The 144,179-nt window shown below is 42.3% G+C and overlaps 4 protein-coding genes across 5 annotated transcripts; all 4 read right to left on the bottom strand.

Moving 5' to 3' along the window:
- Window positions 1-36,144: 36,144 nt before the first annotated feature.
- Window positions 36,145-45,686, bottom strand: LOC308118370 (uncharacterized protein). Of its 2 annotated transcripts, XM_080477758.1 has the most exons (4): window positions 45,586-45,686; window positions 43,621-43,888; window positions 41,925-42,590; window positions 40,739-41,537 (listed from the first exon to the last, which is right to left on the bottom strand). In XM_080477758.1, exons 2-4 carry the CDS (start codon window positions 43,882-43,884, stop codon window positions 41,112-41,114), a joined length of 1,356 nt encoding a protein of 451 aa, XP_080333884.1. In that variant the 5' UTR covers window positions 43,885-43,888; window positions 45,586-45,686; the 3' UTR covers window positions 40,739-41,111. The 2 variants fall into 2 exon arrangements, 1 of the variants encoding a protein (XP_080333884.1); XR_013935883.1 differs by lacking the exons at window positions 40,739-41,537; window positions 41,925-42,590 and adding an exon at window positions 36,145-37,444.
- Window positions 45,687-46,809: 1,123 nt separating this feature from the next.
- Window positions 46,810-50,975, bottom strand: LOC308117579 (uncharacterized protein). The gene is made up of 6 exons (XM_080476537.1): window positions 50,897-50,975; window positions 50,094-50,432; window positions 49,606-49,660; window positions 48,782-49,201; window positions 48,210-48,687; window positions 46,810-47,711 (listed from the first exon to the last, which is right to left on the bottom strand). Exons 2-5 carry the CDS (start codon window positions 50,415-50,417, stop codon window positions 48,263-48,265), a joined length of 1,224 nt encoding a protein of 407 aa, XP_080332663.1. The 5' UTR covers window positions 50,418-50,432; window positions 50,897-50,975; the 3' UTR covers window positions 46,810-47,711; window positions 48,210-48,262.
- Window positions 50,976-53,156: 2,181 nt separating this feature from the next.
- On the bottom strand, window positions 53,157-59,241 carry slc46a2 (solute carrier family 46 member 2). The gene is made up of 7 exons (XM_080476536.1): window positions 58,678-59,241; window positions 57,475-57,645; window positions 57,176-57,394; window positions 56,896-57,067; window positions 55,958-56,041; window positions 54,136-54,292; window positions 53,157-53,878 (listed from the first exon to the last, which is right to left on the bottom strand). Exons 1-7 carry the CDS (start codon window positions 59,119-59,121, stop codon window positions 53,821-53,823), a joined length of 1,305 nt encoding a protein of 434 aa, XP_080332662.1. The 5' UTR covers window positions 59,122-59,241; the 3' UTR covers window positions 53,157-53,820.
- A 3,686-nt stretch (window positions 59,242-62,927) lies between these two features.
- Window positions 62,928-143,933, bottom strand: palm2akap2 (PALM2 and AKAP2 fusion). The gene is made up of 15 exons (XM_080476535.1): window positions 143,581-143,933; window positions 130,756-130,836; window positions 125,280-125,401; window positions 107,493-107,607; window positions 105,720-105,741; window positions 104,535-104,651; window positions 102,040-102,873; window positions 93,411-93,496; window positions 70,360-70,581; window positions 69,799-70,161; window positions 68,563-68,661; window positions 68,348-68,449; window positions 66,863-68,267; window positions 66,593-66,771; window positions 62,928-64,223 (listed from the first exon to the last, which is right to left on the bottom strand). Exons 1-15 carry the CDS (start codon window positions 143,629-143,631, stop codon window positions 64,065-64,067), a joined length of 3,957 nt encoding a protein of 1,318 aa, XP_080332661.1. The 5' UTR covers window positions 143,632-143,933; the 3' UTR covers window positions 62,928-64,064.
- Window positions 143,934-144,179: the final 246 nt, after the last annotated feature.

The raw sequence follows: 144,179 nt of genomic DNA, 5'->3' as shown, positions 1-144,179 counted from the left end.
TGTGCGGCCAGGTCGTTGTGAGCCTTTCAGCACCACAGGTGTGGAAAGCGGCGAGGAGGAAAACAGAGAGAAGGGAGGGAGGAGGGAGATGCGCTCTGTATGTGCGTAATTTAGTTTTGTTTTACATTGTTTTGAATGTAGTCCTCACACAGGTCATTTGTGACGTAAATAACAAAATATTTGAGGCCTTCACGGCTTAAAAGTGCACATTTTTTATGTGCAGTTGGCATTATTACTAATCAGGGCCTGGCGCGAGGATGCCAGAGGTTCATTTTTCAATTTGTGTAGCCTATGGTTGATTTACTGCACTGGTAACCGGCTGGTTGCAATTTGTAAAAACCGATTTATCTATCATTTGGATGTGTTTTCTCTGGCTGTGTTTTCTTTTGCATGTGTTAAGATTGTGCGAGTTTGCGCGGGTGTCTGGCAACTTCTTGGTTTGGGCTGGTTTTTATTGGAATCAGTGGGTTCTAAGATGTGATTGGGCTGGAAACGGTCAATCTGATCTGGCAACACTGGTTGGCGATAGGACTGATGGACATTATACACATATTTTAGACAGCTTTGAGCAATCCGTCCGCTATTTTTTCAGTTGTCTTTTCCGAAAAATGACCGTCAAAATGACGGCTGGACGGCTCGCGGTTTAAAACTATGAGGAGAAGTGAGCCAAAAACACACACAGAAAACTGGAAAGTAATTGTGCGATTTATTTCAGCATTCAAACAATTCTGTGTAAAATGTCTGCAAAGAGCCTGAAAAGGAGGCGACAATAATATGATGTTCTTGCTGGGTCTGGTTTCTGCAAAGGTTTTTTCCTGTTCGAGGGAGTTTTTCCTTTCCACAGTCGCAAATAAATCTGCTTGCTCATGTGGATTTGTTGGGTTTTTGTCTTTTTTCTGTTAAAAGCACCTAGAAATGACTGTGTTGTATTTGGTGCTATATAAATAAAGTTGAATTGAATTGAATTTAATTGAATTGGGGGCGTGGTTTAATTTGCATATGGCATCACAAAGGTGCCCAATTTTATATGATGATCCTTAGTTGAAAGGCATCAGCCTTTCAACTTCACAAAGAGAACTTTGTCTTTGATGAAAAAATTGTGTGTCCTCAGCCTTTTGTCACATTAGTCATTCCTGGTGTTTTTCTTCGTTCTGCTTCGTGAATTGAATCCAAGGAAAACGACCATGACTTACTACTTCCCACTGTCAGGATTGAACTCGCAGGACTTTGTCCAGCATCTTCACCACTGGGGGAATGAGTATTGGGTATTTGTCCCACACCCTGTTCTGGACTGGGGCACCCACTACTGGGCACCCCACCCTGTTCCGGACTGGGGCACCCACTACTGGGCACCACAGGATCAAGACTCTGTCCAACAACCAGCTCAGCACTGGGTAAGTAGCGTTTAAAATTTGAATAATTACCTGGAAATACAACTTATGACAAGTACGTTAGGTCGAGGCAGAATTTAGACCAGTATTATTAATGCTGAAATTGAATCCAAAATCTGCTGCACTAATTCGAACTTTATAAGATAAATGAAACAAAAGAAGTCTAAAGTAGAAGTTTTCTTGATTTTCAAGAAGAGCGCTGTATCCTTCTGTGGACATTAACAGTGTCTTTCCTCTCTTTCTCTGTCTCTGTGCCATCGGCAGCAGGACGAGCAACAGCTGGAGCAGCAGGCCGAGTCGCCCGGAGTGTCCAGTCATCTGGATGTTCTGAAGTCGACGCTCTCTGCGACAGCTCCAGAGTTCGTCCCTTCTGGAAAGAGTCTGAATAATGTAAGACTATATGTATAATATATATATACATACTGTTTTTATATCTTTTCTTTTCTTTTCCACATGTACATTCTACATACCGCTACTCCTTCTCCAGTATACTGAATTTATCCTCTGATTTGGCTTAACAAAATAAATAAAATTCATTTGGTGCGCTTCTGATAATAAGTATGGAAATGTGGCCTGAGACTTTAGTCCAGAAATAGTAATACTGGGATTGTGTCTATAAAGTAAAGTGCCTCGATTTTGTGAAAGAAATTGAATCCAAAATCTGCTGCATTAATTCGAACTTTACAAAAAAAATGAAACAAAGAAGTCCAAAGTAGAAGTTTTCTTTATTTTGAAGAAGAGCACTGTGACTTCTTCCTCCCTGTGTCCTTCTGTGGACATTAACAGTGTCTTTCCTCTCTTTCTCTGTCTCTTTGTTCCATATTGTATTAATTTCTTGATTTATTTACTCTCCCTTTCTCTGAACTTTCACTGCATCGTCCTGAGCCTTTCCATTCCTCTTCCTTCATTTACTTTCACATTGATCCTCCATCCTCTGCTTGTTTCCCCCAGTCTTCTCCTCCATTGCTGTCCTCTCTATCTGACCACACCTCATTGGACTCCTTGTTTCTGCTTAATCCAGCATTTTGTCCTTGTTTATTTGTTGATGTGCAGCAGGCTGAGCAGCAGCCAGAGCAACTGGCTGAGCAGCAGCCAGAGCAACAGGCTGAGCAGCAGCCAGAGCAACAGGCTGAGCAGCAGCCAGAGCAGCCGGCCAAGGAGCAGGCCGAAGAGCAGCCAGAGCTGCAGGCCGAGGAGCAGGCCGAAGAGCAGCCAGAGCAGCAGGCCGAGGAGCAGCCGGCCGAGGAGCAGGCCGAAAAGCAGCCAGAGCTGCAGGCCGAGGAGCAGGCCGAAGAGCAGCCAGAGCTGCAGGCCGAGGAGCAGGCCGAAGAGCAGCCAGAGCTGCAGGCCGAGGAGCAGGCCGAAGAGCAGCCAGAGCAGCAGGCCAAGGAGCAGCCAGAGCTGCAGGCCGAGGAGCAGCAGGCCGAAGAGCAGCCGGCCAAGGAGCAGCCAGAGCTGCAGGCCGAGGAGCAGGCCGAAGAGCAGCCAGAGCAGCAGGCCGAGGAGCAGGCCGAAGAGCAGCCAGAGCTGCAGGCCGAGGAGCAGGCCGAGGAGCAGCCGGCCGAGGAGCAGGCCGAAGAGCAGCCAGAGCTGCAGGCCGAGGAGCAGCCAGAGCAGCAGGCCGAGGAGCAGGCCGAAGAGCAGCCAGAGCAGCCGGCCGAAGAGCATTCAGAGCGGCAGGCCGAGGAGCAGCCGGCCGAAGAGCAGCCAGAGCAGCAGGCCGAGGATCAGTCAGAGCTTGTCCCCTCTGAAGAGAGTCTGAATAATGTAAGAATATATACTGTTTTTATATATTTTTTCCTTTTACACTTGTACAGAAGTCATTTCTGTTTTTAATGCTTTATTTTTATTTTTTATTTCTAATTTGTATGTTGTTGTTCTTCTTGTGTGTTAGGAATCGTCTCATCCTGTCGATGACGACGATGATAAGACGACACTCGCTGGGCTGGTGAAGTGCTCCCTGAGGGACCTGAGCTCCTCAACAGACTCCTTTGACTCAGCAGTTGGGTGCATGACATCTGTGCTCAACTGCTGGGTCACCACAGAGGAGCTGTTGATGGAGCTGGTGGAGCAACTCTACATACAGGTTGGGAGACACTTGCTCCTCATTTAAAACACATAACTATATGAGGTGCCATAGTTGTTTATTAAAGTTTTGGTTTTTTTGTAATTGCAGTCAATTGCCAATTCCAAGTTCTCCACCACTGCAGCCAGGGTGTGTAACCACCTGGCCCAGCACCTGACCATCAGACCGCCCAGCGGGTCTTTCCGTCAGCTGCTCCTGAAAAGGTACGTTCAATTTAATGATTTGATCTGTGCTTATCTTGAATTCAGAGAAAAGCTTTTGACTGATGACACCCCTCATCAGCATGATCTGTTTAAACTTAGATCGCCATCTTTTTATTGTTTTGATGTAGATGCCAAAAGGAGTATGAGCACAGGGATGCGGCCGTCCGAGGAGACGCCGACACCCGGAATTCGTTCCACTCTTTTGTGCAGTTCCTTGGACAACTTTATCTGCACCTGGAGGTAATAATACACTTGTGTTGCCCCGTGTCTGTGAGGTTCTCTTTTGAAATACTCTCAGGATTTTTGTCATCATCTTTCACCTCTACAAGAGGTGTGGCTGCATTAGAGCATTGCTTGAAATACAAAACACGTTTCTACAAATGTTTCATGCTAATATTTGAGATTGTATAAAATCTTAAGGGTGTCTAAAACGTTTTTCCACCACTGTAAATACATAGCCGTTCTCATTACATTTATTCATATTAGAGGAAAAAGTCACAAAAAGAAAGGTTTTTTTTTCACCATAATAAACACATGTATTGATGTTATTTTAAGGTTAAGAGCGCCAAAGGGACTGTGACCCGAGCAAATATTCTGCTCAGCGCTCTGAAGGATCTCGTGGACAGCCTTTTATCCCACCCGGTGAGATCCAATGTCAGCTGTGCTGCGGAACTGCTCCAGGTGCGAAAACTGATTCAAATATGTCTTTAAAATGTTTGTATGACTGTTGAAGTTTGGGCTGGCATTCATGCAGTAAAACAAAATGTGTTTGAAACTTATAGTTGACAGGAGCAGTTCTTGACGATGCCTGGACAGCAGCCAGAAAGCCACACATGAACCAGCTCGTCCAGCGCATTGAGAACATCCTCCTGGAGGCCGAGTGCAGCAGGTGTGTATGACACTATGGTCATCTGTGTGGATTGTATGCCGAAGCTCATCATTAATCTTTTACATTGTCTTCACAATAAGTCAATTTGAGACATGAACATAAAAACATCTTTAGATGATCGTTTATCATCAAAAAACACCATAACATATTTCAAAGAGTTTAAATAGAAATGAGGATTCTATTTAATATATCCACTGAAAGTGGTCATACAAATCAGCAGGTTGGTCACAAATTGAATGTCTGTTTTTTGTTTTTCTCCTCAGTGACGTGAAACGGATCCTTCTGGAGCTGGTGAAGTTAAGATCCAAAGACTGGGGCAGAGTCTGTGCAGCTTCCAGCAACGCCGCGCCAGACAAGGACTCCAACTGCTCCAGGGTCAGTGTCAACTTTGGTTCACTGCGTCTTTTTATGCCTTCTTCTTCTGCCCAGCTCACATGCATTTCAGAAACTTTTTGTGTGCGTCCAAAGGGACTTGTTGAATGGCAAATGACAAACAGTCTCGACAAGAGAACAGTATGAGGTGATGAAGCCACCTGAATAAGAGGGAAAACATCTTCCAGAACAAATGACCAAGTCCAGTTAACCTGATTAAATTAGCTTGGAGACGCCTCCTGCCTGGACCAATGACAATATGTACAGACTTCATAGTCTTCTGAACTCTGTGACACGCCACAGAAAGGTTTTCAGTGATGTTTACCGCTCAGCACTGAGTAAGTGGCGTTTAGAATTTGAATAATTACCTGGAAATACAACTTATGACAAGTACGTTAGGTCTAGGCAGAATTTAGACCAGTATTATTAATGCTTCAATGAACATTTCATACCACCTAAAATAAATGATGGGGTATTTCTGAACTCCTGCTGGAACAGTGCCATCCACTATAGCACTGTCTTTTACAGTAGGTTGCATATGTACATTCTACATACCTCTACTCCTTCTACAGTATCCTGAATTCATCCTCTGATTTGGCTTAACAAAATAAATAAGATTAATTTGGTGCGCTTCTGATAATAAGTATGGAAATGTGGCCTGAGACTTTAGTCCAGAAATAGTAATACTGGGATTGTGTCTATAAAGTAAAGTGCCTCGATTTTGTGAAAGAAATTGAAGCCAAAATCTGCTGCATTAATTCGAACTTTACAAAAAAAATGAAACAAAAGAAGTCTAAAGTAGAAGTTTTCTTGATTTTGAAGAAGAGCACTGTGACTTCTTCCTCCGTGTCCTTCTGTGGACATTAACAGTGTCTTTCCTCTCTTTCTCTGTCTCTTTGTTCCATATTGTATTAATTTCTTGATTTATTTACTCTCCCTTTCTCTGACCTTTCACTGCATCGTCCTGAGCCTTTCCATTCCTCTTCCTTCATTTACTTTCATATTGATCCTCCATCCTCTGCTTGTTTCCCCCAGTCTTCTCCTCCATTGCTGTCCTCTCTATCTGACCACACCTCATTGGGCTCCTTGTTTCTGCTTAATCCAGCATTTTGTCCTTGTTTATTTGTTGATGTGCAGCAGGCCGATTTATTTTTATCTTTAATTTGTATGATCTTGTCCTTCTTGTGTGTTAGAAATCGCCTCATGTGGATGAGGAACACGGCAAGGCGGTGCTCGCCAACATCCTGCTGCACTTCCTGGGGAAGCTGAGTGCCTCCCCAAAATCGTTTGATTCAGAGGTGAAGAGTTTGACCACCGCGCTCAACACCTTGGTCACCACGGAGGAGCTGCTACAGGAGCTGGTGGAGCAGCTCTTCACACAGGTTGGGAGACACTTACTCCTCATTTAAAACAATTTTTGACCACTATCACCTCCAACAGAAACACGTAACTATATGAGGTGCCATAGTTTTTTATTAAAGTTTTTTTTTGTAATTGCAGTCAATCGAAATCCCCAAGTTCTCCACCACTGCAGCCAGGGTGTGTGATTACCTGTCCCATCACCTGGACATCAGGCCCTCCAGCGGCTCATTTCGCCAGCTGCTCCTGAAAAGGTACGTTCAATTTAATGATTTGATCTGTGCTTATCTTGAATTCAGAGAGAAGCTTTTGACTGATGACACCCCTCATCAGCATGATCTGTTTAAATTTAGATTGCCATCTTTTTATTGTTTTGATATAGATGCCGACTGGAGTACGACAAAAGGGATGCGGCGGTCCGAGGAAACGCAGACACCCGGAATTCGTTCCACTTATTCGTGCAGTTCCTTGCCCAACTGTACCTGCACCTGGAGGTAATAATACACCTGTGTTGCCCCGTGTCTGTGAGGTTCTCGTTTGAAATGCTCTCAGGATTTTTGTCATCATCTTTCACCTCTACAAGAGGTGTGGCTGCATTAGAGCATTGCTTGAAATACAAAACACATTTCTACAAATGTTTCATGATAATATTTGAGATTGTATAAAATCTTAAGAGTGTCTAAAAACTTTTTCCACCACTGTAAATACATAGCCGTTCTCATTACATTTATTCATATTAGAGTAAAAGTCACAAAAAGATTTTTTTTTTTTCCCACCATAATAAACACATGTTTTGATGTTATTTTAAGGTTATGAGTGCCAAAGGACCGGTAACCCAAGCCAACATCTTTTGGAAAGGTTTAAAAAATATTGTGATCAGCCTGTTATCCCACCCGGTGAGATCCAATGTCAGCTGTGCTGCGGAACTGCTCAAGGTGCGAAAACTGATTCAAATATGTCTTTAAAATGTTTGTATGACTGTTGAAGTTTGGGCTGGAATTCATGCAGTAAAACACAATGTGTTTGAAACTTATAGTTGACAGGAGCAGTTCTTGACGATGCCTGGACAGCAGCCAGAAAGCCACACATGGATGAGCTTATCCAAATCATAGAAAATCTCCTCGTGGAGGCCGAGTGCAGCAGGTGTGTATGACACTATGGTCATCTGTGTGGATTGTATGCCGAAGCTCATCATTAATCTTTTATATTGTCTTCACAATCAGTCAATTTGAGACATGAACATAAAAACATATTTTGATGATCGTTTATCATCAAAAAACATCATAACATATTTCAAAGAGTTTAAATAGAAATGAGGATTCTATTTAATATATCCACTGAAAGTGGTCATACAAATCAGCAGGTTGGTCACAAATTGAATGTCTGTTTTTTTTTTCTCCTCAGAAACGCAAAACTGATCCTTCTGGAGCTGGTAAAGTTGAGGACCAAGAACTGGGGCAGAGCGCGTGCTCCTGCAGCTGCCTTCATGGAGGTCCTCTGATGCCACCATATTCAGAGCGTGATGCTTTGGAATAAAGCCTTTAAACAAAGTCTTTCTGTCAGGAGTATTTTATTGAGGCCTCAAGACACACCAACAACACAGTCACAGCTGAGTCTGCCTTAGAGTGTGTCCTGTGCAGAGTTTGCTCTGAGCATTTTAAGGAAAAGAGAAGGGAGCATAGATAATAGACCGTAGATCAGGTTTGTACAAGGACAACACAGGTACAAGAAACATTTCAGGATCCTGAGAAAAAGCTGAATTCTTCAGTGGCAGATAATCATTTTCCATAACAATTGTTCAGAGCACCCAAAATACCACGATTCCTTTTTAACAGACCAAGTACAGATCATATAGTATGTACCGTGAGTATTTATGGAGGACTGAGAAGGTAGAAGAACAGTTTGTCTTATAATTGCAAGGTTGCAGGTTCACTCCCATCTCCCCCTCTTTATATGTCGAAGTGCCCTTGAGCAAGACATTTTACCCCAAACTTCTCCAGATAGTTGGATTGAGTGTGCATGTTGACCATAGCATGAAACAAAACCCATGTCCTATTTCTTTGTACAACATGGGCCAATGGACCTCGATGTTGCAGAAGAAAAGGTTGTGATGGAAATAACAGCTCAGGATCGATCACAGCCTCTATTGAACCATTGGACCTTAAATGAAAAGCAAAACACAATATCATCTGCTGTCAGATATTCACCCATCACTCTCATGTTGGTGATAAAATAACTGGATTACTGTGTGTAAATACACATCCTCTCTCTAAAAACACAACTGAACATCTGGTTTGAGGTATTTACAGGAAGGCCTTATGGGAAGGTCACTGCAGAGCATCAGGGAAACGCCATCCAACCCTCTGGGCTTCCTGAGCTGACCAGTAAGATGAATAATCTCTGGGAGGCTAAAAGGGCGAAGGTCCAACACACAATCAAATAAAATGTGTTTTATCTAGTTGTGGCACCAATTTAAGATCAGTAAGTTTCATTGAAAGTTAGAATTTAAAGAGCTGGGAGGCTCAAAGCTTAACAAAGAACTTCATCAATGATGTAATTGATAGTTTGACATTCCAGTCACTCTACAATTTGAACTTATTCAAACCTGTGATTAGATACTAATGAGATGTGTTCATACTTATTTAAAAACAATAAAAGTTCAACCATATTTAAAGATGTGTGAATAATGTGCTATTTTATTCATTATACAGTCAATTTGTGATTTCTGCCCACAGTCCCAAAACCTCCCATCCATTTTCTCTCGCTTATCCTTTTCACGGGGGTGGCAGCCTGAGCACTGTCACCCAGATCACATTGCACATTGCGCCCGACGTGGGATATGAACCCACTACCTTCAGATTGTGAGTCTCATGCTCTACCAACTGAGCTAGCCAGCCAATTCTTAACCCTAAATTGTGAATATGAGTGTGTGGTTGTCTGTCTCTCTGTCCTGTGAAGGACTGGTGACCTGGGTGTACTCTGCCCTCGTTCATAGTTCGCCCTGTGCGCCTGAACAGAAAAAAGCCATATAGAAGATGGATGGATGTTTATATATATGTTATTATGCTTTGTTTTTACTTGTCTGGCCCAGTTCAATTCAATTTGGGGCTGAATGTGACCCCAGAATTAGAATGACCCATGGTTTATTTCAGATTGACAATGTATTATGTTGTTGTTGATGTTTGGGGTAATAAGCACCTCATTACTGGCTTACCTGGTGTTTGTACAGTTTTATAATCTGCACTCTGAGCCCGGACGCCACGAGGTGGTTCGAGAGATGGCAGAGGGACGTGACGAACAAGGAAGTGAGATGGAGGAAGGGGGAAGGATGTTTGAATGTGAGGGGAAGGATTGGAGTACGGCAGGTGGAAAGAGATTAATTCGGACAAAACGTAAAAAAGAAGAGGCGACCAAAGACGGTAGAAGTGAGGATAATTACTGGAATTCAAATAGTAAAAGGGAAGAAGACAGAACAAAGCAAATAAATGAATACAAAGTAATTATAAAGTTAAATCAGCAAGAAGCGTCATTCTGAGATTGGAATCCGATCAAACTGACACAAGTAATGAAAAATGCAAATGGAGAAGTTAAAGATATGAAGGTGTTAAGAAATGGATCACTGCTGATCTTTTGTACAGATGGAGCGCAGCAAGGCAAAGCATTACGAATAAATAAGATGGAAGGCAAAGGAGTGACTCGTTGTTGTACTCCTGAAGATAAAAGAGGAGCTTTAGGAGTCATTACGGGTATTCCAACACGAATGACAAATGATGAGATTAAACCAAACATAAAAGGTGCAAAGATTCTGGATGTAAACAGACTGAAGTGGAACAGAAATGGTGAAAAACTCGACAGTTTATCAATAATGATGAGATTTAAAGAACAGGTGCTGCCAGACAGAATATACATCGGGTTCATGAGCTATGGAGTGAGACGGTATATTCCACCACCACTGAGGTGTTTTAAATGCCAGAAATACGGACACATAGCGGCAGTATGCAAAGGTAAGCAGAGAAGTGGACAGTGTGCAGGTCTACATGAATACGGGATGTGTGAAGAAGGAGCAAAACTAAAGTGTTGCAACTGTGGAGGGAAGTATCCGCCGGCTTATCGAGGCTGTGAGGCAGGGAAGAGAGCTGAGGAAGTGTAGAGAATCAAAGTCTCTGCATGCCAATTTCTGGGATTTCTCTTACGCAATGGCACAACAGAAAAAAGGAAACAAAAAAAAAAAAAAAAGAGTTTCTATGTTTTGGGGGGGGGGGGGGGTCCAGCCCCCCAGGCAGTATGGCATCGCCTCCGCCTCTGTGTGTGTCTGTTCCCTTGTGCTGATTGACAGGAGGTATCCTCGCCTCGCCTCACCTCCTCCTCCTGTCCGGATGTGGAGCACTCTGATTGGAGGATGACAGCCTCAGGACTGGTACCCTCAGGACCGGTTCTAACAGCCTAAGGACTGGTACCCTCAGGACTGGTTCCAACAGCCTCAGAACTGATACCCTCAGGACTGAGTCCAACAGGAAGGGCCACAAGAATTATTGGAGCTGTAAAGATTGTGGTAGTAGCATTGAAATGCATCAATAATTTGTAAGTGACAATCTTGCCGTCCTGCGATTTCACCCCTTTAATTATTTGCTTGGTCCTGGCAGCTTTCAGCTGTCTTGCCAGAACCTCTCCTGCTCTGTCTTCGTGCTCATAAATATCACTCCGACTTTACAGTAAATTTTCAATGGTGTGTGAAGTAAGTATGTCATATTCCGTATTTAGCTTTAAACGTTCTTTGTACAGATCTGGAGAGGGAGTTTGTGCATTCTTCTTATCTAAATCAGCTATTTGTTCTTCCAACTCCACTTGTTTTGACTTTGAGTGTGTGTGTGTGTGTGTGGGGGGGGGGGGGGGGCATATACGACGTTACCTGGCCTCTTAGATGCCTTAAGGGCCTCCCAGACAGTCGCCATGGAAACATCTGGTGTCATATTAATATTCAAAAACAAAGAGATTTCGCCAGACATGTAGTTCAGAAAGTATTCATCAGACAGCAGAAGAGAGTTAAATCTCCACATCCGTCTGGGCTTTATAGCGTCAGGGATGTTCAGAGTAAGTAAAAGAGGAGCATGGTCTGACACTACTATAGGGTGGTATTCACATGACGGAACCTCCGCTGTTAATTTATTATCAATAAAAAACTAATCAATTCTGCTATAGGTTTGATGAGCACAGGAACAGAAGGAGCATTGCCTGTCTTTTGGGGGTGAAAAGCACCAGATATCTGAAATTCCATAAGTAGAAAGAAATAACTATTTTAGAAACAGATTTCAAATTCTAAATGCCACTTACTCAGTGCTGAGCGGAAACATCACTGAAAACCTTTCTGTGGCGTGTCACTGAGTTCAGAAGACTATGAAGTCTGTACATATTGTCATTGGTCCAGGCAGGAGGCGTCTCCAAGCTCATTTAATCAGGTTAACTGGACATGGTCATTTGTTCTGGAAGATGTTTTCCCTCTTATTCAGGTGGCTTCATCAGCTCATACTGTTCTCCTGTCTAGACTGTTTCTCATTTGTCATTCAACAAGTCCCTTTGCTCGTACACAAAAAGTTTCTGAAATGCATGTGAGCTCGGCAGAAGAAGAAGGCAGAAAAAAAAACCCCACAGTGAACCAAAGTCGACACTGACCCTGGAGCAGTTGGAGTCGTTGTCTGGCGTGGCGTTGCTGGAAGCTGCACAGACTCTGCCCCAGTCTTTGGACCTTAGTTTGATCACCTCCAGGAGGATCCGTTTTGCGTCACTGAGGAGAAAAAACAAAAACAGACTTTCAATTTGTGACCAACCTGCTGATTTGTATGACCACTTTCAGTGGATATATTAAATAGAATCCTCATTTCTATTTAAACTCTTTGATATATATTATGATGTTTTTTGATGATAAACGATCATCAAAAGATGTTTTTATGTTCATGTCTCAAATTGACTTATTGTGAAGACAATGTAAAAGATTAATGATGAGCTTCAGCATACAATCCACACAGATGACCATAGTGTCATACACACCTGCTGCATTCGGCCTCCAGGAGGAGATTTTCCATTTGCTGGACGACCTCATTCATGTACGGCTTCCTCGCCGCCGTCCAAGCGTCCTCAAGAACTGCTCCTGTCAACTATAAGTTTCAAACACATTGTGTTTTACTGCATGAATGCCAGCCCAAACTTCAACAGTCATACAAACATTTTAAAGACATATTTGAATCAGTTTTCGCACCTGGAGCAGTTCCGCAGCACATTTGAGGTTGTTTTTCTCGGGGTTGGACAGCAGGCTGTTTAGGAGCTACTTAAGAGCATTAAGGAGGATGTTTGCTCGGGTTACCGGTCCTTTTGCGCTCTTAACCTTAAAATAACATCAAAACATGTGTTTATTATGGTGAAAAAAAAAACAATCTTTTTGTGACTTTTACTCTAATATGAATAAATGTAATGAGAACGGCTATGTATTTACAGTGGTGGAAAAAGTTTTTAGACACCCTTAAGATTTTATACAATCTCAAATATTAGCATGAAACATTTGTAGAAACGTGTTTTGTATTTCAAGCAATGCTCTAATGCAGCCACACCTCTTGTAGAGGTGAAAGATGATGACAAAAATCCTGAGAGCATTTCAAAAGAGAACCTCACAGACACGGGGCAACACAAGTGTATTATTACCTCCAGGTGCAGGTACAGTTGTCCAATGAAGTGTCTCTTTCACCTCGGACCACCGCAGCCCTTTGATCGTACTCCAGTCGGCATCTATATCAAAACAATAAAAAGATGGCAATCTAAATTTAAACATATCATGCTGATGAGGGGTGTCATCAGTCAAAAGCTTTTCTCTGAATTCAAGATAAGCACAGATCAAATCATTAAATTGAACGTACCTTTTCAGGAGCAGCTGACGGAAAGACCCGCTGGGCGGTCTGATGGTCAGGTGATGGGCGAGGTGGTTACACACCCTGGCCCCAGTGGTGGAGAATTTGGAATTGGCAATAGACTGTAATTACAAAAAAAAAAAACTTTCATAAAAAACTATGGCACCTCATATAGTTACGTGTTTCTGTCAGAGGTGATAGTGGTCAAAAATTGTTTTAAATGAAGAGCAAGTGTCTCCCAACCTGTGCTCCACCAGCTCCTGTAGCAGCTCCTCTGTGGTGACCCAGGAGTTGAGTACAGATGTCATACTCTCAACCTCCGAGTCAAATGAGTCCGGTGAGGAACTCAGTTCCCTCAGGGAGTATTTGACCAAGCCAGCTAGTGTTGTTTTGGCATAGTCTTCATCGATATGATAAGACGATTCCTAACACACAAGAAGGACAAGAACATACAAATTTAAAAAATATATAGATTCGACATCCACATCATTTGACCCTCTGGACGACTCGGCCTGCTGCACATCCACAAATAAACAAGGACAAAATGCTGGATTAAGCAGAAACAAGGAGCCCAATGAGGTCGGAACTTTTTTGGCGAAGTGAACAAATTGGACGGGCTCCAGGAGACTGTTAACACTCATGGCGAGCGCCTGAACTCCCTGGAAGACAACGCGGAGACGTGTCACCAACGCCTCGCTGAAGTGGAGGCTTGCTGTGAGGCTGCAGGATGACAATGCCAGGCTGAACTCAAGGCGAGCCGAGATGGAGGGAAGAAGCAGGAGGAACAACGTCCGTCTTATTGGTCTTCCCGAGGGGATTGAAGGTTGTTTTCCCGCAACTGTTAGAGGACGTTTTTGGGCCGGACACTTGCCCTCCGGAGCTGGACCGCGTGCAGCGCAGCCTCGCCCCGCCCCCAAGCCGGGACCTGGAGGCAAGCCCCGGTACCAAAACAAGGAACTGGTGATACAAGGGGCGATTTGAGGTTCCGGAATAACCCATTCAGGATCTAGGAGGACGACAGCCCGACGTGGTTAGTCAAAGGAAGAAATATGCGTCGGTAATGTCAGAACTATACAAGATGGGACTGAAACCTGGCTTCAAATACCAATGCTGACGGGACCCACACCGCCTTCCCCTCTGTGGCAGAAGCGGAGAAGTTTGCTGGGGACTTTAAGAACTCTTAACTAGTTAAGTCTTGATAGTATATGTGACTGCCTCACTTCCAAGAGGGGAGTACGGCCGCATGCTGTACATGAACAGTTCTGTATACCTCTGTCATGTTTACTGTTTTGATAAGGGCATGCTTTAAAATGGGCACTTTACGGTCATGATGAGGATACACTAAGTGATTTGTTATGTGGTAGGTTTTATCTCACGTCTAACTAAGTGGGATGGAGGTGTAATGGGTTTGACTAGGACGAGTGGTCACCCGTCTTTGTTGATTAGCTGCAGATGAGATTAAAATACAATTAATTTTCTTCTTATTGGCCTTTATGCACTCTGGTCCCTCAGCCATTAAAACCAGCACTGTCAATATTTTAAAAGTCAATTTTGAACATCAAATCTGAACAGTGAACTAAAATCAAATACAAAATGTATAATACCGCCATCTAGTGGACATATAAATACAATGCACGAGGGTGGAACAAATTAATCGACTTTATCGATCAACTTTATTTAATTGAACGGAAATAAAGTAAAAACTTAAAACGTACCTGCAGAAGAGATTAAAATACAATTAATCTTCTTCTTATTGGCCTTTATGCACTCTGGACCTAAACACAAAACAAGAACAGTGTTCACCCGAGCTGCGCTGTGTGCTGACGTCACAGGGCGCGCCTTTACTGGCAAATCGCGCCAAAATAAATGAAACTATATACGTCTCTAAAAGTTAAAATAAAGGTCAAAACAGCTCAGTAACATGACACCATACCACGATAAACAATATTTAGTAAAAACCTCAACATAAATTGCTACATTCATAAAGAAAACAGCACGATGTTGCGGCAGTGAATTGTCATACCACTTACCCTTCGGCCATTAAAACCAGCACTGAGGACTCTGACGGAGGAACTACGGAACAACAGAGTGCAAAAAGGCGATTCATAAATAAAGCAAAATCAATAAAACATTGGCAATAAAAATAATCTATTGAGATAAAATTCACAAATACTCCACATAAAAATAACAAACATGGATTGGAAATAATAATTAATAAAATGCATTTTTAACTCCATTGCAGAGGGACATATCTAATGGGTAAACTAGTTATGGAAATATTACAGTTAGTTAGGGTAGGTGTGCTGTTTGTTCTAACAGCTTGCGTCATCTGGGGGTTTGAGGGAAGGGGCACCTTGTTTCACTGTCTCTGTGAATGGACCAAAGTGTTGTAATTATCTTTTTTCTATTTGTGTCCATATTTTGGTATGCAGCCAGAATATCCGGACCTTTAATATTGTATAAAAAGTTGATTAACAAGTGGATCTTTATTCTAACATCTGGATTTTTGATTTGATGATAATGGCTGACTCATTTAATATGGTCACTTGGAATGTTAAAGGCTTGAACCATCCAGTTAAGAGGAAGAAGGCCCTTACACACCTGAAAAATGTAGGTGCAGGAATAGCATTTCTTCAAGAAACACACCTCAAGAATTCAGACAATGCTCGGCTGGGGCAGCTCTTTCATTCAACTTTTCAAGGTAAGGCTAGCGGCGTTGCACTAGGCATCTCCTTTGCGCCTTCCATAATTGCAAGTCGACTCCAATGGACGGTACGTTTTAGTAACCGGTAAACTTTATAATTGTAATGTTATTTTAGCCAACATATATGCTCCAAACTGTGATGACCCTCAGTTTTATTTTCCCCATGTCAATAATCAGTTCCCTTGCTTAAATTCACACTTAATGATTATGGGAGGGGATTGTAATTTCTCTCTGGACCCCGGGATGGACAGGTCATCTTTTAGGCTGGGATATGCAACATCTAAATCTGTTTCTAAAATAGTTATTTCTTTCTACTTATGGAATTTCAGATATCTGGTGCTTTTCACACCCAAAAGACAGGCAATGCTCCTTCTGTTCCTGTGCTCATCAAACCTATAGCAGAATTGATTAGTTTTTTATTGAAAATAAATTAACAGCGGAGGTTCCGTCATGTGAATACCACCCTATAGTAGTGTCAGACCATGCTCCTCTTTTACTTACTCTGAACATCCCTGACGCTATAAAGCCCAGACGGATGTGGAGATTTAACTCTCTTCTGCTGTCTGATGAATACTTTCTGAACTACATGTCTGACGAAATCTCTTTGTTTTTGAATATTAATATGACACCAGATGTTTCCATGGCGACTGTCTGGGAGGCCCTTAAGGCATCTAAGAGGCCACGTAATGTCGTATATGCCCCCCCCCCCACACACACACACTCAAAGTCAAAACAAGTGGAGTTGGAAGAACAAATAGCTGATTTAGATAAGAAGAATGCACAAACTCCCTCTCCAGATCTGTACAAAGAACGTTTAAAGCTAAATACGGAATATGACATACTTACTTCACACACCATTGAAAATTTACTGTAAAGCCGGAGTGATATTTATGAGCACGAAGACAGAGCAGGGGAGGTTCTGGCAAGACAGCTGAAAGGTCCCAGGACCAAGCAAATAATTAAAGGGGTGAAATCGCAGGACAGCAAGATTGTCACTTACAAATTATTGATGCATTTCAATGCTACTACCACAATCTTTACAGCTCCAATAATTGTTGTGGCCCTTCCTGTTGGACTCAGTCCTGAGGGTATCAGTTCTGAGGCTGTTGGAACCAGTCCTGAGGGTACCAGTCCTTAGGCTGTTGGAACCACTCCTGAGGGTACCAGTCCTTAGGCTGTTAGAACCGGTCTTGAGGCTGTTGGAACCAGTCCTGAGGGTACCAGTCCTTAGGCTGTTAGAACCGGTCCTGAGGATACCAGTCCTGAGGCTGTTGGAACCACTCCTGAGGGTACCAGTCCTTAGGCTGTTGGACTCAGTCCTGAGGGTACCAGTCCTGAGGCTGTTGGAACCGGTCCTGAAGGCACCAGTCCTGAGGAGCCAAGTCATGAGCGGGCTGTGGGTAACAGAAAATCATCTGGGCCATTATGGTCATTATGGTGTTCTTGAAAGCAGAAAGCAGTGGTGGGTTGATGTTAAAAATTGGCATATGCCTTTTTTTTTTCTTTTTTTTTTTTTTACCATTGCAGACAAAATTCTTTTTGTGATTTTAGCTTTTGTTACGTCAAATAAAATTAGGCACCTTTGTGATGTCACATGCAGGCTCTTACACAATTGTGTGAATACTGAAAGAAATGGCACATTTACTTTCCAGTCTTCAGTCCGTGTTTTTGGCTCACTTCTCATAGTTTTAGGCCGCCAGCCGTCATTTGGACGGTAATTTTTTGGAAAGGACGGCCGAAAAACTATCAGACGGGTTACTCAAAGCCGTCCAAGTATGTGTATAATGTCCATCACTACTTGTCACCGTCTAATTTTGCCTAAATTCATCTTTTTTTCACCAAAATATGGTGAATTATCGGCTGGTGTAAACAACTCACGAACGACTTCCGGTTTGTTCCCAGTAACGAGCAACCTGATTGGTCAACTGATACCTTGTGAGGCACAGGGAAGGCATTGGATTATTTTTCTTTCTAAAATGCTGAGGAATTATATCTTCAGAATATCTAAATACTCCATTTGCGGGTAAAACTGATGATTCCAGAAAATGTTCCACAGTGATTACATTTTAAAAGTGAGTCCAAATATTTGCTATTTCAAATGAATGTGTTAACGTAATTTTTTTCAACTTTATTTATTTCAAAAAAAATAATTATTTTCTTATTCATTTGTTTGCTTTTTACTGTAACACTTTTATTTTTTATTATTGAATTATTGAATTATGAATGTTGCTGTGTCGTGATTGTTGTTCGATGTAATGACGAAAAAAAGACAAAAAGCAAAATGTGAAAAAAAAAGGCAGTCCAAATAGTGTTTTAAATTTTTTGATATAATTTTCATGAAAATATCTGCCACCATTGGTCTTTCTGAATCTGAAGCGTATAACCAAATACAGGGTTTGTGTAAATATCAACATGCAGTTTTGTGCATCCATTTGAATTAAAATATAACTGAGTCACGGTCCCATTTGTGCTTATGGCAATCTGTGCTCATACCTGATTCTCAGCTATTGTGTTTTCTCCTATTATGGCTTAAAGTATTAAGAATTAAAACCCCTAAAAATTTGGAATCATTTTTGGTTGATGTGCAGTAACTTTGAAATCAAGTTTGACTGCTTGGATTAAACTGAGGAAAGTGAAGAACTTTTATAATATTTTTCAGAACACACTTGTATTCACACATGTAGTCATAACCTGCCCGACAGATGGAAGATAAACATAATCTCTCATAAAACCTTATCAAAATCTAAAAACGGGTTACCTCAGTCCTCATTTATACAATGATCCACCAGCAGATTTCTTCATTGGCTGAAAAAAATCATGAGAGGAAGAAAGTTGTTTAAGCGGTTTAAACTTCATATTCTCTTTTAGGACCCGGCTCTGCTAAGAGAAGGATGGAGGTGTAGGGAGCAACGATAAGCAGGTGACTTTGGGTGAAGCGAGAGTTTTATTGGAAGTTCTCAGGTTGATGGTGATCAAACAGAACCCCAGAGACAATAATATAACAAAGGAGGGTCAAACAGGTGATGCCCAATAACTATACAAAGGTTGATTTACTATAACATAAAGGCAGCTTCTTCACTAGAAGGCCGTGAACTAAGGTTTCTACCAACACAAATTCAATAAACAAGTGCAGTAACAATGGAAACAAAACATATTAACACAAAAGGAAAACAGCTGGTGCCGTCACCAAACTGTTGTACTAAGGATCCGTTTAAATAAAGGTTAACAAAATCCACACCCTCAAAGATCAGAGTGGAGCCGAGTTCAAAAGACCACACACAATGGAAACACAGATTAAGTTTCTCGGGGCAGACTGAACAGACACCTCCTGCATCAGAAGCCCCCAGCTCTGCTGGAGCTTCTTAAATGGCCTCAGCTGGTGGGCGCAGCTCAGCCAATCAGCAATCATCCTCCAATCAGAGTGCTCCACATCCGGACAGGAGGAGGAGGTGAGGCGAGGCGAGGATACCTCCTGTCAATCAGCACAAGGGAACAGACACACACAGAGGCGGAGGCGATGCCATACTGCCTGGGGGGCTGGACCCCCCCCCCCCCCCCCCCCCCCCCCAAAACATAGAAACTCTTTTTTTTTTGTTTCCTTTTTTCTGTTGTGCCATTGCGTAAGAGAAATCCCAGAAATTGACATGCAGAGACTTTGATTCTCTACACTTCCTCAGCTCTCTTCCCTGCCTCACAGCCTCGATAAGCCGGCGGATACTCCCCTCCACAGTTGCAACACTTTAGTTTTGCTCCTTCTTCACACATCCCGTATTCATGTAGACCTGCACACCGTCCACTTCTCTGCTTACCTTTGCATACTGCCGCTATGTGTCCGTATTTCTGGCATTTAAAACACCTCAGTGGTGGTGGAATATACCGTCTCACTCCATAGCTCATGAACCCGATGTATATTCTGTCTGGCAGCACCTGTTCTTTAAATCTCATCATTATTGATAAACTGTCGAGTTTTTCACCATTTCTGTTCCTCTTCAGTCTGTTTACATCCAGAATCTTTGCACCTTTTATGTTTTGTTTAATCTCATCATTTGTCATTCCTGTTGGAATACCCGTAATGACTCCTAAAGCTCCTCTTTTATCTTCAGGAGTACAACAACGAGTCACTCCTTTGCCTTCCATCTTATTTATTCGTAATGCTTTGCCTTGCTGCGCTCCATCTGTACAAAAGATCAGCAGTGATTAATTTCTTAACACCTTCATATCTTTAACTTCTCCATTTGCATTTTTTATTACTTTTGTAAATTTGATCGGATTCCAATCTCAGAATGACGCTTCTTGCTGATTTAGCTTTATAATTACTTTGTATTCATTTATTTGCTTTGTTCTGTCTTCTTTCCTTTTACTATTTGAATTTGAGTAATTATCCTCACTTCTTCCGTCTTTGGTCGCCTCTTCTTTTTTACGTTTTTTCCGAATTAATCTCTTTCCACCTGCCGTACTCCAATCCTTCCCCTCACATTCAAACATCCTTCCTCATTCGTCACGTCCCTCTGCCATCTCTCGAACCACCTCGTGGCGTCCGGGCTCAGAGCGCCGATTATAAAACTGTACAAACACCAGGTAAGCCAGTAATGAGGTGCTTATTACCCCAAACATCAACAACAACATAATACATTGTCAATCTGAAATAAACCATGGGTCATTCTAATTCTGGGGTCACATTCAGCCCCAAATTGAATTGAACTGGGCCAGACCACTAGAAACAAAGCATAATAACATATATATAAACATCCATCCATCTTCTATATGGCTTTTTTCTGTTCAGGCGCACAGGGCGGACTATGAACGAGGGCAGAGTACACCCAGGTCACCAGTCCTTCACAGGACAGAGAGACAGACAACCACACACTCATATTCACAATTTAGGGTTAAGAATTGGCTGGCTAGCTCAGTTGGTAGAGCATGAGACTCACAATCTCAAGGTAGTGGGTTCATATCCCACGTCGGGCGCAATGTGCAATGTGATCTGGGTGACAGTGCTCAGGCTGCCACCCCCGTGAAAAGGATAAGCGAGAGAAAATGGATGGGAGGTTTTGGGACTGTGGGCAGAAATCACAAATTGACTGTATAATGAATAAAATAGCACATTATTCACACATCTTTAAATATGGTTGAACTTTTATTGTTTTTAAATAAGTATGAACACATCTCATTAGTATCTAATCACAGGTTTGAATAAGTTCAAATTGTAGAGTGACTGGAATGTCAAACTATCAATTACATCATTGATGAAGTTCTTTGTTAAGCTTTGAGCCTCCCAGCTCTTTAAATTCCAACTTTCAATGAAACTTACTGATCTTAAATTGGTGCCACAACTAGATAAAACACATTTTATTTGATTGTGTGTTGGACCTTCGCCCTTTTAGCCTCCCAGAGATTATTCATCTTACTGGTCAGCTCAGGAAGCCCAGAGGGTTGGATGGCGTTTCCCTGATGCTCTGCAGTGACCTTCCCATAAGGCCTTCCTGTAAATACCTCAAACCAGATGTTCAGTTGTGTTTTTAGAGAGAGGATGTGTATTTACACACAGTAATCCAGTTATTTTATCACCAACATGAGAGTGATGGGTGAATATCTGACAGCAGATGATATTGTGTTTTGCTTTTCATTTAAGGTCCAATGGTTCAATAGAGGCTGTGATCGATCCTGAGCTGTTATTTCCATCACAACCTTTTCTTCTGCAACATCGAGGTCCATTGGCCCATGTTGTACAAAGAAATAGGACATGGGTTTTGTTTCATGCTATGGTCAACATGCACACTCAATCCAACTATCTGGAGAAGTTTGGGGTAAAATGTCTTGCTCAAGGGCACTTCGACATATAAAGAGGGGGAGATGGGAGTGAACCTGCAACCTTGCAATTATAAGACAAACTGTTCTTCTACCTTCTCAGTCCTCCATAAATACTCACGGTACATACTATATGATCTGTACTTGGTCTGTTAAAAAGGAATCGTGGTAATTTGGGTGCTCTGAACAATTGTTATGGAAAATTATTATCTGCCACTGAAGAATTCAGCTTTTTCTCAGGATCCTGAAATGTTTCTTGTACCTGTGCTATCCTTGTACAAACCTGATCTACGGTCTATTATCTATGCTCCCTTCTCTTTTCCTTAAAATGCTCAGAGCAAACGTTGCACAGGACACACTCTAAGGCAGACTCAGCTGTGACTGTGTTGTTGGTGTGTCTTGAGGCCTCAATAAAATACTCCTGACAGAAAGACTTTGTTTAAAGGCTTTATTCCAAAGCATCACCCTTGGTGGCTCTGAATATGGTGCCATTAGAGGACCTCCTCCATGAAGGCAGCTGCAGGAGCACGCACTCTGCCCCAGTTCTTGGTCCTCAACTTTACCACCTCCAGAAGGATCAGTTTTGCGTTTCTGAGGAGAAAAAAAAAAACAGACATTCAATTTGTGACCAACCTGCTGATTTTTATGACCACTTTCAGTGGATATATTAAATAGAATGCTCATTTCTATTTAAACTCTTTGAAATATATTATGATGTTTTTTGATGATAAACGATCATCTAAAGATGTTTTTATGTTCATGTCTCAAATTGACTGATTGTGAAGACAATATAAAAGATTAATGATGAGCTTCGGCATACAATCCACACAGATGACCATAGTGTCATACACACCTGCTGCACTCGGCCTCCACGAGGAGATTTTCTATGTTTTGGAAAAGCTCATCCATGTATGGCTTTCTGGCTGCTGTCCAGGCATCGTCAAGAACTGCTCCTGTCAACTATAAGTTTCAAACACATTGTGTTTTACTGCATGAATTCCAGCCCAAACTTAAACAGTCATACAAACATTTTAAAGACATATTTGAATCAGTTTTCGCACCTTGAGCAGTTCCGCAGCACAGCTGACATTGGCTCTCACCGGGTGGGATAACAGGCTGATCACGATATTTCTCAAACCTTTCCAAAAGATGTTGGCTTGGGTTACCGGTCCTTTGGCACTCAAAACCTTAAAATAACATCAAAACATGTGTTTATTATGGTGGAAAAAAAAACAATCTTTTTGTGACTTTTACTCTAATATGAATAAATGTAATGGGAACGGCTATGTATTTACAGTGGTGGAAAAAGTTTTTAGACACTCTTAAGATTGTATACAATCTCAAATATTATCATGAAACATTTGTAGAAACGTGTGTTTTGTATTTCAAGCAATGCTCTAATGCAGCCACACCTCTTGTAGAGGTGAAAGATGATGACAAAAATCCTGAGAGCATTTCAAACGAGAACCTCACAGACACGGGGCAACACAGGTGTATTATTACCTCCAGGTGCAGGTACAGTTGGGCAAGGAACTGCACGAATAAGTGGAACGAATTCCGGGTGTCTGCGTTTCCTCGGACCGCCGCATCCCTTTGATCGTACTCCAGTCGGCATCTATATCAAAACAATAAAACGATGGCAATCTAAATTTAAACAGATCATGCTGATGAGGGGTGTCATCAGTCAAAAGCTTTTCTCTGAATTCAAGATAAGCACAGATCAAATCATTAAATTGAACGTACCTTTTCAGAAGCAGCTGGCGAAATGAGCCGCTGGAGGGCCTGATGTCCAGGTGATGGGACAGGTAATCACACACCCTGGCTGCAGTGGTGGAGAACTTGGGGATTTCGATTGACTGCAATTACAAAAACAAAACTTTAATAAAAAACTATGGCACCTCATATAGTTACGTGTTTCTGTTGGAGGTGATAGTGGTCAAAAATTGTTTTAAATGAGGAGTAAGTGTCTCCCAACCTGTGTGAAGAGCTGCTCCACCAGCTCCTGTAGCAGCTCCTCCGTGGTGACCAAGGTGTTGAGCGCGGTGGTCAAGCTCTTCACCTCTGAGTCAAACGATTTTGGGGAGGCACTCAGCTTCCCCAGGAAGTGCAGCAGTATGTTGGCGAGCACCGCCTTGCCGTGTTCCTCATCCACATGAGGCGATTTCTAACACACAAGAAGGACAAGATCATACAAATTAAAGATAAAAATAAATCGGCCTGCTGCACATCAACAAATAAACAAGGACAAAATGCTGGATTAAGCAGAAACAAGGAGCCCAATGAGGTGTGGTCAGATAGAGAGGACAGCAATGGAGGAGAAGACTGGGGGAAACAAGCAGAGGATGGAGGATCAATATGAAAGTAAATGAAGGAAGAGGAATGGAAAGGCTCAGGATGATGCAGTGAAAGGTCAGAGAAAGGGAGAGTAAATAAATCAAGAAATGAATACAATATGGAACAAAGAGACAGAGAAAAAGAGGAAAGACACTGTTAATGTCCACAGAAGGACACAGGGAGGAAGAAGTCACAGCGCTCTTCTTCAAAATCAAGAAAACTTCTACTTTAGACTTCTTTTGTTTCATTTTTTTTGTAAAGTTCGAATTAATGCAGCAGATTTTGGCTTCAATTTCTTTCACAAAATCGAGGCACTTTACTTTATAGACACAATCCCAGTATTACTATTTCTGGACTAAAGTCTCAGGCCACATTTCCATACTTATTATCAGAAGCGCACCAAATTAATCTTATTTATTTTGTTAAGCCAAATCAGAGGATGAATTCAGGATACTGTAGAAGGAGTAGAGGTATGTAGAATGTACATATGCAACCTACTGTAAAAGACAGTGCTATAGTGGATGGCACTGTTCCAGCAGGAGTTCAGAAATACCCCATCATTTATTTTAGGTGGTATGAAATGTTCATTGAAGCATTAATAATACTGGTCTAAATTCTGCCTAGACCTAACGTACTTGTCATAAGTTGTATTTCCAGGTAATTATTCAAATTCTAAATGCCACTTACTCAGTGCTGAGCGGAAAACATCACTGAAAACATATCTGAGGCGTGTCACTGAGTTCAGAAGACTATGAAGTCTGTACATATTGTCATTGGTCCAGGCAGGAGGCGTCTCCAAGCTAATTTAATCAGGTTAACTGGACTTGGTCATTTGTTCTGGAAGATGTTTTCCCTCTTATTCAGGTGGCTTCATCACCTCATACTGTTCTCTTGTCGAGACTGTTTCTCATTTGCCATTCAACAAGTCTCTTTGGACGCACACAAAAAGTTTCTGAAATGCATGTGAGCTGGGCAGAAGAAGAAGGCATACAAAAAACAAAACTCAGTGAACCAAAGTTGACACTGACCCTGGAGCAGTTGGAGTCCTTGTCTGGCGCGGCGTTGCTGGCAACAGCACAGACTCTGCCCCAGTCTTTGGATCTTAACTTCACCACCTCCAGAAGGATCCGTTTCACGTCACTGAGGAGAAAAACAAAAAACAGACAATCAATTTGTGACAAACTTCGGCATACAATCCACACAGATGACCATAGTGTCATAATCACCTGCTGCAATCGGCCTCCAGGAGGATGTTCTCAATGCGCTGGACGAGCTGGTCCATGTATGGCTTTCCGGCCGCCGTCCAGGCATCGTCAAGAACTGCTCCTGTCAACTATAAGTTTCAAACACATTTTGTTTTACTGCATGAATTCCAGCCCAAACTTAAACAGTCATACAAACATTTTAAAGACATATTTGAATCAGTTTTCGCACCTGGAGCAGTTCCGCAGCACAGCTGACATTGGATCTCACTGGGTTCGCTAAAAGGCTGTCCACGAGATCCTTAAGAGCGCTGAGCAGAATATTTGCTCGGGTGACAGTCCCTTTGGCGCTCTTAACCTTAAAATAACATCAATACATGTGTTTATTATGGTGAAAAAAACCCCAATCTTTTTGTGACTTTTTCCTCTAATATGAATAAATGTAATGAGAACGGCTATGTATTTACAGTGGTGGAAAAACGTTTTAGACACCCTTAAGATTTTATACAATCTCAAATATTATCATGAAACATTTGTAGAAACGTGTTTTGTATTTCAAGCAATGCTCTAATGCAGCCACACCTCTTGTAGAGGTGAAAGATGATGACAAAAACCCTGAGAGCATTTCAAAAGAGAACCTCACAGACACGGGGCAACACAGGTGTATTATTACCTCCAGGTGCAGGTACAGTTGTCCAAGGAAGAGGACAAAAGAGTGGAACGAATTCCGGGTGTCTGCGTCTCCTCGGACGGCCGCATCCCTGTGTTCATACTCCTTTTGGCATCTATATCAAAACAATAAAAAGATGGCGATCTAAGTTTAAACATATCATGCTGATGAGGGCTGTCATCAGTCAAAAGCTTTTCTCTGAACTCAAGATAAGCACAGATCAAATCATTAAATTGAACGTACCTTTTCAGGAGCAGCTGGCGAAAAGACCCGCTGGACGGTCTGATGGTCAGGTGCTGGGCCAGGTGGTTACACACCCTGGCCCCAGTGGTGGAGAATTTGGAATTGGCAATAGACTGTAATTACAAAAAAAACAAAACTTTAATAAACAACTATGGCACCTCATATAGTTATGTGTTTCTGTATAGTGGTCAAAAATTGTTTTAAATGAGGAGCAAGTGTCTCCCAACCTGTATGTAGAGTTGCTCCACCAGCTCCATCAACAGCTCCTCTGTGGTGACCCAGCAGTTGAGCACAGATGTCATGCACCCAACTGCTGAGTCAAAGGAGTCTGTTGAGGAGCTCAGGTCCCTCAGGGAGCACTTCACCAGCCCAGCGAGTGTCGTCTTATCATCGTCGTGATCGACAGGATGAGACGATTCCTAACACACAAGAAGAACAACAACATACAAATTAGAAATAAAAATAAAAATACAGCATCAACAACAGAAATGACTTCTGTACAAGTGTAAAAGGAAAAAATATATAAAAACTATATATTCTTATATTATTCAGGCTCTCTTCAGAGGGGACAAGCTCTGACTGCTCCTCGGCCTGCTGCTCCTCTTCCTGCTGCTCCTCAGCCTGCAGCTCTGGCTTCTCTTCGGCCGGCTGCTCCTCGGCCTGCAGCTCTGGCTGCTCTTCGGCCTGCTCCTCGGCCGGCTGCTCCTCGGCCTGCTGCTCTGGCTGCTCTTCGGCCTGCAGCTCTGGCTGCTCTTCGGCCTGCTCCTCGGCCGGCTGCTCTTCGGCCTGCAGCTCTGGCTGCTCTTCGGCCTGCTCCTCGGCCGGCTGCTCTGGCTGCTCTTCGGCCTGCTCCTCGGCCTGCAGCTCTGGCTGCTCTTCGGCCTGCAGCTCTGGCTGCTCGTCGGCCTGCTCCTCGGCCGGCTGCTCCTCGGCCTGCTGCTCTGGCTGCTCTTCGGCCTGCAGCTCTGGCTGCTCTTTGGCCTGCTCCTCGGCCTGCAGCTCTGGCTGCTCTTCGGCCTGCTCCTCGGCCGGCTGCTCCTCGGCCTGCAGCTCTGGCTGCTCTTCGGCCTGCTCCTCGGCCGGCTGCTCCTCGGGCTGCTGCTCTGGCTGCTGCTCAGCCTGTTGCTCGGCCGGCTGCTCCTCGGGCTGCTGCTCTGGCTGCTGCTCAGCCAGTTGCTCTGGCTGCTGCTCAGCCTGCTGCACATCAACAAATAAACAAGGACAAAATGCTGGATTAAGCAGAAACAAGGAGCCAATGAGGTGTGGTCAGATAGAGAGGACAGCAATGGAGGAGAAGACTGGAGGAAACAAGCAGAGGATGGAGGATCAATGTGAAAGTAAATGAAGGAAGAGGAATGGAAAGGCTCAGGACGATGCAGTGAAAGGTCAGAGAAAGGGAGAGTAAATAAATCAAGAAATTAATACAATATGGAACAAAGAGACAGAGAAAGAGAGGAAAGACACTGTTAATGTCCACAGAAGGACACAGGGAGGAAGAAGTCACAGTGCTCTTCTTCAAAATAAAGAAAACTTCTACTTTGGACTTCTTTGTTTCATTTTTTTTGTAAAGTTCGAATTAATGCAGCAGATTTTGGATTCAATTTCTTTCACAAAATCGAGGCACTTTACTTTATAGACACAATCCCAGTATTACTATTTCTGGACTAAAGTCTCAGGCCACATTTCCATACTTATTATCAGAAGCGCACCAAATTAATCTTATTTATTTTGTTAAGCCAAATCAGAGGATAAATTCAGGATACTGGAGAAGGAGTAGCGGTATGTAGAATGTACATGTGTAAAAGAAAAGAAAATATATAAAAACAGTATGTATATATATATTATACATATAGTCTTACATTATTCAGACTCTTTCCAGAAGGGACGAACTCTGGAGCTGTCGCAGAGAGAGTCGACTTCAGAACATCCAGATGACTGGACACTCTGGGTGACTCGGCCTGCTGCTCCAGCTGTTGCTCGTCCTGCTGCCGATGGCACAGAGACAGAGAAAGAGAGGAAAGACACTGTTAATGTCCACAGAAGGATACAGCGCTCTTCTTGAAAATCAAGAAAACTTCTACTTTAGACTTCTTTTGTTTCATTTATCTTATAAAGTTCGAATTAGTGCAGCAGATTTTGGATTCAATTTCAGCATTAATAATACTGGTCTAAATTCTGCCTCGACCTAACGTACTTGTCATAAGTTGTATTTCCAGGTAATTATTCAAATTCTAAACGCTACTTACCCAGTGCTGAGCTGGTTGTTGGACAGAGTCTTGATCCTGTGGTGCCCAGTAGTGGGTGCCCCAGTCCGAAACAGGGTGGGGTGCCCAGTAGTGGGTGCCCCAGTCCAGAACAGGGTGTGGGACAAATACCCAATACTCATTCCCCCAGTGGTGAAGATGCTGGACAAAGTCCTGCGAGTTCAATCCTGACAGTGGGAAGTAGTAAGTCATGGTCGTTTTCCTTGGATTCAATTCACGAAGCAGAACGAAGAAAAACACCAGGAATGACTAATGTGACAAAAGGCTGAGGACACACAATTTTTTCATCAAAGACAAAGTTCTCTTTGTGAAGTTGAAAGGCTGATGCCTTTCAACTAAGGATCATCATATAAAATTGGGCACCTTTGTGATGCCATATGCAAATTAAACCACGCCCCCAATTCAATTAAATTCAATTCAATTCAACTTTATTTATATAGCACCAAATACAACACAGTCATTTCTATGTGCTTTTAACAGAAAAAAGACAAAAACCCAACAAATCCACATGAGCAAGCAGATTTATTTGCGACTGTGGAAAGGAAAAACTCCCTCGAACAGGAAAAAACCTTTGCAGAAACCAGACCCAGCAAGAACATCATATTATTGTCGCCTCCTTTTCAGGCTCTTTGCAGACATTTTACACAGAATTGTTTGAATGCTGAAATAAATCGCACAATTACTTTCCAGTTTTCTGTGTGTGTTTTTGGCTCACTTCTCCTCATAGTTTTAAACCGCGAGCCGTCCAGCCGTCATTTTGACGGTCATTTTTCGGAAAAGACAACTGAAAAAATAGCGGACGGATTGCTCAAAGCTGTCTAAAATATGTGTATAATGTCCATCAGTCCTATCGCCAACCAGTGTTGCCAGATCAGATTGACCGTTTCCAGCCCAATCACATCTTAGAACCCACTGATTCCAATAAAAACCAGCCCAAACCAAGAAGTTGCCAGACACCCGCGCAAACTCGCACAATCTTAACACATGCAAAAGAAAACACAGCCAGAGAAAACACATCCAAATGATAGATAAATCGGTTTTTACAAATTGCAACCAGCCGGTTACCAGTGCAGTAAATCAACCATAGGCTACACAAATTGCAAAATGAACCTCTGGCATCCTCGCGCCAGGCCCTGATTAGTAATAATGCCAACTGCACATAAAAAATGTGCACTTTTAAGCCGTGAAGGCCTCAAATATTTTGTTATTTACGTCACAAATGACCTGTGTGAGGACTACATTCAAAACAATGTAAAACAAAACTAAATTACGCACATACAGAGCGCATCTCCCTCCTCCCTCCCTTCTCTCTGTTTTCCTCCTCGCCGCTTTCCACACCTGTGGTGCTGAAAGGCTCACAACGACCTGGCCGCACAGCAGCTGATTGGGTTTTTAATTCAACACACAATAAGACAGAATACCACAGAATAAGTGGGCTACAGTTACCAAAATCAGTCCCAGTGCAAATAAGATAATGTGACATAAACATTGTCCTACCTTTACGCAGAATCAGCGTCTTTCCATTTACTACAACAATGTTGAGAACTTGAAGAACTATTTCGTCACTGGAAGCCAGATCAGCTGGCTAATACATGGATGAATCAAATCATTTAAGCTATATTCAATTATTTATTTAGGCTATTTATTTATGAGAGAGAGAGAGAGAGAGAGAGCTTTTTATTCACAATATTAAAAACTCGCCAAATGTGGACAAAAGCAGCCCAAATTTTAATCACCAACCCAACGTATTGTTTTCCCGCCTGACGTAAACACAAATAGCCAATAGTCCAATAGCGCCTCCTGCTGGTAACACTGGATAGCTCTCAGTGCGTCAAATAAACAAGGCTTTTGCTCTTATCAAGACCCAATAATTGACCCTTTTGACTTAATAAATGTCCTTAACAGAAATAATATGCTCTAATTAAAGCAACCAAAATTACATAGAATGTGACGTTTCATTTAATGAGCGTCACATTTGCATGTTCTCCCAGCATTTGTGTGGTTTTCTCTGTACTCTGGTACTCTGGTTTCCTCCCACAGTGTACAAATAGGCATTTTCAGTTAATCGGAAACAGTAAATTGCCCATAGGTGTGAATGTGAATGTATAGAATAAATAATTAACTGAAAACTATCAACTCGTTTTTTATGATATCTTTGTATTTCAGTCAGTTTAAAACCGAGAATTGAAAGATCTCAAATGTGTCAGACCACTTTGATTTGTTCCTTTTCCCCTGTATAATGAGTGAAGTCTCTCCTCATCAAACGATAGAAAAGGCTACATGGACCTCGGTGCAACAGTCCTGAATCCAAGGTCGACCCGGCAAAGAAGAGCTTGAAGGGAACGATGAGCCCAGAAAAAAAGACAGACCCCCACAGAGCGAGAGCCCTACTCCATACTTTGTGCAATAAAAAAACTAAAACTATCTGTTTCATTAGTGCATCATTATTATGCTCAATTATCTGTCAATGAATAGGCGTTATGTGTGTATGTGCTTACAGTGTCTGCCTCACGGGTATTTATAAGATTTATATTTCAAAAACAAAATGCCCTGAACTTACGGTTACAGCTCCCCTTTATTTGATGAAAATCATTGAGCAGTGGCTCAGAGTGCAGCAAATGAAAGTTTGGGGTTCAAATCCCACTTCCCACAAATTCCATTAAGGTTTTATCTTTGGTGATCGGCGAGGTGAGGCAAGTTTATTTCTAGTGCACCGTACAGGCACAAGGCACACAGCGCTTTTCAAACAAATAAAAGAAATGCCGTGCAAAGAAGTGAAAGGTATACTGTGAAGCAAGCAATTAAGGACCTTCAGCTCAAGGAAGTAAGAGTCTGATATTCTTTAAAGCCTCGCACATTCTCTCATCCATGTTATTGGATCAACTTTACTTTGCGCTTTTTCCATATTTGTCCCAAATCACCCACACGTCATGCTGTTCCGGGTACCTTATTGAACAATGGACTTACGCACCCAACATAGAAATGATACATTTCTACCTGAGGAAGAAGCGCTTCACTTCACTCACTTCCTTTTCGATTTAATCACATAGATCACCGATGAAATTACACACTGAAAACACAAATGATCATTTCATGTGTTATTTCCAGTATTTTATTGTACGAAAGTGAAATCTAGTCTAAATTATTCTTTCACTTCCAGTTTGCACACACCTTGCATGATGAGTTTTGCACGACTTTCACCCAATAAAATTCAAGGACAAAAGTCATGCAACAAACGTGGAAGGAATGCAGAAGCTGCGACAGGCTATGTGTATGGAGGTATTATAGGTGAAAAAGGTTTGTGTACCTGTAGATTTGTTTTGTGTACCTGTAGAATTCTTTTCTCTCCACAAATACAACAGCACACTTACAAGTCACAAATTCTTAATTACAGGTGCACAAATCCTGTTTTACAAGATTAACACAGATTAAAAAAGCTGTCATGCTGATATTTTTCCTCCAATTGTTGCAGTACATCTGGTGAAAAACATATTTGTGCCCCTGTATCAATGTGAAGTTCTTCCACAAAAGTCACAGATTGTTTTCTTTAACTACGAATCACACATCGCGGCTCCCCTCCGCTGAGATATCCGGTGAAAAAGACCCGTGCGTTCGGTCCATGGAGAAAAAGGCGGTGCTTATCTGAGATTGACGGATTTCTCAGCAAATCGGAGGAGAGGGACTTCTGACCCACAGCCAATCAGAGGAGAGGGAAACATAGCCATATACACATGTATATGTCTATGCACCGCACTGCCGATGTAGTACCTACAACCATAGACATATACACTAGACGCCTCACCGACTGGCAGGAGCATACGTCAGTGCGGCCGCCATCTTGTGAGTGTCATTTGTCAGGACGTCAGCAACGATGCCGCATCACTGTACTTGGTTTGGTTGTGCTAATAGACAAAATCAGGACAATCGACTGCGTGGGATTACCTTCCACAGGTAGGAAAAACACATTTTTTGTTGTTGTCGCTGTGTTTAGCTCATATAATATTAACTTGGGATATAGATGAGCTGGAGCCGTGGGAAATGCTCTCTATTCCCTGGCTTAAGCTCGCCCTCAAACAACAACACCAACAATATCAACATCTATTGGGTTCATCTAACGGAGGCTATTTTAGTTGCAGTGTGTAGAATATTACATTTATAAAGAAATCAGTTGCTTTTAACTGAACTGTGGTCATATATGACGGCTACTGACTAACTTTTTGCGCATTTGAAGGTTTCCCACCAACCAAACGGCGAGGAAGCAGTGGGAGGTCGCCCTCCGAAGGAAGGCTTTTATTGCCACTGTGCACTCGAGCCTCTGCAGTGAACACTTCAGGCAGGTGGACTTCGACAGGACGGGTCAGACTGTCCGGATCAGGGATGGAGTAGTGCCATCTGTCTTCAACTTCCCAGCTCATCTTATAAAAGTAGGTGCATCACTCTGTGATAAAGTTAAAACAATACCACACAGTTTGGAGAATTACTTTGTTTAGCTACATGTTCGACTCAAAGAAGTATTTCTACGACATTGTGTGGTAACCAGATATAGCCTTCCAAGTGTGATTGAATTCATTTCAGCCGGTGGCAACCAGGACAAGCTGGACATCCAAACAGGCAGACACTGCAGCGTCTCAGGACCATTCAGTGTAACTGCCTGTTACAGCAGTAGAACCTCAGCCTGATCCCAGTCTTGTGAGTAGGAAGTACGCCTTTTAGACATATTGACATGTACACAAACATTATTATTGTATTATATTCTATATATTGATTAGGATAGCAAATCAATTGATTGCACATTGCACAAGCAATGAATTAATGTGATAACACAGGACTCATGAACATGTAAATCCTTTTTTTTTCTCGCTAGGACCACTCCTATTCACTGCCCACATGTCCTGGCGCTTTGAAAACCAGACTCAGTGAAGCCATGGCCAAGGTGGAGAGTCTGAAAAGAGAGAAGAGGAATGCCAAAGATCGAGAACGGAGGTCAAAGAGCACACTGTGTGGTCTTCTGGAAGAACTGAGGGCGAAAAATCTAATAAATGAAGAGCTGAAAGAGAAGCTGGACTTATACTCAGGTAAAATTACATTTAAAGTTTTGAGAAGGTTTGATAAACACAAGTGTAAAACATTTCCATCTGTGTATAAAATTCTTAGTTTTTATTTTGATTGGCACTTGCTATTTTGTCTGTGCTAATTTAATTTCAGATCTTCCGGTTGACCTACTGTCTAAACAGGGCCCGGAATACACCACGGGTCAGAGGGAGTTCGCCCTCACTCTCCACCTACATGGCCCAAAAGCATACACATATCTGCAGGAGTCCCTTCACTTGAATCTCCCACATCCACATACATTGCAAAGGTATTATTCATGTCATTTAAACTAAACTGTCTATACAAGCAGTGTATATAATTTTATCGCTTTATGAAATTAACAATAAGAAAGGACTTAGTCACACATCAATATGGATCCCGCCAATCTTGATAATGCATTCACACTAATTACTTTTTCATTTAACCAAGGTGCATGAGTTCTGTGGACGCCAAACCTGGCCTGAATAAAATGATGCTGGACATGTTAAGAAAAAAACAGGAGGAGGACCCCACTAAATATTGACGTGTGTGTCTCATGTTGGACTCCATGTCAATAAGAAAACATGTCCAGTATGATCCTCATACTCAGAAAATGTCTGGCTTTGTGGACATGGGGGATGGAGTGAACGAGACAGATGTTGCTACAGAGGCTCTCGTTTTTATGGTGGTAGGCTTACAAGGCCACTGGAAGGCCCCAGTTGCCTATTACCTGACCCAGTCATTGTCACCTGTGACCCAGAAGGTACTGCTTGTTCATGCATTGGAGGAACTGCATGAGGCTGGCATTAAAGTGGTGTGTGTCACTATGGATGGGTACGCTTCAAACATCAACATGTGTAACCAGCTTGGGTGCCAGCTAAAGGTGAACTCCACTGAGCCCTTACAAACCTATTTTATGCATCCAGCTACTGGAGAAAGGGTGTATGTCATGTTAGATGTATGCCACATGTTAAAACTAACGCGTAACATGATGCAGGCTTACAGCCCAATAATCAGCAGCACTGGCCAGATCGACTGGGGGTACATTGTTCAACTGAACAATGTCTAAGTCAAAGAGGGACTACATGCTGCGAATAAAGTGACGGCAAAACATGTAAACTTTGACTCCCAGAAGATGAAGGTGTCCCTGGCTGCTCAGACACTGAGTCGTTCTGTGGCAGTTGCTCTGTGCACACTGAGGGACCTTGGATATTCACAGTTTCGGCACTGTGAAGCAACGGCTGAATTCATTGAGGTAATAGCACATAAATAAAATTGGAATGTACCTATTTTTTGCCCATGCTGTGAAATTGATTCCATTTTTCATTTCAGAAAGATGGCTACCAAGTCATTGAAATATTATATATATTTTGGTCATGATTCTGCTACCATCATTAACCAAATATTATCTAGTGTATATGTCTATGCATAGACCCCTCTGCTGTCGACCACACGCAGCCCATATTTTATGACCGACTACGTATGCGTCAGAGCCTACTGGACGCTTCATCCGTCATCATCCGTCGCCTCGTCTGAACAATCAGCAACAATTGAAACGCAAATAAAGAGCTCGGTGGCTCAGAACTCCTGAAGTATTGAATGTTTTACTGATGATGGGGAAGTTTTTCATTCACAAAAAAAAATATATGAAGACCAAGCCAAATTTCAAAATTTTTCACAAAGAGCTTTGTCTGTACTTTAAATCTCTTAAATTTAGAAAGAAGAAAAATAGTATAAGATTATGTAATTTCGTAAAATAATATAAACTCAATGAAAACCCCTAGTGTATGTTCTGTTTTTATTATTTCTTTTTGTTTGTGTTTGTTCAGTTTTATCTTATGGTTGTTTAGTTGATGTGATGTTGGATTGTATTATCAAAGTTATTATCATTGCTTGGAATTTTTGTAAATAAAGTTGATTAAAAAAAAAATCCTGACGTGAATCATAAACTACTTTAGGACAGGTGTAGAACGCTGGGCAGCAGACGTGGAGATATTTTCGGGATCGTTATGTTACGTTCTGGAACGCGCATGGAAGTGAACCGAGTGTATTATGGAGACGGTCTGCAGACGCGCCTTGCAGAGAGCATGGGAAGACCTTCCATGTACATACGACGCTTTGTGGTTAACTGGGTTTATTGAGATGTCGGTGCTACACTGCCCCCTGGTGTTCCGACGAGGTGCTCCTCCTCTCAGGAGAGGAGGAGATTCAATGGGAGCTGGACACTGCTGTCCACAATGAGAACGTTTTCCCAAGTTTGTTTTAAGTAGCTGTTAATAAATCTATTTATTAACATCATCCCATATTCACACACAAATCTCTTTCCCCGACTGAATCCATCAGTGTTAACCCACCCGGTTGACCAGTTGCATTCTCCTGGGGCGACGCCTGGGGCCAACCTAGGGATGGCCTCTTCCATATTCAACAAAATATCTGTGTATATGTAGGAGGGATAGGCTGGTGAGACCGTTCCAAATGTATATTTATATTTTTGCTATATAATAGAAAGAAAAAAAAGCTTTGTATGTTTTGAAAATCAACAGAATATCTGACATATTAATTTTTCTTTTTTGACATATTCTTACTCTGTGATGGTCAGACTTCATCAGAATTAACAGAGGTGCATATGATTAAAATGGACTATAAAAATATAGATTATTTTGGCCAGAATTTATTCAAACAGAAAATTCTCGGCGGTGTGATGGCTACATGTGTATATGAAGTTGATTAAATCAAAAGAACAAATCCAAACCTAAAATTGCACATCAACCATCAGATAAAGAGTAACATTTTTTGCTCCAGAAACGGGCTGAAAAAATCAAAATACAGGACGACAATGAACTCCATCATGCAAAAAAAAGGACCTCTATGAGTGATCTGAGGATTATGTACTGTGGCCCCACCAATCCATGACACAAAGTTAGTCATCACATGGTGGATAAAGCTTTGTCCATCTTTTTTGGGTGTGCAGACGCCTGGTTGCAGTGTTGGGTGATTGATGATCCTGATCCGGTGGAAGTGCTCGGGCAAGATCTTGCAAGTCCTCTCTGATCTTTATGCCAGATTAAAAATAGTTTGACTTTATTTTGTTAACCACACATAAATAGAACTTCGAAGCTGCATTTCAACAAAAGTGCTTTTGTACAAGTATGTTGCCAGCCGACATGTGGAAAGAATACTCCCGAAATCTGGTTACTTGAAAAGTTTATTCCGTCACATCTTGAATGTTAACGACAACAATAAAACAATGTGCAAAAAACACATCTGTACTCATTTCTCAAAATAAAGTGTCAAAGTGAGATATTCTGTTATCTGAGTAATGCAATTCTTAACATCAACGAATAAGTAGCACCAGTTGGACACTCAAAAATTCTCTTCGTCCTCCTGATATAGATTTCCACTGAGCGTTCCCATGTCACCACCAGGAGGTGGATGAGGGGTCGGAGTGGCAGAAGAAGCGTGGGTACGGCACAAAGGGTTTGTTGGTTTACTGTAGAAAGTTTTTAAAATGTGAAACACTTTAGCTCTGATGATGTACAGTGGGAGTGATCCTACGTCTGTTTGGCTTTGGACATGTTTCTACTGCGAGCATCGTCCAAAAGCCGTGTAATTTTCTGCCTCAATTGCATGTTCGCGACGGGATCTTTGATGAGACGCATCTCACTGGCCAAATATTTCCCAAATATTTCGAGGGCGTCATCATCATAAGCTGGTGCTTGCTTGAGGATCTTGACATTCGCTCTCCCAAGACTGAGCTCTTCCCGCTGCCTTTGATTGTTCTTTTGACGCCAGCGGCTTTTCGCGCGACCTCGTTGGATTCCCGGTCGGGGCGAGGACGCCGCCGTTGCTGGGTTCTGAGTCGAGGATGCTGCCGAAGGCACGTCAGGGTCATCGCTCTTCACCTCCTGCTCGGCATCGACGCCTCTCATTTCAGGCTGTGAATCTGGATCCATCTGCATAAAAGACAGAAAATATATATAGATGTACAAACTTTTATATCAAATATAATCAGACATTTATGAAGAAAGGTAAAAAACGTACATTTAATTGAAAAAATAACCCCAATGTATTCAGAAGAGAAAATAAAATAACTGCAGCATTGTAATTAGATTATTATAACTAAATATTTAATATTTATTATTCCATCAATTAACAGATATAGCCAAACCTCCAGACTGCTGGAGGACTTACTGAAGGGCGAGTCACCCCAGGTCCTTCACACTCCCCATGCTGAAACATGGCTCCTCATTTCATTGTATATATTCTTCTTGTATCTTGGTTCAATGCCATTCTGCTGTGTGCTGTCATGTGCTGCTGAATCTCAGAATTTTCCATGAATAAAGTAATAGTACCCATCTTATCCATCTTTATTCTCATTTGGAGTAGTTGTAGATATTTAACCCCTGATTTCTTGCCATTTTGAAGCGTTTTTTACCCCACAGTTAAAAATCATTCTGAAAATTACTGCGCGCATAAATAAAATGTGCAATGCGCAATATCCATTGTTAATCGATTCATTAACCATGTTCCATACATTCTATTGTCATACTGTCAAGATGTTCCGTAGTAGAATGTTTATCTTTTCTTAAGACATATTGAATATTTGGCATCTTTAAATATATTATAAATCTTGCTTAATTTATCTAATGAGAATTGTCCTATTGTGAGATATATAAAGTACAATGTGATCTAATTCACGATGAACACCATACAGCTTTAACTTTAAAAGTTCAGACTAGAGAACATTTCATGTTGAAAGAATACAATTGATGTGATTCTAGAAAAGTTTTTATTTTCTCACAAAATGAACACGGCAATCAAAACGAATACTATGAACACTGCAAACAAATGTTGTTACTCCTTCCTGTGGCTGTAAGAGTCTATATGTCCTCCCGGGTAATAGTGTTTGCGTTAATTTCATCCTCTGTGCTCATATCAGTCATGTCAAGGTTTGCACATATCAATATTTAAAATTACTTATGTAATTTCTATCCCGTTTTGATATCAAACTTTTAGTTTTATTTATTCTGGGTGAAGAACTGCTTAAAGGGATTAATAAAGTATTTCTATTCTATTCTGCCAAGAATTGTCTGAAAAATGTTGGAGAATGATGAAACCATTAAACTCGGATATAGAAACAACTAAAACTGTAATGAAATATTTACCATCCTAAATTGTAATTGAAACTTTATAAATAGAACACAAGCTTTTTTTAAAAAATACATTTAAGAACTACTGTATGAATCAAGCTTTCAAAGCTGACTCCCAGATAGACGCACTACATACACACTTCCCAGATATCTAATATTTAAAACATATGTTTTGAGTCAACAGTTTAGTAATATATACAGACAGCTGATGGTTGGAAATAGTCAGTTACTGACGCCACAAATAAAGCCACCAGTAGGTGAGGCTGAAAGGCTTCCTCCCAGAGAAAACTGAGCTCATTGTTTTTGTGCTCATCTTGACTCCAGGTCACTCAGGACATCAAATCAGGCCAGAAATCTGGGTGTAGGTCTGGACTCAGACCTGGAATTCAACAGCCACATTAAGACAATAACAAAATCAGCTTCCTACCATCTGAAAAATATTGAAGAACTTGTTCATGCATTTATTTTCAGCAGGTTGGATTATTGTAACGGTGTGTTTACAGGCCTCAGTAAAAAAATCTGTCAGACAACTGCAGCTCATTCAGAACGCTGAGGGTGGAGTCCCCACCAACACGAAGAGGGTGGAGCACACCACACCCGTGCTCCAATCCCTGCAATGGCTGCCTGTGTGTCAAAGGACTGACTTCAAAATCTTCCTTCTGGTCTAGGGAACTCTGAAAGGTCTCGGGCCTAAATCCATCTCAGGGTAACTTGTAGAACATCAAACCTCCAGACCTCCGAGGTCCTCAGGAAGAGCTTTACTCAGTGTTCCTCCAGTCAGAAACAAACAAGGTGAAGCAGCTTTTAGTTCCTACGCCCCTCACCTGTGGAACAAACTTCCTGAACACCTGAAGACTGCTGACACACTCACTTCTTTTAAATCAGGACTTGAAACCTTCCTATATGCACAGGCTTTTGAATAAACAATAGATTTTACTTACGTTATTGAATTTATCTTAATAAATCTTTTTATGCTGTTTTTAAATCCCCTGAACTGACTACAACCACTGACTATAGCGAGAGTACGTTCTAAATTAAAATATTCACTTTTGTGACATTTATAATTTAATCATAAACGTGCCAGAGAAGGTAGATTAATGCTTGGGTTTCGTGTATTTAATACACGGCTTTTGTTCTTTGTACTGAACAAAATAATTTCTTTTAAAGCTTTAATATATTTCTCATGCCTTTGTAAAGTTTTTCTGTATTGCTTTAGTTTCTTTGTAAAGCATTGAATTGCCCTGTTTGAATGGTGCTCTATAAATAAATTTGCCTTGCCTTGCTGTGACTTTGCACTTTTTAGCAACTAGATTGTCGCAGCAAAGTATAACTGCAAGTTATCGATGGGGCAGCAGCACTGTTTATTAGGTGGTGGAAGTGGTGGAGCGCCCTGCAGCAGGAGTTTCGTGTCTTCCTGTCGCCAGAGCAATGTTGCGGAAATAGCACAGGATCGTTGGAGAAAATGAACCTTTCCACTGTGTTTGGGTGCCATTGATGCCGAACATATCCAAATGAGAGCTCCTCCAAGATCCGGTAGTGACTATTGCAACTCGGAACATACCCACTCTATTGAGCTGATGGCGGCCTGTGACGCACATTACCGCTGCACGGTGGTGGACGTCGGGGCCGTGAAAGTGATGGTGGTATTTTTCTAAGGCAGCAGGGTCATTGAGAATGCCTTCGGTATCCTGGCGCAGAGTGTTTGGACGTCCAATCGAGTGCAGCCCAGACAACACTCTCCTTACGGTGAAGGGTTGTGTGGCGCCACACAAATTTCTTTTACATGCACGGATGCTGCAAATACAGCAAACACTTGCGCATTACACAGACAGCACACCACAATCTGGAGACATCCAACCAGGCCAGTGGAGGCGGCGCGTGGATGGAGACAGCAGCCGCACATCTCCAGCTCCAGATGTCTGAGAAGGAACTAATGCCGCCCTGAAAGTCCCCTCCCACCAAGCACATCTCAGCTTTGAACTGTCACCTTCGGGCAAGCGCTCAGATCGATGAAGGCCCGTACAACAAGACTTCTGAAGTTTTTATCCCTGGGCCATAAGAGCCTTAAATAACAGCTGACCTGGACTCTAGTATTTTAGTGTTGTCGAGTTTAATCAATACCTTTTGAAATTTTTATACTATAACGTATGTACATATACATTTTAAATGTATTTTCAAATTGAGGCCAATGGGAGCAGCACCTGCCATTTCATTATATCAACTATATAATGATAAATAAAGCATTCTATTCTACATCATTAAAAACTTTAAAAGTTGGTGAATAAACTTCCATAAAATCTTTGTGTTTTGTGGATTATTAAATTATAGAACATGAACATAAAACACTAAACAATATAACAAACTATACTACACAATTAGACACATGAATTAGAACCTTAATATAAAACAATATGAAGTACACTATAAAACACACATGAAATAGAACCAAAGTAAACTATGATACGGTATATTACAATGAGCTCTGCTGTGTCAGGCTGTCCAGGTACTCTTGCGTTCTCTCCACAACGATGCGATGTATCGCTAATTTCACTTCCATCCTCCTCCGTTCTGGGAGTTGAGCCAGCATCTCCCCTATCATGTTCACGAAAGTTTCCTCCCCGTGCCTCTTTGCTGTGTGTTGGACCAGTGTGTTTAGTCTCCTTAAAATGTCCTCTTGGATAGGCGTCTCACTTGTCGTTCTGGTCTGTGACGCCGATGTGACTGACGACACAGATGAGCATGGACTTGGGACGCGATCGACTGAAAAGGTTGATGAGCAGGTGGTGGGCGGGGACAGGGCGTCTGGCGATGGCATTTCCTCCGCTGAGGGAGGAGGGTCCTCAGGGGGAGCAGCACCTATGGTCTCCAGGTGTAAAACCACTGAAGACTCTTCACTCTGAAACACAGTCGTAACATATAACATCATTTTACATGCACATCAATTAGACAGAATTAATATTACTGGCAAAGCACATCTACTTCGTTGCACGTCTACAGTTTATACGCCATCACATGAACACACGTTAGACACACACAATAGAGTGAAACTACTAGCCTCGGCAGGCCTGCAGAATATACTACACTACACACTGAAACACATAGTAGTAACATAGAATATGATTTCATTACATATACACAGCACTAGTCACAATTTACAATACTGGCAATTCACATATAGTTCTTTGCACGTCTACAGTTTGCATGCCGTCACGTGAACACACGCCAGCCTCACCAGGACTGGCCTCTGGTTTTTTATAGTTTTATGATTTCTAGTACACGTTACCTCGCCAGGAAAGTTGGACTCCGTCGGGCGATGTTTCACGAGACCAGACAGCCACTCCAGCCTCTGAATTATTGGCGGGATCGAAGTTTGCCCGCCGGCGTCACCGCTCCTCCCTTTCATCTTCTGTTTGGCTTTAACGGACCGGCCTCCACGCAGGTACTTCCTCTTCTGGCGGCATACCCGTTCCTCTTTGTGAAAACTACCACCAGAGCGAGTTGTGGACGCCTGGCCATCCAAGTGGATCTCTTCTACAGTTGTTGGCACGGGGGGCATATTTGCTCTCCTGGCCCGGTGCATCTGGGCACGGCAGCCATGGAAGTCGGGCACAATCGTGTTGTTTTCGTTTTGGAGAGCCCTCTCACGAGTGACAAATTTCTTGTAGACAGAGCAGAGTGGCGTGAGCAGGTCGTCTGATGCCAGCGCGCAGACTTGGGCCTTGACATGGATGGCAAGGACCTTCTCGTGATCAGGCATGTGGTTGTGTTCCCCAAAGTACAAGACTTCTGGATGGTCTCCTTCCTGGAATACAGAGTCTGTGTGGATGCGGCCGGGACACCCCTTCTGGACACAGCGCCAATGCTGCTTGGCTCCACAGAATTTGTCCTTCTTGTGACAAAAATTCCTGTAGATCAGGTTGACTCCTTTACCCTTCTTGATAACTGTTGACTGGACCATGATGAAACGATTGATTACACATAGAAATCCACCTCTATATATATATATTAATTTCACATGAGCTATTGTGTGAGATTAGCCCTTTGAGCTCGCAGTCTTATGATGTTAATTAAGATTATACAGCCTCCCAGGTGTGTTTTGTACTAGTGTCATCTCAGATAGACAAAAGTGTTTTTTTTCCACCTTTACACTTCAGAGTCAGACGCCTTATTATAATAAGTTAATTATTTGTAAAATTTTACCTAGAATTCATAGTAATATATTTTGACACACAAAGCCACATAGTTCCTTTGAAAAAGTAAAAATGGTTACGTTTGTTCAGAAAAGTCAGCTTTTTGTGGGGGTGGGGTGTGCTCGGTGGAACAGACTGAACACAGGCAGTATTTTGGCTGCTAAAGCCAGTTTAAGTAGCGGCAGCTCCATTAGAGTACACAGTTTTAGGCAGCGAGTCGTCCAGCCATCATTTGGACAGTTCATCTTTGGAAAAAAAGACAGAAGAAAGAATTTTCTGGTGTTTGTTGGAGGGGCTAAACCTATTGATGATTTTAAGGCTTTTACTCGGTCGGTTGCGGAGTTGCGGCCGGGTAAAACTAGTACCCTCCCCATACATATATCAATCATCTAACTGTGAAGCGTATATCTGGAATGAAACCTACCAGACACGCACGTATTCAACCGGTTCTTTGTGCGATTGTGTGGCTGATTAATGGTTAAGAACACATATTCAACTTGTTGTTGCGTGTGATAAAAAGACCTCATTAACAATGAAGGACACCTATTCAACCTCTGTGTGCTGTTTTGTAGCCGATTAACGGATTGAATTGTGAAATACATTTCCAAATAAATGATTTTAGTCTTTTCTAAATGATTTTCTAATGCTTGCATTGGACATCAGGAGAGTAACTCATTAAATTAACTCATTAAATTGATGTTTATGACTCACATCCGGTTCAGTGTTATCAAAGTGAAGCTCTTCTTTGTCTGATTTTGCGTTACTCTGGACACTTTTCTCATCACTCACCGTTTGAAGAAAGGTAACGGTCTCCAGATTCCTGTCCTCATAGGTGAAGATTCTCTCTTCCTCTTTAATCTGAGAATTTCCTGGTTCCTCTGCTTCCTCTTTAATCTGTGTATTTTCCGGATCCTCTTCTGCGTGAGGAATTTCTAGTTCCTCCTCTTCCACTTTAATCCGTCGGGGTTCTGGTTCCTCATGTTCCAGACTGGAGCTCCTTCTCTGGCTTCGACAGCTGCTCCTCAGAGACCTCGTCCTCTTCAATCCAGACATGTTGCTGTTGGAGGTCCGTGAGTGACAAAGAGGAAAGAGAGGAACGCTTTTAATGTGATTATATAAAAAACTAAAACAAAACACACACACACACACACACACACACACACACACACACACACACATCAAGTGGTGTTGTTCCAGCCCTGAAAGAGGGAAGAAATAATCACATAAGATGTGTGAATAGTGTTTCCTCTTTCATTCATTCATTCACACCAACTACAAAAAACCCTTCTGCTTTAAACAAAACACTGTTCACATTTCCTGTAATTATATAAACATACAAATTAGATTGTGGAGAATTAAGGTATCACTCACCTCATTAGTATCATAAAACCCGAAATTAAACCTCTGAACCTCGGGAAGTGCAATAAAATCATTTTATTATTGTCATTTCCATTAATTCTGGATTTCCTGAATCACTTTTAAGGAAAGCGACAAAAACCTAAATTATGCTTGTAGTCAATTCATTGTGGGGAGTGTCACTGATAGAACAGGTCATCTTAAATGTGAAGTGGTCCTTCAAAGTTGAAATTATACATTTAAAAACAAAACATTACATTTTAGTTATTTTCAGGTAATCCTGAATAAATGAGCCGAAAGACTGTTAAGACAGTGCCATATAAACCGAGCCATGCCGGCCCACGGTGGTGGCACACACTTCAATATTTCATTCTACGGACTAGAATTGTATTTGCAAAAGATTAAATTGGCCAAAAGTCTGTCTGTCATTTGTGCATGACTGGGGCCACATAATGATGCCACCAAACTGGCTCAACTGGAGGACTGGTAGCAGGGACTGCCAAGACCCTGACTGCACCTGATGTAGAGTGTCTAAGGCAGAGGTCGAGGTCTCACACGCCGTCACGACCTTTTATGAATTTATGAATGTGAATATAACTGTAAATCTCTCCATGTATTTCTGTCTCTTTCAGTGTGTGTGTAAATTAATAGATAGCTGGTTTTGCACTTCCTTTTTTGGTTTTACACGTTGAGTGCTATTTATGTGACCAACACAAGCTTTGAAAATCCCAGGCTTAATCATTACTACAACCACCTTGACTACTACTCATAATAATAATAATAATAATAATGATAATAACAACAATAATAATAGTAATAATGGTAACATCAGCTAAAACATCTGCAATTAAAAGCAGTGCTGCCATGTGCGCAAAGACAATTCTTCGTGAGAAACAAAGGCAGAAGACACCATACTAAATATATATGGACATATACCAGAGGTCTCCAACCCTGGTCCTCGAGGGCACCCGTCCAGCATGTTTTAGTTATCTCCCTGCTTCAGCACACCTGCATCTAATGATGATGTCATCACCAAGGTTCATTGATATCAGGTGTGTTACAACTGGGAGCGCGCTAAAACATGCAGGACCTCGAGGACCAGGGATGGAGACCCCTGTACTAGATAAATGAAAAAAATATATATCAAATGTCAATTCGAAATAAACACTGAGCCTGGAATACAAGCATGTCCGAGTCTTTTTTTGATTTCATCAAGTCAAAGTTTACTCGAGGGTTATTGCTAAGACGACCCGCGGTGCCCCGCGAGCTGGCTGCTGGTCTCAGACACGTGAAACGTCAATTCAACTCACACAGACATTACAATCAGTTTCCTCACACTAATAACAAGCTCCTACATCACGGAAGACGTGTTTACTGTGTGAACAAGTCACCACATACCTGAAAAAAGGATGAAACTATCAAATAAGAGAGCGAACGGTGTGTTTTCCTGCATTCATAAACAGGAAGAAGGAAGACGCCGCTCACTGCCGCTGCTCGGTGAAGCCAAAACCAATCGATGCCAGAGCGTGAGATTAATAAACCATCGAGTACATCACAGAATAATTCAACAAATACAAAACGAGTACGCGAACGAGATCAACAGAATAACATTTCTATTTTAGTAATTCACCCGGTTTCAATTTATATACGTATACACAGGGTCGGAGTGGGACTCATTTTTAGCCCTGGAGTTTCATAGCTCTGACCGGCCCACTTTAGATCACGACCTCTCAAAATCATGTAATTAAAATCTTAAAAATGTGAAGTTCAAAGCGCCATTCTGTAAAGAAAATTATTACAATTTCATTGCAAGTAAAGGTTGCTTCATAATGAAAGTTTAGTTCAACACAAGTGCACTATTGTACATCTTTTTGAAATATAATTTCAGAATCTATATTTCAAATAAGTACTAACAGATATCCAAACCTTAAAAATGAAACAGAAACATTAAATTAAAAAAAGAACTTTATTATAACACTATCATATGCTTTTCAAAGAAACATGACCGACCCTAAAACATTAATAAACACTGAGCAGTGCACTTTGTTTATAACAATATCATTTTCCAAAGACATGAGGATTTCGTCCTCAGTGCCCATGAACATGAATGCCTCACGTTTCTTCTGAGTCAAAGTGCTCCTGAGTCTGTTTTTAATGAAATGTACTGTTGAGAAACTTCTCATATATTGGAAGTACTGCTTGATTGTTCACACACTGTTCCAACAGCTCAGCTGTTCCTTCCATAGTGACGGGATCAATCCCCTCATCACCACTGGCTCTGCTTCTCACACTAAATCACGTTTTAAAAATTATCTAAATTCTCAGCACAAATCTCACCTTTTTACAAAGTTCAGATAAATGTCATTATTGTAGAGCTGAATCATTAGCGTCTCAGGACATTTCTCATATGGAGCATCCTACTCTTCATCAAATTGAATATAATAATATGATCTGTCCTGCCTGCTTGGTGCTGCTGGATCTGGTTTCTGAGGAACCAAAAGACAAAGTTTCCCAGTTATGTGGCATTGCATCGTGCGATTATTGTATATTTTCAGACAACTCAAGCAATGTAACATTCACTGTTACCTTAACCTTAAATATTCACATGACTACATGTCTTTTCTGAATTCATTGTCTTTATTTAAGAACCTACAGAAACACAAACAAAAGTGCAAATAATGTCAGAGTAGTAACCTTCCCTCGTGCTGCTAAATACAAAGCAAAAGTCCATCAGGTGGAATGGCCGGAGTGAAGCGTCAGGGTTGAGAGAGGGTGGAAAAAGCAGAGCGGGACGGAGAGCTGTGTGAGATCACAACAGCGTGATTTCTACCCATGCATGTAAAACTAATTAAATAAAATGAATACATCCAAATGTGAAAATTCACACCAACCATCAGATAAAGAATAAAACTCTTGATCTTTTTCGCTCCCAAACCTTCGGTTTGAAATCCAAACCCAGCACCTCCACTACTGGATTTGGACTTCCAGACACTGGGGAATATTTTTTTTTTGAAATATATCATTTCCCCAAGGGCTGAAATGAACTCCGTCATACATAAAAAGACCAGGATCTCTAAATTTTATCTGAGGATGACGTACCATGGCTCCACCAATTGATGGCACAATATCACTGTTGACAAAGCGCCGGGCTATGTCCATCTTCTGTGGGTATGCAGATGCCCAATTACTGCGCTGGGTGATTGCGGAGAAGACGATCCTCATCCCAGGGAACTGCTGGTGGAGATCCTTCAAGTCCTTTTTCATCATTTTGATGAGACGCGCGCCTTTTGTTAATTCGACGTCGTCGCCGCCACCACAGTGGATCAGCAGGAAGTCTGGAGCGGCTCTTCGTCCCAGGCTCTGATGAAAGAAGGGGAGGAAGTTGTCCTAGAGCAGGTCACTCCGGCCAAACCACTGGACCCAGGCGCCAAGACCCAGGTTGGTCCCGATGGTCTCCCTCGCTTCTTCTTCTCCACGGCGAACATAACCATCTCCAATAATGTAGATTTTGGGTTCTGTTGAATCTGAAATGACAATAAAACATTTCCATTATTTTAACCTTTGTGCTGGTGTGTTATTGAATTCAGTTTATTAAGCGTATCTATTTTACTGTTCCACATTTTACCAGGCTCTGGTGTGACTTTATAATGGATGTGACAATATCTGAAATATTAACATGTGTTGACGTCCCTCTGAAATGAAAGCTCTTCAGCTGAAATCCCAATAGGATACATTTGATTGTGTGGATTTAATATTCATATGTATGAAGTCATTTAACGTTTAGAGTTGTATCCCAGTAAACTGTCCTACAAAGCTGGTTAAAGTCAGTCGTTAAACTTTTTCACCTTCTGCAAAGGTTGATGTTGTAATATATATACTGAGGGCAGTCAGTTGGTAGCTGCTGAAGAAAGTCAGACAGCAAGATCAGTGAAGCCCCCCCCCAAGACTTTTTATTTGTGCTTTAACAGTCAAAACTAAACCGTACATACTGGGGTGAAAAAGTAATATTTCAAACAACTTACACGTCTTTGCTGTGGTGTGTGGTCAGACTGAGGTCTTAAAACCAGTGAGGCGGTTATGAATGAGGGGACCTGGAGGGATGAGAGGATACAGAGGGCGGGGGAGACACAGCCGTGCTGCAGTGTGGTTGTTCAGTGCACTGTTCCAATGCTGGATGTACTGTGCCAGCCGGGGCAGGCTGTGGCGTTGGTACCGGCCTGTGACACGGGGGGTGAGGGGACGCGTGTACGTGGAAACGGTGGGCGTCTGCAAGGGTCGCTATTTGATTCATCAGCATCCCGAAAAGCTCCTTCTCGTGTTCTTGTTGGGCCTTCTGCATTCGCAGTAACATGGGGTCCTCTGGACACTGACTGAGGGCCTTGGTGAAAGAGTCCAACACGATCTCACACCTCGACTTCCTTTTTCTTCTAGTTGTTCGTTGTGGTGGCCTTTTTCTCCCCTCCGAAGCTGGAGCTGCCACCTCCAACACAACATCAGAATCTAAAGATAGAAAATAAAAATAACTTTTTTTAAAACAGTTTCACAATAATGTGAAATAGTGTGATTACAACATTACGTTAGCAACACGACGAACCTTCAGCACTAACTGTAGATGTGGGCTCTTCGTCAGCCACGTCCACAGTTGCCTCGACAGACGAGGTGTCCTCGGAGTCCAATATTTCGCCCTCGGCAGGATGAAATGAAGGCCGGTCACGTAGCACCTCGTCCAACTCCACAAAAAACGGACACGAAACCCTGGCTCTTCCTGACTTGCTGTTATTGTCCTTGGCCTTTTTGTACGTCTGCCTCAGTTGCTTTATTTTTCTTTGGCACTGCAGCCAGCTGCGACTGTAGCCGTTGTCCCCCATCGTCTTTGCGATGCCTTCAAAAATAGCCCGGTTGTGATACGAGCCCCCCAGCTTGTGCTGGACGGTATCCTCTGCCCAGGCCGCTATAAGGCACCGTGTCTCTGGATACATCCAGGTGTGGACGTCCATGTTCTTCTCTGTGGTTTCTTTGGAAAGTTAAAAAGACTTAACTCAGACCAGCGCATTTGCTTAAACAAAAACACTACATGCACCGAAGACGTCTACATATTGTCCTGCTCCGCCACTCTCCGGGGGACGCAACTGCGACGCAGTGGGAATATGGTCCGATGCGTCCCAGGAAGTGGTTCTGAGTGAAAGCATTTTGTACCTGTTTACACTTGTGTTTAGGGCTCGCCACATGTGATCTGATCACCCGATACACATGTTAATGCCATGTGTTAACAGGCTTTTAGACTTTATAATAGATCAAATTAAATTTGAAAAATGTTAATTTGTTGAAATCACTCTGAAATGAAAGCTCTTCAGTTGAAATGACAATAGCATAGTTTTGATTTCCACACTCCATGATGTGAGACATATTTATACATACGTTTGGCGTCCAGTGGACCGTCCCGCACAGCATCAGTGTTGGCTCTTTCTTCTTTCTGATAAGAAATGTAAAAGAAATGCAAATTAATCATTCAAGTAAAGCTACTGAGTAGTGGCAGGATGGAGGGGGATACTTGTCGGCAGAGGGCATCGGGCACACTCAAATTTCCATGAGAGATTTTCGAGTATTACTTCTTGTCCTTGCGTCGTTTCCCACACATTTCCCAACAATACGGCTTCTCACCTGTGTGTATTCTCCTGTGTGTTGTTAAACTCCGATTGTGTCTGAAATATTCGTGACAAATGACATAATAATACTTCCTCTGATCTATTTGAATTGCATTGTTTAATGGAAACACTGCGTTTCTTTAAGACGCTGAATCTTCGCGGATTCTTTTACGTCCGTGACTCACAGCCGGCACAAAGTTATGAAGGTGAAGCTCTTCATCGTCTGGTCCAGAGCTACTTTGGACACTTCTCATCACTCACCGTCTGAAGAAAGGTGTCCGTCTCCTGCTTCAGTGCGAGTGGTTTCCTGTCCTCATAGGTGAAGATCCTCTCTTCCTCTGGTGTCTGAGGAATTTCTAGTTCCTCGTGTTCCACTTTAATCTGTAGATATTGAGATTCCTCCTCTTCCTCTTTAAAAAGTGGAATTTCTAGTTCCTCGTGTTCCACTTTAATCTGTCGGATTTCTAGTTGCTCCTCTTCCTCCTTCATCTGTCTGGGTTCTGGTTCTTTGCGGTCCAGACTGGAGCTCCTTCTCTGGCTTCCAGAGCTGCTCCTCAGAGACCTGGTCCTCTTCATTCCAGACATGCTGCTGTTGGAGGTCTGAGGTGACGTAGGGAGAAAGACAGGAAAGTTTGTAATGTCATTATAAACAAAAAAACAACAACAATCAAGATGTTGTTGTTACAGCCCCGAAAGAGGGATGAAATAATCACATGAGAGATGTGATTGGCGTTTCCTCTTTCATTTATTCACGAGAATCATAGAAAAACATTTTGCTTTCAGCAAAACACGATTGACATTCCCTGTGATTATGTATACAATCATTCAAATCAAACAGTGAAGAGGTGGGTATCATACATCTTATTAGAAACATAAACCGAGAGATTTTACAGTGTTGTTCCCTCCGAAAGTGCAATCAAATGTCTAAAAGTTAAAACTAACGACGACGGCGCTCCGATACATCAATTCAACTCACAGAACCATTACAATCAGTCTCCTAATATTTATAACAAGCTCCTACACCTCGGAAGACGTGTTCACTTTGTGTAAAAGACACCACATACCTGAAAAAGGGATTAAATAATCCGATAAACGAGTGAACAATGTTTACTGTGGCATTCATGAAGATCCCGCTAACCGAGCGGAGCCCGAACCAATCGACTCCAGATAAATAGATCAAGCCATCGAGAAGATCACAGAATCATTCAACAAATACAAAATGAGTACACTGAAGAGATCAACAAAATAAAATTGACATTATTTTCATGTTATTTGCGTATACATCACCAATTTAATCTAATTTAAATTGAGGACCAAGTGCAAAGACTGCTAAAAAAAACAACAACAAAAAACAACAAATGCGGCTACTGCGCATGCGCACCAAGGCTGTCGTGCGCGAGTGGATAGACAATAATAAAAGGCGGTGGCGCACAGAGTGAATTAACTCCCAGTCCATAATGTCTTTGTACTTCGCAGTTTCATAGTTTAGAGTCACTGGAGTAGTAATCCAACTGTGTTGTCTGTCCATATGAATGGATGTGTGAATATTTGGAGAGTATTTGGGTGGTTTCATTACATAAACAAACAGCAGCATCAACTGTGGCCCAACGTCATTTTCAGTGATACTGTGAGAATATCGTTACTGTGCATTGATGAAACATGTGACCACACATGGTGAGGGAAAACGTCAACAACCGAGGCCAAATGTGGAGCAAACCACAGAAAAGAAAACGTGATTGGACATGCAATGCAAAGAACAAACTTTTTGTTTGTATTTTTGCACAACAAAAACAAAAGAAACATCAGTACTTTGATTTCTCCAGCGCCCCATTTGCAAAGTTTAGCTTCTGTCTCGTGTGAAACATGGTCAAGGATCACAAGAGTGCAAATTATCGACCGCAGCTCCGAGTCAGAGCTGCGACCTTATCATGAAGGCTGAATGGAAACAATGTGGTGGTCAGAAGAGCCCCCTAGTGGTGAAATGTATACATTACAGCTTAACAATTTTACCATCTTTTTAGTCGAATCTGTGTAAATTTAAAGGTTATTATAGCAATATTTGACCAGTCTCGTCCACTCAAGATGAAACTGGACTGTATGTGGTCCCTGAAGTAAATGAAATCTTATTTAATTATTATTTTCTATACATCTTATATACATGTATATATATTGTATACATCTTTGTATTGGTTCAGTTATTTGCTTTTAAATAATCAAAACATATTTGGTGTTTGGTTCATTCAATACCAACTGGTCCTACAAGTTGATCCGTCCCTGCGAAGAGAGGACACCTGTCTTCAGGGGACACTTGCCCTTGGATATTAGGGTGTCCTTACATCAGAGGTTTTACTGTATAGAGACATTTTAAAAATGTGTCCTCTGCGCCAAAACAGATAAAAATATAAATGTAAAGGGGTTTTTGCTTCTTCTTTACCAGGCCAGCCTACCTGAGATCAACCAAGCTGATAGTAGTTTGACTGCCCTGGTATAAAACTTGAATGTATGAACAGGATAGCTCAGTATCGCCCTCTACTGGCGGAGGAGAAAATGACCCTGTATATATGGTTTTATATGAAGTCTATGGTGCAGAGCCTGATCCTCTGCTGAAGGATCGGTTAGTGTGTGGTGAGCTCTGCAGTCGCACCACACACTATCAGATCAGTGCGATCAGTCTTTTGTGATGATCAAGTGTGTGGTGTCTTGATCTGTGAACGTTTTAAAAATCCAGTAGAGTGTGCCAGGCTTTTCACACATACCGAAAACTCCACAAGAAGTCAGCAATTTTGAAAAATAATATTGGATTTTGGCAGATTTTGCACCAAATTGAATTTTCTAGAGAGAACTAATCTGAGGGGGTAATTCCAAATGGCATGAAAATTGTCGTGGTGATAGAATAGAGATTGGTCGACTGCTGATGGCCTCCCAGCTGGAGGAGAAGGAACACCAGCTCACGGAAGCTCTTGCAGAACAAAAACTTGAGCGAGAGGAGGTATGATCAGCTGGAAAGTCTCAATGAAGAGATGCTTATGGACAGCAACAGGCACTGGGAAATTCTCTGGGACACAAGAGAGAAAACGGGTGGCGGCAAAGGAGGAGGCTCTGCGAAACGAACGGGAGCTGCAAGTCACCCACCTGAGAGCTGAGCCGAAAAGCCTTAAAGAGGCTCCGCCCACCAAAAAAACCCGAGGCCAAACAAGAGGGAAGCCGGGCGAGAGCTTTGGAGGCCCAAACGAGAACGCATGGACTCCCAGCTCGAGCAGGAAGAACTTTCTTTTCAGCTCCGTGAGGAGGAAGCCGAACGGTCGAGGGAACACGAAGCTGGGAAAGCCTTGTACCCACATTGTTATCACAGGGGGATCGAAGTAAACACTTACACATACGGACTTTAGTGTAATTAACTAGCATTGGAGGAGTACTTGCACTTGCAGTTGTGGCCCGTCGAGTGAGTTTTGAAAAAGTCCTGTGGAGTTTAAATCAGCACACTAAACTGGGTGGAATTAAAAAAACACAAACCCTCATCTATATTTCCTTCACAGTCTTTTTCCTCAAGCGATCTTCACCGGGGACTTTTCCCCGTCTCACTTCCACTGACAAATCCACATTATGGAGAACGAACGACGACTCACTCCTGCCTTTTTTTTTCTTCTTTTTCTTCTTCTTGTAACAACTTTGAGTGGCTGATGAAATCCGTTGCTGTCTTTTTGCAACAATTTCACAAGTTTTGTAACCGTGTGTGGAAAAATATTCTAGATCGTTTGGCCTCGTTGCGCACGTACGTTCGTCAAAGCCGCTCGACGCGGGTCAGTTTTCATTTTCTCAGATATTTGGAAATGTTCAGACGAGCAGAAAAAAACTTGCTGTGGATTCTTCTTGTAACAGACCGCGCCTCCTTTTCTGCAGCTTCAACAATGTGACATGAAAGGCGCTTCACTTTTTCCAAAAATTTTTTTTAACTCGCAGCGTCCAACATGTCGATGCAGCCGCGGCGTCAGTCTCCCGGGACTCTCTCATATCGTTGTCTCTGAGGCATCCTCCAGCTAATTATACTGAAGGAAACAAGAGGAGGAGATGTTGAGAATATCACAATATACTGTTGGTATAGTTGAAGTTTTTAAATCTTTTTTTCCAGTGTGTGTCTTTACTCATATTTATCTTCTATTTACACAATTTAATCTACAGTGCTTCAGTAATCTGTGATATATCTGCTTGATTTCTGATACTCTTTCCTTATTTGCTCTCCTCGCAGCTTGTAAACTGCTCTGGACCTCGCAGATAAACCTGGAATTCGACCGGCTGATCCTACCTGATGGGGATCATTCCCAGCGTGGTGAACATGCTGGCCAGCATGAAGACGAAGCCCGGGAGCCAGTCCAGCGTTCCCTGGTAGATCTTTGTGAAAGCAGGGATGTAGGCCAGGCCGGCAACCTTCAGCGTCAGCTGCAGGAAGGTCAGAAAGGTGCCTGATGGGACGGCGAGAGGAGGGAGGGGCCACAGATAAGATAGGGAGTGAGATCGACTGAGAAGCTTTAACTGTTTTACGACATGAAATATTCTGAGAGAGGTCTATTTGCTCAGGTGACATGAGACAAACCTCCCGCGAGAGAAAGCAGATTAAAAAAACAAAAAAAACCCTCTTGAATCGGTGTGACTCAGAGGAAACGGCTTCATGTCGGTATAAGCCAACCCGACCGGTCTTATTTTAGATTTCCAGTAAGCGCTGCTTCCCTGTGTCCGCATACCTGCCTGAAAGCTGCCTGAAAGCTGCCCAGCACAGATAACAGAAGGCGGGTGGCTCGATTAAACACGCTGGGATTTATGGTCAGGACTCGCCAAGATCCAAATAGTCACGCTTTAACGATTAACATCATTTGACTTCTTAATGTCTCAACTTTAGCCAATCCACTTTTCGCAAGTTTGCACTCGAGTACGACTCCTGTTCTTCACTTGGAATCACGGCGAATTGATATTTTGCTTATGTCGCGTGCAAAAAAATGTGGGTGGAAAAAACGTCCGAATCTAATCGGATGGATTTTGTGTTAAAGAAGCTCTACGAACATTCTTACTTATTCTTTGGTTTTTAGATGACTATTTAGTTTTTTCTTAAATGGCAGGTTTATGTTGGTTGATTTGACAGTTGGACCTTTATTAAAAGGAACTGAAAAAAACCAAACATTTGATTAGAAAACAATAATTTCCTCTTTGGAAATGTCATTGTCCTGAATGTATGACAACATATTTACAATATTGTAATAATCTGTGAACTGTCACTCAGCGGACACAGATGAATGATTAAATAAAGAGAAACATGTGAGTTTCCCTTTTTTTGACCAGTTGTTGATCTTTCAGGCGGAAAACTGGAACTTCCACAGCTCTTTTACATGAACTTTGCAGCTTTTACTTCTGAACTGCAGCGGGTGACGACAGCTCCCAGTAACACCTCTGGTTTTAGTTCATTTAGTGTAAGAAAATGATCATTTCTCCACTTGTATTTCCACACAGCTCCCGTTTTAGAGTCTATCTGCATGTAGATTGTTTTAAAAACCACGGGGGAGGGACCTTTTTAATTCAAGTTTTTAAATTGAATAAATAGTAAATCTAAAGCAGGGGTTAATAAAACGTGTGAGGACGTTCATTTGACCGCCTTCTGAGTTCTTTTTATTTCTACCATTGTGTTGCTGTTTTTTTCTCCATTTTCTCTGTTGCCTCTTTATCCCCTGAAATTTAGTTTTTTATATGTTTGGACTTTGGTTTTAGTTCCTTGTTTTTGTGTCCTTTGTTTGGATGCCATTTCTGCACCTTCTGTCTTTTTCAACCACACATTTCATTCTCAACAATTATATGGAAAAAAAATCCTGTTGGGAAAACCAACTAGGCATTTACATAACGGTGCTATTTCTCTGCGTTCGGGCCTTACATTTACATATAAACGCAGTTCCGACTCACCACAAACCAGGATTTCTGAAAACTCCGGCCACAGCGGAGACTTACACTGCCCCCTACAGGTTTGGAATGCTCATAGCAGCTCTGAACCAGGTGTATAAACACAATCTGGCTGAAGGTAACAATGACTTTACCAATCAACAGTATGTGAGCTGAGAACTTCGTTTGCAGCTGTGGGTACTCACCGCACGAGGCACTCGGGACCTGCTGTGACAGCAGCGATCTGATGGTCGGCATTGGGATGAGAGCGAAAAGGGTCAGTGAACGAGCTGCAGAAAGATGAAACACCCGTTAAGTGTTGCTTTTCTTTCACTTCTGCTTCTTCGCTGTTTATTTTCACAAAAATAAACCACCGCACACGTCAGGCTGACAACAGAGCTGATGCTCGCTTAAATGACCGTGTTTATATGCCCTTGATGTTACACAATATGAAGTTGCAATTATTTTCTGGGTTCCACAATGACGCCGAGCTTGGTGTGGAGTTCTCCCTGTGCATCCATTGGTTTATGTCTGGTTTCTTCCCACAATCCAGAAACATGTATGATTTTCTTTTTGACTGTAGATTCTGTCTCTGGATTCTCCGACTCCAGATTAGTCTGTAGGTGTGAATGTGAATGTGTCTATAAGCGGTTGCCTACTGCCTGTGTTAACAGGTATGAGGCTCGTGAAGACGGAGAGTCTCGAGTTCACACCGAGTTACTGACAGATCTTTATGGCTTCTCAACACTTCCACTTCCTTTATTTGGTTCCTACATTTTCGTGCTTTCGGCACCCCGCTTCATCGGTGCTTGTGGCATTCACGTTTGAAAAACCAGTGAACCAGTTTCAATACTGACTGAGACACATAGTGTATAGGAGAAACATGAGCACACTCCAAAAAAAACCCTCTGAAATGATTCACATCGAAGCCTTTCAAAGTATAGACAGACCAAAGAGTAATATTTGCTTGGAAATACCATCTGCAACCTTTAATAGCTTTGTATGTAGTTATGTAAAGTTACCAGTAAAAATACTCCAGAGTTGGTAAAAGTGTCTTAGTAGCTGAAAACCGTGACCCCCCCCCTTCCCGACTCATGAACACACATTAGTTGTGGGCCCAGAACAAACGGTTCCTCAGTCTCACCAAGGTAGAACATCCAGGTTGCAGTGACGAAGGACATGAAGAAGATCCCGGAGGCGAACGACAGCATGCCGATGAGGATCAGATCGACGTCGCTGACCCAGCGACGGAATGCGATGACGCCAAGGAAGCTGGTGAGAAAGATCCCACAGCCGGCGGCATTCCCATAACCCACCTGGAGAGGAAGGAGGAGAAAAAGAAGGAGTGAAAGTCAAACAAAAAGGCAGAGTAGCTTAAAAAGAGGTGAGAGAAAGAAGGCGTAAGACGTCGTTCTAGCGTCTACCTGAGCGGCCGTCCAGCTGAGTGGCTCCTTCAGCACAAAGGCGCCGAGGATTTCCACGGCTCCGCCCACGGCAAAGTCGTACAGGAAGGCAGCGGCGAACAGCAGAGCCACGTTCACCTTATTTATCCCGACCGCAGCCTCGACGACGGGGGCATCAACAGAGGCAGGCGAGAGGAGACAACCGTCCTCCTGCGGCTCTCTGCTGCCAACTTCTTTCACCTGCATGTAAATATTGACATTAAACATCCCGAGAAAGGTGAATGGGTTCCCGGTAGGATTGCACCTTCAACAACACTGACCTGCAGCAGGAATACGGCGAGCAGCAGACAGAGCAGGTGGAGCAGGGTGCTCACGATGAGCAGGATGCTCCCGTGACCCAAACTGGACGTGTAGAGCAGGAAGAGATGACCAGACACCAGACTGCCCACCAGACCTGCCATCCCATACAGCAGCTCCACCACCATCATGGCCTGCAGCACAAACACACCAGGTCAGAGCTTTAAAAGCACAAATAGCTCTTTCTAGTAAAAAAGTATCTGCAAGGAAACTAAAGGAGGAACAGAAATAGCATAATATACAAGTGAAACTGCTGATAAAAACAATAAGGTGTTTTCAAAAACTATACAAAATGTTTAGTACTCTTTTACATCAACAGTAACAGGCCTCAGAGTTAATCAACCCGCCTGATGCATAAATACATGTGTGCCTGAGTACTGATAGTTTAGAAAACAAGTTTAGAAAAAGTCTGTTTTTGCAAAAATATTTTTGCAATTAGTACAAAATCTCAATGAAACCTTCTGGTGCGAAATGTCCAAATAACTTCTTTTATAACTTTGACATTATGCCCCGACAAACTGGCAAACTGCTAAAAAGCAGATTGTGATTCAATCAACCTGGTGATTTATATTATAAATTCTTTTGTAGCAATAAGTGAAGCGGCAATGTTTTTACCTTGCTGACATGTTTCGGCTGCTTAAAAACATACTTGCTTCACTTGTCTTTACAGAAGAATCTCAAATATACCTTTAAAAATGACTAAATGAACATGGGTCTGATGTTTGACAACCCTTATTAATGTTGTACTACAGTTAGGTAGTAAGTACACAAATATACACACACATGAACCGTTAATAAATAAAATATATACTCAAAATATATCTATATCTGATACACACGCACACACCTGGACATATACAAAGAAATACATATGTATTTAATTCAACATGTCTACTTCTCCAATAATATAATTATATAATGATCTTTCATCCTGAATCTTGAAAAATATATATATAATTAGAGTAATGCATATATAGTATTATATTATATATAATTCCTGTTATTGACAAAGCAATTAAATGCAGTTTAAAAGTAAATCTAAGTCTTTGTGCCTTCTCCGAAGTGTTCTAAACCACTTCCACTTGTACTGAGAACAATCGGAGCCCAGTAAGAGAACTTTTATTCCAGCATAAATCTTCCATCCTGGCCCTCGGTAATCCACAGACCTTGGATCGGTCCGTGCCGGTGGATCCCAGGGACACCACGGTCATCACCCCGGGCCAGAAGGCTCCGAACCCCCCGGAGAGGCCGAAGACAAACGCCCCCCCGAACATGACGGTGACCGGGAGTCCGGACACGACCACCAGCAGGAGGGCGAGCCGGGACAGCAGGTAGCCGCTCAGCGGCGCCACGATGGGGGCTTTCCTCCAGCCGCGGTCGCTGAGCCGGGCCAGGAGCAGCGCGGGCAGGATGGGGGTGAACCGGACCACCAGGTTGTAGATCATGTAGAAGTCCGTGATGGCTTTCTGCCGGCTGTCCTCCGGGGACATCCCGGGGTAGGAGGCGTTGACGCTCCGGTCCTTCACCACCATCTGCAGCGCAGTTTCGAACAGCGTGTTGCCCAGCTGCTCGAGCACGATGACCGGCTCGATTCGCCGGAGCAGCGCCATGAGGCCGGAGGTCCAACACCGGCAGACTCTCCACTGCACCGGGGGTAAATGACACACCACTGGAGTGTGAGAGTGTGAGTGTGTATGTGTATGTGTGTGTGTGTGTGTGTGTGTGTGTGTGGGTGTGTGGGTGTGTGTGTGTGTGGGTGTGTGTGTAAACACACTGTCTCATCCACTTCCTCATGAAACCAAACATTTCCAGCCCATGTAGTCCTACACTATCGTCATTAGAATTTATTCATCTAATTATTGTTTATTCGTAATTTTATTTGGAGTTTAAAAAAAAAAGAAGATAAATCACAATAATATTAAGTTGTTTGTCTTGTTTTTGTGAGCTGTGACAACATTCAGAATTCAAGTGCTTCTGAGTTGTCATGGAAAAAAAAGAAAAAAGAAGTGAAAGTGAAATGTCTTGAAGACACACACACACACACACACACACACACACACACACACACACACACACACGCACACACACACACACACACGCACACACGCACACACACGCACACACATTTCCCATGTCAGTCTCCCAGTGTGACTATTGCTTATTTGTTTCAGCAATTTCACTCAACTGTTTCAAAGTTTCTTCTTTTTACCATATTTTCCTGACTATAACTCACTTGTTTTTAGTTGTTTGGATAGTCATGTACCTTCTTTTAAGAAGTGATTTATATATATATAAAAAAAACACACTAACGTACTACCTTGGATTACTAGATTTTCACTGTAAACGACACAGTGCTGCTACAGTACAATCACTGAACCTCCATTACTGCCATATTTCACAGACCTCGCACCCATAATGTGATGGAAAAGTTCTACAGCTGAATTAAAATGCAAATTTATTGGGAGAATTGTTTTTTCCCCTCTTTTGATGGTGCAGTTCAGATGCACCATGGTAAAACTTACAGTCCAAAACTTGAGCACTTTTTTTTTTTTTTTTTACATACTCTTTAATAATCAAGCATTAACCCGAGATTAAAAAAATAATAAGTACAAATAACAAAATACAGCGCAAACTCCCAGAAATAAAGCACTCGGAACACACACAGGTTCAGGTTTTGTTTTTAATGAGAAAATATTCATAATATGTGTAGTAGGTGTATAACTGTGAGCCTTACATGTGCGATAAAATAAGAACGCAGAGTATGAGCGTACAAGTGGTTAACATAGGAACAGAGGTTATACCGTGTACTGTATAATAAGCTCGCTTCACCACACGCAGACGGTGTGAGTCCTAAAAAACGAAAGAAAGAAACACACTACCAGCATTCAGAATGATAAATAAAATCATCTCCATGAATTCAAACATCAAAAGCATAATAATAATAATAATAATAATAATAATAATAATAATAATAATAAATCACACAATTAATCTCCTCTGCGTGTGCTTGACGTCTTTTTAAACGAGGACTTGGAAAAGTCTTGGGGGGGGGGGTTTAATTGCCGCATCTGCTGAAATTCAAAATGTTTCTAGTTGCGCAGCGTACGTGAAAAATAAACAAAACAAGTGCTTTTAATACTGCCTGGCAGCCGCGATTGCTCTCCAGAAAAGGTATTTTTCCATTTGTAAGGCCAGCTGACTTTCCTATTGTCCTTTTCTTTACCTCAATATTAATCTCATATAAGCACCAGCAGCACTGTACCTCTTGCGACTGTGTGAATCCACACGTTCTTCTCTCTCAGGCCCCCGAATAGGGGACACTAGTCCTTTTAAATACTTTGAAAAGCTATAAATTATTAGATGTGTAGAACACAAGAACAGGGAGGATTTTTTTTTGTTTGTTTTTGTGGTTCATTTCAGACATGGGGTTGTGGACACTCGGCGCAGGCATGAGTCTGGTTTTTCACTTCTGTTTCGACGCCTGTGTTAATGTCCTGCAATCTCCCTGCACAAGTTGGAACTCACTTTACTAAATAAGTAAATAAGATTGCGAGCACAGAGGAAGGCCAGTGCCTTGCTGAAGGACACTTGAGTCAGGACACCCCCACAGGCACAGGTCGAACCTGGAGGCGTGTTTGGTTTAGTTTCCGGGGGAGTGAAAGTCGTTTCTCATCTCAGAAAAGAATCTCAAAGGCTTCTATGAAGACAAGACGGATGAGTACAATCATTTTGCTTCGTGTTCAGTTCAAGTGGTTCAGATACATTTCATCAGGCTGTAATAAACGGAGCTGAGTGTGTGTTTTCAGCCAAGTGTGTATACCGATTTGTGTATTTGTAGGGGTGAGTGTCTGCCATGACATTTGTAGGTAAACACTCAGATTTCTATATTTGTATATTGTGAGTTTGTGTGTGTGATACAAGGACCTGTAAATAGCGCCACCTCAGATAAGCCTATTTTTTTTGGGGGGGGGGGGGGGATTTTTCTGTAATTCTGCTCTTCATTGCTTTCAGTTCAGACCAATTGGCTCAAATGTTTGTGGAACAAAAATCCATTTGTAAGAAGAGCTGAACGAGACATTTACGAGTCCTTGTAGGCCAGGGGTGTCAAACTCAGATCCTCGTGGGCCACAGCCCTGCACGTTTTCAATGTCTCCCTCCCCTGAATGTCCTGATGGTTCATCACCACATTCAGCACAAAGCCAGATAACGAGCTGCTCATTGCAATCAGCTGTGTTGAAGCTGGGAGACATGCAAAACGTGCAGGGCTGCGGCCCTCGAGGCCTGGAGTTCGACACGTGTGTTGTAGGCGAACCTCTGCACTAACACAAGCTCCGTTTCTCTGTGTCAGCACAAATGTAATTTCAGACACAAAATATAAATACACACATACAAAATCATACATATCGAGATAAACACAAGTGATTTTGCTACTACACTGAAGATCGCTAAGCCCCGCCCCCTTCAAGTGACATGGGACAAATAAGGAAGATCTTTAGAAAATAAAAAAAAATCATCATACCAAATTGTCATTTGGATCAAATGATTGGATGTGGCCACTTTTGGTCTGCAGTCTCTACTCAGATGTCCAAATATTGTCCGTTGCTTAGGAAAGTTTTGAAGTAAATTTGAAGGATTACTTCATTGCAGAGGGGAACGTATCTTTCAGAAAGTGAAGGCGGAGAAAGTGAAATATAACATCAGTATATTGCTGCCATGCAGAAAAAAAAATGACTATCAGGGTCACATAACATGAAACTCTTCTCAACAAATTATTGATAGCTCATGTAAGATTTGACATTACAGCCTAATACTATTACAGCAAGTAACTCAGTAACTCAGGATGAAGTATAAAGTTTGATGTTCAAACAAAGTAATAGATTACAACTATTCCGGTTACGTATGATGTGTATTCTTGATATACAATGGAACTTTTCACCATACAGCATGACGCAAACATAGTACAATGTTCCATCAATAACTTATGATTATTTTATGATAAAAATAAATGACGGATTACATTGTCAGAAGTCCTTCTTGTGGTAATATTACACTATATTGCTGCAAACTTTAGGGAATGATTCTGCATTGGCAGCATTATACTTCTGTAAATTGTTTCCATTTAAAAAGTGACCACGAATTAAATATTCAGATGCATCTTTTATGAAATAAGGAAGTCTCCGGGATACTAAGTCTCTGATCTGAACACTGAGTTGTGCTCCGTCCCAATACGTTCGGCTGTAAGAAAGGAGTGTGGGTCCATGGACACTGTCAGTAATTCTTAAATCGGCTTCAAAGTTCAGGCTGTCTTGATTTTCTCTAAATAAAAATGTCCTGTTTTTGGTATAACAACTTTTTTTCTTTTTTTTAAAATAAAAACTTTTTTTTTGTATATATATATTTTTTTTTTACATTTTTTGACAAACATAATTCTCAGCTAACTAAGTTTAGTAGTAGACACACGGCAGATGTTCATACAACAAATACACAGTCCTACCTTGGTATAATACACAAAACGACTGCCTACACCAGAAAGCACAGGTCAACAAAGCTAACGATCGCTAAAAGAAGTGTTTTTCTTTCATATAAAAACCCTCCGCCCCGTCCCAGTCCCTTTAACAATACACACACTTAGTGAAACGCTGCGTTCGTGGCCAGCAGTAAGTCTCGCCATCACATTGTTCCTCCTGTACATGGCCTGTTAAGAAAAAAATCGCCGCGACAAGAGACAAACCTCCGAGCAAAAATGGCTGCTGATTTTCTCTAAAGGTCTACAGAAACTGTAATAATCCAGGATGGGGGAGAATAACATACATCGTTACACAACAATCACTGACAGTCTAAGGCCAAGTTAGTGATATCGGTTTTGCGCTTCTTCACGAGCAGTTTGAGATTATTAATCCTCCCGTCGGCACTTACAGATTGAATACATGGACTGTGTCTGCCCCGGGGGTGAGCTGAGGGGGGGTGGGGGGGAACGGCGGTTAGAAAGGGGCTCCCGATGGTGCATTTCACCTCCGTTTGCAGCCTTCCGGCCACGTTATACACTCGGTCTATCGGCGTGATTTGGCCTCTTTCGTCCTGCAAAACCGTTCGGGTCACAGTTCAAATCTGCACACAACTTCTGTCTGAGAAATTCAAAAATCTTTCAACATATTCTGAAGATGATTCTCATCACACGGCCAAAAACCATCACCAGCAAGTCTGTCACAAGAAATCCATTAAAACCGCAGATAGGTGAGAAACGCCTCCGAACATTGACGCCGTTCAGCGTCTATCAGCTAAGTAAGAACAGTCCACAAACGTCTGACTGTCGCTCAAAAACAATCGCAAAAACCCCTTCAAAGTGTCTCTGGCGTCTTTTTGTCTCCAAACTCACATCAAATACTTGAAATCTCTCATACACATACGGTTACACCTTCATTTCTCAGGTCCCAAAGCCACACGGCGATGCATCATCAGGATACTATAAGTAAAATAAATAGTTTGTATTCTCTCTCCTTCCTCCTCACACTTCCATTCATACTCCTCTTCTCCCGGCAGCTGGCTCCACAACTTATTCCTCCTCCTCCTCCTCCTCCTCTTCCTCCTCCTCCTCCTCCTCCTCCTCCTCCTCCTCCTCCTCTTCTTCTCCGTCCTCATTGGCATATATACCGGCTTCCCACTTCAGCGCCATGTTGCTTTTCCGCCTGGTAACACGCGTGGCCTCCAGAACCTGACGGACACAAAGTGAAACAATCAGATGCAGGACAGACGGAGTGACGTCACCGCGGTGGGAAAACACATGCACGCATGCACTGGCTGTCAGATACTGAGGGAGCGCTTGTTTAACCGATATGGCAGAGGTCCTGCAGTATTTGACTCATTTCACTCAGGCTCGGGGAAGGCTTCATGCTCGCACACCCTATTTCACATTTCCGATGGCAGTCCAAACACATCAGGGTAAACACCACCACGGACACGTCGTCACATTCACAGAGGACGTCTCAGAGGTCGGGATTCCGGGGACACTTACAGGGACATGTTGGTATAAATGAAATAGATTAAGCTATGTATTAATAGTGAGTGTGCTGGGTCAAATTGCTGTTTGGGTTCGGTATACATCTGAGTGGCATTTCCATGTCGTGTTTGTTGTGTGTTACACTTTCTCGCAACTTTGAGCTGATTCTTGAAGCCAGGTTGGTACAAAGGAGACGCCTGCGGAGCTTCTATTTGTTTTAGACACAGTAGAACGCAATGAGTAGTTTCACAATGTGGGAAAAAAAGGAAAAACTGATTTTTGAAATAGTAACATTCCATTTTTTGACTATTATTTGACCCAAATTAATGCGCAAACAAGGCTAAATGAACAAGATAAAAACATCTGGGGATCTTTAACAACACCTTTTATAAGACTGACATCACAGAACATAAAGTAGTAGACCTCAAACTTCATAGTTTTACAAGCTAAAATGATGATTTTTGTCAGTACAGTCTTGTTGGCATGGCTTTAAAAGTGGTGTCCCATGTTAGAAAAGGAGGTCTGATAAGCATGTTGACTTGATCACAATATTTCAAGTAAAACATCTAAATCACTAGAAGGCTTCATTTAGCAACCTGCTTCTCCATCGACTGGACTGACAATCAGAAGGAGCCTCGCATTTCATAACTCTCAGTCTCTCTCTATTGGAGAAGGGTGTGAAGATTCCTCTAATCACTAATCCAAACACAGTCATCACTGAATCATTGAATTTTTTGGTACAAAATAATGCACATTGAACACATTTGGTGTATAAAAAAACAAAACAAGTGTGGGGTCAAAAGTCACACAAAATCCATGGACAAGCACATGCAGCACCAACACCACAGAACACAACAAGGCCAAAAAGCAGACCTGGGACCAGGTAAACGACTTGTGTTCTTTTGAAAATCTACCGAGGTGTAATTCACGGTGAATGGTGGAGTTATATGAAACATGTTGAAAGTGACTCTCAGTGGAAGTCTTGAATAGTTGTAAAGTGAATAAATGTCTTCTCCAGGGCACAGGGAAGGATTGTTGCCTTTCTTTGTGAATAGCCTGACCCAGGTCTGTCCATAGAGGCGGGTTACAGGAGCGAAAAGGCTTCGGGGTGCAGCAGGTACCTCAGTGGTTACCTCGTTGGCCAGCAACAAACGGGCATACTGACCGACCAGCAGGGGGAGAAGCAACAAGTACAGGAAATGAGCACATGTGATATCAACATGGGTAAAACTAAATAAATAAATAAATAAGAAATCCAGAATCAGCAACATCAGCCATTATAGCCACAAAACTTACAGAAATAATGACCTGTCCCTTTAAGTGGAATTAGTTTCTTACTTATAAATAAAAGACAGTCTCAAACCAATGAATACCGAAGAAAGAAGGCTAAATAAATGAAAATAAAGGCAGTAATCTGTTTACATTTTTACTAAGGTTATCTTTGATCTCAGTATTGAAGGAAAGAATCATATCCAAGGTTTATATTATATCTGGTTTAAAGAAATACTTATTGTTCTTGAGGGGAGTTGTGGTTGGGAGATTATATGTTCTCCCTGTGAGTACGTGGATTTTCTTTGGGTAGTCTGTCTTCCGGTGCGCGGGTGTACATAGATGAATGGCTGGTGTGTGTGTGCACACCATGAAATTCCATGAACTAATCTTTTTACTGGTTTTCGGTTACTTTGACAGGATCTGACCTGTTTTACGACGACGACGGGCAGTCTGAAGGAAAACAGAGAACAAGTGTCCGTGTTTCACTTTCAGTTTGATTCCCCGTGCCATGCAGGGAATTTCCCCTCTGGTGCTGCACAGGATTTGTTCACACCAACAGGATGTGTGTGATTGCATTCAACCATGCAGACGTTACCAAACCACGGACCTCCAAACATGTATAATAAGCAAAATGATCAGGAACTTGGTTATACTTCCATTTCCTCGGATAATTTCTGAACACATCTACTGATTTTGTTTTATTAAAGGAGTTAAAAAAAACAAAAAACAGATTGCGAATTGTCTGAGGCTCCAACTATCAGTTATGTATGATGTTTCTAAGGAGTTTAATAATCCCCATTGAGAATACTTACACTGTTGTCTTCCATTTTCTCCCTCCTCTTTACTTTGTGTGTCTCGTAGTCTTCCATGAGCGTCTGCATGAAGTTTTTGGGTCGTGAGCCTCCAGAGTCTTCGCTGCCGGCATCAGACAAGGCTCCTTCCGATGGTGAGGGAGAGACGGGGGGCGCAGGGCGAATTTTCTCGATCTTTCCTGCCAAAATTAGGTGAAAAAAACCCAAACGTTACTGTGTTTTCTGAAGCATTAAGGTTGACTTTGGATCCTGCCACTCTGTTTGACTGACCTGGTGCTGTCCGTGCCGTCATGGTGAGTCTGGTCGGCAGGCTGTTGCTCTTCATCTTATCGGCGGGGGAAATAGTGGTTTTTCGAATCGTCGTCCTCACACTGCCGCCGGAGGTGCTGCCGGGCCGGACAGCCGCAACGGGCTGCGTCTCTCTCTGCTTCTTCAGCTCCTCCTCTCTCTGCTGAGCAGCCCGGATCTCCTCCTCGATCATGGACAGAGTCCGCTGCTTCTTGGAGCGCAGGCGGAACGGGCCGCTGGCGGCCTCCGCCTCGGGGCCTCGAGCTGCAGACGCTGTGCTGCGCAGCTCGGCCGCCTCCGAGTATTTGCTGAAGTAGCTGAATTCGGGTTTCTCTGGACTTGGAGGTGAAGGGGGCCGGTAGACTGGTGTGGGCCTGGACACAGGAGCCACAGAAACCGGTGCTGGCGCCTGAACCGGAGCTGGGGTTGAGGATGCGAGGGCTCTGGTGTAGGAGGACTGGATTTTGATCCTGGGGCCTCCGTCTCGGGGTCTCTGCGGTGGTGAGACGGGCTGGGAGGGTGGAGGAGAAGGTGCCTGGAGCTGTTGCTGCGTCGCACTTGCTGAGTGTTGCTGAGCCTGTAGCGCCTCCACCGTGACCGCCGACTGCCGGTCTGGCAGTGGGGATGGGTTGGATGAAGCAGGTGACTGGAAGCTTGGTGCTCCACCTGAGGACACAGGTGAGGAGGAAACGGGCACCGGGCTGCCTGTAGAGATGGAGGATGGAGAAACAGGGGAGCTCAGCTGAGACGAATTCAAGTCGTGCGGCGGCCAATCCCGTCCGTTCTGAGCCGCCAGGGCATTTTGGATGGCGTTCTGCACGAGCACCCCGGCGTGGTACTCCAGCTCGTCTTCTGTCGGGCTGCCGCCGGTCTGCCCATTGACTGGAGTGGTGGGCTGGGGGGTAGGGGGCGACACCGGGGTAAGAGGCTGCGGGGTGGGTGGTAGTGAAGCCCCGCTGTCGGAAATGTTGTCCAAACTAAACACAGTAGTGTCCTGAGAGCGGACCGATAACTCGTCCAGTCCGGAGTCCGACTCCTCGGGGTTGAAGCCTGGATGGAAGTGACCCTTCCCGTCTTCTTCCCCGGGCAGGATCGTCATCACAGCTCGAGCGCAAGTAAATTCTCCCATGATTCCCTCATCGGACCAGGTCACGTGAGTCTCTTCTGTTTCCGCGGCGACGTCACCGCTCCGTTGGCTGCCCCTGCCCGTGGACTTCGAGAAGGGTTTGGCGGAGTATATGTGAGGAGCTACGTCCTTCCTGGTGGCCTCCCCTTGAAGGAACTGCTTCCTGGCAGACGAGAAGTTGATCTGGTCCTCCAGGATGTCATCTTTTCTGGTCATCTCTGGGTCAAAGGTCACCACTGTGGGAGGGCCTGACACCTGGGGCTACAAACAGAGAAAGGTAAGGGAGAACAAAATTAAGTGAAGAACTACATGTGTGATATTCATGTGTGTGTGTGTGTTACCTGTGTGTATGCATAGGGGTAGCTCTGTTTCTGCTGTTTCCTCTCTTGGTACTTCTTTAGAGACTCAAGCTGCTCCGCATCCAGCTGTTCTTCCAATGGGACCTAGCATGAGCAAACACAACATATCAGTTGGTTTGTCAGAAGTCGACAGACCTGAAATAGTAAAAAAAAAAAAAAAAAAGACCTCAATAGGAGTCTTAAGAGGTGTTACTCACCTCCTGAGGGGGGTTCCACCAGCGCTGGGCGATCCCGGGGTTTTTCTTCACTGCCTGGTCTTTGATAAGTTCCTGACGCTCACGCTCCAACTCATGAACCTGGCAGGAAAAAAACAAAACAACGCAAAACGCAAAATAAAACAATTATAAGAGAAAACTTAAGGACTATTCCTTGCACTTGAGTTTTGATTACCCTGAATGAGGCCCACTGACAGGTGATAATCTAAAGAAGCGGCGTTTTATTTTTTTCTAAGAGGGCTGCTACCCTGTTTACATGACGCTGTTGTGTAAACGGGGCCGAGATGTTGCTCCTCCCTAACCCCTGTAATCTAAAGAGCAGTTTGCTGCTTTACAAAGTATTTGATTATGACACATATAGGTGTGTTGAAGCATTGGCTCAAAAACTTATTTCCCAGACGCTCCCTTCCACAAGAGACTTTGAGCTTTGTAACTTGTCCATAATTGACAGTGAAGCTAAAAACTTGCATGTATACACAGGAACATTGTAAATAAATTCTGCCTGCTTTTGACTCTAGACTCTTTCTATGGTCAAATCTAGTTCTAATGCGTAAGCAGGAAAAGTGTCAGGTCCCTTGACCATAAACTGAAGAACTACTTTTTAAATGTTCTTTTTGTTCTGGTATTAACTGTTTGCCTGTTATTACTTGTTTTGCCTTTTTGCAACAGTTTTAATCTTCCGTGTGTGAAGCACTTTGTATTAATCTGCATGACACATGCTATATAAGTCAAGTCTCACTGATTTGATCAGCAGAATCAACAGGAATAAGAAAACTGGGCAAATGTGCAATATTTCTTAAAATCTGTTTCATATTTTCTTGAAGTCAGCAATGACCCCAGATGACCTTTGGGTGTTGCTGTCCCATCATGTGCTCTGTGTTACTCACAGTTACCACATAAATTCAATTGCAACAGTCCCTCTGAAACCACAGTTCACGATTCCATCCAAAGGGTTTCACAATTGTAATTACATTGGAAACTGAATGTGTTTACCACATACACGTACTACAGTAACAACACTTCAATCAGTAGTTGTAGTCATTATACATTATTAATATTACACTATTAATATGCTATTGAAGAAACTGTAAAATTCAGATTTTAAGCAACGAGGTAAGAAGCTCATTCTGATTTAGCAACTATAAAATGAATGTCCCTTCTTTAATGTACAATTGAAATGTGTTGTGTGGTCATATTTAAAACAGTTATCAGTTATACCTCCTCTGAGGGCCTCCTCCTCGTCACCCTGACCTGCTGCTCCTCTCCGGGGGAGAACAGCTTCGCCGGGCGCTTCTCCTCGTGAAACGCTCGCAGCTCAAACTTGGCCCTGCTGCTGGCTGACTCGTCGCCCTGCACGTGCCCGTTGGTCCGCGGGGCCGACTCGTCCTGATGGAGGAACGTCGTCTGCTTCTGTCCCTCCACCACGATCGGCTGGTGGCCGACCGGGGAGTAGGCCGAGACGGACACCGAGGGAGACGCTCCGTCTACGCTGATCGCTTTCATGTGCTCTGACAGAGAGGAGTTTCCATTGGTGGGGGCGTCCGAGGCCGCGTCCAACACCTGGTCCAGATAGCGGATCTCCTGTGGTCAAGGCAGATGAGGAAACTACTGTATAGATATATCATAATCCATAAAGAAAACAGTAGTAAAGGGGTAAAGACAGTCATTTTCATTGTTTACATGTTGCATCATTTATTTGTTTAATGCTTACCACAAGAAACCACACCAAAAAAAAAAATGCCCCATTTTGGGCAGATCTTGTTCAGAAAAGCAGCATACCTGCACCACCTCACTGTCAGATGCTTCTGCCTTGATGAGAACTGCATTGTGGGCTCGGCCGCTGGGGCTGCTGAGGCAGCCATGTTGGATGTGCTGGCTCTCCAGCTCCATGCTTGTGGGCCTGTCAGTGATGACGCTGACCGATTCCTGGAAACTGACACTTTTCAGGGCTCGCTCTCGAGGGGTTGTGTCACTGACATCATCTGCCGCCCGCCACGACTTCTGTGTCAACAAACAAACAACGGACAAAGTCTTTTGGAGGGTTCAAAGAAATGAAAGAGTTAAGTAGTAATCTGGAGTTGGTCCAGACAGATGAGGGCTATTTAAACCTATTTTAACCTCTCACACACCTCACACATTCACACATAATCTGTCAGTCTGCATTGCAGTAGTATGACATTGAGGTAAAATCTCTGCAGCAGCAAGTTGTAGGGAATTGTACCCATCACTGGGGGGCGCTAAGTTACAGGCTGCTGCTGCTGCTGCTGCTGCTTGATGTTTCACTTTCTTCACAGTTTTGGGATGGAATCTGTACAGACGACCATTTAAATATGGGAACGTAAGACGTTCAGAGTGGGCAGATTTCAGCTTCTAGAAATAGAATGGTCAAATAGTGTCCTTGATTAAAGAACTGACTTTCAATTTATCGTCATCACTACCACAGTAAATCCTGAGGCTTTAAATAAACAGCCGAAAACACATTACATTATTTCTATCTTTCTATGGAACAGTCTCCACGCAGATTAAGCTAGGATTAGGTGGCACCATTTGAAAGGAAATTAATAAGCTTTCTTAAAGAGACAAACACAACTTTAAACACAAATTGAAATGTTCTTTCAACCGGGAGAGACATATATGAGGAGTTTCCAATTCAATGCCTGCCTCAAGATTTTCAGTGGTTGTTGCACATCAAAACCATACATCTTTTGCACTCTGAACTTCCTGAGTAAGTAAGTAAATGGGGTTCTCACAGACCCCCAGTTCACTTCTAATAAAGGCTCTGGTCCTTGATTTTCATTAGAACGAAGCCGAGCACTGGCAGGAACAGTTTCTCCTATTAAAAACAGAAACTTTCAAAATCCTTCAAAACCACGATCAACCTGCTTCAAATCATTTGACAATGGCAACTCCATGCTTGACAATCCAGCGCAGACCCAAGATAACAGACGACTTCAAGTGATGCCCTCTGTCCCTTTAAATGGCTTCCTAGCAGCAAAAAGCACTGACTACATTACAAATCCAGACAGGTCAGTTTAGCTCTTGATATGTGGTGATATAAGCACGATTCTGACATATCACACAGTGACGTCCCTTGCTTAAAACAGAAATTATATCATGGCCGAAAAGTATGTCACGCCTCTATTCAAGTAGTCACCAGCTGATTTAACACTGCAGTGTTACATTAATCATTGAGGCGGTTTTTGAACTACCGATGTCTTTCCGCCATACACATTATTCAGAGGAGGTGAAGCAGTTCACAAACCATCAGACCTGTGACGTTCCTTCAATGTTGGGAGACCACTGAGCTGAGAGATGTACTCATTCACCTCGTTGATCTCTTTCGTTGTCTCGATCACCAACAACTGCCTTCCTACGCCTGAGGATGTGCTTATCTCCACGAGGAGCTGCAGACCCCGTTTAGAATAACATGCCAGTGCGTGTGAGGACATGAAATGAGGACCACTTCAGGTTCTCTGTTCAGATAAAGCACAAACATCCTTAAGGAAGAGGCCACAACTGTTTGATGCTCTCTGACACTCCAGACACAGATCAATAACAAATCAGAGTCTGGGTCGCACTGAACAGCTTGAAAAATAATTTTCCCCACCCAGATTTCTCTAAGGTTTCAGTTTTCGTATTCTCCCTCACCCCCTCCCTGCGCGGTCTTCCTTTTCACAGAATATTTTGCCATGTTTTCCTTCCTCCTCCTGCTTCCTCTCTGGGCTTGTTCGGATGCAGAAACAGTGGTCTGTGAAGTCACGTGGAAGATTAAAACTGCCTGCCTCTGTTTTTCCAAAATGCCTCCTTCTGTCTTGTAATGAAGCAACCATGTCCTCTGCACTCCCTTTTTCCCGCCTCACCGTCTCTTCATTACTCCTCCTCTGTCCTCGGAGGGAGAACGTTCTCTGAGGGCATGTTGGTGACCCGTCTGGCTCAGTCACATGCAAATTCTTTACTTTAAGCGGTCTCGTGAGCCAAAATGTGGGAAATACAAAGTAAACACATGCTCTTAAGAGAACAGCACGGGCCACTAAGGAGTAGTTTTATGTGTATTATTGACGGTCTGAATATAACAAGTACTTTTCATTGTGGAATCTTTCACAGTAGGAACCCCTATTTTCTCAGGCTGGGTCACATGGGGTGAAATCACCCAAAAAAGACCCCAATAATTATAAAGATTTTGTGATAAATATCAATTAGAAGTAGGAAAATCCTGACTACGTGGGCTAAGCTGATCATAAGTCATAAGAGAAATTTGACTTTGTTTTGTTGTTTCACAAAGGCTATTGCTATTCCTGTATTACAATATACTGTATAACATCAGAGCCCATATCTAATCCTATATCACAGACATAGGACATACAATATATAGAACAATATCTAATCTCTTTCTAATTTCTCAAATCGTAATGGGTATCACACCATATATCACTCCATTTGAACTCCAAGCTGATAACAGAGCAGCAGTTCAACATGTGACAGGCGATAGTGTATTGCGATATGACTTGCAATACATGAATAAATAGCTTGAGAAGCATGCCATCAATAGTGGATATTAGTTCATTTGTGATGTAGCTAATATCTACCCAATATGACAATAACTGAAATTCAAGCTGATAAAAACAACCTCACATCATGAAATGTAATCTAAAAAGAAATATCATAAGTTTAGGACAATACCAGATCTGTAATCAAACCTTTGCATTAGATGAAACCTTTGACAATATCTAAATCATGATATACAAATCTATGATATCTGATCGTATATTGCCACATCCAAATGTATAACACCTATTCATATCATAGTTTTACAGTTTATTAAGTCTAAAATGTCTCATCTTGTAACACAATATTACAACATCCAAACATATCTTCAGTTCCTGGAGGCATAAGAACAAATTTCTAGTACTGATCAGAAGTTTCTTTGTTTTCATCTCATCTTTACCCACTCTCCCTGTCAACACACCATTTTCTCAGCCTGTTAATGATGTTAGTTAGCATATGATGACCAAACGTTATTTCTATTTACACGCCCACCCACATGAGGTTATCTGTCTATTATCTCACGCACTATACTTGGTGTGTATGTATGCGTGTTTGCACGTGCAGGAATGTGTGAGTGTGTATGTGTGTAGGTGTAGGAGTGTGTGTGTCCAGCGGCCAGGACGGTACAGAGGGGGAGGATATCCTGTTACTTGCCTCAGGAAAACAGTAATACAGTACAGGAATGTCTCATATTCAACACAATTCCACTGTGGACACATGAAAGAGAGTGTGCAACAGTTATTGTGCAGCAGCGCATGCATGCAGCAGGTGTGTGTTTCCGACATACATCAAGGTGAACTTACATTCCAGGCATAACTGCAATGCCTTCAAGGCCACGGCTCTAATAGTTGTGATGAGAGACGATGAACACCCCACTGTCCGACTAATGGAGAAAAGTGTGTACTCGTGTGTGTGTGTGTGTGTGTGTGTGTGTGTGTGAGAGAGAGAGACTAAACTAGAGTAAATTCAGCAGCGAGTCTCTCATAGGTCTGTGTGAGTCAGCTAAGTGTCATTATTACAGTTTTACACGCAGCCCAGATGCTGTCTCACCGTCTGGCTGCCTGCGTCTGTACATCTGGAAATGCTTACACTACGACTGTGATGCACAAACCTCTCAAACACACACTCATGTTTGCCTGAGACACCGAGGGGAGGGAGGAGTCGAGCGTCCCCTCTGATATATCCTGACTGGAAGTAAAACCACAGTGTCTGTCCACGTTCCACCCCATAAATGCATTTGCAATGAATTGCAACGTCACATCTCAGACGGGCCCGTTATAGCACATGCTTCAGTGGTATTGATGTATGTACGCCACCCCCCCCCCCCCCCCCCCCCCACCCACACACACTCCAGTATACTATGTCTCTGCTCTGTTTCCTGGCTGAATACGAACCCATGTAGTAACTAGAGCTTGCTGTTGCTGCTGCTGCACTCTTCTATCCAAACAGCCTGCAAACGTAAGGCGAAGCAGTATAACCTCGTTGCCCCTCGAGGCGACACATGGGAGATCCCCAACAATGCCGATGGATGCTTCAGTGGCGACATAAATCAGTGGTTTAGGTGGCAAAAGCCATGGATGGGACAGGTGGGTTACTTGTGAGAGATAGCTGAGATTAACTTCAGGTCAGAGCAGAGGAGTGAGCAGGACAGTCATTTGCAAGCAAGAATGTTTAACACCATGGCTGGCATTTCCACATCTCAACATTTCTCCACATATTTTGATTTCATACCAGTAGTGTTCACAGAGTAGCGAGTTAAAATCACCTCTAATATATTTGGTAATCTGAAAACGACTCAAAAATCCACAAAATTATCCTTCAACAAAAAAGAAGCTGACCACTCACCTGCTGTTCCTACACGTTAAAATAGATCAATCTAATTCTATGATAAATGTAGATCCATGCTGTGGTAGTCCAAATCACAGGTGACAATAATTTCTACCATCTGTGTGTCTTCTTTTCTCGAGCTTTTCCTTTCTCGCTGTGTTAAAGAGTCCCATCCCGTTCCAGAAAGTGGGAGTGCCGCACTTTTCCCTGGGCAAGCCTTTTCCTCTCCTTCTTCTCCTCCTTTTCCTCCCCTCCCATCTCTTTCCTCTCCTCCACAAAGCCTCTCCTTTCTCAGTAACATTCCTGCCGGCTGCACGGTGAGCTGTGATGTCATGGGCTAAGTGTGTGTGTGTGTGTACGCGTGTGTGTGTGTGTGGGTGTGTGTGTGTGTACGTGTGTGTGTGTGTGTATGTGTGTGTGTGTGTGTGTGTGTGTGTGTGTGTGTGTGTGTGTGTGTGTGTGTGTGTGTGTGTGTGTGTGTGTGTGTGTATGTGTATGTGTGTGTGTCTGTGTGTTTCTCTAGATGCCCTCGTGCACAAAGACTCCTTCTGTGCGAGCCCTCGCAGACGCAAAGACACACACGCCAAAAACATCCACCCTGCGCCTCCTCCCTTCCTGTGTACCCTCTCTTTTTTCTCCCCCCGCTCTCCCTTTAACCTCCAGCTCCTGTCAGTGAGCCGGTCGGGATCGAGACAGGCGATGATGAAGAGATGATGACTGAAGGAACGGGAGGGGGCGATAAGAGGGGAATGGTATTTTGTTCTGTCATCAGCGCTTGTCGGACTGTTGACTCAGTCTCATGAGAAGGTTTCACCGGCTGTATTCACCTATTAATAAAATGAAATGAAACTTGCTGCATCATTCTGCCTCAAAGCTCTCGAGCCTTCGTGTTTTGTATTATTAGTGACTTTAGAGGAGAATTCATATGATACAAGCTGCTGTTACTGAGCCAAGTCCACCTTGATGATGCAGAATCCTTGTAAACACGTCACTGTATGAGTAATAACATCTCAGAAATATTTAGCTACAGTTTCAAAGTGTGTAGAACAAAAAAACAACTCCTCCTGCACTAGATACTTTTAGTTTGTCTTCACATATCATCTGTAACTCTTGTAACTGCTGCACTTGCGACTTTGCACTGAAAAGCTGATTTTATCTTTCAATCTTTCACTCACCCCGTCACCCTCAGATTTGACCTGCTGCTGGATATGTTGAGTCACAGTTTGACTACTATTGTCTTCATCAGGTAAAAGGGTTTTTATCGACTCACTGTGTCTTTTGCTCCGTCTTTGTCTCCAATTAAGACTTTTTTCCCCATTAGTACATTCAAGCTGCCCATAGATATTGACTGTACGTAAACACACATGAATTTCAAGTTGTTTTAATTATACTTTCACACTGCAAGGAGGACTTTGTCTACAATACTAAAAAGGTAGAATATCATGATTAATGATGTTAAATCGATATTTCATTTAAAGGCTTGTGCTGGTGTCATTCTAGTTTGTTCCCCGTTTACACGACAACGATTCAACTGAAAATGCCTCGCTTTGTTTTCTCATTTCAGAAACGTTTCATGTGTACGTAATAACGTTTTGAAAACACGGAAATGGCAGAAATGTTGAAAATTGTCGTTTTCATTTAGGGGCACAACGGGGTGCGATTGTTCGTTTTTGTAATGAAACACACATGCGCAGAGAACAATACCCGATAAACGAGTACACGGAAATTCGTACGTACAGACAACAAAGTTGGATTGTTGGGTGACTCTAAGTCCCAACCAAGTCCCAGGAGAATATGGTGTCGGAGTCACAACACTTTGGAGGCCGCCATTGTTATTATTGTCCATCTACTGTATTTACTACGGTGGCAGTGCACTCGATGGTTGTGCGTTAGCAGCATTCCCACCGTCTGCACGGAAACGGAGTCGGAGCGTTTTTGGAAAAGTTCCACCTTGGATGCCCTAAACGCAACGAAGATTTTCGTGTCAACTGGGACCAGATTTTTGATAAGGTAATAAAAAGGTAATAAGCAATATCAATGCAAATTTGTCAAAATGGATGGAAAACATGAGAATGTAGAATTTTTGTTTTGCTCATTCAATACTTTATGTAAGTTTCCTAAAGTCCCTTTCACAGGTTTTGTTTTTCTCCCACAAACAGTCCAGGACATTTTGATAGAGCAAGAATCTGTAATGGTACGAGAACATGTGCTTGATTGAGCAGAGGTTCAACTCTGACATTTCCGAACATGAGATGCTTCATGGATGAATATCGCTGTACCAAGCTACGGTCTGAAAACCGTTTTTTCCAACACTAAATAATTGCCATCACCAAGGCTGAGTTTACTGTGAAGAGGCTCCATGTGTAACGTGGAACATGATACAAGCGTAATCATGTCACATAAAGGCACAAAGCTGGCCAATGGGACGGGTAGGGATTAACCTTGCACCGAGGCTATTTATGTGTCTACTCGTGCTGTGTGTGTATGTGTGTATGTGTTGGGTCATAGGATCAGGCCACAAGAAACCAGAGCTCACCTGAGTCATGGGTCACTTTCTCTGCTCACAAACAGCACAAGGAGAAGCGGTGGAACTGGAAACACTTTCCTCCAGGTTACAAGAGCAATTAGCAATAAAGTGTCAGCGGCTGTTTAATGATGGAGGACGAGCGAGGTGCCTGAGTCAGAACGGGCTGTACAGAGTCGGTTGTGAAAAGCCAAACAGGTTTACAGCAGCATGTGACAGAATGATAGATTTCCTCTTGTCTGGTTTCTATATTTGCTCTCATTCCCTACTTTCTTCTTCTCTATTCAAAACTTGACCTTGTGTCAATGACGAGGAACTGAACCAGTTGTTTTACACATGCAGCCACCAGCCACAGAGAACCCAAATAGTAGTCTTCTTTGATTTCCAGGTCTGAAAAACCACCTTCCAAAGCCTGGAAAAAGAAATGAAACAGACTTCAAAGAAAAATAAGTTTTATGGGGTTTGTCTTCCAATCCAGACCACAAACCATCTGTTTTATAACTTTAGGTTGAACGTCCATGATTTTCTTGTATATCAACAAAAAGTGATGGGAATCAAGGATATGGGGTGAACAGTTGGGTGGTCTGGAGGTCAGACAGGTTATCCAGAATGAAGTGTCACAGACTGTGTGACAAGATACACTCAGCCGACAGGAGGTTTTTATAAACGTGAGCTGTGGCACTCAACATCCTGATTCTACTGCCCCTGTTTGAAATGATGAGTGAGTTCCCAGGGCTAGAAATAACTCGCAGCTATCTGATGAAGAGAAATCGGTCACGGAAAATTGGGACAGTAACCCAATTATCGAGCATCCACTGGGAATTTCAGTTCTAGGGTGGCTTTGAAAGCACAAAAGATATCATGACGGCCATTACTGTGGGCGAGTAGATGGTTTACAAAGTGAATTACTGGACAGTGAGTCCAAGTATCTACAAAAGCATAGAAGATGAAAAAGGAAAAGTCAGCAGGACCGTGTGCAATACTTGGTATGCGTGTCTGATTGTGAACAAGTGTAACTGGGTCAGCAGCACCAAGTCAATACAGGCATTGCTCTAAGCAAACTTATGTCATTAGAGCTGATCAGGATTGATCAGAATCGCAGCGAATGACACACTTAACAACGGCAGCATGTCAGGGAAGCTCGAACGTCAACTCCTGTCATATGAAAGATTTACACAGGCCGGCAATTAGACGGCTTAACTTTTACACGTTCTGTGAGAACGAGAGAAAACTGTATAGCACGTGTATTCAGACTCAAGGTATTTCATGAGCTGACTGAAGTTTTTACAGCAAACACAGTTAATGAAGGTAATTTAGCTGTTATCCAGTTGCAAACGCTTGAGTTGAATATGGTTGTGCATTGCTCTAATTGTACCAGAATCACTCACAATGTGTCTAAGGTGGCACTATCATATGAAGAACTAAATCAGCCAGCACTCTTTGGCCCGAGGCTCAATTTAGAAAACGAAAGAGAAACGGCCCTCTGATGAGTCCATCCAGATGTAAATCACCGGGAAATATGTGGCTAGCAATAATTCAAGCAAGAGTTTCAAAGAAACATTTTGATTGGTTATGAAACGTGTTGATGCCTTTTAAGTTTGATATTCAAAGTAGAGGTAATAAAGAAAATGAAGCTGTAGTCCATTGGAATAAACTTGAACTCACTTAGCCTTGTTCATAACTGTGTTGTACAAGGAGTAAAAAGAGAAAGGTAGAAGTGGAAACTCTCCATCTCTGAGGCTGGAAAAGCTGTAGGTTTATTTAAAGAGCTATTTTGGTGGATATTTAGGAGACATCGGACATTTCCAGCACAGGAAGGGAAGGTTTACAATGTCTGCTGGGAGGGGGAACGTGTCAGTCATCACTTGTAGTGTGCGAATGTGACGTCTGTCTCATCCAAATGTGATTGTGTGTTGCTTTTTTTTTTTTTCCCCCGAGGCCATAAAATTCTATCCAAAGCAGCCTATGACAGCAACATCATTTAATAACAGTGAGGGTAATGTTTGAATCTATATTGAGACTGTGGCATTACAATAAAATATGGGTGGAGGACACTTGAATCATGACAAAAAAAAAGAAAAGAAAATGTGAACGGTCCTGCAAGGTGAAAGGAAGCAACTGATTGGATAAAAGCCTATCAGAGCTCCCAGGTCATCTAAACAGGAAACCGGGAAGCTTTGCTGACTTGTATCCATGGAAATGGCCATCAACACAGGAAACACACCAAAAACTAAAGACCACCTGCACAGAAACAGACACAGAAATATAAGCTATTTGTGTCGGGCATGGTCCATTTTTGCTCAATAAATAATATTGAGAGGAAACAGCTTAATACAACAGTAGCAATAAAGCAATCCTGGTCAAGTAAGAGCCTTTCAGACATCTTTCAGTTGTGTATCTGTGTGCAGCTAAATAGAAAAATCCACAATCATTCCGAAAGAATAACAACAATAAAGGAGATTTTCACCAACCCACTGCCAAAGAGCCTGATACAACAACCACAATGGAAACATGTTAAGATCCCTTCCGAACTCCAAGTGTGACAGAGGAATGTGTGGCATGTGTGGACTCATGGAAACGATCTGTGACCCTTTTCCAATGCTCTCACACACACGGCTCAGACCTCCTCGGACTCCCTGATGGAACGACAACAAAGGCCCCCGACAGGAGCTTCAGCCTGAATACTAATGCTGCACTCCACTACACACACGCACGCACGCACACGCATGCACACACACACACACACACACACTCTCTTAGCCTACATGCTCACAGATGAGGACTCTTAAAAAGAAAGGGTCTGCAGTCAGGGAGTGTGACTGGTTGTGTACACAGCGCTCTCTAAGCACAGGACAGACATCCAGATTAACACTCCCGGTACAAGTACAGAAGAGGACACGGTCTCACTGTAACACAGAACAGCTGCCTGTTATTACTTGTGTCCTGAGAGTGAAAGGCAGTGATTGTAGAGCTTTGGTGGAGCTCGCTCTCTGTGCAATAATATTTCATACTGTGAAAGCAAAACAAACTGTACTTTTGCTGGGCTGCTCACCCGGTAAAATGGTGCACTATGTGAGTATGTTGTGATGGGGATTCAGTCACTGGTGGGAAATAAAGACTATTTAAGAGCCCTGTGCAAAGCTCAAGTCATCCAAATAATCTTAAACTAACAGAACTGATGATTTCAAGCGTAAGGCCAAGAAGAAGGCCATTTAAAGGCACTTCTGTGTTAGAATAGCAGATTTTGAAAAATCCTCCTGACTGATCATGCTGGATTTGCAATATGAATATTGTCACAGTGCTCATCTAGTAAAGCTTTCAGCATTAAACTTGTGGTTTTTTTTAGGTTCAAAACACTATAGAACCAAAGTCTTTACAAAGGTCGTATAGCTTTCATTGTACGGCTTTTTGCTTATGGACAATAAGCACTTGTGCAAATGTGGGCCTGGCTTGCTGAACAGTATTACTGTATGGGTTTATCATTCACATTTAAAAACACGTGACTTCGCGATCAGGCTATCTCTGTGTCTTACATTGATGGTTTTAGTAATAACTTGAAGGGCTTTGTCAGTTTTTAATATTCCCCACCACACCCTTTAAAAAAATCCTACTTGTAGGATATTGCTACCACCTATATAGAATATTAAGTGCATCCAAGGAAAGCCACAGGAAAAACAATGATACACTACGGACACAGCAGAAACAAAATGGACTATGGTGATTTTAGGGAAGGTGAAACACAGACAGGGTGAGGTGGGAGATCGAAACACCAGCCTTCAGATTAGAAGAAGGCTTCTTCTATGTGTAAGCCACAGCTACATAAAGAAAGCCAGCACAAATTCCACTGTGAAAAAAGAATAAAAGCAATGAGAAGCTCGCTTTAAAGATTCATCAGTTCAATCCAACTTTGTCGTCTGTCCATACAAATGTCTGCACTATTGTTATGGTTCTCTCCGTATGCGAGTGTGGTTTCGTTACAAAAACAACAGCACCCACTAGTGGCCACACCTGAAAACAACATTATTTTCAGTGTTTTTGCTGTGGACATCTTCTTGAAAACGTCACAAAACTTTCTGTAATAAAAACGCCGTAACGAGGTATTTTCACATAAAATGGGGCCTTGCTAAGAAACAACTAAGAATGCTAACTTCTGCCCTTAATTTCTTAATAATGACACTCCTGTTTGTATCTATACTGCACTCTCCAAATACAGAGAGTGGACCACATAGCAATGTCATTAATCATTTGGAGCAAATTAAATCATTCCAGTGCTAATGGCTTCACTGACTTCTGCTAGCAGGATCCAAATAGCAGCTATGACAACATGAAGTATAATGAATTAATCTGATTCACGTTCTTGCGACAGAATGGGCTGGGCATGTCAGCGTAGACATAACCCAGTTAGACCTCACAGAGAACCTGCAGATACAACGAAAGCAGACAGAAGACAGGATCGCTGTCTTTTTTTGTGAAAATTCCTGTGCATCTCACTCTCACACTTTTCAGAAATCAACTCTACTGTAACTTTCACATTTTCTGTGTAGTCTTTCATTTAAGCATCCTTGACTTCCCTTCCTCGTGTCTGATTGCTGTTCCTTGCCCTGACGTGTTTCACCTGTGCCTAAGTGGGTGATTGTCTTAAGTTCAGTTCTTTGTTGCTGGTTTGTCTGTGATTCACTGTGTTCCAGTTCGTTGCTTTATTAGATCCTTGTGTTCCCTTTTATTCACTAGAAGGAGGGCTTCTTGCAACCTGCTCTGTCCGGCTTTTTAGTCCGCCCTCCACACATGACACCCCAGTCCTTTCTTGGAAGTTTGGGACACTTAAGTTAGCCAAAACCTGTTTTTGGGAAGGAGTTCCTTTCCCCCCCTCCTTTTCCTACAGCCGCTGTTGATTATGTAACAGCTCTGTCCTGCTGTTAATCCAGCAGGGCATGTCAACAGTCATCCCTTTCATTTTGTAATGCACCGCACACACCCTTGCACAATCAAAAAGACAACTTGTTCGACGATTAATGTAAAAAAAAAAAAAAGAAGCATAAACTATTGATCTGTCACTCCCAAACAGCAACTGCGTCCATTTACAAACAGACACCAACAAATGGAGGAAAAAAAAAAACAATCTCAGGACAGACAAGAAGAAACTTCAGGTCTTCAGGAGGAGGAAGAGGAGACCCATGGCTGGTTGAGTTAATGGGTTTTGCCCTTGTTTGTGTGAGTTCCTGTGTAACCCCTAGTGTACATACGAGTGAACAGAAAGCCATGGAGCATATAATTGTAATCCTTTCCCAGCGTGATTCAGCCCACTTTGCACTGAGGTTCTTGCGGGACCAATTCCTGGAGACCACACAGTGAGGCCAGCGGGTCACTGGGTGAAGCTTGGAAATAAACTGAAGATTTGTGTGTGATTGCTTTGTGGATTTAATGCTGACTTAAATGGTCTCTCGGTTCTATAATGAGAAAGATAAATGAGAAAATGCATTTACGGCAGCTAGAAACATGAGTTATTGGCACAGAAAATGAATTGAATTATGTTTGTGAAGAACATGTAAATCACAGTGCACGCCAGCGCTGTGGGAAATAAACGTCCTTTTTATGCAACCAGATCAATTTGCTTCAATAAATTTAACTCCCAATCATGCATTGGTATGCCAACTATTATGGAAAAATTTCCTCAAAATAGCAGGTTAAATTTAGGACTTTTTCAGGCAATAAACCAGAAGGGCCGACCTGTAAAAGTGGATGAAATTGCTGTATTAGGGAGAGTTAAATGCCGAACACTAAAACCGCTAGTATCTATCAAGATTTAGGTCTGACCTTGTCCATAAAGGGCACACTCCTCTTCAACTGACTGATCTTGGTACGGATTGGCGCTGTTTTGCGGCCCAACATCCCGTCCCCTACGTTTTCACGCCCCAGCCTGAGCGACACCAAGCAGAAGTCTCACTACTGACTAGTGGCTTGTTCCTGGCCCCGACACAGACCATATTAACACAGAAGTCCAGAGAGAATGCACCTCTTCTCACTGTTTAGCTTATAGCATTAACTACCTCTGCTCTGCCTCAGGCTGAGAGGAGTGCTGTACTAATCACCCATCTATTTCCGGAAACCAGCTCATTAGCCTGCAGTATTTAGACACGGGAAGGCTTCACGCAGGATGAAAACAACATGTGACAGCAGACATGTCCGAGCCAAACAATGACTGTGTCAGCCGTTTACTTGGGTGCCACTGTTTTCCATCAATGATCTATTCTATTTAAGCTCCCTCCAGTAATGTTTTGAATTTAGACCTATTTGGACAACCTATTTCAATTAGGGTTTTAAAATTTTTTTTTTTTTATAATTTTGTATTAATATCAAGACTAATTATGTGGAAGATCAATACAATTTTACTTACTGACTGAGAACATGATAATACCTGCAAATTGTTATGATCTGCAGAGAACTCCTCATGATTGGAGTAAAAAAAAGAAAAAGTGTATTCAAAGTGAGAAACCATGTTGCTATTGGAGCCTGTGTCTGCAGTGATCTCTTTGTAACTAATAGTACCGATTTGTATCAGAGAGCACAGGAATACATTTATTAAGTTACTGTTTGCAGATGCTAGTGTTACAAAGCTTCCTAGTCCATCAACCTATAACATTAAAATCGCTAACTAAAATGTGACCATAAAATCCAATCTGACTTGCGTGTAACACATGCGTGTGAACTCCTACGTCGACACTAACACAAGGCAGAAGATGCTGCTGATGCTCTGCTGACAATACATTTCTATATCGACTGAACATTCTGTATTTCTGTTCATTCAGCTTAAGCACTGTTTTCAGTGGCACTGAAAACCTTGATCTATACAAAGCCACCTCTGATTTTCTTTTTGTTTTCGGCACTGCAGTGATCGCTTGGCCTTGTTTTATTTATTCATGTAATTATTTTACTGCATAAACATACTGCTTTAGCTTCACTCCAAGGAAACTTATGTTGTCTTTCAGTACAATATTCACCGTTACTCGAATTTTTTTCTCTGTATTTTTCTGGAAGATTTATCCCACAGCACCATGTCAAGAGATTTTTGTTTTTTCCAGTTGATGGAGTAGCAGAAATGATGACAGCATCAGTTACAACATCAGGTGAACTTCGCACAGTTTGAAGAAACAAACCCCAAGGAAATCCAAGGTATGCTGGGAGTAAGTCATTTATCAAAGTGATAGATTCAGGAAGTTGTTCCTGAGGTACATCGCCACAGCTGCCCCTACTAACTCACCTCAGGTGTCACATTGGATTGGAAACGACCCCACCCGGAGACACGGCGCTGCCTTGAGCCTCCCTCGCACGCGCTGCTCCCTAAATGATATTCTGACATTCCTCTCTGAAGCTGGAATGCGATAACAAGACTTCTGCAGCTTTTCACCACCTAAATAAAGTGTAGCCCTGACACTGGAAGTCAGCCTCCTTCCTCACTTCCCGGATTCACAGATAAAGTCTTCGCTTTGGCTGTTAATCAATCTGTTAGCTGTTCACGGTCAATTCAGCATTTCCTCCTCTGACCACAGAAGCCGCGGCAGTTAGGAAAGTGTCCAATGTTATGTCTTGAGGCGGCTTTCTTGAATATGTCCTGCTCCCTGCATTTACTCATTGTCTATGCAAGTGCTGTTTGTTGTAAACACAGCATTTGTGCGAGCAGGTGGTTCGTACATTGCTTTGTGTTAAATGAATGGCTTCTGGTGGACAGTGCAACAATAGCCTCTGGATGTTGCGGACAATAGTAGGCAGTGGCGGCTGTGTAATGGTGGCCATCACATGGCTGGCTTGTATTGTTACGTTTCCTGCATCCCTCCAGTTCTCTTCCTCTCTGGAACATAAATACCAATACTGCAAACAAAATACTTTTCTTCGATGGAATGTGGCAAAAAGAAAAAGAAAGAAAGAAAAGGAACTCTTTAACCTTGTCAGATGACAGATTCCACCTTTTATGATAGCAAAACTGCCTGGGCGCTTAAAATTGTTACGTCTCAGACAAAAGGGACCGCAAACACTGAGAAAACCTCTTTGATTTCTGTGAATCCCAAAATTTGGCAATTTAAATCGCTTAAGCAGCATATTTGGTTCTTGGAATTGTTAAAAGCCAGTAAACCATAACTGCAGTTGTTGTAATCAATTACAAGTAAGTCATGTCTGTAAGTCTTGATATCTGACCTTCAGACTGCGAAACTGAATATTTCGATAAAAGCTAAATTCAGAGTGAAACAATATCCAACATTTTTTTTTTTTGCACTTTGTTTCTTTAAATATCATGAAGCTTTGAAAGTGTTCTGATCATCTTATTTCAGGCTATATTCGTCTTGTGATTGAGCCTGGAACACATCCTGGTTAGAGGCCTTTCAACTGGAGCCCACTGATAATTCAAATGATTTGGTTTGGTTCATTTGAAGAAGCACTTAAGTGCTCATCTGAAGCCTCTTGCTTCAGATGAATAGTTAAGATAGGTGCAGTATGCTCTTGGTAACAAATTATGCTGTGTTCTATATCTAAGTAGTAGTCCAAAAAAAGGAAAGGTCTCATGTTAGAAGATCAGCTGAAAAACAGGCATGAGTGCAAGATCAACTTTTTAGTGAAAAGTCTTTAGAAGATCTGGTCATAATTTCTTTATCCATCTAACATTTCTTGTGCACATGGTCTAGCTACCAAATCACACACATCACTCGTGAAGGTAGAGCCCGATCCATGCAGGGCTATAATCGAAACACACATCTTTGAATTAAATGATATAGTTTCATATACATGGGAGATAACTGTTGGGAATTGACGCTTTTATGCCGACAAAAAATAACGCTCAAATCATCTCAATGCTAGTAAAGTACTGACTGTAGATTCCAAATCCCATAGGTATAACCTTCATGAACAAACTAAATATAACATTTTAAACCAAGATCAGATCAGTCTGTCAGGGAAAAGCACGGCCATCTAGTTGGACCAAGAAACACAAAGTTCCTTGATGCAGTCTCTGTAGTTCAATCCGATTCTCAGGTAAAATACATTGTTTGTTAACAGCGACAGAAAATATGCTCAAACTTGTTTTCAGGTTTTAGAATACAGGCTGTCATCTCATCAAATTTTCACTGCTTGTGTCAAGGTGACTTCTTCACCAAAGCAGAAAGAAAGCCGAATCACACAAACTCCAGTGAGTCCCTTTATCGCATTTTGCTGTCATCCACTCCCCAGGGCCAAGCAAAAATAGCCGCAAATTGTCATTCACACAGAAGCGCATCAAATCCCAGCTACTTCAAACATGAACCAACATGAGGGGGCTCTGTTTGCATGCTGGGAAAATCATTTTCAATCACTGGTCTCGTATCTGCCCCGGAGGGACGCTCACATGACACGCTTTCTGCGACAAACACACACCCGAGCCACATGTCATCGTTCTCATTTGTTTTAATGGCACACGGTCAGCTGATAATACACACATCAGATCTGGTGGACAAAGAGGTGACAGTGTGCCATATTTCCACAACGTCCATTTGAGAGCCGTTTGTTTTACTGTAACGTTTGGGACCTTAGCCCATAACGCGAGGCGTCGCTTCATTTTCCTGGAAGATGGCCAGCGGAGGCCCATCAACAGATCAGCCACCGAGAGGTTATCGGGCAGTTAACGTCAACAACACTTCGAGCTGAGTGAGACTGAACAGACTTCCTACCCAGCATCCTTCACCACCCTCCCCCACTTTTCCCCTCCCCTCTCACCGTGCTTCCATTCAATGCTTCACCTCGCCCAATCAAAGGCACCCGCGGCAGCCTTTATCTCGCCCTCCACCTGTTATCTCTCGCCATCTCGCCAGCCCGTCACACATCATCCCTCCCGCAGGACATCGGTCCTATTTCCACGTCCTTTTGTGCTTCTGGCTCGGGCCAAGGCACAGCGCCGTCAACTTCATACCTGTTATGTAACCTGCGATTGTGAGTCTGTCTGTCTGTGTGTTTTCTAGGAAGAGGGCGAGGTTTTGAGGAAGAAGACATCGTCGATAAGTTTGTTGTTCCTGCCCATGTTCTCACACACTCCATGGTGCTGAGAGGGGTGGGGACGGGAAATGTACTTCCACCAGACACGGGCACACAAACACTAAAATCTTGAGCCACACGCGAGGAAGCCGACTTTCAGAATAGGTACCGCATATCATCAACCGCACAGTCGATTTATTGACCGACTGTGATCTTTCTGTCCCAGAGCAGAGCAGAGCAGAGGTATTGGCAAACAATCTGTCTGAGTCGGCAGATTGCTGCTTGGCTTTGTTGTTTTCCAGAATCAGCAACCGATTTCAGATGATGAGCAAACAGAACAGGGGCCAGGGATGATGATGATGATGATGAGCTTTTTCTAGAGGGACTGTGGGCATAAAAACAGACTCTGCCAAGATTTTGTTTACCCTTTTTTTTTGTGATCAAACCTAACCAGTTCCTATGTTCACTATGGCAAATACACGGCAGTGAACCACTGTTCACTTATGCATAATTTTTCCAGCTTTTTAAAGCTTCCTTTTTGTCATCTGGCAACCTGCACAGTTCTATAGCTCTGGACAACCCGTGAATTGTTTACATAGCGCATATTAGAATTTGTTTAATAAAAAGTGTGTCTTATCATGTGATGTGCAAGTACTACTAGTACTTTGGATAATTCTCTGCTCTTGATTTAATTTTGAGGTGAATCTGAGCCATGAGCCTCTCTCTCTCTCCACCATGATGATAATGTTTGACAGGAAGCCAATTCTTCAGGGTCTTGTGTATAATTTCTTATACTGTGTACTGGGTACAGAGACCTTGGTGAAACACTGCATAAGTTCACTGAATTCATCCGTCTGCTTTGCTAAAAGTGATGCTTTTCTAAACATCACAAATAAAGAATCATAAATCACCATAGCGACTCGTAGATAAATAGTCTGTTCATCACACGACTTACATGCAGTGAAAAAGCACCAAATATGAAAGTGAAAACCTTGATTTCATCTATGTTTTGAGTAAAATTCTACAATATTCCATGTTTATTTCACCTCTGTGTTTCCTGCATTGCGGAGATATTCCGGACGCCACTGATGGCAGACGGGAGAGGATTTGAGAGTAAAGAAGAGCGAGCCAAAGGGTTTGCCATTTGCGTTGACAACAGGAGGTGCTGTCTTAGTTGCATTAGTGTGAGGAAATGTTTCTGAAACCCGGGCTTTGAACTGTTATGTTGACTTTTCATCCTGTGACGTCTATTTGGAAGAAGAGACCCCTGATGCTTCAGCGCGAGAAGCTTGTAACACACTGCGATACCCCATGCACTGAGGCATCCAGCAAAAATATATCAAAGAACAATAGTTGAAGGTGCCACTTTTATTCTAAGTGGATCCTGCCTTTGCATCCTGGTGTTGTCCCACCATGGCTTTGTTTACACGTCTCATGGGCACTTCTAAGTGAATGCAAAACAAATAAAAGATGAGGAGGATGATCATACAACAACAGAGATGTGCAGTTAACCACAAACGGGAGCTGACAGGCATTTCAATTGAACATTTCTGCACAGAGAGCATCCATTCTTTATACTGTAAATCACTCACTCTAATCCGATAGAATTCATCACCACCCAAAACACTCATCAGCCATTCAAATCCTGCAATGATGATGTCCATTCTTTAGAGAAGAAGAACATTTTGCAAATCAAAGATGGGAGAAAAAAAAAGGCAAGTTGCTTGGCAACAGCGACTGGCAAAAGAAAAAAAACACAAAAAACAAAAATGCCCTGTGTCCTGGCTCTCTTGCTGCTTTGATCTCTTGTTAGCCGGTGACACAAAAGCACAGGTTGTGACCGCATCCCCTTGTTATAATGTTAAAATGCTGCCTCTATTGCAGGTGTGTCAAACATAAGGTCCACGGACTAAAACTGGCTCGCAAGAGGCTCCAACTCGGCCCACCAGACCACCAAAGAAATTGTGAAGATGTCAAAGAAGTGTTTTTTTTTTTAAACAAAGAGTAGCAGGCAAAACACAACACCGAGACCCGAGCTGAAGTAATCTGTGATGCTGGCGTGAAAGAGAGATACCTCGTAGTGAAACCGCAAACTAAATTCAAATGTTATTATCACAATATTATACCAATCCGACCCACTCCAGATGACGTTAGGCCAATGAACTAAGATATGCTCTAATGCAACTGCAAAGCCAATAAAGCAAGGGTGCGGATAAAACAGTTTCAAGCATCTCACACATTACCAGCAATACTTAACACATCCTCATGATGAGGGGGAAACGTCACAACAATGGTATCTTGTGTGACAATGCAGCATGATTAAACGATCCCTGAGGAGGATGGCAGAATCAGGCTAAGGTCATTCCTGTATGTGGGTTAAAGTGATGCAGAGGAGGAGGAGGAGGAGCACAAAGAGACAGTCAGAGAGGAGGACTGCAGCAGTCTGGTCCACAGACCACATCCACACTTTAAACGCTGAGTGAATACAGACTTTTATTCACCATGACTGCTAACACCTTCAGCGTGCTAATAAACCGCAGAGACCCCCCCCCCCCCCCCCCCCCCCCTTCCTCAGCCGACACGCGCACAACCTTCACCCCCCCCAAAAAAACTAGGAAAACTGGAGTTAAAATACACGTAGAGTGTATTTAAAGCACTTCGTAACGCAGTTTACCTGTGTGGAGGAGGCGGTGCTGCCTCCGGGGAGCTCCTTACGACCAACTAATTAAACGGGATTAGTTTGTAACGCCGGAGGCGGCGCGCGCGTCACTTCTCCCCGTCCACTGTCGTCCTCTTCGTCCGCCTCTACTGCTGCGCGAGACCCGTCAGATGAAACGACCGGGCGGGAGGAGCGCGGGACCCGGTGTTGGTGTAATAACGGAAGCCTCTGACTGGGATGACATTGAGCTGTGTTTTTTTTTTTTTTTACGCGCCAGTCTCTCTCTCTCTCTCTCTCTCTCTCTCTCTCTCTCTCTCTCTCTCTCTCTCTCTCTCTCTCTCTCTCTCTCTCTCTCTTCTTTTTCTCTCTCTCCAGGCACGCGTGCTGAATAATGCAGGTCCCGGCAGTGTTTTCTGTCCCGCTCCAGAGACAATCGCCCCGAGCTGCGCACAATGAGGCCGGAGCGGGGTGCGGATCAGGTTACCACCCTGCTGCTGCCTTTCATTCATTTATTCTGCCTGCAGCCCAGCCAGATCACCCCCCCCCCCCTTCTCCTCCTCCTACTACTACTCTTCCTCCTCCTCCTTTCTCCACCTCTGTCCTGCTTCAGAAGCCCACCACCCCCTCTTCTGCTCCCTCCCCCTGCTCCAACCTCCCCCTCCTCTCAAATGTGCTCAGGTGGCATTTTTTCTTTTTGCAGAGACAAAAGCAAGCTGGAGCCCTCCAGATCAGGCCGTGCATTCAGGCAACACTATTTACCCAAGTATTTAAAAGTACAATTTGAGGCAGCATTGCTTCTTGGATCTTCTATATCAGGGGTGTCAAAGTTACGACGCATGGGCCAAAACCACCTGCAATAGGCTCCAACCCCTTTTGTTTCCTTTTGGTTGTTCATGTACACAACAATAGGTGTGAACCAAGGTGGAACTATCTCAAAGATGCTCCGACTCCTCTGTGTAAACGGCAGAAACGCTGCTACTGAGCCTGTGCACTACAAGTCATAGTCTACAACCATAATAAATAGTTGTTCTGCTCATGCACAACGAGATGGACAATAACAACAACGTGGGTCTCCAGAGTGGCGTGACTCCCAGTCCATATTCTCCATGGGGCTGTTGAAAAGACAATAGTTGTGGTTACGTGGACTAAAATTGACCCAATTAAATGCCGACCATATTACATTTTCACTATATAAACACTTCAATCTGATCATATTTGCACAATCCAAATGAAATTTTGTTGGGCTCTAAGGAGGTGGTTTTTGATCCGATCATGCTGTGTAAACAGTTCAGCGGGTTATTTCCTACAGTCTGAGCTTTGTGCGCATGTCTGTGGCGTCAGGTCACCTAACGTCATGGCGTGGCCATGCAATCTCGCCGGCGTTTTGAAAAAACGCAGACGTGTGGTCGGTGGGACGTGCAGCAGCGCAATCCGTGCCACATAGCGCACAAAAGCGTCCCGTGTCTCGTCTCTACCTGGTTATACTTTGACAAAAAGCAGGAATCTTTGATGTCACAGTTTCAACAATAACGAAAAGAGAACCACAACAAGCACAATAACGCTGGTTAACTCCGGTTTTGATATTGGCGGACTTACGGGTAAAGGCGGCTGTGGGATTCTCTGCACATGTCACAGACCGCAAACGTCACAATGCAAAACATTATGGGATAGATCCACTGGAGAGCCTCTTGGTTTTGGCCCACAGACCTCATATTTGACACCCCTGCTTTAGTGTAAAACCACAAGTGTAACAACAGTGACAAACCAGATGTCAACACATACCTGGTTTCTTCAAGATTTATTCTCGAGAATAGTTTTATCACAATGCTTATTTCTAAGAATGGTATCATATAACCTGACAATGATTAGATCATGTGCAGAAGATTAAGAAATGCTGTGAGGCGCCTAATGTGATCTAACTCGTGGTCAGTCAACCAGAAAGGACTACTTGGCGTGAGACCAAGCATGTGCGGTGTGGGTTGTGGGGACATTATGGTTCAAGCTCTGTGGGGTGGGGCTCATGCAGTCAATCATGCAGCACATTGGCCAAATCCAGTCTACAAGATGACCTTGTAAAATATGGAAAATACAGGAACAACAAAAAGAACGACAAAATCGTCAGATTGTTCTGACGGAAAAGAACTCAGCGTTCCACCTCCCTCACACTGTGGCTGTATTGAAACGCTCATGAATTGTGCTTGTTCACACCGCTGCTCACTACAATACACTTTGATGTAAAATAAATCTGGTCAGGATATAAAAATGAGAAAAAAAAGAAGAAATTTTAACATATACCTTGGTAAGATAAGGTAAAATATACCTTGACAGTAAAAAAAAAAAAAAAAATGGATGATGCCGCTCGGAAGTAATCCTCTTTAGAAAGCACATTACAGTATGTTTCCTGGCAGACAGTAGCCTAAGGAAGTCGTGTGCACTGGAAATGTGAAACCAGGCAATCCGTGACATGTTTGAAGATTTAAGAATACATAGGACAAGATGCAAATTATCTCCCTGTCAGTAACAAGCACTTTCACTAAAGTTGCAGGGAGTGGTTGACTGATGACTGATGGGTTTGTAAAGTTGGAGGTAAATCGTGGCCAGTATGTCATCCTGGTAATGACTAGGTATGAGACACATCTTCAACAGTGAAGCCTTGAATCAGCGTTTTGATTTGTAGCCTTATTCGTTGTAAAGGGGCCGACTTAGTCCAAAACTCCCTCTAGTATTTTATAGATACTGCACTGAGGGAGTCTTTCAAGTTCATGCTGATACTTTAGTAGTTAGAATCAGCAAGACAGAATAACAAAATGACCTCAAAATAGGATACCCAGGAGACTGTTGATTTTTTGGGGGCTTTAATTGAGTTTGGCTCTGTTTCACTGACAAACCTAAGTCATACTTTTATCCATCCATACGTACATCTTTAAGCTTTATCCAACTTGAGGATCCAGGATCACAGCACACTGGAGTCATTCCCAGTACGGAGTAAGTCATATTGATCACAGCGCTAACTTCAGGAGTCACACACACTCAAATGGAATTATGTTCTGTGAAATCATGACCTTTTTTTTGGTTTTACAATCAAAACCAACTAGTTCTGACACCGAAGCACACCAACCGTGAAAACTTCTCCTGAAAACTTTAACTACATGTTTATTACTGTTTCAATGTCATCAACATTGTACAATTATCCCACAACTTTTCTGCAGTCCTGTGATTTGGGCCCATCGTTCTTTCTGTGGTTCAAATAAATCACCGTGTTGCCTGATACACGTTACTCACCATCGCAGTGTGTGGATGTCGAGTTGGAACGGGAGCTTGGTAGCCATTCGCTGTTGTCACGGAAACCCATGGTTCCTGGCTGTAGCCTGCGATAAAGCAAAATATGAGTTATTGTCTCCAATCTCATCTTCTCTTCCTTTCATTTAAATCTGTAAAAGACCTATTTTCAGATGAATGCCACTGTACCAAGAACTGAAATTCGTAGCTAAACTTGACCTCGCCAGAATACGTCACTCCGTATACAAGGTTGTTTTTGTTGTTGTTGTTTTTAATTTTAATTATAGGATCTTTATTCATAGAATTAAAATTAAAAAGTTATCTCATTTTAATTGAATGGAATACGTCATTATAAGGATTTGATCATGTGAAAGGGTAAAACTGAAAATTTGTGCACAATCAGCACTTGTGTATTGGTGCATATAGAGTTAAATCAGTTATCATTTATGTGAGAAATATTTGAAACTCAATAAGAGGCAAAGACAACTAGTCCCTGGTGAATTTGTGCGCTCTGTGGCTGCCACGTAGTCTCCGTCCCTTTTATTGATGTCACCCACTTCACACTGAGGATCTAATCATCCTCGACCTTCTCACACCCACACTCCCTGTGAACGAAGACGCAATGAGGCTGCAAGGGAAGAAAATATGAGTATTGATTTGTTCGCATTCGACCAACAACAGCACAGTCCCAGCCAGTTTCACTTCAACTGCTGCTGTGTCTCACTGAGCTGTGACAAGCAACAGCGAGTTGGAAACACGAAAACCCGAGAAAATTCTGAAATTAACAGACATTTTTCACTGCAGACTTAAACTGAATTGGTACTTTTGTGGCTGTCGTACAAATACTTCAGGAAGGTTGCAAATGAGCAAAGATTTGTTCAATATCCACCTGCAGTTTACGTGACAGTTACTGACTGTATTAACATGTGATCTCTCTGCAAACCAGACGTCATTTTGTCTTTAATGGGTCTTGAATGGGTCTCATGAAAGAAATTACGGTTGAGGACAAGGAACAACCAGACTGACATGCTGAAGGCTCATTTCTCTAACAGGCAAAACCTTGACTGAAAAGGGTTTCTCAAGGTGTCTGCGACTTCTATGGGAATTCTTTTTTTTAATATAGAGGAATGTGGCTCATGTTTGTGACCCATGCAAGGAAACTACAAATCCCTGTGTGATGTTTTAGAAAATTCCTTTTACGAATTCTGTTTGCAGTTCGTCTAACCTAATAAGCTCGGGGCTTGTAACTGTGTTTTTTTTTTTACTGTTAAGTACAAGTAATCCATTTTTAAATGGGGGCAATTACTCAGTTTAAAGAAAAGGCCTGTGTTGTTCATGAGGGGATGTTGGCTCTTCTGGCTGTAGTACGAGCAGCTTCCCTCTTCCAGTATATCTTCTACACTGATAAATCATCCAGCGATGTCATCTGCTGTCTCTTCTAATGCTTAAGGGACTTACTAAACCACCTCGTTGTGAAATGTGTAAAACACGACTGGACAGGCCAGGAATAGTTGGTTACCTTGCATTGTAAAGTCAACGTCACCCAATACATCCAAAGTGATTCTTCCTGTTCCCCAAATTTTTGCTGCTTTGTTGTCTGGTTCATCCCACGGAGGGCCTGCCTCACATTTTGAAAACAATTCTTTCAAAGTAAAACGATCAGACGTTGTGTCTTTAAGGTATGTGCATTTTACTTTCTGTACTGTAATTTCTTCTTTATTGTGTACATAACTTACATATTTTACTGTTTTCTTGAAATGAAAATGTGTGATCTGTCTAGAAACGGCTATATATATATGAAAGATTCCAGCAATGAGATCTTGAATTGTTTACCAGCCATAAAGCAAATATGAAACTATATTTTGTGCACGACTGCTTCAACTCATATTATTGCTTTAACTTCCCACAAGGGCATGCTGTGAAAACGTCTGAAGAAGGTGAAATGGAGAAGTCATCTGTTGATGAAGTAGTTAAGATGACATAGGTGATGATTTTAGTCACAGCAGCAGCAGCAGCAGCAGTATTAGTCCCGGCAGTATTGGTAGCGTTGTGCGGCATAAGTCAAACTAAAGTTTATTACACGTCTAATCACTCTCCTGAAGGTTGAATAGATAGTTTGTGTGAGCTTCCCTTCACTTCTATTTCATTTCTGCTTTGTGTGTGCCTCTGAGTGTGTGTGTGCATGCCTGCGTGCGTCTGCAATAATTATCTGTGATCCTGGTTGTTCAAGCCAGCATCCTGTCATCTGGTGAAGATAACTCAATTAGGAGTTTATTATCATGGAATACACGCCCATCCTGCACACTCAGACAGGTCTCATGTGCATGTGCCCTGACTGCAGTTTCCAGAAGCTGGTGGTCACGTTTTCTCTGCTATAACTATTTATCACCTTGTATTATGTCTTCTGGGGATGTGTGGGTGTGTCAACGGGTGTCTGTCATCCATGGCACACAGTCGTAAAGGGAAGAAGACCATATTTAAAATGCATGTGTGTGATTTTTCTAAAAGTGTAATTCACACTGTTTGTTGTTTATCCGTGACAATATATGTCTTTCGTTCGGGAGTGTCCAGAATCTTAGTGAGTCAAATATCAGTTTTCTTCTTTCACTTTCTTTGAAATGATTAGGTACACTGTTTATTCTGTTTTCTGAACCCAAAAAATCGAAAATGTTAATGTCAATCTACCTGCCTTCCTTCTTTTACTCCTCTTTTATCTTCTTCCAGTCTTTCTCCTTATCTTCCTTCGTTCCGGTTGTCATGCCCACAGACTGAATGTAACAAACCAGATTCAATCGCTTAACCTTGAAATCATGATGCTTTGTTGCAGATTGAGCTCAGCGGGCGGGAGGAACACACTTGAGCCTCGTCATAGTAGATGGGACGGGATGTTCATCTTCTATTAGTTTACACGCTCACATTCATGTTGTTTTGTGTGTGAAACACGGAAACGTCAAAGGTTGAAACCTTTCTTTGGTTGTTTCTTTCTTTTCTAATAATATATCACCTTTTTGCTTTGAGTACATTTAGTATTCAAAAATTGTGCTTATATTTTATTATTGTTCTCAATGGAAGGTCATTTACTTTAACAGACGTGGAATTATTACTTATTCCAGCACTTCTTATATACCAGTTCAATATTTTTAAAGTGTGCATAGTCTTTAGGTGCCACACATGCTCACCAAATAAGCTTCAATCGGAATGTTTCTTCCTATTTTCTAAATATTTCAAGCAAGGCCAACAATTCATCTTACAGTTCTACTTACTGCTTATGAGTTATGGATTCAGAGCAGTTTTCAGCAACACCCAAGTCGAGGCCGTCTGTTACTTCTATGAATCAGGCTTGAACTTTTGACTCGGAGTTACATAACAGTTGCTTTACTTTCGCATTAAAATTTTAGATTTTCTTATTATTATTTAGTCTCCAAATCATCTCAAGAGATTATGAAATAACAGACGTGTTCACACTTCTTTGGATTTGGTTATATGAACTCTGCTCAAGTTGATCAAAATGCTAAATTAATCGTTAATTGCTGGAAAGACCAAATCCACAGGGACTTACCATGGGATGAAACTTGGGTAGACTACTTCTTAGATCTTTACTTGTAGGTACGATTGAGAAAAATATGAAGCGGCATGCTTCAGGTTATTTTCTGTGACTCAGCTGGTGAAAACACCATAATTACAACAATCACATGAGTGCATTTGAAAAAGGAGCACAGGGAGTTAAAATGCTATTTTTTCTATTATTCCCTGCTCCAGTTTGGACCAAAAGTACTGCATCAACAGTACTTGTCTTTTAAGGTTTACTAGATGATGAAAGCTTCTATGAATCAGAGCAGCGATTGTGTGAACTTAGCTGTGACTTTCAGCTCACTCGAAAGGGACTTTTGTCCTGCACTTTCCTATTTCGTGACTTGACCGGGGAAAAACGTCTCACTCAAATACCTTTGTGTAGCACGGGAGTAGTTTGTACCTTCTTACCGTCCTTCACATGCAAGAGGTTTTAATGATGTGGGGCTGTAGCGCAAAGCAGGCATGCAAAATCCGCTGCAATCCCACCCGTCAATGAACTACTCCTCTCAAGTCGTGTAACCTTTGCATCGTTATATGTGAGAAAATGGGGTCTTATCATGTGGCTGCTGAAAATCTAATGTGCGTGCTTGTTAGTGGCCGTGGGTATCAATAACAGCTGGGTGCATTAAAGGAGAGCTTTTGATTGTTTGTTTGTCAGCAGCCAATGAAAAAGTGAATGTTAGAGACAGATGGAAAGAACAACAAGCAAGAGACAGCAGGGGGGCACTGGAGAAACTCAGCTTTATTGACCAAAGATAGAGAGAGAAAACAGACATGAGAGGAGAGAGAGAGAGAGAGAGAGAGAGAGAGAGAGAGAGAGAGAGAGAGAGAGAGAGAGAGAGAGAGAGAGAGAGAGAGAGAGAGAGAGGAGGAGGTGACAGAGTGAGACTGGAGAACAGAATGAGTTGAGAGAGAGAGAGAGAGAGAGAGAGAGAGAGAGAGAGAGAGAGAGAGAGAGAGAGAGAGAGAGGTGTGAACAGTAGAAAATGGCTCCTTTTTTTTTGTTTGAACAGTCCATACATACAACCATGAGGGCAGGCAGACAGGAAAACAGAGACCCCCACAGAGTTGGAGCAGTACTGCAGCTGTGGCAGTGGGGCTGGTAAACTAAACACATATTGGTTGTTCACATACAGCTCCTTGCAGTACACACACACACACACACACACACACACACACACACACACACACACACACACACACACACACACACACACACACACACACACACTGGATTGGTCAGGATCCATTCTCCAACTCTTCTTTTGTCGATTTTAATTTCAAACTGTGATGGTATTTTCTCACATACCATAAGTGCATCCTTGTATTGTTGTTTATCGTGTGCACATGACACGTCTTCTTAGGGGGGGGGGGGTTAATAACACTAGACTTGCTACTATACACTTCTCTGCATCGTCTCCTGAGTCCTCATAACCAAATGGCTGTGCAATGAAGATGTTCAGACGCTCTGAGCAGGATAATATCTGTGATTCATCCCCAGGCAACACCAGCTGTAAAGTCTGTTTGGTGCAAATAAAGATTTAATAAAAAGGATATCACTACCTGCTGTACTTTTACGGTGGTTAATTGCCACGCAAAAGTGGTGCTGGCCTGAGGGAGGGGGCAAACGTGGGGTTAAATGCGAGATTAAATACAGCATAGCAGTGAAGTGAGAGGATGAAACTATTGCAAAGCTCTTGTTTGTGCAGTAATGGCATCGTAGGCCACGTCTAGTACCGTAATATAATAAATGTTTTTCTCTAGATCTCTATATAGATGTGGAAAATAAAATCATCACTAAGCAGAATATATAGAGCTTATTTACATTCTTTATCTACACAGGGATAAACAAAGTGCAGGCTTTAGACTGACAGAGAGCAGCGATGGCCAGTGACACTAAATGTTATGTATAACGAATGTTTGTAATCAAGGGCGATTTGTTGTCATGCATACAGGTGCGATTTTAGCTGTGCACAGAGCCATGCAAAGAGAGAAAGGATTTATTGGTCTTTCACCTAAGTTTTACTTATGACTATCAAGTACACCAGGGATTTTCAAAGTATAGGAGCAATAGTCCCTCCCTGCCCCGCTCAAAGAGCTTGAATGTGTCCCTCCCCCCCAAGCACCCCCAACTCTCAGCTGCACATGCTTTGTCTCACGCTAAGTAATCATTCACTTCCTAATGTTTCTCACAATGTAGGATAATGCTTGATGATGCTCTCAGTTTTAAATGTCTGTTAAATCTCTATGTGTCTACCTGTTACAAATTTAGTTAAAGAGTTTGATAAAGTAATTGTTTTGCCCTACATTTGTTTCTTTCTTTAAGTCCTGCTGGGAAAACGCACCCCCCTGACCCTCCGATTGTTCCTGCTGCTGCTCCCCTCGCCCCCTCAAGCTCCCTGGCACCACTCAAAGGAACCCTGCCCCACACTTTGAAAACCACTGAAACTTGTCAACAAAGATTTTTCAGTCATGAGCTAGAACCGGCTAAAAAGTCCTAAAAATCACTGAAGCGATGGAAAGAAAACAAGTTGGGGTCTTCAGGACTAGTTTAGATTTTTCCGTGCATTAAAATATGTTTATTTCAGCGTTTTTAGCTTTTGTTTTTCGGCCCATGTAACAATAAATATGTCAATGTGATTAACATCCAGGCAGATGATTTTACATTATAGTTAGTTAATACCAAAAACACAACAAAAATTAATGATCTGGGACTAAAGAGCCTCACTAACTTTTTGTGTGGGTGTCTTTTTCACACACGTTCCATGATAGCTTATTAGGGCCACAATAAGACATAAACTGTAGACGTTATATGAAGAGAACATTTTTTCAGGGATTTTTTTTGGTTAATAAACACCAATTGCTTAGAATAAAATTGCTATAATGATTAATATATTACATATATATTTCATATTGAAAGAGGAAAGTCAAGATTGGACAAATCAAGTCAAAATGTGGACAACATGGTCAAAAATATCAAGAATTCGACAAGTCAAAGGAATCAGGAAAAACTTTTAAGCTTAATTTCCAGAATAAAGATGAAACATTAACCTTTAGACTTTATTGTCATGCTATGCCATGAGTTCAAAAAAGTGATTTCAACTTTGATTCCCTAAATTTTGACTTGTGTCTTGTAATTTTAACATTCTCGCTTTGTGTTTAACTTAACATGCTTGGAAAGATCCTGTATATATATATATATATATATATATATATATATATATATATATATATATATATATATATATATATTGATCTAGCTAGATCAATATATATATATATATATATATATATATATATTGATCTAGCGTTAATAAGCCTTTCTCTCGATTTGATTGAATATGAAATTGGCCTGAAATAAAGCAATGTTCTAGGGCATCCATTATCACCCAACATAATCTGAATGTATGAGTGCTTTTTGAGACATTTTCTGAAAATTTGTCCATTACAGTGGAACCCATGATGTCTTAATGGTACCCAGGCCTCGATCGCTTTCTAGCACCTGCAGTAAACGAGGGGCTGGATGGCGACTGTAGCAAGGGCTGGCAGTGTGTCCAGTCTCATTGTATTTGGAAGAGCATAATGGATCTCTGAAGCAAAGAAATATATGATATGGATAAAAAAGATGAACATGAATTGCACAAGTTTCTTTGTCTAATAGCTCATTTTCAGCACAGCTATCCAAGTCATAGATTAACCATCTAGTAGTGCTCGGTAAGAGTCACGCTGTTTGTGCCCAGGCTGATCGTGGTAACCCATATTTGTTTTCACAGGTGAGTTAACATGTTCCCTCTCTGCCGGAGTAGATATTTGTTAAGCTGCCATTTTGCTTCCTGTGCTCTGGAAAAAGGTTTGGCTGTAAAGATCCTATTGGAGGCCAAAAGGTGTTCCACGTTTTCTTTTTTTTTCTTTTTTTTACTGGCTGCTGAGTTTGGAAGTACTATAATAAGAGGAAATTACCTCAGCAGTGGAATAGCTGGAGTTACTGGAGGCAACAATAGAGCGCGAGCGCGAGAGCGAGAGAGAGAGAGAGAGAGAGAGAGAGCGAGAGAGCGAGAGAGAGAGAGAGAGAGAGAGAGAGAGCGAGAGAGAGAGAGAGAGAGATGCTAACTAAAGAGTCAAACCTCAGTTTCCCATGGAAACAAGTGCCCCAACAATTCAACAATTCAATGGCCTTTTAAATTTCAAAACAAAAGAAAATAAAATGTTCAGATAACAGCAAACTGAAAGAAAAGTCTAACAGAAACACCTTTTTTCAGTTTTTCTTTGTTTTGTTAGGACTATTAGTGTGGTAGAATGAAGAGGCACATAAAGAAACCAAGGCAACGAGTACCCACCTCTCCACCCTCATCAGAGGGAGTCTGCTCAAGGAAAGGTGGTGGGTTGTTTGAGTTCATACATTGGATGTGTGGTTGTTTATGTGAGGAAACAATTGGAGGAGAAAAACAAAGTGATTGAACAGAGAATAACCAAAGAGCGTGTTTTTCGCATGTTTTATGAACTGGCTTATTAAAGGTGTGGATCTGGTTGATTGTTCTTAGAGCCAGACATACTGTTTGGTTTGAAAGCCTAGCCATGTGACTGATTGTCCATGAAGTCAAATTGAAGACTGGAGCGGAGTTTTCTAAAAGCCCAGTTTAAGCTGTTTGTCAACAAACATTGATTCTCTCAAACTGTCTGTCTGATTTCGTCATAAATATAGCAGCGTGAACACAGCTTATTTTCTGCTTTTTGGTGTGCATCTGGATTTGTGAGCTGTGCAGTGGAGGTCGAAGAGCTTCCACTGTTGACAGAGTGGGTAATAAAAGAGCAGTGATGCAAAGGTGACCATGTCACTGAGTAAAAAGTCAAAAGTTGGACAACAGCGAGTGCATGAGTGTGTGTGTGTGCCAGCCAATCAGAATCCAGAGGAGGAGGAGGAGGAGGAGGAGGAGGAAGGCAGGGCTTCTGTTAGTAATCATCCAGAGACAAAGAAGAGGGTAATAATAAAAGAGCGGAAGAGGGAGAAGATTCAGTCACATGAGTATGCAGCACTCGCAGCGTTTCCTCTTGTCTGTACCTGTGGCGGGAGTGAGGCCGGGTGGGGGGCCCGTGTTGGCTTCTGGTGGGTTTGCGGGGGGCGAAGAGGTGCTGTCGGGCTCGCGGCCGTCAGACGACAGTTCTGTGCTGACTGCCTCGGATGTGGCCGGCCGTCCAGACACCAGGTCGGCTGCCGTGCCGTCAATGGCTGAGATGTCAGTGACCGTCTTCTCCCGCAGAGACTTCTCGTCATCTTCGTCGATGAGCACCACCTCGGCCTTCACGGCGCCATCGAAGCCCAGCAGCCGCCTGCTCTCGCTTGTGTCTTCAACGTCCTGGTATCCAAGAAACACCATGGTGATAGGGTGCTCTGTGCTGGCTTGGGGTGGGGCGGTGAGCTCGGTACCAGGGTGGACCGAGGAACCCGGCTGAGTGGTGATGGGAGCGGGCGAAGGAGGCATCATGCCCAGTCGAGTTTCCCTTTGAAGGGTGACCTGGGCTGGCGGGCTTGAGGGGATGGATGGTGGGGCACAGGAGGGTGGAGAAAGATCATCGATGTCTGCCGGGGAAACGTAGGCCTCTGTAGTGGCTGGGGTCACTGTAATATGGCCCTTCCCACCATCTCCTCCTCGTACTGAAGGCCTGGCCGCTCGCTGGATGAGCTGGTCGACTTGTGCAGAGCTCCATCCATTCTCTACGGTGGTGGTTGACACGCCTCCAGACGATGTGACCTCGTAGACCACTTTCCTGCCATCGTCGTAGACTTTGACCCCGCGCGATGCTGCATCCAACGGGCTGACGCGGTTGGCCGACAGAATGCGCTGCTCACCGGTCTGCGGGTCGTGCTGCACATTGATCTCCATGGCAAACATTGCTGTTAGGAGGGGAGGTGGGGATGGGATGGGAGGGTGCAGGAGGTGGATGGGAGGAAAAGAGAAGATGCATGAGGAAGTGGGATTTCAAGGAAGAGTGAAAAGAAAAGGTGGGTGGGGAACAGTGAGGGTCGGGAAAGGGGGTGTGGGGAGAAATGGGTGGAGGGAGTGAAGTGTGAGGACAGGAGGACACAGTGTTTCTGAAAACAGACATCTGCAATATATATTTTCATCCACTGATGTCAACTGCTACACCGATTAGCCATAACATTATGATGATTGACAGAAGACGTGAATAACACAGATTATCTGTTAATCATTGCACCTGTTAGTGAGTGGAATACAGCACAATGAACACTTTCTTATAAAAGTTAGAAGCTGGAAAAAAGGATTTGAGCATGTGAGTCAGTTCCAGAAGAGCCAAATTATGATAGCTGAACAATTGGTTCGGATCTTGTCCAAAACTGCAGCTGTTGTTGGGTGTTCCTGGTTGGTCAGGGTCCATCAAGACAATTCCAAGGAACAAAAGCAGTGAACCAGTAAGAGGGTCATGACTGGCGTATCCAGGACCTAAAGGTTCTGCTGTGAATATCTTGGTGCCACGTCACACCATAGCACACTTTCAGAGGTCGACTGGGGTTCAAATTTGAGGGCTGTTTTATGTGCAAAACATACATTATTAGGTTATAATGCTTTGGCTGATCGGTGGATCTGCAATTACTAGAACATATCACATTACCATGACTTTATCTAAACATACAATGGACTCCAGAGGTTAGCGGGTCAGTTTACTAGAAAGTGAATCCTACACTAACTGTGTCTTAAGTGACTACACGTTTCTGACAAGTTTGTGATGTCCGAGAAAAATTGATTGATCCTCACGCTTGTTTACTGATGGATAATCTCCATCACACAGCACATTGCACTGCGTTTCCCTCAAAGCTGAGCTTTTGCTTTTCAGAGCTGCTCTCGCCTGCAAAGTCAGCAGCATGAAAAACAATGAAAAAACACAAAAGATCTTGAGCTAATAACAATTAGGAACAGAAAAGTAATAAGGGATAATCAGGGATATACTGAGGTAGACTATTTAATCTATCAAAATGTATGTATGTATGTATGTATGTATGTATGTATGTATGTATGTATGTATGTATGTATGTATGTATGTATGTATGTATGTATGTATGTATGTATGTATGTATGTATGTATGTATGTATGTATGTATGTATGTATGTATGTATGTAGCTATCCATCCATCTATCCACTGTATTTATATGTATGTACGTGTGTGTGTGTGTGTGTGCGCGCGCGCGTGTGCGTCAGAAGCAATATCGAGATTTCTTATTAAACTAAAAACTAATTAGGCTTCACTGTATAATTAAATTAATTTTTAGTCTGTTCTGTGTTTACCTACAAGTGGATATCTCCCTGTTAAGTAACAGTGTTTATCATTGTGTTTTACTGCAAGCACACACAGTAAGTTCTTGAGTCCACGCAAACGTGTACGTCTCTCCCTGTCGGCCCTCCATGTACATATGACTTTATACCAGCTATAATCCAACTTGGCTGAAGCCCAAAACTTTCCTGTTCTCCCTTCCTCTCTCCCTCCCTTCCTCACTCTCTCTTCACCTCCCTTGCCCTCCTCTCCTCCCTCAGCCTTACCAGGTCTTGGTGTGGCGTGCCCTCCAGAAGCAGGCAGGCCGGTCCGTGGCTGGGAGGCTGGGATGAGGTGGTTGGGGTCAGGGTCCATGCGGTCCGAGAGAGGGCGGCCACTGGCATCTAGTGAGCAGGAGCACGAGAGGAGAAATGACACATGGTCAGTGGGATGCAGTGTGAGGGAGAGTTACACACACACACACACACACACACACACACACACACACACACACACACACACACACACACACACACACACACACACACACACACACACACACACACACACACACACACACACTCTTAACCCCACTAACATCCTGATACACACACGAGTCAGGCTCGCATACACACACCTCAGTGATGTGTAGCCACACCCTTACACAAACAGACACACATGCATGCAGCCCTCTGTCAGGAAAATTAACCACGCCTCTGTGTGACTCTGCCCACCGTTATTCCATGCACACACACACACACACACACACACACACACACACACACACACACACACACACACACACACACACACACACACACACACACACACACACACACACACACACACACACACACACACACACACACACACACTTGCGTAGCCTCTGTGTCCGTAGCAACTCCAGTACCCCAACGGTTCAATGCTTATGCAGCAGAAGTGTGTGAGTGTGCGTTTGCGTACTTGTTACTGCTTTGTGTGTGTGATGGCAGGAACAAAGCTGCAGGGGCTTACAGGGCTTGATGATGAATAGGGTGGGATAAAGCCAGCGACTGCAGGCTGCAGAGTCATGGCCTTGTGTGTGTGTGAGATTCAATAGTTCTTGTTCTGTGTGTATGTGTGTGAGTGCAGGTACATCTGTGTCTGCGCGTAAACCCGCTAATATGACTGTGTGTGTGTGTGTGTGTGTGTGTGTGTGTGTGTGTGTGTGTGTGTGTGTGTGTGTGTGTGTATGTGTATGTGTGTGTGTGTGTTTGGGGGCTACGGGACCAAACGCTGGCTTGCATCCCTCCTGCCTCAGCGAGACTATTATTCACACACAGGCACGTTTGTTTGTGTGTGTGTGCGTGTGTGTGTGTGTGTGTGTGTGTGTGTGTGTGTGTGTGTGTGTGTGTGTGTGTGTGTGTGTGTGTGTGTGTGTGTGTGTGTGTGTGTGTGTGTGTGTGTGTGCGTGTGTATGTCATTGCTCATACCTTCATCCTGGGTCATCAGGCTCTGAAAGAAAGACAAACCAAGTGAGTCACAGCTGACGGCGACACAACTGGATCATATTTTGAGGATTCAAGGGGTGGACTGATTTACAGTCATACGAAAGACCACATTTGCATTAAAGTAATGAATTTTAACTCTGAAACCAAAATACCTGGTTGAAGTCAGTGCAAATGAAGGTTTATATCAGTCTTCTGAGCAAAGTTTCATTTGCAACAAAACATCAGCAAGATACACCAGAAACATGGATAAAAGGAGTAAAACTGCTCTTGAAGTTCGACTTTCATGATAGAATAAACTCCCCTTCGACAAAACATTCAACTAAAATTTAGAGAAGCAATTTTTGTGGCTTTTGTGTCCCATTTCTGCGAATTTTCTTTTTAAAATATAAATCAAAATGATATTTGACCCTTTATCAAATTATTATGTGTTGTATCTTGTGCGTTTCACCAGTTTATTCCCTTTCTGTTTTTTATGTTATATTCCCTTTTGGCGAATTGAGTTTCCAGTGTTGTCGTACAATTCGTAATGTTTCAAGTCTACTCATTTGGGTATTAACAATTAAGGTTTTTCCTGTAGGGTAATCTTAACCATAACCTCATATATTTGCAATTTATATCTCCGGGCCATGTTCATATGCAGCTGCATTTCAGAGCGAGTTAACATCTGTGTTGTTCAGATTCATTAGGTTAAAGCCTGTATTACGTCACCTGGCCATTGCTAGTGTTTCTTGTGCCACGCTTATGGTGTCTGACGTCTTTGATCAAGTGTGTGGCTTCATGTTTAAGTCACTTTGAGGAATTCCTGATTCTGTATTTTGCCTCTTTTGTCTTCTTGGTCATGATTATTGCTGGAGTTCCAGTTCTCGTTATGATTTGTATGTACGTTGACATTTCTGTTTCGGGACGTTTCTTGTGTGCTCTGTCCCTCCCCTCCTCAGGTATCATGTTGCTATGCCGTCTAATTGCTCACTTTAACTACTCTTTAACCACTCTACCTGATTGTGGTCAGATGGGTATCACTGTGCCCCCACTCTCTTTGTATATGTATCTATTATGCATGGTTGTCTTGTCAATTGCGAAGTTGTGAAGTTTCTTTGCTTTGCTGTTGGTGTCAGACACCATGTAGCAGCCAATTATTTATTAACGGACAATAATGTTACAACATGTATTATTTAAATGTCATAAAGTACTACATGCATCATGCACACTAACTTTCATCTAATTTGCAATTTTCCAGTGACACCTTGAGATCCACTGGAGTAGCTGGTAATGCAGGTCATCTTTCAATCCTAAATTTGCAGGGTGATTGAGCCTAATCTGCTCCTAAATGGAGGTCAAGCACGGTGCATGGTAGCTGTCACCATTGGTGTTCGACTGCATACAGTATATCAATGTGACAGCGTAGAGTGCTGAGAAACTGCTGAAGCGATGGAAACACAAGTCTATTTGTTTCTGAGGTTTAGTCTCAACAATAAAATGATTGTGCAAAATAAAAGAAAGAGGTGTTTTCATTATCACCCAGAAGGCTATGCAAGATACTGTACTGCTTCACTCCTCTTATTTGCTCACAGCGAGAAAGAGGTCTGATTAAGATAATGATAAACAGAATAAAATACAAGCCAAACACACAGTTTATGTGAGGTTTGAATTTGATACTTGTTAAAAGGAGGACAATAGCGTATAGCTACTGCAACGCGCTTTCAAAGCTCCTGCACCATTAACACTAATAGTCTTTAGCATTTTATGTTTGTATACCTTCTGCAGGTCCTCTATTGAGCGCTCTGTCTCTTTCAGGCGCTGTCGAAGAACCTGTTCTTTGGCTGAGATCTGGGACTCTTCACTCTCCAGGGCACCAATTTCAGACTCCAGCCTGCAAACACACATAAAATAGCATAAGCGTTTTGTATTATTCTCAAGATATTGGTAAGATTTCTACCAAAGAATATGTAATTTTGTTCATTTGAAACCAAACATGACAGCTGGGCTCATAAAAATCACTTGAGTCTATTATCATGAGGACAGATCCTTTCAGACTAAATGACTTTATCTGATTGTTATTCTGTCTGAGTGATTTTAAACCCAAATTCTAAAAGGGAGCTCAGACAATTGCAAAGAAACTGGGTAAAACAGTTTGGTACGATGGAACAAGACTGGGTAAAAGCCTGGTACTCAGCTGTCACAGGGTTTATTTTGTCAAACGGCGCTGAATTCATCATTTCATATTCAGCTCAGCAGTTGGGAAACTGAGGCAGCCACTTTATTTCCTACCTTATAATATACTGTATATACAGAGAGACCGGGAAGCCAACCAATCAAATAAATTGACAAACCTACCTACCTACCTACCTACCTACCTACCTACCTACCTACCTACCTACCCACCTACACACCAACATACCTACATACCTACCCACCCACCTACCTACCAACCCTACGATCTTACTTACTGAACCAACCAACCAACCAACCAACAACAAACAGTGACCTGCGTACCTACTTCCAACAATCTCTGCATAATGCCGTATATTATACATGCATAAAATCGTGCCGTCCATCTCAACATCCCTTTCATCACAGTAATAAAGGAGGTAACTCTTTTTTGTTTGATGATTCAAGAACCGTAGGAATGTCTGAACAGCCAGTTCTGCCAATGTTGCTTTTCTCGAGACATCAGAAGCATTCCTGCACTTTGCCTAGCACAGGCCTCTGTTCACATACATCATGCATCATGCTCACGTGGAGAATTGAGGAGATTAATGTGAACATGTGAACAACAATACTAGGAAGCAGTCAGGGAGGAGGACCAGGGTTGCTTCCTTGCTACAGAATACACTCCTCCGGGACTTGAGGAATTTGTGCGGCAGGGTCTGTGTGTGTGTGTGTGTGTGTGTGTGTGTGTGTGTGTGTGTGTGTGTGTGTGTGTGTGTGTGTGTGTGTGTGTGTGTGTGTGTGTGTGTGTTCATGCATCCAAAAGAAATATTAAAGTACTATGATCAACGATCAATTTTCCCACGGTATTGGAGAATTATTCGAGTTCAGCCATCATATCTGTAGCAGTGAATATGAACATGCTGTGCTGAGTCCACTGTGTACCAAATGAGAGATGTTTCATCCTAAGCCTTTTACAAAAACACAAGCACCCAGGTTGATGGCATGCCTAATTAGACTGCCGAGGTTTCAAAATGTCAACCATGAACATAAGGAGGTTTTTTTTTAATTAGCCACAGCAAATTCAAAGCATTGCACCATCGACTTCAGTAGGAGTTCCTCTGGAAATGATAACTGATGTGCAACAGAGAAAATCCTCCCAGTTCTACATCTAACGGATGCCTTCATTTCAACTCATTGCTGAAGGTGGTTCAGTTGCGTGGCATGCAGGTGGTACACAGCTACTTAACAATCATAATACTGCAGGAGATTGTTTTCCAAAGCTCTGATAATTGTGGAGGTTCAGGAGAACACTCAGCTAGAGTCCCCAGTCAAACAATGGCTGTGCTATATTGTGCGGGGAAAGCTCTGCTTACTTGTTGGTTGCTTCTAAATACTGAATCGAGCATAAAAACTGCATCATAATTAAAATGTAACTGTGTCCTCAACACACTACACATATCCTCATAATCATTGCAGGTCAGGGTTGGTCAGTCTGATATGAAATGAGTCTCCTCATATGTTTGTGTATTGAAAAATAATAGCTGCTTGTCCTTGCTGTAAAGTGAATTGAATATAGTAACATTCAAGACAGCTATTGTAAAACTAGTGTCCTTTCTGAGGAGAGCCGGCGTCTTATCAGAGTGCATTGTCCATTACAATGCAGCCTGTCCGAATCCTATTGAACTGGAACATTGGACACTTTCCTAGTGATTCAAGCACAATTTGAGTTGGTGAAGGTAAATTATTACAACCAAGAATCTTATCTTAAGTCATTGAAATCATTTCCTTCAACTTAGTGTCAGAACTCATTTTGAGGCTTTAATTCCACATTTAGAAATGCAGTAATGCATCATTTTCAACACTAACCTTGATTGTGTGTGAAAGACTATCTGAACAATAGCAACGAATAGCAAGACCAGCACTATTATTTAAAGGGTTTTAACAAGATTAGGCATGTGTTGTCTTAAAATGGACTTCCAGAGTAATTCCAATGAGAAAAATTCTCAAAAGGATATTATGAATATATGCCATGAGTGTAGGTTTGTCTCCTCAAGTTGAATATGCAACACAGAGAAAGAGATCAGAATGAATCCAAATGAAATGCACCGAGATTTTAAAAGCATTATAATCTTTGCCCTCAAAGATTTTAAGGGTTTAAAACTCAAAATTCTAAATAAACATACACTGATCGACAAAAAACACCCAAAATGTGTAAAATACCTTAGTAATTATCTCAGGACTTCTCAAACAGACTGAACTGTTCAGTCAGTCCAACCGTCCAATCAGTTGATGGATCATACTTTCAATTAAAAGAAAGAAAGAAAGAAAGAAAGAAAGAAAGAAAGAAAGAAAGAAAGAAAGAAATACACACTGGTAGATGGAATGATAAACGTAACGACTGACCAAGCAGTAACTGACAGGTGAACTGCTGCAACTCTTTGAGCTGGACTGAAGGCAGGCTGGGAGCGACAGGGATACATCAAAATCATATAAGTGGTATCAATCTAATCTTACATTACCTGTAAAGGTGTGATTAACATTAAGGCCTTGGTCTCATGAAGGGACATGACACCACGTCTAGATTTCAGGACTAAAATGCCTTCTGTAACCAACCATCTAGGCAATGACCTTTAACTGGATAAAATGTTGGGAATCACTGATTGAAATCAGAATCATTTATAAGCCTGTGCAGTAACACAAGCTGTACAACATTTGTCACACAAACCACAACTTTGACCTCAAATGTGTTTTATCTCTCCATGGCAGTAATGTGTGCACAGAAATGCACCTCATGTATCTCCTCCTCCCTGCTCCTCCCAATCTCATTTTCTTTTTTTCCACCTTTTCTAGCAGGAAATGGGTTTTACTTCTGCTTCCTCTAAGCTGCATGACGTCTTGCCAGAATTAACGACAAGCAAGACTTTTGACTGGAGGAGTACTCGCAGTTTCTTAATCTGCTCTGGTGCAGTGACAACATTCTGTATGTATAGTCTAACGGGTGAAAAACAATGTCAGTATAAAGAGGCACACTGATGGGTTGGACCAGACGATTTTCTATCATTATGCTGAGATGCCAAACAAGCTGTGTTTGGTCAATTCTGATGAGATTTTCTTGAGTAAATGTTTCAGTTTTGTTTTAACAGTTTATTTATTTATTGTAAAAAATGTTTTTTTTAAATAAACTGACACGTGCACTGAGGTTATTGAAAGTACCCCTGAATGTACCAGTGCCTCCTCCTAAAAATCAAAAATGTTTATTTAACACCGACTGTAATGCAGTGACAAATGGATGCAGTGTGACATAATCATCTCTTTGCATCTGTTGCATAATAGTCCTTGTCATTTGTTACAACCCTTGAATTAATCGTCATGTTATTCATAAACATATTTCTTATGTAAATCTAAATCAGTCATTGTGAGTATGACCTCTCAGTGTTACACTCAGTCTGTGCATGGCACTTTTTGAGATCACACTCATTTAAAAATTGCAATAAAGATGATGTGGAAGCAACAAGAAGAAGTTGAAAATATGGTCGGAATGAGATGAGAATTATGGGAGTAAATCAGATTTTACTATTCATCCTGCTGTACATTCACATTGGGTTATATGTGTTTTATCTGGCCTGTCAGGGTGTCTTATGGAGCTTGTGTCTGGCTCCCTCTAGTGATCAAACATGTCCAAAACTGAGTGCAGTGAGAAGGAAGACTTAACACCTTTGGATAACTTCCATCTGTGACCCTCTCATGAGGTAACACTGATATGTTTGCACAGTGTTGCATGATATGCATAATAAATCTGGTATTTGAGGATATAACCTGCCATAAAACCAGCAGAAAGTTGAAATAACGGCTGCTATTCTACCGACTTCCAGATCTTGCGTCATTTGTTTTTTCTGTGAATCATTTCAGATTCCAGAAAATCCATCAAAGACGTCTAAACTTATCAAGCAGAAGACTACTGTGAAATTGGTCTGAAACTGATCTTTGTCTTTGTCTGTGTGCCATCTCCTGCTACTTTCTTCGCTCTTTGTTTACTCTGTTCTTAACACTTTCACATCTATCTGTGTGGCAGCCCTGAAACGGACCACTGATGTCATTGTCCCGCCCTGTTAGCCCACCGCAGGCCAGTTGCCATGGCTGCTTTCCACATCATACAGAAAGAGGAAGAGCAGACATCTGGTTTTGTGCGCAGTGTGATGTGTGTGCGTGTGTGCCTGTTTTTTGAGTGTGTATACACACACAGCGTCCGAAATACAAAGACAGACAATGCAATGACAGACTGAGTAAGTGTAAGAGGGAAATGTTCAAACCACCCTGTGTGGTTATACGTGAGGCCGTATATGTCTGGAAACAGTCCAAGCTGCTTTCTTGATACACTTTTACTTCTTGGAAATGAGGGATTACAATTGTGGGAGGCTCAGTGTGTAAAGTTGATAATTTTCAAATCTCAAAGGCTGGTTGTCCTATACAGAATTTTACACTGTGCAAGACACAGAACACAGTCATTGCTACTGCTGCGTGAGCGAATATGACATATATCTTTAAGCTGCTCATGTGGTACAATGCACTGAAGGTCCATTTGCCATTTAAGAACCATGATTCATGAACCAAGATGAAATAATCTCACCTACTGAGGTAGCTTTTCAGTGAGCAGAGCCAAACAGCAGAAACTCCTTCAAGCACATAATATAACTTTACACAGGGCAGTTCAGTTTGCTGATCCTTGTCCCCGATGCTTTCTCAGGCACAACTTATAAATGGATTACATTTATATAGCACTTACAATGTTAAGCACATTCACTCATTCTCATGCCAGTCCATCCATTGGGAGCAGTTTCAGTGTCTTAAGGACTGACATGTGGACATGAGGACGACCCTATCAACTGAGCCACAGCCACACCAAAAACAAAACTAATAATGTGACTGACAATCCCAGGAGCAACCTCATTTTGAGTTTCTGTATTTTAAGCTGCAGTCAGTCCAACTACGTGCATTCAGTGTATATGTAAATAGCATATACACAAAATGGATGTGTGAATTCACGCTACCTTTAGCCTTTCCGGCTTCATTGCAGGAACTTTGAGAAAGATGGAATTACATTTACCAAAACTCCTTTAGGCGTATGACTCTCCTGTCTTACGACCAATCCTTATTTAGGCTCAGAAAATGCAAAAGCGAATGTCATGAGTTCCAGTAGTGTGCCACTGTTTATCGACTTGTTAGCAGAGACCAAACACTTCCTCAGTGAAACCCGAGTAGGTCCGGCGGTGCCTATTGTAAATCCTGAACAAACAAAGAGGCTAAATTTGCTCCCCTAAAAGCAGGCGCCGTAAACAGCCACGCTCAGGAGACAATCTGGAGAATGTTGTCATCATTGCATTGCTTCGACTTGTAACCTGCTGGTCTTCTGGTCTAAATGTCAGCCAGTTTGTGTTCTGAAAAACCTGTGTAATACACAAAACCTTATTTTGTTGTCCACAAATGGCAATAACAAATCTTGTGGAAGTTCTTAACAGGAAAAAAACAACAACTAAGTGACATTGTCAGGGGACAAAATGGCAGAAAATAAAGATGTTGCCTGCCTTTAACCATAGTCATGTATGGATGTATGGGTACCGAGATGATTGCTGAGAAATGCAGCTGAACCCAACACTGGTCGTTTATAGATAAGATCACACAGTTTCAAATAAATTCAGTGATAATTTGTGAGTATTAACACATCTAACACAATGGAAATGAGCATCAGTGGCCTCCAAATTAAAAAGTAGCCAAATGAGTCAAAACAACAAACAAAAGTCTCTGAGTTTGAGGTCATTTTAACAAAAAACCAACAAAAAACCAAAACCCTAAATAGAACCACTTAATGATTTGTCAAATGAAGTGACGGTTCCTTGGTGTACCTTATATTATTTGAGACTTCAATTTCCTGCAACCCGAACTTGAATCACATATAGAAGTTAAATGGACTGTTGGATAATTTGGCCTTTAAAATAAAGTCTTGTCATCATAAATGAATCCAAACCTGGCAGGCTTCTTTTCTTTTTCACTTTTAAATTCATTTCGACCCGAGGTGCCAAACTAGGTCTGTCAGATGACCTCAATGGCAAATTTGTCAGTAACTAACTGGCATTCAAAATGTGTCAACTGATAGCACTCACATAGCACAGTGGCCCGACTCCATTCATAACCCGTAAACAGCAGCAATACCTGCAGTAATGTAGCAGTGAAATCCAACACATTTAATGTAAGTAAGAATAGCGATGGTGTGAAAGCTATCCTATGACGGTGACTTTCTGAACACATGCACACAAAAGCTGTTTTGTTTATTAGATTGCATTGTTTTTTCTCAAAACGTGGGTTATGTTACCTTTAGCGAAACAGAAGTGGATAGTCAAACTAAGGTTCATGTGGATTTCTTTTCCAGAAGGTAAAATGTGAGACTGTTGGCTTGAAAAGTATTTGTTTTCTTTCAATCGATTGCCTGTTTCCCATTACAGCCACAGGATTTATTTAGACTGACCACATATACGTCATGGAGCCCACCAGACAAAGTCCATAGTGTAATATATCTGCACTCAGTCCCTAAATGCCCTAAAGACACACAGGCCTCACGGTCTCCAAGAGAAATGTATTGCCCTGAGTGATGATGTGTGCACCTCATCACAAACTGGATCTGGAGGTTGGCATGAAAACAGACACAAACAGTCTCCCGCTGTGACAAACATCAGGTGGACCGATGAAATGAAACCGTGATCTCAGGCTAATCGCAAAATTCAAATTCCCATCACACAGAGAAGAAGCAGGGACGTGTTTCAGCACTGTACTGTTTTATTTTTGTCCCTGAGTTGGATAGTTTCTTAGCCCACATTCACACAGACTGTTCTGTGATCCTTCCTGCTTTTTGTTGAGCACGATTAAGTGTCCTGGACTAAGATTCACACACACACAAATAAAGATACCTGCAGTGTTGTGTACAGTTGCACGGTGTATAAAGGCAAATTACAGGTCGAGCTGTCGGCAACAACACGAGGTGTGACGGGGTCCCTTTAAGTAGTGGCTGCATGAAAACAGTTATTATTGTAATGAGTATCCTCTGCAGTCTAACGACATTCACATTATTATACCAGAGCAGATGAAGTGAAGATGTTAATTCAGCATGAACTATTGCTTTTGCTGCTTTGCTAAGCTTCCATTTTGCATAAATAGTTTTTTTTAAAAGCCTCTAAATGAGCATAGATTAATATTTGGCTTGAAGAGCAAAATGAAAAACTGTGAGTGCCACTTGTCTCTTCTGTTTATCCACCATCCTCCAGTATTTTCTCTTACCTCCTCATAGTGACTGGGTGTTAGAAGGTGTGATTGACACATTCAGTGTGATTAATATTCCACTGTCTGATTGATAGGAGAGCTGTCAGTCCCGGCTCCATCGTTTACAAGTGATGCCTGTTTCTGTTCAGAACTTTGAAATCACAGCATGAGACAGTCTGATGAAACGACTGCAAGTATTTATTAATTTTTTTTTTACATAATTGCTTTTGTGGCACCGACTTTATTTATTCTGGTTGTTTTGCGTACCTGCATTGTGCAGATGTTGCCTAAATAAAACCTTAATCTGCCTACAGTAAAACAATACTTACAAAAGGATGCATCATATGTGTTGAAGCTGTGGCACAAAACTTTTGGTTTCTCCAAGATGAAAAATAAGAGACTGTGGGGATATTTGTGATATTTCACTTAAAATCTGTTATCTCCTGTTGTCACAGTCTTTGGGCCATGACAGCCACTTGTATATAAGGCGTCTAAAAATCAACAGAAGAGCTTCAGAAAATCTTGAAACGACCAACAATGATGTAAGAGATTGCAGTTTTCTGATTGTATTTGCATTCTCTGTCTACTTCTACACAAGCTTTTTTTTATCATGACATAAATTCCACTTAATTGATTTATTTATCTGATTTATTTGATGAAAATGACGCTCATGATGGTGTTATTCAGGTGTGACCTACGTCACAGTGGGTGTCACCTCAGACTCAGTGAAGGTTGATATTGTGCAGTAAAACAAATGTTGTGTAACACATGTTGCACACAGTCTTTTTCTGGAAGGGTCTCAAACAGGGGCCGCATTATGTTGCACTGGTCAGTGCTCCCACAGTGAGAACACCTGGGATCAAATCCCGGCCGGGCCTCAAACAATTATTGGGTGACATCTGAACAACCTGGCATAAAGGATCACTTACATTAGTGTGAATGCATTTTCTAGTTAAGAGTAAGATTACTGGAAAATTTAAGAATAATTTTGTCCCTTGAGTTCTGGATTGATATCATTCAGCATCTGTGAGGAACACGCCCCCACAGGACAAACTAATGTGTGCTCTTGTAGGATCTGAGACCTAATTCAAATATAGTCGCAGTTTTTTGTTTGTTTGTTTTTGATCATGAAACATTGATTTATTTCTACTTCACACAATATGTAATTCAATGATGTTCCCTAAAGGCCTCACATGCTGGCCGGCATGATGTGTTCACAGAAACTTGGAACTGGGAATGCTACGAGTTTGGCAATTTTCATATTTCCCAGTTTAGAGCGTTCATCGGTCAATAAGAAACAAGCAACATATCAGTGCTGCTTTCCGACTGCTACCAGATCATAACGAATATACAAACAAGCCCGTAATAATAAACAACAAAGACGGGGATGAAATAACCCAATGGAAGCGGGAGAATTTATATTCACACGACATTAAACACGTTCATAGACCCACAATTACTTTGCTTTCTACTGTTAACACATATTGCAGGATTTATAGTGACGCTCTGTTCACGAGGTGTGAAGCAGCAGTGTGGTAATTTAGTGCTTTCAGCACGAGAAACAATTTAGATGTAACCACTTTCCGGTTGTTCCTGAACGCACCACCTTTAAGTGCAATGCATGTGAATGAGTTAATCCTGCAGCAGAAACGTCAACAGGTATGTGGAAAAAAACTACACCAAACCTACAAATATCTGTGAATGCTTCCTTTTACTATAATATGAGGTTCAGACACCAGTAAAGCCTGAAGGCACCACATTCGATGTCTTTTGTTTTCAAAGATATTTAGTATTTAAAGGTGTGAAATAGTTGAAAAGCCCCAAGTCTTCACGTGTGTTTTTCTGTTTCATCATTTATTTCATCATAGAAACTGCAAACTAACAAAACATTAAATCCTGCCTGAAACATCAGAAAACAATTGAAATCAAAGCATGCAATTAACATTGTTTGGTCCTGTTTTGTGTTTTGGAAATAGTGTCCAACTACTAAATCTCCCGTGTGTTTAATGCATTTAGTTTGCTGATTTAATTGAATCAAAGAGCTCAACCTGCCTCAATTCGGGGACTGTAAAGTCAGACATGAGAAGGGGAGCATGGAGAGGAGCCGGATCTCCTCAAGGATGGAGTACTCATGATGGACTATCTATTTGTTTCTCTGTTTTTTGACTTGAAATCTCAAGGCTGTAGCCTGGATTTTTTCGGAACTAAGGGTCATTGGATCATTGCTGCAACTTCCACACAGTAGAGGGCTCTGATTGAGCAAGAGGGCTCTGAGCATGGGATTGGAGGACACTTTTCCTTAAAAAAATACATACATACATAAAAAAAAAAAAAAAGAGTTTACTTTTGGATTTGGGAGCAGATTTAATGTTTTCAGGGTACGGTTTCAGTGTCTGGGGTTTGTTTTCACTGTGCTTACAGCTGGAGCTCTAATAGTCTTACGCCTTGTCTGGTGTTAGGTTAAGAAAATATGTCGTACTCGGCAATATTTTGCCAAGCAGCTGTGTTTGACTGAGAGAAACGCACAGCCCTGTGAACCTGGCCTCATCAAACTATATTTGGATCCAGATGTAGGTTTTACATAATATCCTCTTGAATCCACGGTGCAAATCTTGAAGGCCTCAGAATATCCCAGTGGTACGTTAGACTTTGCATGCTGGCCACAGTGCTACTAAATCCAGAAGCGCTATTATTTTAACAGTTTAAAAAGAAAAAAAAAAAAAAGAAGAGGAGTTTGCACTCTCATACTGCCACTGTGAGGCAAAAGACAAACATTGTTAGGACATTACGTAACACAGAGCAGAGCACTTCGTGCGGGTTGTTGCAATAAGTATGGTTCACGGTTGCCAGGCCGCTTCATTCGTCTTCACAGGCTCTTATTTGCCTCTTCAGCACCGTTGTACAGCCAAGAGGATTTCTGGTCTGGTAATTTATTGATGGTTAGACCAGGAAGGACGAGGCATTATTGATCTGCTGTGTAGGAATCAGGGCAGTGCAACTGCGGGATTCAGCGGGAAAAAAAATAAGGGTAAATAGTCAGAGGGGATACTTAAAAACAGGAATATGTAGGTGAGTGATGTACATTTTGTACCAAACATTTCAAGTGAAAACACATCGTTGTTGCATTTTTGTTTCAGAAAAGTTTCACGTTAACACAGCAAAGTTTTGAAAACCATGTCCATTTAGATGGGAACTGCAGAAATGCTGAAAATGATGTAGTTCTCATGTTGGGCCACCAGTGGGTGCTGTTGGTTGTTTTAGGAATGAAACCACACACACATGCAGAGAATAATCTGCTATAAACATTTACAAATATCGAGACCATCGACTTTGAGTAATGCCACTACAGTTGTAGTCCGCATGCACAGAAGAGCAGAGTTTTTAAAAGAAGTTGCGTTTTTCCCAGTTAACATGTCGAAAGAACCAGGGATTTTTTGGGAAAAGTTCCACCTTGGAAGCTGTTTTCAAAAAGTTGCCTTCACCGTGGCTCCGAGCACCATTGTTTAATTTATAGACACCGAAAACACAACAAAACTTCACTGTTTTCACTTGAAAAACGAGGCCTTAGTTTGTATATATTGTTCTATTTTGTTGGCCATATCGATGACAAGCTCACAAACCAATTTATTGTGACTGGTCTGAAAAACAGCTGACTGAGGACACGTGTTCAGTTTTCTTCTCTGGTAAAGAGTCTGTCAGGATGAAGCGCTTGTGTGATAAATTCAACACTCGCCAGTGATATTTAGTATTTGGCCGATTGACGCTCATTACAGTAATGTTATACACTAAGCAGTGTAAGCATAAACATCTGTTTCAAACTCCCTCAAGTAGAAACTTGAAAACTTCAGCAACAAACAACTATTCTGTTGATGGCCAGCAGCTGTCTGAAACTTTATAATTTTAATATTTTTTGAATTTCCAAGAGCCAAACATCGTTGTGAGACAACATTCAGTCTTAAAGGAATATGTGGAGGGGGGGGGGGGGGGTCTTAACTGTTGTTGGTGGCGACCTAAAATGGCAGAACTGAAAAAAATGCAAGATTTTAAACAGATAAAGACAAACTGTAAAAGTTTAATCAGGCTTCATTTGATCAGTGCTGCAACATGTAAGCAAACTTAATCAGAATACTAATTTGCATGTCTCAAGTGATTTCCTGTTTATTGTAGGAGACATACTCCTTCATCTCCTGAGGGCTCCTCTACTTGTCCTGCAGATGTGGCAGAATGTGCTTTAACCAAAAACAAAAAGCCCAGTACGCCATGAAACAAGCCAAAATCCAAAAGAAGCAGTGTGAGGACGGTCCGAGTCAGAGGCACATTGTGAGAAGGCCTTTCTCCTGCCGTATCCCTCTCCGTCTGCGTTTACCCTGCCCGTCCACGTAATGATAGGGAACATCAGTAAAACTACCCCTGCTGCCTCTGTGCACTCTCTTTCTGTCTCCTCGAGTCGTGTTTGCTCTGCGCTGCTCTCTCCTGCGAGCAACGGGCCTTCGCCACCGTGACACTTGTGTTTCTTTTCCAATTTCTTTACTTTCTGTCTCTCCAGGCTCAGTAGCTTCAGGTATGGAACAGCCTGCACAATGATGGCACTGTTGCAGTCTTTTCTTAATGTGATTTACAACAGGAAACACTTGCAAAGCCTCACAAAGCCTCTGCTGTTGTCTCCACATGCCTGTGTTTTGTTTGTTATAAGTGTGTTTCCCATTAGTTTCTGTCATTTCCCTGCACAATGCGAAGGGATCTGTTCTCTCCCGCTTTCTTGTGCACATTTAAGCTCGGTTGTATTAAATTGTTAGTCAACAGACAGATTCAGCTTCTCCTGCTTTTTCTCCGTGTGCTTCAGTGCGCGGACCGATGTGAGCCTCCATAAAAGAGCCAGCGCTTTGTCTTTGTCAGTCTCTGTCTTTATACTGTCCATCGGTGTGCGTGTTTTTACTGGAGCGCTCGTAAAACTTGGACAGACGAGCCGTCGGCGCTTCTGTGCTTTCGGTTGCAAGTCACTTTATTCCACAAACGTTTGGAGGTGGGCGACGGCAGGCGTGACTTTCATAGCCTGCAGCTTTGCAAACACACACAAACACCAAGCAGACGATCACATGCTCGCCTCTGTCCCTCTGTCGCCTCTATCAGTAAGTGGAAAGACTCCCGTTGCCTGGGTTACAGGATATTCTGGGGTGGTGTGTCCCACAGGGTGTAAATATAGATGCCACACCCTCGGCTTGAAATGCATACGCTCACCCAGACGCGTGCTGTCCATCAGCCTCTCCATCCAAACAGAAATACCTCTCACCTTGACGTCCCGTCTAAAATAACGAGCGTTTTTTAACCACTGAAATGTTTCCCTCCCCCCTCCCCACTACCTGATTTGTTTTGTCACGGGGTCTCAGACGTGTGAGACCGACGGACCTCCCACACACGTGTGCCCTGCGGCTTTTCCAGCCCGCTGGAAAAGGTTGTTTTCTGAAAGTTTAAACAGATGAGCTTGTCTTAAGCAGTTTTCCTCTGTCATCTGAAACCCTGCTCCACAATGATAGTAATTACTCCAAGAATCTGCCTCCTCAGCATGATTCCTGTACAAACAGTGAGTGTGGCTGGTTTTTAAGAATATGTATTGGAAAATTAAAGCGGATTGTTTGAAAAAGACACGTTGGTTGAACTTATTTTCTTAGTTGTTGTTTTTTTCGGCGCTGCAACTATAGTTTTTATAGCGTGGACGTCCTCGCGGTAAATCGGTAGAGAGACAACGAGGTGTTCACGATAATATCAGTGTCTGTCGGACTTCTTTTACAAGCTCCACCTCATCAAATCACACCCATATGCATTGTAGACTTGGCCTTTTTGGATTCAGACTGCAAAATTCTGCCTGTTCAGTCTTACATGTGAATAAAGGGAGATTATACGTGCATATACTGACGCAATAACAGTAATCTTGCAGGGATTCAGGTTGTAAAATGACGCACCCCGTTTGAAGCAGAGTGGGAAAGTACAGCTTTAAGGATTTCCTGGCTCATTTTATCAGTTTCAGAACTTACTTTAGCTGCATTGCATCTGGGGAGTTGAGGTTTTAGCAAACTCAGGTGTTTTTTTTCTTTCTTTTTGCTTAAAGCCGTCAGCAAACCACAAACTGCTGTTGTAAAAGTAACCTAATGTAAAATACATTGAATGAACTGCATGCACCAACCTTTGTTTTCAGGTTTGAACACTTTCAGGTACTTTGCAGCTTTTGGGTGTCATTTCATACTGTTACAACTTACAATATAATTTATACTGTCAGAAGAAAGCAGCACACCCGCAATAAAAGGAATTAACCCCAAAGTGGCCTGTATTGCATTGCTTGTGTATCAATAGTGACTATAAGTACTTTTTAAAGTTGATTTTGATTTGACACTGGATCTTACCTAAAGGATACTCAACATTTATTTAATTTATTCATTAATTAATTTTTTAATTTAGCGATAAGGACTTGTCATACTAAAGCAAAACTCTTGGTATGCAGTCACTATGTACAGCGCACAGCCAAAAGAAGTTAAAGGAGTTTTGTTCAATCAGTTAGCAAATGACTAAAAAACATTTTCTGAAAGTTTTAATATATTCTTTTTCATTTGAATTGTTTTCGGTTTAGGAGTCAGATTGTCTCGCTTCCATGAACACTCAATAAATTGAACGGACTGAGCGCGGTTCTTTGATTCCTTACATAACATGGAAGATCAACATTATTAATGTGATTAAGAGAGCTTGTTGTGTTTAATTAGAAATGAAACCACCAAAGACACTTCCTCCTTTCGGAGTTGCAGAGTAACAAGAAAAACAAAGACGTTTTTCGTTTCAACGTCAGACGTCGGAATATATTTTGCTCCATCTTCAGTGGCTTCAGGTAAAACAGAGCATTGATCCAGTGTTACTTTGTTGATGTGCAGGTTTTTCTGGCCCCGTTGCTCCGCTGTATGTAAACTAAAGGTTTAAGACTCGTCTCTTTTTGGGTCTTTTTGAGTCACTTCAACTAAAATGATCCACTTAATAAGATAAAATAAAAGAGCGACCTGGCTGTCTTGAGAAAAAAGAGCCAAATGCTTAATTCATTTTTTTTCTTGTGTTCAAACTGTTTTAATTCATCACAACGTATTTTATGAGATTTTTGTTCAGCAAGTGCAACTTTATATCTCTTGCTCAAGACACTAAAGAACGCGTCAGCCCGTGTAACTCAACCTTTTTCAGCGGCCTCAGTTACAAATGATTGTAAACGGAACCAGCTCTGCTTCTCCATCCTGCTTTGTTGGCATCCAGAGAAGCTAAATAAAGCAGGATTTGGCTTTGCTCAAAGAGCTCCCCTCTTAAAAACAAAGTGAAACCAGATCACAGGCACATGAAAGTGTTTTACTCTTACCAGTTATTTTTACAGTTTTACTGCTTTTGTAAGTAATTGAAACCATAAAGCACAATATCTCCTATTAGAAAAAATAGTTTTTTAATTTTAATTTTTTGACAACCACCCGATTCAGCAGCGGAGTGAATGAGGTGATTCACACCCATTGTGACTGTACTTTGGCACATAACGCTCCCTCTTTGACGATTCACTGCTCTTCTGTTTACACCACAGCCAATGTTATCCAAGTGTTCATGACAACGCCTGATGTTGATGTTTTTCTTTTCTGCACTTCTGATAACCTGCGGTAGGTAACAGAGTCTCTTTCAGGGCAGAGGTTTAACGAATGAGGAGGTGGAGTGTGAGCCTGACTCACTGATTCTAAATTGACCCCAGAGCCTTTTACACAAGCCTGATTTTCACTGATGTTGATCACTCAACTTCAAAATGATATATTAACTATTTTATTTTAACGCCAAAGAGATTCGATTCTACTGGTTTGAGTTAAATGTTGGAGGATAATCGATTTTCTACTTTGCTCTACTATGTTAAAACTTTTAGGCTTTTTTGTACTTTTGCTTGGCCTACGGCTTGACCTGGCAGAGCGTAAGAAAAGCTGTATACTTCAGTAAAGTTAGTTACTTTTTTCAAAGCTTTTCTAAAGGCTGCAACACGTGTGTGGCTTTAGAAGTGAGAGTATTTTGAATAGACAAGATATTTGCACCAGAAGGCATGATTTAAAATAAGGCCTTGATATTGAACTTCCTCTAAAATTCAATTTTGAGCTTTTGTAAAAAAAAAAAAAAAAGGATTTTCATTTTGCACGACTATGTAAAAACACAAAATGAAACATTTTGAGAGATTATAATGTTCTGTATGTGAATCATGAACGAAAATGAATTTGAGTCCCTTGATCTGCTTTAATTTGACTATTTCTTAACGTTTCACGCGTGAGTAAAATGCATTGGTGCTTGGTGCCAAAACAGCAACTGTGACTAATTAATTATAGTGCCATGACATTTTCTACTACAGGAATTTGTGGTTCAATTCATTTAAATTTCATATCAAAACACTATATTCATCCTTGAAAAGCAATTTATTATGAATTCAAAGTAGGAAGACTTTACTTGACACGTAAAACAGTGCAATATATACCTTATAACCTTTCTTCTAATCAGTGGTCCTAAATTGTCTCTGTGTGTGGTTGTCTTGTGACTGACTGGCCACCTTCCACTGCTTTCACTCTTGATGATGATTTATTGGAGGTGGGCCGTACTTTCTCATTCCTATAGAATAGATAACACTGGACAATTCAGGCCATTCAGTGGAGCAACAAAGAGAAATAGTGTAATATTTTGTCTGTGGGGAAACCAGGCCCACGAGTCAAGGCATGCGGCGGTTTCACTTTTCATTGACGTTTAGGTAATTAAACATGTCATTCATTCACTTAGCGCGGCCAGGCTTTCATTTGATTGCACGGCAGCTTCCATTACTGATAATTAGTTGCTCTTCACTCGGGTAGAAGTCGCACAAATCTTCTCTACCGGGCTTTCCTCAGGCTCACTCCGAGAGTGTTGTCTGGCTCTGACTCGGAGGAAGTCAAAGTGTAGCCCAACCCAAGTATCACAGTCGGAGTCATGACGGCGAGAGCCGGCTGGCACTGTATTCGTAGCATGATCTCATGCCCCCCCCCCACAACCTCATTGGGGAATAAGTGACTATCTCACAGCAATGCTTGATGGGAATCAGGAAGCTCCTCCTAGAGACACAAACACAGGATGTGCACACAGAATCACATCACACTCTCCTTTATTTTCCTTCTTTTTACAACCCACTCAGTATCTCACTCTCTTCCTCTTACACTCACACCCTGCTTTCACTTGAATCTTGTAGCTTTCTTCCTATGCTTTACAAGGTTTCTTCTTCTACCTCCATCACCTTTCTCTAACACCCGTCCAAGCTAAGTTCCCTTCCATTGTTTTTCCTATTACCCGATTCTGATCTGTTTTTAGTAAACTCTCACACTGCGGTGGCATTTCAGGCTTCAGTGCACGGATGTCGACGTTGCTCTGAGGTTCCAGAGCTTCTGAATCAAATACGTCCAACATTCTCCCGTGACTGCGAGTGCCTTTGTTGTGCATGTCACCGACTGTACTGGCGTGTTTGTGTGGAGGCTCATGCTGTCTCACAAAATTAGACTTCTATTCTGGGCCTTTTGGATCGATGCCTCAAATGTGGCTGTTAATTAAAGTGCTCTATTGTTGATGGTCTCCGAGTCCTTCATAGCTCCAGACAGTAGTGTTCTGCCTCATGTTCACATTGCTCCTAAAACGGTTGACATGTTATTTGTACTGTATCTGATGAACCGTCAGTGGAAAAAAGCCAGAGGGACTTGTGTTGCTTTTTTTTTTTTTTCCTGTGTGTTTTCCATCGGGACCGTTTGAGGAGGCCAAATAAGTAATGTGATCTGTTTATGTTGGAAAAGTTCCAATTCGGTCAAGACCATACGTACAAGTGCCAGAGGGAAAATAGGAGCCATCGATAACAGATGTTCTTGATGGCATACATGTTTCGTTATTGTTTCTGTGCTACTTACATCTGTTGTGGATCAGATCTTTTTCCACTATGAGCATCCCACAAACTCTTCCCAACAATGACGGAGGATTAGCAACAAATCCAACGTAAACCAAGTGGAAACGGCATCAGTGGACATTTGGTACCTGTGTATCATGTCCTCCAGCCTCCTCCCTTGCTCTTCGTCCAGTTCCAGCTGTTTCCGCCGTGCCTCTTCTTCCTCCGCTCCCATTCCCTGAAGGAGCCATCGCTCCCGCATGGCTTTGGACTGTAGGGAGCACAGAGGTTTGATCAAAAGAGATGGAGCCGAGCGAGCCCTTTCCAAAATTGAGGTAACAGCTTTACCTAGTGAGAATCTCTGACTTTTGAGACACCTATTTTTTTTTTGTGTTTTGTTGGAAAGGAAGTCATGCATATTTTTTCTCATGGCCGAGCTGATATATTTCAGGTGGAAAGCATGTTTCTCATTAGAAGGCAAAAAAATAGACAAAGATCAAAATCAAAGCTCTGCTTCCATGCAATCATTGCATCTTCAGCTAATGAGCTCGTGATTCATGGCTTTTGTTTGCCGGCCTGTTCAATCAGGCCACGGTGACTTTAGACATTTATCCCTCGAAATCTGACTCGTTCATCTTTGACTCATACATGTGACTCGTACGAAGCAACCTCACCTTCAGTCACCAAAATCTTAAGCTTTTTTTTTTTTGTGTTTTTTGTGTTGAGTGAGAGTGAATGTGTTAGTTAAATATAAGGAAATCTCAAGTGTCCCTGAAAAATCCTGTTGATGTCTTATGGATTGACTCAAAGCACAACCTAAAAACAATGAAAGCAAGAACAAGGAAGAACATGAAAGCACAAATCGATGGATGACAGACAATATGTCAGTGTACTATATGTCTTCCTTGGTTCTGTTCATTCTTCAGCTTATCATAATCTCAGAAAAAGACGAAGGCTGATTCTCTTTTTGTCAAACCAACATATCTGACTGCATTTTGCTAGATCGTTATGTTTCTTTATTGTTTAACTCATGAGTTCCTGAGCAATGTTTATGTGTCTAATGTCTCTGTCTGTGTCTGGAACTCTGCTTTGTTACCACAACAGAGTAGAGCGGGAACACTTTGCTTCACCTCTGGCTGTTCGTTGTCAGACTGTTGCTCGGCTGTAGCCCTTACAGCTGACAATTGCCCTCATCCCCCCCCCCCCCAACCCCCCCCCCCCCCCGAACCCCCCACCCCCCACCCCCGCCCCCACCCCCCCCACCCCCCCCCCCCCCCGCGAGGGAATACAGCACTCAAGGAGCGATTCCAAAGTATTATACCACCTGCTGTTAGAATGCAGCAGCTGGGCTCTTTGTTTGTGTGTGATGGTTTCACGCCTACAGTGCTGTGCTCATCTCCCACAATAAGATCTTCATTTTTTTACAGAGATGCGAGAAACATGAAGGAAACCCCAGTTTTACAAATAGGTGGACAGATAAATTCCTATATGATTTCAAAATCTTAATCGCAGCCCTATAACCTCAAAAGTACCTTCAACTGTATTAGTATTACAGAGTTGGCGTGATTCTCTCTCTTTTTTTTTTTTTTTAGCAAAATTTGAAACAAAAAACAAAGACAAATCTCTTGCTGTGTAGCGGGGAATAATGTTTTGCTGGATAATTTGGCCACTTGTTTCCTCTGAGCGTCAGCCTCTTTCTCATGCTGTTTTAACAGACTTTCCATTTCCTGTTCAGCACTGACACGCAGTCACTAAGAGGCGCAGTGAACGCTTAAAGGGGAAAATTTGAGCCTTTAAGGAAGGTGTTTTTTAATCATAAACTGAAAAAAGGTTTTCTCTCTTTCTTTTTTTTAAATGTTTGTTTGTTTTCCTAAATTGCTAAAGTATTTAACTCTTATAAGTACCAAAAATGCCAAGGGGGTAAAATGCTCATCATGATTGAACTTGGCTTCAAAATCCTCGCGGTGTTTACACGGCCCCAGACTCAGATCAACGCCTCCATTCTGAGAGGGTCTGAATCCCGCAGCCCAGAGGTCCTTATCAAATCTCTGGGCTCCAGTCTCCATTTCCTCTCCCAGGCCACTGCCTCTCTGGAGAGATCACTACAAAGCCCACTTCATGCTGCCCGGCTGTGTGGCACTCAGAGGTAATGGCCATTAAATGAGACTGTACGAGCAGATGCTGATTGCATCTGGAGTTCGAGCCTGTTGATGTCGAGGGCTCGTCTGGCTCTGTAGGTCATTGGAGGGTTGATTTCTCTGATAGTACAAACATATTTGCTTGCATTCAGACGTTGTGTATTATCTTTCTTTTTCAGTCATCTACTGTGTGCATAGGAAGTTCGTAGGTGTCAGATAGAGCCCCAATTGTAACTGTTTACTTGAATAGCTGTTCTGTTAGTCTAAAAGATAAGAAGTAGTGAATCCCACTTTCACTTGATAGTTGGCTCCCTTGACCATTATCAAATATCTACATGGATGTTTGAATCTACTTTGGCAGGGTGCAACAGACATTTATCATCTGTTCGACATTGAATAGTGTATATGGATATGCACAAAACCTGCATGTGATATTTTATGTTTGTCTCAATGTTCTGGTTATGATCTGAACCATGTTATTTTTTCACGAGACACTCAAGAATTTTGTGACTATTCTCTTGCTATATCAGATTATATGTATTGTAAACATCAATTGAAAATTGTATCACTTGAATATAGCAGTTAGCCTTTGAATCGCATGAAGTAATGAAAGAAAACAAGTGTTTGTGAAGTTTCTGAGATATCACTATGATCTCAACATGGTTTCACGTGTAAGAATGAGTTGTTATTCTAATCGCATTATTGTTTTTATGCTGCAGTCTGACAAGAGAGGGTTGTTTGCTCCACTGTAATTACTACAGCAGGCAGAAATGTCAGCAGTTTGTGTCCCATGTAATCTTTTATCATTAGCTTCCGTGCAGTGTAACCCGTATTAGGTCAAACAAGAAAACACAAGGATGAAATGAATCAGAAGTACATTCAACGCAGTATGAACTGTATGTGAAGGTGACTTGGACACAATTTAGATAAGCTTGAATGGTTTATGTGCGCATCGGCTCAGACTATGCAAATCTGCTCCCATGAGATAGATCAAGCCCAAGACGGTCGGCCCAAACTTCATTAATGAACCGATTTTAATGTTTGACAATTTAACACACAAAGTTCTCGTGGCTTTCACAAATGTTTTGTCCACATTTCCATAAGTGGGTGGTAAATGCTGGAAAGCGCCGCAACGTGGGCTCAAACTTCTTCGATAAAAGGTTCATTCATTCCAAGTGTGTTTAATGGTTTTAATTAGAGGACGAAATGTGTTTGTATTTCCAATATTAAAACTGGCGACTAAGCATATCTGTAGCATAATGGGTACCCACAGCTCCCTGACCCACCCTGCGTATGTGCTGCATTTAGGTGCTGCAGGACTTTCCAAAGAATTCCTTTTGACAGTAAAGTAATTATGAACCGGCAGTGCAACTTGGAAACTGTTCATAAAATCAGCCTTCACTCAAGTCTTTTCACTGACGACAATGCTTTGTATTTTTCCAAGCCTGTATGCAAGGTCAAATTGCTATTCTTTACAGTACTGACGCTTGATCGAGCTTTATTAAAAAAGCAACGTCTCACAATCTGTCAACAGCTTGTCCCTGTTATTACTTATCATTTGAATGTCAAGTGTGTTTACTTGAAACAAAAAATCTTGGCTTACCGGTAGTGGCTGGCGCCGAGTATTCAACGATAAATATGTGTGTTTTTTTGATTCGAGTGTGTCTTTTCTGAAGAGAAGTAAACAGCCAGATCTCTCCTGCCCAGCCAAGGGAAACTCTGCTTTTACAGGTTTACACAGCAGGAGTGCAGCAATTTGGATGTTTAGATGGAACCACTAAGTTTCAGCGGAAAATGCACGCGGGTTATTAAATGCACTCGCATTTGTACGCGGCACCATGGTAGAATGGATCATAACTCATTGAAGCACACTGTGTTATTATATCTCTCTGGGAGGTTTTAGGGTCAAGGGAAGCAATGTGTTTGGATAAAAAGGAGGCGGAGGGAGCTAATTAAGAGAGATGAATGGGCCGCAGCACCATCAATCATTTCTTTCTTTCAGACTTCCAACCACATCCATTTACTTTTCACCTTAACACCAACCTCATTTTATTCTCACCCCAAGTTCAATATATAACCTCATACTAACATTTACCCCTCAGCAAGACCCAATGTATCGTCTCTGTTCTCCAACTCGCAGGAATCCGGGCACTTTTTGTCAGATATTAAAGCAAAAGCTGTGCCTAAAACATTTATGATCAAGTGATGAATAAGTGGCTGTATGTCACATAAGTCAGAAAAGAGGCTTAGAAGTACATACATGCAAGCTTTTTGTCACATAATCCAGCTATATCAAGCTTTTTTAAAATTCTATACTTAACCACAAATCCATAAAACATCGTAGTATATTGTAATTCATGTGAGAATAGCAGACTTCTACACTTCCATACTTCATCTGTACTAAACTGTGTAGTTCCCTTTTTTCTTTTCTTTTTCCCCAATGTTGAAGACTTTCGGTCACTTCCCTGTTCTTTTCATAGTGTCCTATAGGCTAAATGTAGACATACAGGTCGGGATGGAAACTAACACTCACACATGGCAGAACACCGGATCCCGGCCAGCCAAGCTGTGGGAGCCAAGTCAAACAATTAAGGTCCTTGCAGTCCTGCTGGACTGAGGACGTGCTAACATGATAAGTCCACAGTGTAAACTTACTGCCAAGTTCAGGCTGGCATGCTGCCGTGCAAACATGATTTCACTTTCCATGTCACAGAGATGAATACTGTCTTTCTTACTATAAATTATACATATAAATTCTATATATAGTATATGAAGTACGTTTTTGTCCCAGTATGTAGTCAGAAGTTGTCCATTTCCTCCCCGTTGTCACGACTAGATTACATGCTGCTTATTTACAACATGTTTTTTTTTCTGTTTGAGAAAAATAAGTGGGCATCCGCTTATACCCTGGACTAACGCCACTGGTCAGGGGACACGCTGACATGAAGAAAAATGGAAATGCTTGTTCGTTTGTGATGACGCATTGCAATTTTATTGACTTGAATGTTTTTCAATTCTGGTGGTCGAGTCTATAATATGACACGGCTCAGGTAGGTAAATATGGTGGGACACAGTAAGAAGCAAGGCCCAGACTAAGGGGGTATCTATGACCCGCCCTCAGTTGGACCTGTTCTTACAGGGCCGGGTAATGCATAATATGAATGAGTGAAGAAAGGGTGTAATTTAAAATTTACTTGATTAATTTGTACCTTCACACTTCACACCTCCTGTTTAAACTGTGCACCATAGTGAGTTCTAATCACTGGCATACTTTTCTGACAGGTACTGAATATTTATAGGTTCAGAATGTAGAGAGAGGCAGAAGTGGCTGGACAAAAATAGAAGCAATGTCTGCACTGCTACGTGCGCCGAGTAGGTTGGATGCATGCTGAATGAAGATAGCTTTGGAGTCGGACCAGCAGCTCAACAATTCTATTTGGAGCACTTAGGCAGATAATGTATTCTTTCTTAAACGCTGTAAACCAACCTTGACATGTTGTAGCTGTAGCACCAGGTCGTCAAGTTGGCTTCTTTTGTCTTCAATTTCAGTTTGCCGCTTTCGCTTCTCCTGAAAGACGAGAGAGAGGAAAAAAAAAGACACAATGATGAGAATCAAGCGTGAACTCTGAGGTCTTATGCTGTCTGTGAAGACGAAACACTTGAGCTGCAAAAGAGGTTTGAGCACGATGCTTCACTGATGCATGCTGCTGTATTGATTGAGCAGGTTTAGGGTTTAATTTTGATGCTCATCAACCTCTAGGCAGAATCACTGGGGGGAAATCAGGGTTTAAACACACTTAATTTAGGAGTAATCCAGGACTCTAATGCAATATACTGTCATACTTGATATAAACTGATAGAGTCTGGGTAAATCTACTCGTTGAGTGATGGCAGGATATGAAATTGTGCAGCAGAACAGTATATCCATCGTAATACAAACTACACGGTTAAACTTCTGAACGGACAGGAAATAAAATGAATTGTGTGTGCTCGAGAAGGAATTGAAGTATTAAAGGGTTAGAGGTTAAATCTTGGAGGGTCGATGGTGATAGGGGCTCACAGGGGGAATAAAGACAAGAGGGATTAGGCCTTGAAGCCCCTAAATAGCCTTGGGGTTAAACTTAGGGTGGGGTCAACAATCCATGTCGAGATAAATAATGTTAAGGGATGTAAAGAGTGGGAGGTTTCAGATGTGAGAGAAAAAAAAAAATACTAAATGGACTGAGGCAATGTGGAGTCACTGCTTTTGAATTTCCTATGACAGCGATGCACCAGAATATAAACAAAGCAGTTCCCAGCGCGAGCCTGCTCGGGGACGAAGAGCATGAGATACACTGCGGCTGCATCTCGCTCGCTGCCTTTCTGTGGGAGTCGGAGGAGGATTTGTGGGACGTTTCCTGTGAGCTAAATATAACCATCAGGGAAAACCCCAAAATGCAAATAAACCTGAGGCCTTCTTTCTAACACAGTTCAGCGAAGAGTGATGCTGAATAGAGAGAGGATGGGAACTGAAAATGGAGCTGAACACAACTAAAAATAAGGAATCATCACACATATTGTAGATAGCAGGACTGAGCCCCTCACAGATCACTTATGTTTTAATACAAGGATGCTTATGCACCTGTTAGTTTTGACCACAATGTTTCTATTAAGTATGTTTCACATTGATACTCAATTTTTCTGCTCTGGACCAAATGCTGCAGCGAGTGGCTCAGGTCTGGTTTCAACGTTTCAAGTGAAAAGGCATTTGTTGATCCATTTTTGTCTCAGAAGAGATTTGCGTTTACACGGCAATGTTTTGAAACTGCAGAAACACTGAAAACAATAAAGTTCTCATGTTGGGCCACTAGTGGATGCTGTTGTCTGTTTTTGTAAATGAAACCACATACATGTGCACCGAGAACAATACACTACAAACACTAACAATGGCGAGTACACAGGCATTCATATGGAAAGATGATCAAGTTGGATTACGGTTGACTCTCAACTATAAAACTACCAAATATAGCCTCCAACTGTTGCTGGACCAAAGGCATAATCAAGAAAACATTCGCTCATTGAGCTACTCTGTTGAAAACGAGCATTTTTTTGTTTGTTTTTCTTGTTGCTCCTGTAACACTCGCAAGCAAGCAAGGAATTCAGTTCCATTTTTCACACTGGAAATAATTGCTTCAGCCAGCCATGTTGTGCTGGATGGAAGTCCTCTCATATAATTAGTGGTAATGGGAAACCAGTTGATAGTTTGCCTCTTCATGTGTGACTGACATCCCAAAACGGCTCTCTAATTTTCCTATAAACACTCTAAAAATGTTCCCCAAAAGCTGAAAGTACTTTTTGTTTTCAATCAGAAAAAGTAGAGCTTCAGCATGTCTGAGGGAATGCTACTCCACTTCTGTCTAGCTGGTTTGTACCTCAAATCTCTCCTTTTATATTCATTAGTTAATGTTGAAATTAGATCAAAGAAGAGGCACAAATCTGCGTGAATTTTATTGAACGTTTGGCAGTTGTTGGCATCTGTTTATCCACTATCACGATGTGAGTCCCTATTTAGGAGCTGCTATTTAACTTTGTAGGCACTTTTATGACAAAATGCAGAGTTATTACTCCTGCCTGCCATTTTGCTGCGCTTAACTTGTGAGGGTTTTTCCAAATTTTAGCCATGTGTAAAAGAGGCTGGTTATTTGGTGAACCTTGTGTGGTCCAATTGACTAATTGTAGTGGCGCTCCAAAAGATTTTGGCCACATGCCTGTGTTTTGGCTCAGTGAATGGAAATGAGGAAACAAGGCTCAAGGAATATTACAAAAAGACAATAATTGGCCTTGCACAGCTTTCACACACACACACACACACACACACACACACACACACACACACACACACACACACACACACACACACACACACACACACACACACACACACACACACACACACACACACACACACACACACACACACACACACACTCTCTCTCTCTCTCTCTCTCTGCACACTCTAAACTCAGCTGTAACTACTACTGCCTTAACTCTTGCACTCGCTTTAGCTTAACCAAAACCTCAACAGAACATTAAGACCCCATTTGCATGACGTTTTAAGTGAAAACGTAACGCTTTTGCAAAAAAAAAAATTTCTGAAAACTTTCAGCAATATTTTTAAAACGATATGGCAGAAACGCTGAAAACAATGTAGTTTTTCGTCACGGGTCATGAGTGGGTGCCGTTTGATTCTGTAATGAAACCACCCACACATTTGCACAGAGAATAACATGCTATAAACTAACAATGGCGAGATTTCGGATATTCGTATGAACAGATGTCCAAATTGGATTGTTACTATCATGACTTTCAACTATAAAACTACCAAGTCCTCCAAGAACAACATGGACTGGCCGCCATTGTTGTTATTGTCCATCTACTTGTGCATGTGCATAAGAACTGTGTACTACGACCGTGGCCACATGCGCAGTAGCAGCATTTCCGCCATCTTCATGGAGATAGTGCCTGAGCATTTTCAAAAAGTTGTGCTTTCAATGGCTCCGAGCACCGTCCTTGTGTAAATTGACCAACAAAATGCAACGAAAGGTTTGTGTTTTCGTTTGAAACTCTTGTCATGTGAACAAGGCCTTAAACAAATCTTCACAGAAGGTGTATTGATTATCCTCATGTAGTGTTCATCATTACACTGACATGAATCTGCATCTGCGATCGGCTTGATGTCCCCACTGGGGTAGACAAACAAGTAGGCACACACAAACGTAAACACACAGAGCTTTTTGCTTATTCCACTAGAAGACCTTACATTCATTTAACTTCTGCTTGCCTAACTATAACCCCAATGTTACCTTTATCTTCAATTGTGTGCCCTCACACTAGAAGTGTGATCAGAAGTCTCAGTCCTGATAATGTGGGCAAAGCCCGCCTACACACAAGCACATGGATACACCGCAGTGGTCTGCACAGCAGCAGTTCCCATGGTTTGTGAAGTAACAGTCAGAGAGGCAGTATGGTCACCAGATGTCAGGGACTGCTGAGGACATGTGGTCGAGGAATGGGCAAAACACACACAAAAGCAAATACGTTCACAGGCTTGAAAGTGTACACACCGATAAGCCAAAAGTGCCATGCTCCCAAAATAAAGCGGCACTCAGGCAATCTGTGCGGTTGTGTATATTTGAGAATCTTTGACTGTACAGGAATGTGAGGACAGATATATACCTACGTATAAAATGGATATAATAGAAATGATGCTTGATATCACCAGACCAAATATAAATCTTGGTTTCTATAACATTCCTGAAATCGAATGTAATGGTGCAACGTCCCTCTTCCATTCACCCTTAAAGTACAGGTCTGCATACTAAATGTTGTAATTTGTTTCAGGGTTTTCTTTAAGAAGGCCAAGAAATGCCAGTCATGAATATTCAAAGGCCATAAAAATCTTCTTGGTTCTTGAAAAAACAAAACAGCAAGCAGCTAGTTTCTTGTAGTCTTTACTGCTACGGTAGTTCCCAGGGGATAATGCCATCTGTCCTCCTATTACTTGTCATGTAAAGCAGAAATTCATTAGCTGGAAGGATCCTCACTGTATGAGAACGGGATTAAAAGTCTAGCTTGCGACAGAGAGTGCTGAGTTCATCAAAAGATGAAATGAATCCCTAGACTGGTACAGTTGAAGTGACAGGAGAAAGACACCCCGAGCCCTGCTCTGTTCGTTGTATTCTCCCCCGGAGAGCACATCCTCCTCCTCACAAAAATATGTTGACATTCTTGGTGACACACACATCACTTCCCACACTCTGACTCACAATGTTTGGCCCCACTTGGCTCGCCACTAAGCTCTCATACAGAGGGCATCACTTTCCCCACTGCAGTCCACACCATTCAAGAGACTCTGAGGCTGAGATCAGCTTTTCAAACTGATTGAGCGCCAGTCTGGACTTTTATTATGTCATATTGTTGTTGGTTTGTCTAGTTTAACAAGACATCTGAAATGCACATGCACTGGTTTGAGTCGGTAACCTCACGTCCTACAGGGCTAAAGATTTTGGCAGCGGAAAGCCAGTCAAAACTTCCTTTGTCTGCTTACAGTTCCTGTTAGGTTAAGCTCAGCACCATGAGCTTTATACTCCTTCCCACCAGAAACGACAAACTGTAATTGGCTTAGAAGTAAATGTCCCGTCTAACCCTAATCTCCTGGGTTTTGGGGGAATTCCTGGAGTGCGTTCGCTTAATCTTCTCAGTCCCAAGAAAATCTCCTTAATTCTGAATGAAATTTAATGTGTGGCGGTTATTACTCGTCCCCTAAAGAAAGTGTGCTTCTGCTCAACTGCAATTGATATTGACAGAAGGTAACTTTAATGCAAAAATACTGTACAAAAATAAACATAATAACTAAACGTGCGTAAACTAAAGTCAAGATAGGACTTTCACCCGAAAGCTTCCCATGTATGATTCAAAGTCACCATTCAAAAATAAGCCCCCGGCAGGCCAAGGTAGAACATGCAAACTCTGGTTGCCAGGTCAGACCTCGACAGTTTAGGCCCAGTGTTTGCATAACATTTTCAACTGAAAAAGCAAAACTTTGTCACTGGTGTCAGGAGCCTTACAACTTAAATGTATGATGATGATGATGATGATGATGATGATGATGATGATGATGATTATTATTAACTTTTGGATGTACCATTCTCAAGAAATTTAAGAATTTGGCTGTTAAACCTGGCTAAATACTGATTTTACTGAGAGTTGTATTCGTCAGAATTGAATAGATCGGATGGCTCGGCTCTCATAGTACTGATTGTTTTTCCATGTGACCCCAATGCGAATATTAATTGACCACCCCGGGCAATATCAAGCAGATTTCCATTGGAAAATATAGGTAGCTTTGTGGCCATCACAGACTCTAATGCAACTTTTATTTCGTCCAACTTGAAGAGAAGCTAATGAGAACTTTGCCACTGTGCTGCGAATGGTATGGACCACCCAGCAACGGGTCAGGAGGACGTTGTTATAAAGTCATAAGACAGTGAAGTAACTGAAGTTCTGCTGATGTTCACATTGTGAACAGAAATGGACTGCAGAGCTGACATCTCACATTCTGTACATGCCAACACACCCAGCGCAGAAATCTCACAGTGGAGATCATCTTCCGTTCCGCAGGCAGCCATACCTGAATGCTTAGAGAACAGAGACTGAAATGGACCTGTCGCCTGAATGACATGGGTTTGGTTCTGCACTGAATGTACCGGCGAGGTAATTAGATCATGTTATGAGCATTGGTCATGTCTTCAGTCTGAGAGCAGTAAATGATAACTGGCATAATTTGTGAATGAAGTGATGAAATAACCAACAGCTGTCCAACCAGTCAGTAGCTGTGAACAACTGCAAGCCCGCAGCATGTTTTATACTTGGAGTTACATCCATGCATGTGCTTTTCAGACAATGCCTGCTTGTTAGGTCCAGAGTGAAGTGAATGCTGACCTCCATAGCTGGTGGCAGTGTCAATAAATGCAAACTTAGCACTTCGCTGACATGTCCTACATGCCGTTGTCATGTGAAGGGACCAGTTGGAAACTATAATGACCATGTCTTATCTTAGCAGAGACACAAGTATGCATACCTTTAAATTCACATGGATGGACACTAACACATGTCAGCTACTGTATTTTCCACAACATAAGTCACACCTCAGTATAACTCTAGTCTGTCAAATCGTGTGCCGCGGGGGGGGTAAATAGTTTGAAGAAAAAGTTGAATTGAGACCCAGATGTAACTTTACCATTGATATACCTTGACCAGCAGCTGCTGGAATTTGTTCCTTCAGCTCCAGAAGTTGTGATTTTACCCCACGAATAGCCTTCTTTGTTTTCTTCATCAGCGTATTAGTTTCTCTGATTTTCTCCAGTTCCTTAAAAGTTGCTCAGATATTCCAAACTCTCTTTTTGCTGATTTAATAAAATTGTTTCTGCTGCATATTTTTAAGTTTTCATAGAAAGGATTTTTCTTTTTGTTGACATTTGGCGTCCACCGTCACTTAAATATGGTGGTAATCGTTGTCTGTTGTCATACAGAGCCATCTAGTGGTCCCTGGTGGTATGTATAGGTGCATTTTGACGTAAGTCGCTTCTTGAAATAAGTCGCGTGACCACTGAAAACAAAAATGTAACTTATAGTCCAGTCAATACTGTATTTCTATGTTCTTCCCGGGGCGTTTGCTGGGTAAGTACCCTTCCTCCTGCTAAGTGGAAGTAAGTGGATACTAACTCTGCTTAATTTTTTGGGCTAAATATTGGATTTTCTGTATATTCATCTTTACAAGTTACTTTCAGTTCTAGCATGTCTTCCTAAAATAAAATATTTTGGCCATCACCTCGACTTATAATCATGATTACCTCCAACCCCCTCAGAAACTATCCTCTCTTCAACTGATGCTGGGAACTGTCTACCTGGATGTAACTGTGCCTACTGCCTATGTTCAGTATGTCAGTGTGTCACTCTTCATTGTTTACTCTTCAATTACTGCTCAAATGTCACGAAAATAATTACTAAAATAAGAGCGTCCACTCACACAACATTCCTGCCTCTAGACTCGGGTCTGAGTGAATCACGACCCTTCTCACTTAAACACACACACACACACACTCACACACACACATACCAGAAATGTCCAGCAGGTCAGAGACAGCTGCTGCTAATTTTAGGCGGCCTGTAATGCCTGCCGTGCCCCAGACCCCCCACTGTCCAGCAAACCACACCCCCGTCTTCCTTTCTCAAAATGACTTTGCCCCGAGCACACTCCCCCTCCCCCATAAATTGCTAAAAGTCCATAAAACCCAGACCTCTGCCTCCTCCTGCCCTCCTATCCCCTCCCCTGGATCCCGCCTGCTCAGTGGGTAGCTGGCAAACACCCACTGCCAAATATTCAAAAACTGTGATACTGATTCCGGAAGCCGATTGAACAATAACAAGCAGGAAATCTGACCTAACGTCTTCCGGTTTACAATGCTGTCTGTCTGTTTGAGTGAGTTACATCTGGTTACAATTTACATTTTTTTCCTGTAATTTGGAGAAAATGCAGTACATGTTCTTTCTTACAGTACATGACTTTCCACATAATGAAACGATTATTACAAGATAAGGCTGAAACAATACAATTTCACTTAAAACGTTATCATGTAAACGGGGCCTAAGTGTGTCTTTTTATAGCAGCAATAATGGAGCTGGCTATATCAATAGTCGTTTGGAACGGGCTGCATCGCTATTATGTCCACAAGTCTCACTGAAACATGCGATCCACTTTTATTGAAAACTTATGTTTTCTTTTTTCATGTTGCAGTGTCACCCTGGTTTCGACCCACTGGAAGCCATTTTTTTTTTTTTTTATCTGCAGACCACATGTTTGACACCACTGTCATAAACGGTGTCAGAGTCAAGGTTATGAGAAGGACCCATGCTAAATCCTGTTAATGGTGACAGGGGTTGAAGGAAAGGGTTAAGGGGAGTTTTCAGGTATGCTCATCTCTATTTTAACTCAAATGTGTAACTCCCTGCTACTACATGAGTTTTGTAGAAGATTTGTCTCTTTCATTTCGTTGACCTTGAGAGAAAACTATTGCTTTATCGGCCTTTCCCACACCAAGACGGAGTGCATCCAAAATGAAATAAACAGAATGATAAATGACCAATTTCACATGGCACAAAGGAATGAGACAGATAAGTGATAAGTTTGTGAAAGGAAGAGTCACAGCCACATGACTGAAAGTGAACTGGATGTCCTTGACGACGATGAAAGATGTTTGAAGACATCCCCCCCACCACACACACACACACACACACTGCCTGGCTCTCCACCACATGCCACAGTCATGATTTGCGGAAGATGCATACCGCTCCTCACCTTCACCCTACCCCACTTATTCCTCCTAGTTAAACCCTGCTAAGTGGAGCCAGAACGTTGTCCAGCTTCCGCAACGACCTCAACAGGACAGACCTTGTCCAGAGAGTTCAATTTGTGGGCAAATCCACAAAGCAAAGTAATTCATAAAGGAACAGTAGAATTGCTGAATTCATCATGATACTTTAGAGGCAACAAAGAGAGACCACGTGCACTGAAAGTTCATAGAGATGTATTAATCTATTTGTTTGTCACTGAAACAAACACACCCTCTGATCCCCTCGCATGACTGTAATATTTTCCCCATTGCCGGCAACAGCCACTTCTGTCTTTTTTCTCTTCCATGATCACGTTCATGTCAATCTTTATGCACCACTTCCTAATTTCCCTCAGATTTTGACCCAGACGGTCTGCAGGCTCTTGTGCCTCTGAGCATGTGTGCTGGTTTTGTGTGTGTGTGTGTGTGGGGGGGGTTGTCTAAATGGTTGAGGTCATCTATGTAAACACGCCACAAGCACAACAGAGAGCCAGCCAATGAGTGCGTGCAAAAGACGCATCCATGCACTTTTGTACTTGTGGTCGGCAGGCCACACGGGTGGGAGTTAATGAAAATGATGAAACGCTCTCCAGTCATTGGCTGATCTTCAAAACCACATACAAAGGTCTGGTGAGCGCATATGTGCGCTCCAGCCAACTGCTATAATTGCACGGTAATAATACACCAATTGCAGGTTTGGAGTTAACAACATGACATCACAACTATTCCTTAATCTGACCAATTAGTAACCATGGGAACATTGACTTCTGGCAGCCGACAGACCCCCTAATCACTGTCAGACTATGAGAATCTTCTCTGCGGCGAACGCATGAGCCAATCCTTTAATTTGGTGTTTGATTATAAAGCTGGCAAATGTTTTGTTGTACTGGAGGATTTATGTTCAAACTGTATTTTCCTTAAGAGATCAATCATGGGCAGTTTTTTTCTAAACTTGAATGCTAACACTGACAAGGCATTTAAAATGTAATTTAATAAGTGTTAAAATATTGGTTGTTAAGATAAAACCTGATGAAAGTTAACAACTTTTTCTAGCACGTCCCTGGAGATGAAAACTCAGGCTTTAGTCGGCAAGAAATGTTTGGTTTAACTGAAGGCTTGCACTTGCTCAATGTTGGATATGCATACAGATTTAGAAGAAGCCTTCCGTCCTTTATCCATACTTGTGTCTGTTTGCTGGAAGCTTAGCTGTTCATGGAGAAGGTTCGATTGGTAAAATGAAGCGAATATGACAAAAGCACTCATGCCGTACAGACAAGAAATTTCCCAGTTTGAGTTTGTGCTTTGGGACTTTTTTCTGCATGTTCTTTCCCTCTTTCCTGTGAAAAGTAAACCTGCATTTGAGGTGATCTGATGAATGCAGCTTGACCATAGGTATGGATTTAGGTGTGTGGCGTCTGTCTCGCTGTGTTGGCACTGCGATGGACTTGTGCGATGTCCACTGTGTGTGCCCTGCCTTTCGCCTCATCTCACAATACCTCCTGACTCCTTTAAAGGTCCTTGTGATTTCTTTGCACACTGCCCCACCCCACATGACTATCACACCCACTCATACTTTATTAATGCGCCTCACAGAACATAGAACTAGTTCTGTGATAAACCAGCCTTATGGCTGTGATCCACAACCTTGATTTTGATCCAGTTCGGTAAAGAACTGGAGGCCGGGAAGCCTGATCCTTGTGTCTGCACTTTGTGACATGTTAATCCTGATCAGTGTCTCAAGCCAACTCGTACGCAGTGTCTCCTGCTCCAACACTTGGCACCGATTACAGTGGAAGCCTCCAATTTGGCTGAAGATGTGCTAAAGTATTGATGAGGACCGACACTGACAGTGATGACAATGAAATCTCAGAGTATCAATTATTGATTGAATCATTAGCATGTCAGCTGCAGACAGTGGGAGGTTTATGCACTGTAGACCTCTCTGCAGTTCATCATTTTCAAAAAGTCGGTGAGAGATATTCCTCTTTTATTTCCTATAAAAAACGGATATTCTTACCTAACCCTGTCAGATACTCTAGGAAATGATGTCCAGCTTCTGTATTTTTACTTGACCTCCCTCACTAGCTTGGGTCTGTGTCATGCAGAGTGCTTGGCTGCCATACCGAGTCGTTAGTACTATTGGTGTAATAGTAACCCCTCTCTATTTAAGTGGCTGGTCGAGGTTGCAAGACATTAGCGCTGATATTGTCTTTGATAGATTGTACACACACTCAGCCAGGGTGAGACAGATGTTTGCTTAAAAGGAGTTAAAGAGGCTCAAGAGTTTTACCTTTTAGTGTCAATGCTCTTTTATACCACTTACAGATTAAACTAATAGCAGGATTTTAATGCAGTAGATGGATTAAAAAAAACTGATTTATATGACACACAGAGTTACGTTGTTTAAGATACTCTGGATTATAGCTTTTTAAACCTATTGACAGTTGCACCCTGGGCTGATATTCAAACTTCAAGACCTTTTGTTGGGTTTCTCTCTGTTAAAAGCACCTCGAAATCACTGTGTTGTATGTGGTGCTATATAAATAAAGTTGAATTGAATTGATACTGTATCACAAAGCTAAGCAGTTTCCACAGTAGTCAGCTTTAACTAATGGTTGGATGGCAGATATTTGAGTCGGCTTGTTCAAGATGCTAATCACATCCAGTTGCTCGAGCTTGTGCAACACTGTCAAAAAAGTTATCCGGACAAAATATCTTACAATCTATGTACTTACAAAACAGTCAGCATTCAGGGAGTGAAGCAAGCTTGAGGTGTTGAGCTCGCTACGTTTTGTTGGCCGTAACTTCACCTTATTTATGCAATTTATTGCAGATTGCAATTTGATGCGAAAATGCATTCATTGGTGCCACCTTTAGACGATAACACTGCTACAAAATGAAAACGGTGACAAATTACGAAGAAGTCATTTCAAATTGTTAGGTAGCTTGCACTCACAAGTGCCTGATGATGGCTGGATTTAAAGGTTGCTGACGTTTGCTACGTCAGGCTTGAAGTTTGCAAGACCATCAAGATATTTTACACAAAATGTTCCAACTATTGAAACTTGGTGACAAGTTGTGCTTTGTCAACACAGAGGGTTACCTAAACAAGTCAAAAAAGTGTTTCAAGAATTACTTGGTAGTATCGCAAACTACACTTTGGTAAAAGAAGCGCCTGGTCTTGTCTGTTTTAAGCAAACCGTGGGAACTTTTCCTCTGTGCCTCTCAAAAATGCCGCACAAGTAAGCTAAGTACATGCAGCCTGGTACGGCTGCCATGATTCAACGTGGCCAAAATAGTTTCTCCATCTGCTGCTTTCCCCTCACTGGTGAGTACAAATGTCTGTGTGTGCGTTCATGTGCTTGTGTGTGTGTGTGTGTCTTTAAGTGTGTGGTATGCTGTGGTTGCTTGCTGGCGCCAAATTTAGTCCGAGGCAGTGAAGCCCCGGTGTAACTGTTGCTCTGAAGTCCTATCAGTGCCAGAACCAAAAGTCTTTCGTAGATCTCCCGCCTGATCGTGAAACTCAATGGCGAGCGCAGGCGGCCACCTCACAGCTGAGCTTTCCTTCTACTTTGGAAAGCAGATACATCAAAAAAAAGAAAAGAAAAAAGAAGAAACTCTTCAGACGTTGGCCAAAAGCCCTCTAAAGCGAGTTGATTTTCCACCAACTTTCCTGTAAGCTGGCCCAAAATAAAGACATGGAAGAAGATGAAAACTGACACGGACAGCAGTGCAACAAGACTGAAGGCTGGTGAGCCCGTACGGTGCACATTACAAGCAGTACAACAAAAATCACTTTGTTTTTATGAGTTGAAAATGGGTGTAGGAAGCGATGATGTCATGCTGAGTGGCTCCCAACACATTTAGCACATTCACTTTTAATCGGCGACAATCGGGCTGACACCGGATCTCTTCCATGTGAGACTTATGACGACAAAACTGTCATGCTTGTTTATTTTAACTTTCATGTCCCGTAAAGTAGCTTCAGAACTGTTCAAAACCACCAAAATGACAAGTTTAACTCCCGGGCCAAGGGTTACTGTGACTTTGAGACCTCTGCGTTTGGCTTACGTCACTCAGCATCAGGAGTCAAAGTTCAGTGTGCTTTGGCAGGTTGAAGGGGCCAAAACGTAACGCTGTTTTGCAGCTTTTGCGTCAGGCTGAGTGGAATAGAAATGGGTCATGAATGAATAATGTGACTAAGCCGAGACAATGAGAGAGGTGATGAAAGAGCGAGAGTGAGATGTGTTGCATGTGAACGGCAGACGGGGATGAAGTGGAGGTGAGACGGGACGTTTTTAAGTCGCAGACAGACGGAAGGTCAGAGGATCAGACGGGGATGAGCCGAGCACAAGAAGAGAGGAGAGTTTCATCCAACTTACCGCCAAGGCCTGCAGCCTCTCTTTGTGGAGCTGAGCCTCCTCACACGACATCCTGAAGGGGGGAAGCAAGGGGAGAGAGGGGGGGTGGGGGGTGAAAGGAGAACGAGAGGTGAGATCTGGGAGAGCCGCGGTCCCTCAGAGAGAGAGAGAGAGGTGGAAAGAGTCACACACAAAGGGAAGGGAGGAAGAGGAGGAGGAGTGTCCAGACGAGGTTCCTCTTCCTCAGCGATAATCCAACTCAGAGCACTGCGGGAGAGCGAGGTTGCACTAAAGATCTCTCACTCGCTGGCCATGTGCCTCGCACTCTGCCCGCTGCTTTCTGCCTCTCTCTCTGTCTATCACCCACTCTTTCTTACCCGGTCTCTCCTCCCTCCCATTTGTCCCCTCCCTCCCTCGCTTTTTAGGCATGAGCCATGTGTGATTAAACAGCTGGGAGGAGCAGCTGAGAGAGGGAAGGGGAAGGAGAGAAGAGAGGAGCAATGGCATGAAGAATGGGGGGGGTGAAGAAAGAGAGAAGGGAAGCAAGTGGAGGAGTGAAATAGAATAGTGAAAAGAATCAGTGGAGTCATTTGTCATATCTGAGAAACTGGAACAGGGTG

Source organism: Lipophrys pholis (genome assembly GCF_963383615.2).
Source record: "Lipophrys pholis genome assembly, chromosome: 12".
Taxonomy (NCBI): Eukaryota; Metazoa; Chordata; class Actinopteri; order Blenniiformes; family Blenniidae; genus Lipophrys; species Lipophrys pholis.
Note: the sequence above shows the minus strand (reverse complement) of the source record. Positions and strands in the feature narration are given on the sequence as shown.

Coding starts and splice junctions, on each gene's coding strand:
- LOC308118370 (XM_080477758.1), bottom strand. CDS start 43,884: ATGTCTGGATTGAAGAGGACGAGGTCTCTGAGGAGCAGCTGTCGAAGC. Junction 42,591..43,620: donor CCGTTACCTTTCTTCAAACG/GTGAGTGATGAG, acceptor ATCATGGTCCAG/TCAACAGTTATCAAGAAGGG. Junction 41,538..41,924: donor AGTCCAACTTTCCTGGCGAG/GTAACGTGTACT, acceptor ACTGTGTTTCAG/AGTGAAGAGTCTTCAGTGGT.
- LOC308117579 (XM_080476537.1), bottom strand. CDS start 50,417: ATGTCTGGAATGAAGAGGACCAGGTCTCTGAGGAGCAGCTCTGGAAGC. Junction 49,202..49,605: donor CGGTCCACTGGACGCCAAAC/GTATGTATAAAT, acceptor AACTTTCCAAAG/AAACCACAGAGAAGAACATG. Junction 48,688..48,781: donor ATCTACAGTTAGTGCTGAAG/GTTCGTCGTGTT, acceptor TTCTATCTTTAG/ATTCTGATGTTGTGTTGGAG.
- slc46a2 (XM_080476536.1), bottom strand. CDS start 59,121: ATGGCGCTGCTCCGGCGAATCGAGCCGGTCATCGTGCTCGAGCAGCTG. Junction 57,068..57,175: donor TCAGCTGGACGGCCGCTCAG/GTAGACGCTAGA, acceptor CTTCCTCTCCAG/GTGGGTTATGGGAATGCCGC. Junction 56,042..56,895: donor AACCTGGATGTTCTACCTTG/GTGAGACTGAGG, acceptor ATCTTTCTGCAG/CTCGTTCACTGACCCTTTTC.
- palm2akap2 (XM_080476535.1), bottom strand. CDS start 143,631: ATGTCGTGTGAGGAGGCTCAGCTCCACAAAGAGAGGCTGCAGGCCTTG. Junction 105,742..107,492: donor CAATAGAGGACCTGCAGAAG/GTATACAAACAT, acceptor TCTTTCTTTCAG/AGCCTGATGACCCAGGATGA. Junction 70,582..93,410: donor GACATCCACACACTGCGATG/GTGAGTAACGTG, acceptor TTGTTGACACAG/AAGTCGTGGCGGGCGGCAGA.